Here is a 144,179-nt window from a genome sequence, read left to right on the forward strand (position 1 = left end):
TAAAATGTTTATTAAAAGCAGTTTTTCACTGGTTTACTGTTTTATTTAATAAAAAGTGCTGTATGTTGTCTCGAGTCCTTGTTTCCTGAGACCAGTATGACCTGCCCCTCCCCCCCACTCCCCCTAGATCAGATCCTGGGTACGCCCTTGCTCTGGAATGTTCTCTTTGTAAGGCACCTCTGGGCATCTCTGTGAGTCACTGTGGCGCTACTGACGTCATCATTAAGGAGGCTGTCGCGCAACCCCGCGCCTCTGTAGTCTTACTAGAGATGTGGGCCACTAAAATTTCCCAGACCGGGAGTAGATAAGGCGAAACGGGAAGTTGCGGTTACAGATAAGTTATAACTATATAAGTAAAATCGAAGCGAAGTCACCTCGCTTCGCACCATTTCCAGGCGGCTGAATAACCCGCTTACAAAACCGTTATGTTACACATACCTTCCACACCAAAAGCACCCCTGCCCGAAGGTGAGCAGGTGGTCGACTAGGGTCACACGTACAGCAGCAGACGACTTCCACATTTGTGCAACAGGCGAGAAAGGACCGACGCAAAAATTGGGAGTAATTGCAACTACATTTAACACTAGTGTAAGGCACGCAGCCTCACGTTCGACAGCGGCATGGCGATTACATGGGGGAGAGAGGCCCATTTGCCCGACTACCGGTTGAAACCTGCACATCACTGGCGTCGTTTGCGATGGTGTCAACAGCATAGTGACTGGACCAACAAGGAGTAAGGTTGCCTGCTGATCTTAAATGAGAGCAGATTCAGTCTGAGTTGTGATTCTGGACGTGCATATGGCGAGATGTGGGAACACGTAATTCAATCAGGAACATTGTCGAACGTGATAATTTTGGTGGCCTAGGTGTGAGGAGCGTAATGTCGCATCGGGAAACCGATTTCCAGATATTTCAACACGGTATACCTACAGGTGAACGTTATTCTGACACTGTACTTCATTGCTATGTGGCTCTTTTTAGGGGTGCAATCGGCCCTGACTTCATTTTCATCGATGACAACGCGCCTCTCCATTGAACAGTGCAAGCGGAGGAGAACTTGGAACGAGAGGATATTCGGCGAATGGCCCGGCCTATCCGTTCCCACGACTTAAATTCCATCGAGATCGTGCGGAATGCGTTGGGGAAAAGTATTGAGCACGTCCACGTGCACCAACCACCATACAATAGTTGCCAACCGCCCTGCTGGAGGAATGGAACGCTGTACCACAATAATTCCTGATCAACCTTGTGGCTCCCATGGGAGCAGGTTGTAGAGCATGCATTGCCAACCGCCGTGACTACATACCTTTTTAAAAACCATGCCTTGCCGTTTGTAATGTCCAAGAGATTGTCATGAATCGAAGTGTTATTATTGTCTCTGAATAAAAGTGACATTTCTGAACGTCTCATTTCTCTCAGTTACTTTATGTGCCATACTGTGCCAGTTCTTTTAATGTATGATCCAAGTTACATCATGCTATGTTACGTGATAGTGACACACCATGTGGAAGTTTCTCCGTCTTTAGGTTTCGTACACAAGTGTACTTTCATACCGTTCTAGACGCACTTTGGTTCAAATGGCTCTGAGCACTATGGGACTTAACTACTGAGGTCATCAGTCCCCTAGAACTTAGAACTGCTTAAACCTAACTAACCTAAGGACATCACACACATCCATGCCCGAGGCAGGGTTCGAACCTGCGACCGTTGTGGTCTCGCAGTTCCAGACTGTTGCGCCTAGAAGCACTCGGCCACTGCAGCCGGCAGACGCACTTTGAGGGCCAAGTTTGTCGATCGGGATGACGGTAAGGAGGATAACTTTGGACGTCGCCAGCTAATATTCGTCCAACGAATGTGTTTAATAGCACTCTGAAACGTCACACTGTATGCCCTGCAAATACTCTTTTTATTGTTGAGGCTTTATACCGAATTACAACCAGGTAGCCGTGCTCACTAACATCAGAACCGCATTTTGATCTGTAATAGTAACAAAGTTAACACAGCGCTGGCAAGAAGCTCCAGATTCGGCTATATAGCTACCCACAATAACAATTATGGAAGAAGATCTTATTGTGTCTCTACATAAAACGTAGAAATTACAATAATATACCGTATGATTGTTTTTTAAGTGTGAATAATTTAATCTGTTACTTGTGTCTCAAGAAGACTCTATATCTGTTTTTGTAAGTTCCAGTTATATCGAATATTGTTACTTTGAGGAGCCTGCATTCACCAGTAGTGCACGTCTACATTGCGTAAAGGCTAAAATCGCGCTAAAACTGGTTCTCAGTGAAGCGATTATATTCCGGTTTTATTTGCTGCGTCTTAATAAAGAAACAGGGAGTCTGTATATCTATGCCAGTACAGAGCACTATGTGGAAGTTGAGCGGCTTTTAACTATGACATTAATTACCTTAGTTATACACTCATGCAGTATTTGCAACGACTGTGAGTAGGTCATCCTTCCCACGTTCCTGTAATTTATGCTAACAACACTTGTTACGTGTGAAGTATGGAATTAAGGAAAGATAATACAAATTAGTTAAACATACCTCATATACTATAATGATTGTTATGGATATTATTTGAGGTTGTGAACAAATAACTATATATATATATATATATATATATATATATATATATACTCCTGGAAATTGAAATAAGAACACCGTGAATTCATTGTCCCAGGAAGGGGAAACTTTATTGACACATTCCTGGGGTCAGATACATCACATGATCACACTGACAGAACCACAGGCACATAGACACAGGCAACAGAGCATGCACAATGTCGGCACTAGTACAGTGTATATCCACCTTTCGCAGCAATGCAGGCTGCTATTCTCCCATGGAGACGATCGTAGAGATGCTGGATGTAGTCCTGTGGAACGGCTTACCATGCCATTTCCACCTGGCGCCTCAGTTGGACCAGCGTTCGTGCTGGACGTGCAGACCGCGTGAGACGACGCTTCATCCAGTCCCAAACATGCTCAATGGGGGACAGATCCGGAGATCTTGCTGGCCAGGGTAGTTGACTTACACCTTCTAGAGCACGTTGGGTGGCACGGGATACATGCGGACGTGCATTGTCCTGTTGGAACAGCAAGTTCCCTTGCCGGTCTAGGAATGGTAGAACGATGGGTTCGATGACGGTTTGGATGTACCGTGCACTATTCAGTGTCCCCTCGACGATCACCAGTGGTGTACGGCCAGTGTAGGAGATCGCTCCCCACACCATGATGCCGGGTGTTGGCCCTGTGTGCCTCGGTCGTATGCAGTCCTGATTGTGGCGCTCACCTGCACGGCGCCAAACACGCATACGACCATCATTGGCACCAAGGCAGAAGCGACTCTCATCGCTGAAGACGACACGTCTCCATTCGTCCCTCCATTCACGCCTGTCGCGACACCACTGGAGGCGTGCTGCACGATGTTGGGGCGTGAGCGGAAGACGGCCTAACGGTATGCGGGACCGTAGCCCAGCTTCATGGAGACGGTTGCGAATGGTCCTCGCCGATACCCCAGGAGCAACAGTGTCCCTAATTTGCTGGGAAGTGGCGGTGCGGTCCCCTACGGCACTGCGTAGGATCCTACGGTCTTGGCGTGCATCCGTGCGTCGCTGCGGTCCGGTCCCAGGTCGACGGTCACGTGCACCTTCCGCCGACCACTGGCGACAACATCGATGTACTGTGGAGACCTCACGCCCCACGTGTTGAGCAATTCGGCGGTACGTCCACCCGACCTCCCGCATGCCCACTATACGCCCTCGCTCAAAGTCCGTCAACTGCACATATGGTTCACGTCCACGCTGTCGCGGCATGCTACCAGTGTTAAAGACTGCGATGGAGCTCCGTATGCCACGGCAAACTGGCTGACACTGACGGCGGCGGTGCACAAATGCTGCGCAGCTAGCGCCATTCGACGGCCAACACCGCGGTTCCTGGTGTGTCCGCTGTGCCGTGCGTGTGATCATTGCTTGTACAGCCCTCTCGCAGTGTCCGGAGCAAGTATGGTGGGTCTGACACACCGGTGTCAATGTGTTCTTTTTTCCATTTCCAGGAGTGTATGGGTGAGTCACCTAACATTACCGCTGGATATATTTCGTAAACCACATCAAATATTGACGAATCGATTCCACAGACCGAACGTGAGGAGAGGGGCTAGTGTAATTGGTTAATACAAACCATAAAAAAAATGCACGGAAGTATGTTTTTTAACACAAACCTACGTTTTTTTAAATGGAACCCCGTTAGTTTTGTTAGCACATATGAACATATACACAAATACGTAATCAGTGCCTTTTGTTGCATTGTAAAATGTTAATTACATCCGGAGATATTGTAACCTAAAGTTGACGCTTGAGTACCACTCCTCCGCTGTTCGATCGTGTGTATCGGAGAGCACCGAATTACGTAGGGATCCAAAGGGAACGGTGATGGATCTTAGGTACAGAAGAGACTGGAACAGCACATTACGTCCACATGCTAACACCTTTTTATTGGTCTTTTTCACTGACGCACATGTACATTACCATGAGGGGTGAGGTACACGTACACACGTGGTTTCCGTTTTCAATTACGGAGTGGAATAGAGTGTGTCCCGACATGTCAGGCCAATAGATGTTCAATGTGGTGGCCATCATCTGCTGCACACAATTGCAATCTCTGGCGTAATGAATGTCGTACACGCCGCAGTACATCTGGTGTAATGTCGCCGCAGGCTGCCACAATACGTTGTTTCATATCCTCTGGGGATGTAGGCACATCACGGTACACATTCTCCTTTAACGTACCCCACAGAAAGAAGTCCAGATGTGTAAGATCAGGAGAACGGGCTGGCCAATTTATGCGTCCTCCACGTCCTATGAAACGCCCGTCGAACATCCTGTCAAGGGTCAGCCTAGTGTCAATTGCGGAATGTGCAGGTGCACCATCATGCTGATACCACATACGTCGACGCGTTTCCAGTGGGACATTTTCGAGCAACGTTGGCAGATCATTCTGTAGACACGCGATGTATGTTGCAGCTGTTTGGACCCCTGCAATGAAGTGAGGACCAATGAGGTGGTCGCCAATGATTCCGCACCATACATTTACAGTCCACGGTCGCTGTCGCTCTACCTGTCTGAGCCAGCGAGGATTGTCCACGGACCAATAATGCATGTTCCGTAGATTCACTGCCCTGTGGTTTGTGAAACCCGCTTCATCGGTAAACAGGTAGAACTGCAACGCATTCTCTGTTAATACCCATTGACAGAATTGCACTCGATGATTAAAGTCATCACCATGTAATTGCTGATGTAGCGACACATGAAACGGATGAAAGAGGTGACGATGCAGTATGCGCATGACACTACTTTGACTCAGTCCACTGGCTCTCGCAATGTCCCGTGTACTCATGTGTGGGTTCATGGCAACAGCAGGTAACACACCAACTGCACACGCTTCTCCTGTGACGGGCCTGTTGCGTGCTACGACCATACCTGTTGCATACAGTTGGCGGTAGATGTTTTGCAATGTGCGGCACGTTGGATGCTCTCTGTCCGGGTACCGTTCTGCATACACCCTGCAGGCTTCAGATGCATTTCGTCGACACTCGCCATAGATGAGTATCATCTCCGCCTTTTCAGAGTTCGAATACACCATGGTCACAGTTCCTACAACACTACACTATCACAGACGTCTGGTAACACGGTGTACTACAGTTGGTCTGCGTGCGGAGAGTAATGCAGAATAACAATAGCAGCAAGCGCTACATGCGGACACTGCGACAGCTAGACCAAACCACTACAGTGCACTACAGCCACACTCGTAAACACGGTCGTCATGGTAAACATGTCCCTGCAGATGCTGCTCGCCGACCGTGGCCCGTGTTTGTTACAACACGCAACTGAACGTCGGAGGTTTCAAGCGTCAACTTTAGGTTACAATATCTTCGGATGTAATTAACATTTTAAAATGCAACAAACGACACTGATTATGTATTTGTTTATATGTTCAGATATGCTAACAAAACTAACGTGGTTCCATTTAAAAAAACGTAGGTTTGTGTTAAAAAACATACTTCCGTGCATTTTTGTATGGTTTGTATTAAACAATTACACTAGCCCCTCTCCTCACGTTCGGTCTGTGGAATCGGTTCGTCAGTATTTGATATATATGGGGCGGTTAGTAGACCCGCAACCGAGCGCCTCCCCAGGTGTCGGATAGGGGAATGCCTCCTAGATATGGGTGGTACCGAGGAAATGAAATACTCGGGGCGGACCAAAACTACTAGTAGCGTCTGTTCCCAAAGTGGGCGGCTACAAAAGGCGTCTGCTCCACATGTCAGTGGCGGCCTCAACCAACCTCCTGATCTGGAAAGTCAGGTTGTAGTCGGCAGCATGCCATACATCCAGCTACTAAACATCATGATGGTACAACGAGAAAAATCTCATTATCACGGGGCCCAGTCAATAGACTGGGATCGTCGTGAGCATCGGATTCCGGGGGCTCACGGACATCATGAGAAGAATCGGAGCTTCTCAAACTCCCTCAAGACCAAACGCAAACACTACATCGGCACACTCAACGTGAACACACTGATGAAGACAGGAAAGATGAAACAACTGACAGACACTCTCGAAAAATTTCAAATGAAAATATGTGCACTGCAAGAAACACGATTCACAGACGAAGACCATTTCAACACGGAGAATTTCAGAATATACAAAGGAAAACCATCGAGACAACTGAAAAACCTAAGGCTTTTTGGCACAGGATTTGCAGTACACAGGTCCATCACGGACAGCATAATCGACTTTTCGTCACCAAACGAAAGAATCAGCACCATCACAGTGAAATCAGCCAATAAATCCTACACAATAATCAACGCACATGCACCGACTAATGACTACAACAGGAAAAACCCGGACGAAATTGATGACTTCTGGACGACAATAGAAGAAACTATCAGAAAAATTCCTGCACGTAGAGTCAAAATAATACTGGGAGACTTCAACGCTAAACTCGGAAAAGAAAAGATATACAGACATATCACAGGAAAACATACTCCACACAAGGACACCAACAAAAACGGAAAACATCTGATAGACTTTTGCAAAAGCCACGACCTCGCCATTATGTCAACAAAATTCAAGAAACCAACACGAAAACTTACCACATGGAAATTCCCCAGCGGAAAGCAAGAACTACAAATCGACCACGTAATAGTCCAGAAAGACTCACAAAAAGAAATTTTGAACATAGACACCCGTAAAGGCTACTTCGACTCAGATCACCACCTAGTACAGATCAGGATCCGTCTTTTGCCCAAGAAAAAGCTCCAGAAGAACAAAATTGTTAGACCAGATCCAGAATACGTTACTTTAAACCAGACACAAATATTACACAAAATTAAAATGGAGAAAACGGCAGACTGGACACAACTTTCACGAAGAATCCGAGAGGCCATGAAACTAGCACAAGCACCACGCACATGGAAACACCGTTGGTGGAACCACACATGTGACCAAGCTATTGACCAACGAATCAGTGCATGGAAAAAATTTAGTAGCCATAAATCCCAAGAGAATTGGATGAACTTCTTGAAAACACAGAAGCAATCAAGCAAAATCATTCGCAGTGAAAAACGACAGTATGACAAACGGCGACTGACAGAGATCGAATCGGACTTCATGAAGAACAATACAAGAAACTTCTACAGAACGTTCAGAGAAGATATGACTGGATATCAACCACCCAACTTGTGCTTCAGAAGACCGGATGGAACCATAGGAACCAATACCAAAAACAATTGTGACATTCTGGCAAAGTACTTTGAAAAACTGCTCAACACGGACCCCCCTATGGAAGAAATGATGACAGAAACGAGCACATACAATCCAGATAGTGAACCTCCAACTCTAGAAGAAGTTAAAGAAATAATCAAGTCACTCAAGAATCGTAGAGCACCAGGAGAAGATGGCATCATCGCGGAAATCTGGAAGTTACAAGTCCGCAGCTCGTGGTCGTGCGGTAGCGTTCTCGCTTCCCACGTCCGAGTTACCGGGTTCGATTCCCGGCGGGGTCAGGGATTTTCTCTGCCTCGTGATGACTGGGTGTTGTGTGATGTCCTTAGGTTAGTTAGGTTTAAGTAGTTCTAAGTTCTAGGGGACTGATGACCATAGATGTTAAGTCCCATAGTGCTCAGAACCATTTCATTTTTTGGAAGTTACAAGACCCAGAACTCACCAAAGACATCCACAGGATCTTGGAAGACATCTGGAAGACCATGAAAATTCCTGACGACTGGAAAACTGCCCTGATACACCCACTACATAAAAAAGGTGACAAGACTGACCCTAACAACTGCAGAGGAATATCCCTACCACCGGTCACATACAAGATCCTCTCTAAAGTTTTACTGAACAGACTAGAATGCCAGACCGACCACTTGATTGGGGAATACCAAGCAGGCTTCCGTAAAGGGCGGTCTTGTGCGGAACAAATTTGGAACCTGAAAATGATTTTACAACACAAACAGAACCTGATCGTTACCTTTGTTGACTTCAAAAAGGCGTACGACTCTATCGACCGGAAAACTCTTTTCAAAATTCTAGCAGAATACAAAGTAGACAACAAAACACGGGCTATCATAGAGCAAACTTTAACCAACACGACCTCCAAAGTAAAGTTCTGTGGGGAACTATCAGAGCCCTTTGAAATTCGCACAAGTGTCCTACAAGGCGATGGCCTCTCACCTCTCCTTTTCAATCTGGTGTTAGATAAGGTCATAAAAGAATGGGAAACATCACAACAGGGGATAACCTTAGGAAACCTACAGATTAAATGCCTGGCTTTTGCAGACGATTTGGCGATTGTCACGAAAGGTATAAAAGAAACAAAAGACGCTATTGAAAAACTGCACGAAATCGCTTCCAAAACTGGACTACAGATCTCTTACGAAAAGACACAGTTTATGAGCACAAAGAAACTCTTATCCCTGAACACAAAGTATGGCACGATTTACAAAACGGCAAACTTCAAATACCTCGGTGAAACACTACAAATGAGTGGACATAACAGAGACTCAAACGAGGAAAGAAAGACTAAACTGGACAAGGCATACAAAGTAGTGTGGAATCATTACAACAAGAAGTCTATCTCACAAAAAGCCAAATTACGCCATTACGACACGGTGGTGCTCCCCGAGGCACTATATGCAACAGAGACCACACTAATCCTAGGGCATACACGTATCAGACAATTAGAAGAAGTAGAACGGAAAATACTTAGGAAAATATTTGGCGCAACTAACAACAATGGAATATGGATCAAGAAACCTACAGAGGAACTGTACAAACATACGGAGACAATCACAGAAAAGATTAAAAAACGCAGACTACAATTCTATGGACACCTATACAGAGTGCCATCACACAGGCTGACCAAACAGATCTTTGACTGGGTAACCACTAGAAACAACAAATGGGTGGCAGAGGTAGAAAACGACCTGAACCAACTCAACACAACAGCAGACACAATAAACGACAGAATAAAATTCAGAAATATCATTAAGAAAAGTAAACTACATGAGATACAATGTGACAAACGAACAGGCATAAAATGGACCGAAGAACGCAAGCAAGATCACAGCCAGAAGATGAAAGAAATGTGGGCAACCAAAAAGGCAATCAATATGAAGCCAAAGACACAAAGCCGACAAGAAGCATGGACAGAGGACCGGAAACAGAAACACAGCGAGCGAATGAGGGAAGTTTGGGTAGCAAGGAAGGCAGCAAAAGGAACTGGCCATGTAGTTTAGTCCAAATGCGCTCTTTAAGGGCAAAACACCAATAATATATATATATATATATATATATATATATATATATATATATATATATATATAGTTAATACGACTATAATAGTTATAATAGTTGTCATGTTGTTTTCTATTAATGATTGTATTACAATTCATTTTGGTAGAAATCCAAGAAATGGTGTAAACTACCTAGAGATAGGAGAGATAAAAATATTATGAATTTCATTTCAGTTTTTATATTTCTGGCTGAATAAATCTGGTTCATGAAGAATAGATTTATTTGCTTGAATAATAAAACCATGATTATTCTTAGTAGTGAATAAATAGTGTAAAATATATATTTTTAATTAACAGTGGACAACCTCAAATTACATCCTTAACAAACGTTATAGTATACTCGGCCACAATGGACGTACTTCATTACATTATAATTTCTTGTACAATGGCTTTCTACAACAGAAAGCAGAATTAATATCGATCTCTTTAATACACTGATTTCGAGTGCGACTCGTACTTAAGATCGACCAGAAGTGCATCAGAATATTGTCTCTTTTAATACAGGAAGTGACCCCTGTTCAGTGCTCAGGGAACGCTAAGCTTTCTCAAATAATGTTTATAGCGTCTCTGGACGTGCTCTATCCCGTAGCAACAGCTTACGTAAAATATAAAAGAGTGAGAGGTTCTTTTCAATGTCACAACTTCTGTATCCTCAGTTCAACCATATTCTCAGATACATTCGGAATAAAGTTTAATGGGGTGTGGGGGTAGCACAATCACTGCCACGGATAACGATCGACGTGAGTTGTCAGCTATCTGTGTAGCAGTGACGAACTGATCCCATCTCATCCCACCGTTTGTCAGCACTTAAAAAACGTGGAAAACACAAAGTAAATTTAGCAAAACATTTATGTCTATACTCCGTATGCCGCATTGTGGTGTATGGTGGGGATGGTACATCTATCATTTCCCCCATTCATTGCTCCCTTGTCGGACAGTCTATGGGAAGAACGCCTGTCAATCAGCCTAATTTCTTTAATTTTCTCGTCATGGTTACTTTGTGAGACTTCGGTGGGAGGAAACAACATGGCGCCTTACTGTTCTTGGAACGTACACTCTCGGAATACCAAGAGCAGATCTCTCCGCGATGCATCAACGCCTCTCCTAAGCGTCTGCCGCTGGAGTTTGTTGCAATTTCCATAAAGATTCTCACGCTTGTAAGTGACCCCGTGATGAAATGCGCCGGTCTTCACTGTATCTTCTTTCTCTCTTTTAGGTACCCTACCTGGTAATGGTTCAAGGTTGATGAGCAATACTGCAGTACTGGAGAATTTGTTGAACGAGTGTTGTGTAAGCCATTTCTTTCGTGAACGAGTAACTTTCTCTTAAGACTGTTATAACAAACCTCAGCCTGGCACCTGCCTTCACTACAACAACTTTCATGTGGTCATTCCACCTTAGGTAGCGTAGGCTGGTTGGTACCAGGTATTTTCCAGTTGTTATTGTCTACAGTGATTTACCGCCGGTGATGTAATAGAAAAGCAGTTCATTTCTTCATATACGTGCGCAATATGTTACGTTTACACTCGAAGACAAAAAAGAGACACGCCACGAAGGAATTATTCGAACTGGATGGAAATCGGCTGATGTGATGTACATGTACACACAAATAAATGATTACAATTTGAGAAAAATTGAATGATTTATTCAAGAGAAAGCGTTCCGCAGACTGAGCAAGTCAATAACGCATTGATCCACCTCTGGCTCTTATGCAAGCAGTTATTAAGCTTGGCACTGAGTTTTCGGATGGCCCCTGAGGGATATCGTGCCAAATACTTTCCAATTGGCGCATTAGATCGTGAAAATCAAGGGCCCTGACCCCAATGCTCCAAAATGCTCCAAACGTTCTCAGTTAGTGGAGATCCAGCGACCTTGCTGGCCAAGGTAGGGTTTGGCAAGCACGAATTAGTACTCCTGGTTGTCGGCCCGTATGGCAGGGGACAGTCAGGTTGGTATCCGATCGCTGTTTGTGGCGCCTCCAGACACGTCTTCGGTGGTAATTGGGACTCATTTCAAAGCAGGACTCACCACTGGAGACAATTCTATTCGAGTCAATGAGATTCCAGGCCTGAGAAGTGCCTGGAGACGCCCGGCACAGCGGTGGGATGACACCCTGACTGTCATACGGCCTGACAATCAGGAGCGCTGGTCTAGGGTGCCATTCCATTTCATAGTAAGACCTCTCCGGTTGTCATCCACGGCAACCTTATAGTACAGCAGTACGTCGCCGATGTTGTACGGCCCGTTTTATTGCCCTTCATGACAAACCACCCTGAGCTTACATTTCAGCAAGATAATGGGCGCCCGCATATGACGAGAGTTTCAACTGCTTGTCTTCGTGCTTGTTGAACCCTACCTTGGCCACCAAGGTCCCCGGATATCTACCCAATTGTGAATGTTACGAGCATCATGGGCAGGGCCCTCCAACCAGTTCAGGATTTTGATGATCTGACATGCCAATTGGTCAGAGTTTGGAACGATATTCCTTAGAAGGACATCCAACAAATCTATGAATCAGTGCCAAGCCGAGTAATTGCTTGCATAAGGCCCAGATGTGGACCAACGCAATACTGACTTGCTCATTTTGTGAAACTCATTCTCTTGAAAAAATCGTCCAAATTTTCTGAAACTGTATTCATTTGTCTGCACACTTACATCACATCTATCGATTTCCGTTCCATTCGGATAATTCCATCATGGTGCGTGCTTTTTTTTCTTAGAGTTATTTACATTGTTGATTAATTAGATAAGTCCTCAATCCTTTGCACGTCTCGGTGCCATTCGATAAAGTTTCCTGACTTTCCAAGCTTCTTCCAGACAACCGCATCTTCTGCAAACAGCTTGGTGGAGCTCTCGACGTTATCCATTGCATCATTTGCCTAAACAAGTGTATTGTAAGCATTAATGGCCATGTACAAGTCCCTTCCGATAGTCCCAAAATTACCTTTACATGTGTCAATTTAGTCACCTTGCGTTACACGTTTTGCATTCTATCTGCTAGCACTTCATGGAACTCCCTGCCTGGTCCGATACTACGTAACATCGTATTTTGTTCAATAAACGACAGTGCGGAACTGCACCGAAGTCAAGGAACACGGCATTAATCTGGACACTGCACCGTGGTCTACTGCACAGTGCATCTCGTGGACGAACATAATGGGGGAGTGTCGCCAGTTGTCTGTTTGGGGATCCATACTGATTTTTATACAAGAGATTCTTGATCAGCAGAAAGGTCACGATGTGTGACAGTAAAACATCTGCCACAATTCTACAACCTAACGATGACAGTGATATAAGCCTACAATTGTGTCTGGTTTCTTGAAAACAAGGTTGACCTGCGCCATTTCCAAACGCTTAGTACCTTTCGTTGTTCCAGCTACCTACGATAAATTGCTGTCAGAAGAGGAGCTTTATGCGCTTTCTGCTTTAGAAGTATTCGAAAGTTGCATGCAGTAAACGCACCCCACTCACCTCTGTAACCAAGATCGTCAACACACGCCTTTGCTGTGGTGCTAGAATCGGAGGTTAGCTGGCTCGAAGACTGGTGGTAGGTGAAATTTTCACTGTCAGTATTTGGCCGACATGGGGAGGAGAGGTTGTGGCATTAGGTTTCTGGTCACCGTCTTTGCGCTAATGTCCTGCATTAAATTCCAAACTTCTCCACAGTGTTTGTTTGTTTAGTTTTAGGGCGCACAAACAGCTGGGGTCAGGCGACACCGCTTATGGTGATCGTCTTTTGGATGGGGATGTTAATCTCTATGGGCCACTTGGTGCTCTTCGTAAGGAGTAGGCTATGTGCCAGCACTGTGTTTTATCCTCGCAACATTGCTGCAGTACATGGCACTGATGAATGAAAAGTTCCTCTGACGAGGTGACGTGTGCTCCTTGTGTGGTACAGGCTGTGTGATTGACATAGCGTATTGTAAGCAGCAGAATGGTCCAGTATTCATATCGGGAACAAACCGAGGTGGTGTTTGTTGACGACCGAGCAGATAGAAACGGTCGAGAGCTAGCACAGCTATACCAAAACAAGAACACTCACAAACAACAACCACATCACACAACATTTCAAGCCCTTTTTGTGCGTTTGTGTGATCCACATCTACATCTACATCCATACTCCGCAAGCCACCTGACAGTGTGTGGCGGAGGGTACCTTGAGTACCTCTATCGATTCTCCCTTCTATTCCAGTCTCGTATTGTTCGTGGAAAGAATTGTCGGTATGCCTCTGTGTGGGCTCTAATCTCTCTGATTTTATCCTCATGGTCTCTTCGCGAGATATACATAGGAGGGAGCAATATACTGCTTGACTCCTCAGTGAAGGTATGTTCTCGAAACTTCAACAAAAGCCCATACCGAACTACTGAGCGTCCCTCCTGCAGAGTCTTCCACTGGAGTTTATCTATCATCTCCGTAACGCTTTCGCGATTACTAAATGATCCTGTAACGAAGCGCGCTGCTCTCCGTTGGATCTTCTCTATCTCTTCTATCAACCCTATCTGGCACGGATCCCACACTGCTGAGCAGTATTCAAGCAGTGGGCGAACAAGCGTACTGTAACCTACTTCCTTTGTTTTCGGATTGCATTTCCTTAGGATTCTTCCAATGAATCTCAGTCTGGCAACTGCTTTACCGACGATCAACTTTATATGATCATTCCATTTTAAATCACTCCTAATGCGTACTCCCAGATAATTTATGGACTGTTTTGTGTACCAAGGAGGATCAGCTCCGTCGTTTGTTAGTTTATTTGGTATAAACCTCTCAATTGCCGCCAATACTGTTTCTTTCAATTTAAGCCACATCTGGTCTACAGTTATATTATTAATCTGGAATGAGTGCAGATTATCTCTCAGGAAGGCGTCAAGTGAATTTTTATCTGCTTGTTTGAATAGGTATATTTTTTGCTTACTTTTCGAGGGTTTGGGGATTACAATATTCAATCTCGCTACGACAACCCTGTGTTCACTAATCCCTATATCGGTTTTGATGCTAGTTATTAACTCATGATTATTTATACGTATTATAAAGATATGTGTGTGTGTGTGTGTGTGTGTGTGTGTGTGTGTGTGTGTGTGTGTGTGTGTGTGTGTGCGCGTGTGTGTGTGTTTGTGTGTGTACCACTTCTCCCTTCTGAACCTCTGGACAGATTTCAACCATACTTGGTACACATGTCATTACTGTCAGGCAACAATCGCTTTTGGGAGAGGGTAAGAACCACCCACCTATCATAGTTAAGGAGATATGACGTCACAAACAATGAGATGTGTGAAAAATTGCCGCATCAAGCATGACTTTCAAATGCATTGCTTCTGTGGTACTAACCGAATTCCCAATAAATTTCACAGGCTGCATCGACATATGCCGCTAAATGCAACTACAAAAGTATATCATGGTGCTACATATAGATCAACGGGATATGACATCTAAGATGAGTGAAAAAATGCTGCTTCATGCATGAAGTTTTAATATCTTTTAATCTTTACTACTAAGACGCAACTACAGTCGAGTCAAGTTACGGAAATCCCCGACACCTGGCAGCGCCTTTGACATCTTTCAACTGCGAAGCGCCAACGACTGAGGGCGAAAACGATAGCAGCCTAAAGAGCTACGAAGAAGCATTGCTGTAGAGACGTTTAGAAAATCGCGTCCAGCATACAGAAATTGTCTGGGATCACATGACTTAATTTGGATACTGTACTTATACATTTATACATATTTCTTTGTACGACTGTTTCAGAATTTCAAATGTATTTTCACGAATACATGGCGAGAAATTTTTTCAATACTTCACAACAAACACTGTCCGTTTTTTGTTTTCATTTCTAATAGAGAATTGGCAAAATAAATACCAGTGCAATGCAGATTTGTCAGCTAATATTTTGTGGCAGCTAGCATTCCATAAGTTGCTTTGCGTCACATACAATTTCAGTTTATTTTTATTTTTATTTATTTTTTTCTTATCGGGCTTAAATGCTAAGGTCATTAGTCCCTAAGCTTACACACTACTTAACCTAAATCAACCTAAGGACAAACACACACACACACACACACCCATGCCCGAGGGAGGACTCGAACCTCCGCCGGGACCAGCCGCACACACCATGATTGCAGCGCCTTAGACCGCTCGGGTAATCGTGCGCGGCCAAATTCAGTTAAGAGATGTTCCCGTTGTCCCTATTCTTCAAACAAACGAAACTAATTATCATTACCTATGAATTTAAATATGAAAACTACCAGCAATGGCTGTCTGCGTCTATCCTGCAGCCTCAATACAGCTTCTTCTGATGAAGTTCCTATAAAATCATTATATCGTGATGACAGGTAGTTGTAGTATCAGAATATTTCTGAGGTAGTAGATACCTCACACAAGCTGACGTACCATCCTGAATTTGTTGTTACATATAAGGAAAGTGAGAGAGCTGTTATTACTTGCCATCTTCAGGCGAAGAAACTTGCTGAAACGTTGCTGGAAAACAACACATTTACTCGGCTGTCAACCCGAGAAGATTTTATCATCGAGATTCGCCAAGAAAGCCTGCATTCTCATGCAGAATCATAGAGTTTCTTAAAACACATTTTGCAAATGCTCAGTTGAACTTTGTAGGTTTCGTGGATAATACGACAGCAACATAAACGTTGATACAGCATGAAAGAACAGAATCTAACGACATAGTAAAAGCGTGGGACGCTGAACGTGAAACTGCACTGAAAACTCGATAACTGTTTTATCGGCGGGAGGAGATAGAGGAAAACGTTTTCTGAAACGCACTCGATACCGTGAAAGTACAGGCAATCAGACTATACTGCTGATACTTGAGTTTAAGTAGAAACTGCCAATAATAGAACACAAAAAAAATGCACTGTTGCAAAAGGACTAAGTATATCTGCTCACATATTCACAGCTGTTATAGAAGAATAGCAGAATATGGATTTGTGCAGAGTTCCCCGATTCACTATGTTCCACACAGTGTCCCCCAATTGGGTGTTGTGTTCGAAACTCAAGAGCCATTTTGCATGTATTTCAAGCCTCAAATTATCATATAAAACTTGTGAACATCATGTCGTATTCATTTGATGCTAAAGAAGAAAACTGAAAGTATCGTGATTACTGCCTATGATTCAGCATAAAAAAATGTAGGGTACACCACAGAATAGTGTAGGCTTGGCGGTGCACTCAAGCTGATAGTGTTTCAGTGATACTAATAACGTACAGTTGTAGTGTCAGACAAATAACTCATCCCTTTCTGTAGGGAATCATGATCTGGTCAGGAAACGAGAATTGCACTTTCATAAAAAAAATATTTTTCCCTGTACTGATAGAATGTATACTCACCGTAGCAGCTTGGTAGCGTTCCTCTCCTTGCAGACACTTCTGCGGTAACTCCATAAAGATAGCGTCGAGAGTGAACTGACGCTCCTGTTAAAAAGTACTTACTAGTTTTATAATATCCAACATGTGGAGTAACTCAGAATATGTGCTAGTCCTGACAAGTGCAAGCGTACGAAATTCTACATTTGTCACGAATTTTGCAAGCTACAGTTGTCGATATTAAGTGCACAGTGAATGATTTTAATATCCAAGTAACCTCACTGGTCAGTCCATATCTTATTAGCTACACTCATGCTCATAAATTAAGGATAATGCTGATACATGGTGAAACAACGCTCTGGTGGGTGGTTTGCGGGTTTAAATCACCTTGGGGTATGACCATGCGATGCATCTGACCTGCAGTCGTCGCACGGTGGCGCTGGCAGCAGTCCACATATGCAGAGGTGTGATGGTGCATGTCAGAGTACGGTGCAGATGTTTTCAGACGTGCTAATGGTGACTGTGTGTTGAAAATGGCTCAAAGAACACATATTGATGACGATATGAGGGGTAGAATACTAGAGCGACTGAAGGCTGGTCAAACACAGCAGGTCGTAGCACGGACCCTCCGTGTGCCACAAAGTGTGATCTCAAGATTGTGGCAACGATTCCAGCAGACAGGAAACGTGTCCAGGCGCTACAGTACGGAACGTCTACAGTGCACAACACCACAAGAAGACCGATATCTCACCATCAATGTCCACAGACGGTCACGGAGTACTGCAGGTACCCTTGCTGGTAGAGTTGTCTCCAGAAACACAGTCTACAGACGACTGAGCAGACATGTTTATTCGCCTGAAGACCTGCAAGGTGCATTCCACTGACCCCTGGTCACAGTAGAGCTCGTAAAACTTGGTGTCACGGACACAGTACATGGTCATTGGAACAGTGGTCCCAGGTTATGTTCACGGACGAGTCCAGGTATAGTCTGAACGGTGATTCTCGCCGGGTTTTCATCTGGCGTGAACCAGGAACCAGATACCAACCCCTTGATGTCCTTGAAAGGGACCTGCATGGAGGTCGTGGTTTGATGGTGTGGGGTGGGATTATGAATGGTTCATGTACTCCCCTGCATGCGTTTGACAGGGGAACTGTAACAGGTCAGATGTATCGGGACGTCATTTTGCATCAGTATGTCCGCCTTTTCAGGGGTGCAGTGGGTTCCACCTACCTCCTGATGGATGATAACGCACGGCCCCACCGAGGTGCCATCGTGGAGGAGTACCCTGAAACAGAAGATATCAGGCGAATGGAGTAGCCTAACTGTTCCCCAGACCTAAACCCCATCGAGCACGTCGACGTATCGCTGCACGCCTTCAAACCCCCAGGACACTTCAGGAGCTCCGACAGGCACTGGTGCAAGAATGGGAGGCTATATCCCAGCAGCTGCTCGACCACCTGATCCAGAGTATGCCAACCCGTTATGCGGCCTGTGTACGTGTGCATGGTGATCATATCCCATATTGATGTCCTGATACATGCACATGAAACAGTGGCGTTTTGTAGCACATGTGTTTCGGGACGGTTTTCTCAACTTATCACCAATACTGTGGACTTACAGATCTGTGTCGTGTGTGTTCCCTACGTGCCTATGCTATTAGCGCCAGTTTTGTGTAGTGCCACGTTGTGTGGCACCACATTCTACAATTATCCTTAATTTATGAGCATGAGTGTAGTAATAGTAACAAATAACTAATATACTATGAAATCTAAGGTTATCTCTGTGAGAATAATTAATGATGAGCTTCCGGGCGCTTCGCCGACTTGTTGCTATTATATGCACAATATTTTAACGCTCAACTGAGCGATCTTCTTCAGGTGGTGCGACGTTTGCTGATTGGTTGGAGTTCAAGAAGCGAGTATACATAATAGCAAAACTCGCAGCACATGAAGGAGACAGCAGGGGCAGTCGGCAAAGTATTGTGCACAGAATGGAGATAAGCAATTCGGCAAAACATCCGGAAGCAGAGCATTAATCAGTATCACGTTCTGAAGTGAACGATTACATGATCAAGAAACGAGAAATACCATTTTGAAACCAAATTCTGTTGTTCTTTATAGTGATCGAATTTACACTCACGGTAGCAGCACAGCTGCTCGTATCCTACTCTCCCTGCAGCCGTTTGCGTACTAACTCCATATACACTCCTGGAAATGGAAAAAAGAACACATTGACACCGGTGTGTCAGACCCACCATACTTGCTCCGGACACTGCGAGAGGGCTGTACAAGCAATGATCACACGCACGGCACAGCGGACACACCAGGAACCGCGGTGTTGGCCGTCGAATGGCGCTAGCTGCGCAGCATTTGTGCACCGCCGCCGTCAGTGTCAGCCAGTTTGCCGTGGCATACGGAGCTCCATCGCAGTCTTTAACACTGGTAGCATGCCGCGACAGCGTGGACGTGAACCGTATGTGCAGTTGACGGACTTTGAGCGAGGGCGTATAGTGGGCATGCGGGAGGCTGGGTGGACGTACCGCCGAATGGCTCAACACGTGGGGCGTGAGGTCTCCACAGTACATCGATGTTGTCGCCAGTGGTCGGCGGAAGGTGCACGTGCCCGTCGACCTGGGACCGGACCGCAGCGACGCACGGATGCACGCCAAGATCGTAGGATCCTACGCAGTGCCGTAGGGGACCGCACCGCCACTTCCCAGCAAATTAGGGACACTGTTGCTCCTGGGGTATCGGCGAGGACCATTCGCAACCGTCTCCATGAAGCTGGGCTACGGTCCCGCACACCATTAGGCCGTCTTCCGCTCACGCCCCAACTTCGTGCAGCCCGCCTCCAGTGGTGTCGCGACAGGCGTGAATGGAGGGACGAATGGAGACGTGTCGTCTTCAGCGATGAGAGTCGCTTCTGCCTTGGTGCCAATGATGGTCGTATGCGTGTTTGGCGCCGTGCAGGTGAGCGCCACAATCAGGACTGCATACGACCGAGGCACACAGGGCCAACACCCGGCATCATGGTGTGGGGAGCGATCTCCTACACTGGCCGTACACCACTGGTGATCGTCGAGGGGACACTGAATAGTGCACGGTACATCCAAACCGTCATCGAACCCATCGTTCTACCATTCCTAGACCGGCAAGGGAACTTGCTGTTCCAACAGGACAATGCACGTTCGCATGTATCCCGTGCCACCCAACGTGCTCTAGAAGGTGTAAGTCAACTACCCTGACCAGCAAGATCTCCGGATCTGTCCCCCATTGAGCATGTTTGGGACTGGATGAAGCGTCGTCGCACGCGGTCTGCACGTCCAGCACGAACGCTGGTCCAACTGAGGCGCCAGGTGGAAATGGCATGGCAAGCCGTTCCACAGGACTACATCCAGCATCTCTACGATCGTCTCCATGGGAGAATAGCAGCCTGCATTGCTGCGAAAGGTGGATATACACTGTACTAGTGCCGACATTGTGCATGCTCTGTTGCCTGTGTCTATGTGCCTGTGGTTCTGTCAGTGTGATCATGTGATGTATCTGACCCCAGGAATGTGTCAATAAAGTTTCCCCTTCCTGGGACAATGAATTCACGGTGTTCTTATTTCAATTTCCAGGAGTGTAGATCGCATCGAGCGTGAACTGACGCACCTTATGGAAAAGGTTTTATACGACATTCAGTATGTAGATTACTTCAAAAGTTGTGCTGGTCCTATAATACACGGATATAGAATTTGCGGATACAGAATCGGTATTAAATATACTGCAACTGATTCTAATACCCAAGCAACAACACTTGGCAGTCCCTGTCTCAGCAACTACTAATACTAAGAAATAATTAATATCCCATGATCTCTCACTTATCTTGCCACCATCTTAATGGTTTGCTCCCGAGAGTTACGCCGAACTTTTGTTATTATACACACACTATTTCAATGACAGACAAAGCCCATTTCTCCAGGTGGTGCGACCTTCGCTCACTGGTTGAAGTGCACGCAGCCATCACGTATAAAAGCAAAACTCGCAGTACATGAAGAAGATGGCTGGGCCGGTTGTAATATTGTGCACAAAATGGAAACAACAGCTCTGCAAACCACGCAGAAGTAGAGCAGTAAATAGCACAATGTCCTGTAGTGAGTGATGTGATCACGGAACGAGGAACACTCTTTCAAACCGAAATTATTGTTCTCTATAATGATCAAATTTTCATTCATCGTAGCAAAACGGCTTCATTGCTGTTCTCTAGGCGTTTGTGCAGTAACTCAACAATAAACGCGTCAAGGGTGAAATGACACTCCTGTTGAAAAAGAAGTTTTAGTATGATTATATCCAAAATGTGGAGTAATTCAGAAGACGCGCCAATTCCTAAAATGTGCGAGTGTTACGAAGTGTTAGACATATTACGATTTTTGAATGCTGGATACAACGATAATTAGCAGATATTGATTACTGTAATATCCAAGTAGTACCATTGTTTTGCCCACGTTTGACACGATCACCATTCATATCTCAATGACTTTAGCTACGACGAAGTCTAATCGTATCTCGAGTCACAACCAATATTTTACAGTTGTAAGGTTTGGTAGGTTACTTCCATCAACAGCCGAAAGAAGCATTCACCTGGAACTACTTGAGGCACAGAACTGCTACCGTCTTCCTAATCTATGACCCTGCTCGTATTTTGTACGGAAAGGAAAGTGAGTGGGATTGTAACGGATTTTACAAACAGTTCCAATTTCTCTGTTATCTGCCTCCAAGAGCGAACAATGCGTGTTTCTCAGAAACAAAACAATGGGCTTGGGACGCTTCGGTCATCACATATTCACCCTATGATGCTAAAAACTAAGCCGGCCGATGTGACCGAGCGGTTCTAGGCGCTACAGTCCGAAATCGCGCTGATGCTACGGTCGCAGTTTCGAATCCTGCCTCGGGCATGGATGTGTGTGATGTCCTTAGGTTAGTTAGGTTTAAGTAGTTCTAAGTCTAGGGGACTGATGACCTCAGATGTTAAGTCCCACAGTCTTGAGAGCTATTTGAACCATTTTTGAGCTAATAACTGGTAGTTGGTCTACAATGTCGTCTTCAACTATAGTTGGAGCCTTGAACGACGGCGATCGGGTTTAGGCTCGTTCTGGGCATCTGACGTGACGTCACCCTCTGACAGCCAATGAACGTTGAGAGGTTTCTCAGAGGTCAGCTGTGAATGTCTTGGTCAGCGCGAGTGTTAAAAGTGGTTGCGGCAGTTATTCAGTGCATTTTTGTTCAGTTTGTTGTGATTTGTCATGGCTGATGGTGGTGACATGCGACAAATTCTCCATAAGCAAGCGAGAGACATAATTTACAGGATACACGCTTTATTCAGGCGCAAAGCAGAAAACGGCGCACCTATCACAGATGTTGCCACATCTCAGGAATGCACAGCAAAAGCGAATGGCATCAGCTTGAGAACTGTTCAGCCGATTGCCTTTGAAGGTAATTTATTTGTCCAGATAAGTGGAAGCCCAGTTTTCGGATCGCCAGGGAAACAGCAGTCTTCACACGAATTAGGCGATTTTGACGAAGATATTCTAAGGCGAGTTGTGCCAAATATTTACAAGACAGGCGAATTTCCTGCTGTTAGAAAAGGGGAAACTACAAGTTTTCAAGGCAGTGCTACCTCAATGCGAAGAATACTGAAAGACGTTGGGTTCAAATACATAAATATTAATGGTGGACCCAAATTTTTAATGGAACTTTGTGATATCACTGCTTCAAGGGCACAGTTTTTAAGACGTGTTCTAGAAATAAGGAAATCTGGCAATCAGAACATTTTTTCCTTGGACGAAACATGCATCATACATCATACAAGGAAAGCGTGATGTAAGCTGAGTGATAATTTGGGTGGTTTTAAAGTACCAGTTGGTAAAGAGGGACGAATAATAATTGTACTTCACACTGGTTCTGCTTCCGGGTTCATTCCAGAAAGTAAATTAGTGTTCCGAGACAAAAAGGGTAATTTATGTGATTATCATTCTGAAATGAACCCTTTAAATACAAGTTTACGAACTGTTTAGTGCAGGGATCCCCAAACTATTTTGGACAAGTGACCCCTTTTCCAAAATGAACTGTTACCTCAGACCCCCATGGCCAAATTACCTACTTTGAAGATCAACCCCCATATTCATAATGGTCCGCTAACTTAAAACAGCTGCTACAGAGTGTTATTTTTCATTCTGACTTAGGTCAATAGAAGAAGACAGAGTGAGAATTAGCAATGCTTTAAGTTAGCAGACTATTATGAATAAGGGGGCCTATCTTTAGTTTTTTTCCTATTGATACAAAATACCTAGGTACTAAGGTACCAATTGGAAAACTTTGCACTTGGTTAAGTGAGTAAAGTTGACTTCATTTTCTCATCAAAATTTAACAAAATAAAAAGACATACAATTCAGTAAATATCAAGTTTAATTTATAATTATTTCAAAACGCAAATGAGCTTTCAACCTAAGTGCAAGCTCGTTAAATAGTAAAATATCAGGAACATGTTTGGACTTGATCATGAATTCGCTCGTGTTAAATCGCGTAAGCGTCAAATAGAGAGCAAGTCAAAACGCGCCTGAAAGACGTACGCTCGAACTCATTATCTTGAACAAACTTGTCCACACAGACTTGCCGAGCTTTTCCTCTTGTACGAACTTGAGGCTTTATATTACTACAACAATGCTATTTCCTACAAAAATATTAATTATTCTTAGTACACGTAAGACAACATAAACAATACAGTACCTACCTATCTTAAATAAGAACTTGTGTTAATTTAATAGGGGTCGATTTTTAGACCTCGTCGACCCCCTAAATCAGTTTTCGTTTATGTCGACCCCTAGGAAACCTATATCGACCCCAAGGGGTCTACATCTCTAGGCGGCTACCGCAGCTGTTGTTCGCAATCGGCAACGCTGCAGTCCCCGTCTGTTCCTCTGCACTGCACGGACCTGTGTGGTCCGTCATCGTTCATTGATTCAACTAGAGTCGCTCGAGTTGGTCGCACATTAAGTGAAGCTATGCTCTTACAAAACGTATCATCGTTTTAGTTTGGACACTTCCCGGAGTGGTAAATCATTTGGTTAGTTATAACTCTCTTTGTCTTAGGTCAGTGTTAAATTTAAAGCCCCTCAGTGGAGTTGATACAACCATTTAATCGGCATTCGTGCTAGACTATCAACATTATCTGGTGCGAGAAGTATGGATATAATGTGCTAATAATATGGTGGACCGGAACTAGAACCTGTGGGATCTGTGGAAAGCAGCAAGCAGATCATGTGTCCAAGAAGGCCTCTAGTGATCACAACGTGACACAATGTGCCATTACTCTGCACGTCAGACAGACGTACAACTGCAGGAGAATTTGTGACTGGCCAATCATCTGACCATGTTCTACTCATACCGGTCACACTGACACGATGAAGTCATCCCGGCCCTCATCCAAATAGGACACAGTTCTAATTATGGTCTCATACTATGAAGAGACGACCACTAAATACGTTGTGCCTGTGGCGTACAAACTCTTATATCCCATATTTTATTTGCAAGTTATGTTTTGATCAGAAGTGAATTTCCTGCTCTTTATTTTAGTTGAAGTCGAGACGAGTATGGTATGTGTGCTGCTGAGTGGCTAGCACATCCTCTTTTGCTCTAGTGATAACATTCATCAACAGCTGTATTTTAGATCATTTCTTGAACCAGTCTATCGCTATCAATTTTATCATCAGTTTTGGAAATGATTTTAAATATTTTCGTCTTATTAATAAAATGTCCGACAAAAGTTGCTTTGTGGTAGAGTTTTATTTCACCAGACTAGTTTCGGGCGTTGCCCATCATCAGTGGCATCTGTGGTAACAAAAGGCAAGTCGAATTACATTGAAATGAAAAATTATGGATACATAAAACTCTACAATATTCACTGTGAGTAACTTACTACTAGAAATATGTGTCTTGTGTAACGTAGATACCACTGATGACGAGCAACACCCAAAACTAGTCCAGTGAAAAGATATAATATCACAAAGGAGTTTTTGCCGAATAGTTAATAAGATGACTTATTTACAGTTTCTACAGGCTGGAGAGCACCAAATATACAAGACATTGCAAGATTATTTTAACAATTGTTTGGGCGCTGTAACGGAACATATTAAAGGCTTTACTGTACCGAAGTATGCGATACCCTCCAAATTCAACCAGTTTGACGAGTATTTATGATTATAGAAAAGTTATTGTGTATGTTAACAATGATTGCGTAACATGTCTCCATAAACAGTCAACCCATTAAATTATACTGAATAACTAACCCACACAAAAGTTAATATCACTTGATCACTGATACAGCAAATGTCATCATGTAAAAACACTGAGTTCATCTTAAATAATTAATATGAAGTACGAAAAATAGTATACAACTTAGGTATTTTGGATCTCCTTAAATAAGAATCACCCAGTGAAACCTATTTGTTCACTAGGAGCGGTTTCACTTAGTATTCACGAAATCAATCCTGTTTTAGACGAAAACCAATGTATTTCTTAATAATTCATGTTAATTACTTATTTATGCAAATTAGAGAAGTCAATTGACAAACTTCTAGAAAACGGACTTTTTGTAACAAAGAATTATTCTGTCAAGTCAACAAATCTGTCTGTCATTTTAATAACATGTTAAATTATGTCACTCGATGCAAATTAATAACTTTTCTGCACAAATTATGATAACAGATGTACATGTGACTTGTAAACTATATCTCTTTTTAGTAGTTCTTTGACAATGTTATAAATACAAGCAGCAAGAACGGTCGAGAGGCAGTCGGAATGTCACTTTGGTACAGTGTGTTTGTGTGTTATTGTTTGAGGTGGATAAACAATGCAAAGAACATGTAAAGGAAGTTGTGTTGTGTCATAGTCTTTGGTGGACAGTGGAATTAAGATGGCCACCAGAGAAATAAATATTTGAAGTTTACATATTTGTTGGTTTCGTTCATTCTTTATCATCAAAAGCACATAAAAAAACACGGGACCTCATGTTTTTAACCCTAGACAACCAGATTTAGAGCCAGCATCAACATCGAGACACGGCAGCGATCCAGCAAGCAGCAGTGATTACTACAATGCATTTTAATGGCGCCAACCTAACATCAAGTGCTAACAAGCTCCGTAAATGGGAGTGAAATAGTGCGATTATAGCAATTAGCAATATCTACGACCAGGCGACCATTACAGCGCGCACCGAAAGCAACATATAATCATCACAGTCATCAATTGAGGGGAGAGATGACTTGTCACATAGAATGTTCATAGCGAACCAGTGACGCATTTACAGTAAATCGTGACAGAGTCTAATATCGATTGACCATGCTAGGTACAATCAGGTAGCTCTCAGACCTTACTGCATTGCATATAGTGTCGTCAGTAATGCAACATGGCGTGGTTCACTTCCAAAGTACCTCGATCAGCGAACAAGTTCTTCTCCAGTCACTGATTTTCATCCTTGTCCCCTCCCACACACTGGGAGAATAACTTCTTTATGTGTCGGAACATTGCTGCAACGATAACGGGCAGCACGTTAGACATGGGCAGACGGGATCCATGAATAAATCTTACAGCAAAATCTCGTAAGTGGATCACAAAAAGAACGTCGGGCTGTGACGCCATGTCTGTAAACTTAGCGTTTTTAAATAGCTGTCAGTGCTATGAGCGACTTGTAACATCCGGCTCGATGAAATGTCGTTCTTTACTTGAATAAGGTTATCCATTTGTGATTAGTGAGGAATTCATTACTTCAATTCTTTCGTAGTAATTCCTAAAGATGAGTCAAAATAATAGCAGTTCTTCGAGGTCAAGCGAAGGCATTTCATGATGTGGTACATTTATTCTGCAAAAAATAATTTAGTTTTGAAAAGAATTATTTGAAGTCTTCACTGTTAACCTGAAAATTAATAAGCAGAACATTACAACAATACATTAGCTTCAGACATACACCAAGTTCAGTTGATACAACTTCATACTTGGTACATTACAGCATGATTTTCTGACTAACTTCCGTTCGCTCGATATGGCGCTGTGAGGCAGGAGCGGTAATTTGATATGTGTGCACTTATGGCAACGTGCTGTTGGAGGCATAAAGATAAGTAATATATGCCATAATGCGGCGCCTTAAATTCTAAATTTCTACTTTGTGTCTGACGACATCACGATTTTTACAGCTACCCATTGTCTGATTCAGTGTATTCTCGCCGGGCTGCACTGTTCCTTCTTTGTGTCATAGTCAATAACAACGTTAAGTGCACCACTAAACCTAGAAGTACCCATTACCGCCAAGTGAGCTAAACAATAGCAGGCACAATGTAATAAACATACCGTATTTCTCGATTGAAAAATACCCAACGGTATCAAAATGAAGAAAACATCCGAATGCCTTATAAACACCCAATGGTTTCACATACTCCAAGACACTAACTCAGTTTCCTGAAGCATTAGAACGAAAAAACACTTTTGCTATGGCGCCATGTCGACTCAGTTTGACTCTACGCAGCTGGAACCAGTTTCTAATGTGTCTTCTCCTTCGCAGACTTCAGACAGACGGCAGAAAAATTACAGCAGGACAACCCAAAGACGATATAGACCATACCTATGTGTAATCGAAGCCGAGAGAGATAGGTAACGCCGTTGTCATTGTGAAACTAAGTAATAAATTTGAGAATAGACGATTCCAGCGTAGGAACACTGTCTATATCTCACTAAAGAAATCTGTCTCTACAATTCGAGCACTTAACCTTTGAAACTGCGTGACAAATTGAAACAATGAGCTGCAGTATGAATCGACCTCTTTATCTTCCTTTTACGTGTAATTCTGCTACTAATTACATGTTGAGACGTCACATCAAGCTCCGTCGTAAGGCTTCAATTTGCCAGTACTTATCATTACACACAGTTATTTAAAAGTATGTACGATGTTCTAAATTCAGTTGATTGTACTCTGCAATGTGAATCGGCCTCTTTATTTTCCTTTTCACGTGTGGTGCTACTACTAATTACATGCTGCGAAGCCACATCACGCTCCGTCACAAGGCTTCAATTTGCCAATACTTCTCCATTACACACACAGTTATTTAAAAGTATGTACGGTGTTCTAAATGGAAATGATTGTAAATGATAAATAAATAGCTGACAGTTAAGCCGATGGCTCATACCTCTTGAGGGTACTATGCACCTCGCCTCTGAAGCTGGACGTTCGCTTCGTTGGAAGCTTTTAAAGAAACTTTACAATGTTTCGTTAGTTGTACTCGAAACACAAACATCTACACTACAATATTTGAATCAAACAGGCTTTTTTTCTTAATAACGCCGAGAACGTATTCGTACTCGAGAGAATACAGAAGTAACTGCTAGACAACGGAGCACGACCCTTCTGATGAAACTATTGCTGTTAGAGCGGCCTGAGAGCGACTTTAAGCAACAGAGCTTGAAACTGAAAGAGCTGTTTACTATTCAGCGACGTCGATAGCAATGGTTAAACCAACACTGCGGTAAAACTGTAAATAATTATATATACGTGCCATGAAGTAACCGTGTTATGCCACTGAAAGATATCCAGCAATATCTAAATAGCGAAAACGCTCGAATTAATAAACTCTCAAGGTGCGATTCCACCAGTCTGCTTTGACCAATGACGTCACATTACGCGTACAGATGATGGTTTACCTTAATTACCAAGACAATCATAGATAATTTTTAATAACAGGCCTATTGCATTCTTCAAGATATCGATGACGAGATAGATCATTATGTTCATAAACAAATGTAAAAAAAAAAAAGCATTACAGTCAGCAAAGAAAATTAAATTAACAGGCAACCGCGGGAAAGAGGGGGTTTTGGGGGAGGGGGGGGGCACAAACTTAAACAAGAGCTTAATAAAGATAAGATCATTCCAGACCAATCAAGGCATGGAAACATAGGACACGAGAAGTCATTTGGAATAAACGGAATGAAAATATAGATAAAATACAAAATTGGAATCTAATAATTCGTTGACTGTTAGTTCGAACGAAGACAGCGATCCCAGACACTCTTCTCACCAAAAAAGAAAAAGGAAGTTTATCGGGAAATTAGATGGACGAATTTGTCTGCTACAAACCAAACATAAAAATACAAAATCCGCATAATTGGAATCGAATTTTTCAATTGACCTATATAGCTCAAACGATGAAAGGTATACCAGACACACTTCCACAGAGCACCAACGTAATCGAATAACACACGAATTCTTCGAGAATTAAAAGATCAAATCAACGAAAAAAAAGGTTAATCGCAACAGACGCTCAACATATATAAGTCAAACTAAGAAAACAATAACACGTGCCTCACCGACATCCTTCGAACAAAAAAGATGAGGAAAAGAAAAATAGCACAAACAAATACGTACCCCTAAAATAAACCGAGAAACAAGGAAATCTAATAATTCGCTCAAACGAAAACTGGAATACCACATACATACCCAGAAACCCAACAAGTGGAATCGCAACTTACGATGGACCTATATACCTAAAAAAAGAGAATGATTGCTGGTCCTCCCCCCACCCCCCACCCAAAAAAAACAAGGGGCGAGAAATTGCATACACGACTGTCAATAAATGTACCCAAACAGCAATAAACAAAAATTGCACAATTGGAATCGATATCTTCGCTTGATCTACATAGCTCAAACGAAAGCATGATAGATTCAACCGCACAAAACAACGACTTATTCAAATAGTAACGCAAAGTAGTTCCCCCATAATAAAACTAAAAAGTATGGAAGATAACTGGAATCGCATTTCACCCTGACCTGATGTACTTCAAACGAAAACAACGATATCAGACATCCACACGGCAAATGGACCACGTAATTGAAAACAAAATAAATTAAAAATACAAGAATAAACATAAAACAATGCAATAAACACGCAGTTAGAATAGAATACTTCTCTCGACCTATACAGCTCAAACGAATACAGGGATACCAAACCCATGTACACAAAGCAACAAAAAATCAAATAATGATACATAAATTCTTCCAAACAAAAGCAAACGAAAATATAAAAAGTAATAGACAAGGATATATATACCAGCGAGGTGGCGCAGCGGTTAGCACACTGGACTGGTATTCGGGAGGACGACGGATCAATCCCGCGTCCGGCCATCCTGATTTAGGTTTTCCGTGATTTCCCTAGATCACCTCAGGCAAATGCCGGGATGGTACCTTTGAAAGGGCACAGCCGATTTCCTTCCAAATCCTTCCCTAATCCGAGCTTGTGCTCCGTCTCTAATGACCTCGTTGTCGATGGGACGTTAAACACTACTCCTATATATAATATATCGAAGACAGCGATGACAGATACCCCCCATCCCAACAAGAAAACCACACAATGAAAAATTGCACACATGAATGCCTCTAAAATAAAGCGAAGAAAAATCGCCTAACTGCAGTCGCATTCTTCACTTGACATAGGCCTATGTAGCTCAGACGAAAACACAGATAGTTTACACCCCCGAAAAACTAAAAATTATTGGGAAAAACGCACATTCGTCCACAGAAACAGAAATAAACACAAAGAAAAAATTAGCAAGTCAATAACCATAAAGAAAAAAAACCATAAAGAAAAAAAACCATAAAGAAAAAAAACCATAAAGCAAAAAATAAGCAATATATACCAAAGACTCAATCCCATTTAACTAAATCATTACTACAACTGCATCATCAACAAACACATGTACCGCAAGAGTGGCCGACCACTAGCAACAACATGAATAATCGATTTTATATGAAAAACGATTTAACAAGATCGCATTTGAAATAAAATGCAAGTTACTGGCTACTCCCACCCTGAAAAACTCTCCACATTACAAAAACAGCCACATAATTGTCAGAAACAACAAATTTTAATTACTAATCCTTTCAATTGCAGCAAAACATCATAGATCCCACGAGAAAATAAGACAGGCACAGGTAACATTTAATAACAGATGGATTACATCCTTCGTAACGTAAATTAATGACGCCATACAGGATGCCGTGAGTCAGAGCTCCCGAATGGAATCGGACCTTGCTCTTGACCCCCGGAATCACATTACACACCACTGCACGCATAAATTTGCCAGTACTTTCCAAAATATTCATAGACATTTAAGACGTTGACTGCCATATGGCCGCCGGTGACAACAGCAGAGCCAGACTCGTATCATAATTAGGGAGGGTTCAACGTGTTAAAACACCAACACCGGCCATGAAGGCCGAACGGTACCGACCGGCCGCCGTGTTATCCTCAGCCCTTAGGAGTCACCGGATGCGGGTACGGAATGGCATGTACTAGGCTATTACAAATGATTGAAGCAATTTCATAAATTCACTGTAGCTCCATTCATTGACATATGGTCACGACACACTACAGATACGTAGAAAAACTCATAAGGTTTTGTTCGGCTGAAGCCGCACTTCAGGTTTCTGCCGTCAGAGCGCTCGAGAGCGCAGTGAGACAAAATGGCGACAGGAGCCGAGAAAGCGTATGTTCTGCTTGAAATGCACTCACATCAGTCAGTCATAAGAGTGCAACGACACTTCATGACGAAATTCAACAAAGATCCACCAACTGCTAACACCATTCGGCGATGGTATGCGCAGTTTAAGGCTTCTGGATGCCTCTGTAAGGGGAAATCAACGGGTCGGCCTGCAGTGAGCGAAGAAACGGTTGAACGCGTGCGGGCAAGTTTCACGCGTAGCCCGCGGAAAATTGGCTCATGCCAGAACTGGAGACCGACAGCGCCGACTTCATCTTTCAACAGGATGGTGCTCCACCGCACTTCCATCATGATGTTCGTCATTTCTTAAACAGGAGATTGGAAAACCGATGGATCGGTCGTGGTGGAGATCATGATCAGCAATTCATGTCATGGCCTCCACGCTCTCCCGACTTAACCCCATGCTATTTCTTTCTGTGGGGTTATGTGAAAGATTCAGTGTTTAAACCTCCTCTACCAAGAAACGTGCCAGAACTGCGAGCTCGCATCAACGATGCTTTCGAACTCATTGATGGGGACATGCTGCGCCGAGTGTGGCAAGAACTTGATTATCGGCTTGATGTCTGTCGAATCACTAGAGGGGCACATATCGAACATTTGTGAATGCCTAAAAAACTTTTTGAGTTTTTGTATGTGTATTGTGAAAATATCTCAAATAATAAAGTTATTCTAGAGCTGTGAAATCGCTTCAATCATTTGTAATAACCCTGTAGTCAGTACACCGCTCTCCCGGTCTTTGTCAGTTTTCGTGACCGGCGTCGCTACTTCTCAATCAAGTAGCTCCTCGATTGGCCTCACCAGAGCTGAGTGCACCCCACTTGCCAACAGCACTCGGCAGAGCCGGATGGTGACCCATCCAACTGCTAGCCAGGCCCGACAGCGCTTAACTTCGGTAAGCTGGCGGGAATCGGCGTTACCACTGTGCAGGGCCGTTGGCTCAACGTGTGAAAAGCTTATACGATATTCTAACTCCAAATGATTGTATGTGACAAATAAATGGCTGACAGTTAAGTCATTGGCTCATACCTCTTTCTAGTACGATGCGCCTCGCCTCTGAAGCTGGGCGTTCGCTTCGTTCAAACCTTTTAAAGCTCCGCAACAACTTTAAAATGTTTCGTTAGTTGTATTCGAAATACAAAATCCAACATTGCAATACTTTAATCAAAGCTGAAGCTTCTTTTACTCGGAAACACGGAGAACGTAGTCGTATCGATACGTGAAGCACTCGTCCGCCGCTCGTGGTCTCGCGGTAGCGTTCTCGCATCCCGAGCACGGGGTCCCGGGTTCGATTCCCGGCGGGGTCAGGGATTTTCACCTGCCTCGAGATGACTGGGTGTTTGTGTTGTCCTCATCATTTCATCATCATCCAGGAAAGTGGCGAGATTGGACTGAGCAAAGGTTGGGAAATTGTACGGGCGCTGATAACCGCGCTGTTGAGCGCCCCACAAACCAAACATCATCACCGTGAAGCACTCAGCAGAATACAGAAGTAATTGCTAGGCAACGGCAAACGACGCTTCAGGCAACATAGTATTGTTGTTAGCATGGTCTGAGATCAACTTTAAACAGCAAAGCCAGTAATTACAGAGCTCTTCATTGTTTAGCAACGTCGAATAGCAATGGTTAAATGAGCACCGCAATAAAATTTTAAATAATTGAAATTTATGGACGACCAAATAACCAGGTTTTGCCAATGAAAGATACCTATCAGTGTCTAAATGATGGAAACACCCGACTAGCTAATAAACTCCTAATGGATTTAGCAGCTAACGATACTCCAACATACTGATTCAATTTCCTTAAGCAACAGAACAAGAATACGCTTTCGTTATGGCGCTAACTCAATTCAACACGACTTTACGCAATTGGCAGCAGTTTCCGAAGTATCTTCTTCCTGGCAGACTGAACAGACTTCCGGCAGTGCTACCCTACACTGATCAAAGACAGCATGTATGTTTAACTGACAAGCGAGAAAGATCGGCGACGCCGTCGCTATTATCAAAGCAATTAATCTGAGGAAACACGATGAAAGCACTTGTCTGTCGTCAAAAAGTAAAAAAAGTGGTTTGTCTCCGCAAGTCAGCCCCGCGGGATTAGCCGAGCGGTCTCAGGCGCTACAGTCATGGACTGTGCGGCTGGTCCCGGCGGAGGTTCGAGTCCTCCCTCGGGCATGGTTGTGTGTATTTGTTCTCAGGATAATTTACGTTAAGTAGTGTGTAAGCTTAGGGACTGATGACCTTAGCAGTTAAGTTCCATAAGATTTCACACATATTTGAACTTTTTTTTGGTCCGCAAGTCAATCACCTACGTTTTGTAACTACTTGAAAAATAAAACAATGTGCTCTTTCACGTCGTATACAGTTACTAACTCATGATCATTACCGGTTTACTGCTATATTAGCAGTTCATTACTTCCTTCTTACAAAGGAACCTCCCCATCGCACCCCCCTCAGATTTAGTTATAAGTTGGCAGAGTGGATAGGCCTTGAAAAACTGAACACAGATTAATCGAGAAAACAGGAAGAAGTTATGCGGAACTATGAAAAAAATAAGCAAAATACACAAACTGAGTAGTCCATGTGAGATAAGCAATATCAAGGAGAGTGTGAGCGTAGGAGCGCCATGGTTAGCGTGAGCAGCTGTGAAATGAGAGGACCTTGGTTCAAGTCTTCCCTCGAGTGAAAATTTTAATTTTTTGTTTTCAGGCAATTATACCTGTCAGTCCGATGCAATCACTTTTTTGCGAGTGATAATCACATCCACAAGAAAACCTAAATCGGGCAAGGTACAGGAATCTTTTTACCCATTCGCCAAGTGTACAAGTTAGGTGGGTCGACAACATATTACTGTCATGTGACTCACATGCCGTCACCAGTGTCGTATAGAATACATCAGACGTGTTTTCCTGTGGAGGAATCGGTTGACCTATGACCTTGCGATCAAATGGTTTCGGTTCCCATTGGAGAGGCACGTCCTTTCGTCTACTAATCGCACAGTTTTGCGGTGCGGTCGCAAAACACAGACACTAAACTTATTACAGTGAACAGAGACGTCAATGAACGAACTGACATATCATAACTTTGCGAAAATAAAGTAAATTTTTCACTCGAGGGAGGACTTGAACCAAGGACCTCTGGTTCCGCAGCTGCTCCCGCTAACCACGGGACCACGGCGCCCCGAACTTCCGTCCTCCATGTTGTTGCCTATGTTGCGCAAGGACTACTCAATTTGTACATTTTGCTTAGTTCGATTTTTGCTTTTTCGTAGTTCCACACAACTTCTTCCTGTTTTCTCGATTGATCTGCGTTCAGTTTTTCAAGGCCTATCCACTGTTCCAACTTATAACTAAATCTGAGGGGGGTGTGATGGGGAGGTTCCCTTGTTAGTGCCGGCGTGTGTATTGCCCTCCATCACATCGTCCAGGATATGAAATCTTTTCCTCCCTCCCTCCTGTTTCCTTCCACACACTTTTCTTAGACTGTTTTCGTAAGACCTTTCTTCATTCTTCATTTATCTGCAATCCAGTTCCGTTTCCTTCTTTTTATTATATCCAGTAATGGTCTTTGCTCTTCCACTCTTCTCAGTACCTCTTCCATTTTTCGCTGTATCCCGTCAACATATTCCTTCCATCCCCAGCCATGTCCTAACACGTTCTGTTCCAGTATTTGCATCCAGTAGCAAAGTTTGTAAATAATAAACTTGTCAAATGAACTGACGGGGAGTTGGAACGCCCTATCCTGGCAATGTTAAATTTAGTAACTTGGCTTCCCTGTATTTCAGGAACCACTTTAGCTATTGACATGAAACTTTTACAGGACATTAAACTGTATGTTCTGGGTCTACGGAACTACAATAATTGCATTTCAGCCACTGTTTACGAAAATTACATGGTTAAAATTTTGTGTACTTTTTTCTACGTTATCCTAAATCATTTTAATTATTCATAACATTATGTTGTTCTTTTAGTTCAGTAGATTCAGGCTATGTATGTTATTAATCCCTGAAAATTTGAATATTCGACTAGAAATGGTTTCTGAGATTTAGAGAAATATGCAACAGAAAATGTAAATTTTCAGGAACGGCTTCTAAAGTTTCAAAAGACTGTAACTCACTTAATATATTGTAATTTTTTTATTTTTAGTCAGTCAGAAGCACCCTGCACCATACTTTTTCCAAGTGTTTCCTTCTTTTCATCTTTCTGGACTCCTTAGTGGCCAACTGTGCTGCATACCCTGCTTTATCAATGCGAACCTTGTTGTCTGACGCAGTTTGCTCCAGAATTAATTCCCATATGCTGTAGCACTTTCACCCTACCAATGTTGCTATCATTAAAAGCAATGACAGCATCACTGCCCCCCACTTTAGTGTCTTCATTCCAACAAAAACATTTTTTGGTAAACGTACTCGTATAAGATTATTGAGCGACTCATTCGGATTTTGAGTCAGATCATACAGACACTTCTTCTGTAATTCGGGATTTGCCAGCTCTCTGTAAATAGGTTTTATGATATGCATGACTGCTGCTGGGATGGAATGTTTATGGCTGTATGAACTGTTTGAGTACTGGGCATTGCAGTAATTGCACCATGAATCAGGTCCAGGAGGGCAAAGGTGATGACAGTCTGTGGAAGAAGGTAGCTTATAATGCCTGCTTCGTTTTCAACAAATCCTCAGTATTATTTCTAATGGCCATTCCATAATACTGTTGTAGTTCATCAATCATTTTGTCTGTCAGCCTGCCTCTTATGGTTTTACCATCAGAAAGTTTCTTGTCTCATAAACTTTGTTTCAACTTCCTCAACCTGGTGCCCATCCTCTTCTGGACATGACCTTTATAACACAGGAATCCACTGCCTTCTACATAAAAAATTATCGATTTTATTAGATCTTGAAATAATGCACGTAAAAATTTTAACATTTTCAACCAGTGTGGATAATATTTGAAAAAATAAACTAAAATACTTCCCACTTGAGTTTATAAGTGATTATATATATATATATATATATATATATATATATATATATATATATATATATATATATATATATATATATATATATAAAGAAATTATGGGGAGCTAGAAGGAAAATTTTTTTCCCCAGATTTTCGAATTTTTATCTCATTATATATATATATATAATGAGATAAAAATTCGAAAATATATATAATCTCATTATATATATATATATATATATATATATATATATATAAAATGAGATAAAAATTCGAAAATCTGGGGAAAAAAATTTTCCTTCTAGCTCCCCATAATTTCTTTCTCATTGACGAATGGAGCAACTGTCACTGTTGATGATGGCGCAAATTCTTCCGATAGCATCTCATGTGCATCTAAAAAGAATGCAGTGATTTCAGAATAAAATTGGCTCTTGAAGTTTTTACCATTTACGAACAGTAGCCATTGAACACCACCATCACTTCTGTGAGGCCTGTATCTAACAGAAGCGAGAGCAGCATATCTACAATTCGGAGCCAATGGCCAGATCATGCGTAATTTGCGCTTGCTCAGGAAGATCGCAAGTCACTGTTAAATGATCCGCTAATAATCTCAAGACGTGCTTTGATTATAGCATAATGAGATCAATGGCTGAGCGCGTAGTGCTTTCAGCACATTGTGTCTCTTTATCGTGTTCTGTTGAACTCACGGTTTCAGCTAGTTTTTCTGAAACAAAATTACAGGAACCAAAATTCATGTACAACTTAAATAATTGTGGTGAGAAACTATTAGTCATGAGTGATAACAAATCTATAGCCCGTTTTTAACAAGTGACGCATTTAGTTATAAGTCAAATCTGTATCTACTTCAGACACACTTACACAAAAGACACCTGCTCAGTTCGATGGCAACAAAGAAGTGGGGAAAATTCAGTTTGCTGCTAGCAGCTTCGTTCCAAGCTCCTTTCTTAAAACATATGAAAATATAATTCCTCCGATTCGTTTCAGCCACAGGCTGATTTCTGTAATATCGTTGATCTGAATTTACAGTTCATACACGTTTTCTTACATTTTTCATAGACTACTTGAAACATTTCTTTAATATAAAGGTGGACTTTCGCGCAAGAAAAATCATTTAGAGGTATTTTTTTATAGTTAAAAGAGAAGATTTTCTTTCAGATATTGGCCACCACAGAACTATTGATCACGTTCCTCCCACTATTTAAGAGGCTGGTTGCATGGCAACCATCTATGTCATTTATCATACCATAGATGTCGGGGGGGGGGGGGGGGGGGGACACTAGACACCACATTACATATTGCTACTTTTGTTTAACAAAAGCAAAAGGAATCTCAAGTAAATAAAAAAAAAACACAGTTTCTTATCCAAATATGGAATCTGCAATTTGCCCAATTCCGCATTCTGATTCTCTCCCATTTCCAAAACCAGCAACGGAACGGACACGAGGATGAAACAGGAGATCGTAGTGAGAAACCAACAGATCACTACACCACAGTAATTCTTGAAGGCGGACTTGATCGATCTTGCAAGAGATATAAATCTTTCAAACAGGCAAGCAGAATTACTTGGGTCTCGACTTCAAGAAAAGAACCTGTTACAGCCAAACACCAGTATAACATTCTGTGAGCGACAGCTTGTTTTTTTCCACATTTTACTCAAAGAGATAGAGTTTGGTACATTGTAACAACAGAAATCGACTGCTTACAGAATTTGGAAACATTCACAATCCGAAAGAATGGCGCCTATTTATAGATTCCTCATAGAGTAGTCTCGAAGCTGTTGTCTTACATAACTGAAACGAGAAACCTAAAATAACAGTGGCCCATCCGATTCAATTAAAGGAAACCTGCAAGAACATGAGGCTACTCCTGGAGTATACTGGCTATTGGAATCATAAATGGAAAATCTATGGTGATCTCAGAGTTCTGGGACTTCTTCTGCGAAAGCAGACTGGTTAGACAAAACATTGCTGTTTCTTGCGTCACTGGGATAGGAGTGGAAGGAAATACCATTATGTGGTCAAAGAGTGGCATTTGAGAAAAATTTTCAATCCTGGTGAAGTTTTACCAGTCTGACGTTACCTATGTGTTTTAAAGAATAACAAAACAACTGGCTCACAAGGAGTGACTATATTTTTTACATCTTCTATGTTTACTATTAAATGTGGCAGTAAGTCAGAGAACAACGTAAATAATTTTACTTGTATTTTATTTTGTGTTATTCCTATGAAAATTTGAAGTTTTCTAGTACAGACCATAACTGCTTTTCTTTGAGTGTTACATATTACGTAGTTCGTATAGAGCGACACGCATTGATACTTGAAATAGTTATATGGAACCTAATGTACAAGCGATGTAGGTTATGCCACGAGTTTTAACTTTTTATACTATCTGCGCGGCCCCTCCCGCCGTAGGTTCGAGTCCTCCCTCGGACATGGGTGTGTGTGTGTTGTTCTTAGCATAAGTTAGTTTAAGTAATGTGTAAGTCTAGGGACCGATGATTCAAATGGTTCAAATGGCTCTGAGCACTATGGGACTTAACATCTATGGTCATCAGTCCCCTAGAATTTAAAACTACGTAAACCTAACTAACCTAAGGACATCACACAACACCCAGTCATCACGAGGCAGAGAAAATCCCTGACCCCGCCGGGAATCGAACCCGGGCGTGGGAAGCGAGGACGCTACCGCACGACCACAAGCTGCGGACTGGGACCGATGACCTCAGCAGTTTGGTGCCTTATAGTCCAGGCAAATTAGGAAATTTTATACTATCGCCTGACTATGTACTCGTATTTTTTAGAATTGATAATGGCTAGGCACTAGCGGAAATCTAGATTTGCTTAATATAAATCTGAAAGGAAAGGACGAATGATTGCTGTGCTCCAACATTTTGAAACTCTAAAATCGTCTGGAAAGTCGTGACTTCCCCACTCAGCATATAGGATTGTCTGACGCATTTAAGTTAATTCTGAGAGTTCTTGATGGAAATAAAGATGAAATAGAGAATTCGTAAGCATTTGTGTTCTAGCATTTGAACTAACGCCAAGCCATAGTCATACTATGCTACTGAATTTTGTTAAAACTAAGTCGTGGGTGCAGCTTGAAGTAAACTACTCATGCGTGATTTGACAGCAACTAGGGAGGATGTGAAGGGAGCTTTATAGGACAACTATGAGTCAAAAAGGACTTAAGATTACCATGCGTGTTTATTATTCTCTAGTAGACGGAGCAGGGCCGAAATTATGGCCGGATGAAAGTGTCACGTTGATATTTTGCAGCATCAATTTCGACAAGCCGTCCAGGGACGGACGTAGCAATCAGACGTTCCGGGTAGCCCATTTCTAATAGGCAAGCTAGCACGAGCTGTGTTTCTACAGATAACCGAAGATGAGAGGATTAAAACCAACGTGAAAGCAAGGGTAGATGATGCAACATTAGGTCGAGCAGTGGATCTACCATTAACAGAAGAAGCATCCATACCTCTTGTAAGGAAAAGTTTGGTGAATCCAGTAGCCCGAGAGATTACTGTTTTAGATGTTTCTTCATGCAAAGAACAGCACTATGGAGAGAACCGTCAGAAAAATTGATGCCACACGGGCGATTTGTAGTGGAGCAGATAAACGGACATCCCATCCTCCACCAACGCCAAGAAGGATGGAGGAAACACCTTCACTGAACATGTTGTCAGCAAACCTGAGTTCAATTACATAATTGATAACACTGTGTCGCCCTTGGGTGTCTGTGCACTGGGAATCTTATCCTGAGATAACTCGTATGGTGTCCAACTTCAAGAGTCTAGACATTGTTCATGATGTTTCAGCTGTCAGGCCCCCTAGTTATTTGTAAAATGTATTACATAGCACGCAGACATGAAATACTTTGTAATCCACAGTCTCGTTTATTGCTTCTGAGTAGGTTTCTTGTTTTGTTCAGTGGACATGCCACACACACTTTAGGCCATATTTCTTAAGGAATCTACAGATTTTCACAGAAATCACAATGACATTGTTGAGGTATGGCACTGTGCTTGAATTTTCCTGTTTTTCTTCCAGTCTGCAAAGAAAATTTATGCCTTAGTGCCATTTCTATTTGATAGAGAGCATAGTATGTATTATTAAAGATTTTAGATTAATGATGGCAGCTCAGTGTATTGTAACTGGAGACATACAGTGCACCTGAAAGAGCCATTTGACCTCCAAACCACTTGAAAATCTAGGAACAGTAATTGTCCATCCTCTGGACAATGAACCACAGTTAACGTCAAATTTGTGTGATGACAAGTAAGATAGTGCATTTAGTTTCTCAACACTTTATGGTCAACTGAGGAGTGAGTCATGTACATAACAGAAAGAGCTGGACCTATATATGGAAGAACAAAAGGCTTCTTTTTCCTTACAATGGCAACATTATCATAATTTTTCCAAAATAAGAAGCTGCTTGAATACAAAAGCAGCACCATCACCAGGATACATCTAGTGGCAATAGCACTAGAGATATTGATGAAATACTGAACAGGTCCCATGATCAAAACATGTCTATGATCTAATCCACAAATGGTGCATACATACTGAGATGACAAAAGTCATGGGATAGCAATATGCACATTACAGATGGCGGTAGTATCATGTACACTAGGTATAAAAGGGCTGTGCATTGGCAGTGCTGTCATTTGTACTCAGGCAATTCATGTGAAAACATTTCTGATGTGATTACGGCCACACAGTGGGAATTAACACAATTTGCATGCAGAATGACAGTTGGAGCTAGACCCATGGGACATTCCGTTTCGGAAATTGTTACAGAACACAACATTCTGAAATCTGCAGTATCAAGAGTGTGCCAAGAACACCAAATTTCATGGATAATGCAGTGGCCAGCAGCCTTTACTTAACGACTGAGATCAGCGGCTTCTGCGTAGAGTTGTCAATGTTAACAGCCACAGAAATCAATGTGGAACATACAGTGAATGTATCCGTTTGAACACTGTGGTGAAATTTGACATTAATGGGCTACGGCAGCAGAAAACCAATTGGAGTGCCTTTGCTAACAGCATGACATCGGGTCTCCTCAGGTTGTCACGATATTGGATGGACCCTAGATGAATAGAAAACTGTGGCCTGGTCAGCTGTCCCAGTTTCAGTTGGTAAGAAAGATGGTAGGGTTCGACTGTGGCAAAAGCCATGGAACCAAGTTGTCAACAAGGCACTGTGCAAGCTCTGGTGGTGGCTCAATAGTAGTGTGAGTTGTGTTTACATAGAATGGACTGGGTCCTCTGATCCAACTGAACCTATCACTGACTGGAAATGGTTATGTTAGGTTACTTGAAGACCATCTGCGGTTATTCATGGACACCTTGTTCCCAAATACCAATTTAAATTGAATAGGAGACAATGCGCCATGTCACTGGGGCACAACTGTTTGCAATTATTTTGAAGAACATTCTGGACAGTTCAAGCAAATGATTTGGCCACACAGATCACCTGACATGAATCCCATTCCACATTTATGGGACGTAATAAGGGAACAGTTCATGCACAAAATCCTGCATAGCAACACTTTCGCAATTATGGACAGCTATGGGTTAATATTTATGCATGGGATTTCCAACGACTTATTGAGTCCATGCCACATCGAGGTGCTGAACTACTACGTTGGCTAAAGGTCCGACACAATATTAAGAGGTTTTCCATGACCCGTCAGGTCAGTCTATATGGGGTGTATCACTAATCTCTCTCTCTTTGATACCACTCTCATAGATAACAGCTCTGTTTGTAGTTATGTCTAAAATGTTGTTCTGGTTTGTATGCCAATGCAGCAGTTGCTTTTGGTAGTTGTTCAGAAATGCTTCGCAAGACTGCCCTCACTCCAGGTAATGTCTGAGAAGGTTAACAGTTGATACTTGGCAAATTAAAGTATTTGCACACTATCATAATAGGGTTGGGATGTTTCAGTGCTATCAGGTTTAGGCTCTCTTTGACTGACTCTTGAAATAATAAAACAGTTTGATGGCTGGTAAAAACATCCAGTTGTTAATCTATGTACAGCACTACTAGTTACTCTTGTAAGTTCATAGTCAGATCATTTTGTGCCTCGATAGGTGTTGTGACAGTCAGCAATGCTATGACTGCTATAGGGGAGAGGGGCGGGGTGGGGTGGGGGGGAAGGGAGGGGGTTGGCAAACTGTTCTGCTGGTTCCCAGGATGGTGTTCTGATCTTCCACCCAGGCACAATGTGTCTGCTGGGCTGCCAAGAGAGACAGGAGTGGGCTGATGCTTGGAATGGCTGCAACAAGGTAGTTGGAATTCATGAAAACTCTTTATCATTGAACAGGTTAGAGGAGATACCTGATGTTGATTTCCAGATGGAACAGGAAGTTAAATTTGATTGATCAGTGACTTAGATTGTCACACGAAAAATGCTGCAAATAAAGTTGTAAAAATCACTGTGCTCAGAATTTAAGTTTCTCTGCCAGCTATTCTGTACTTCCTGTGGTGCTTGTTGACACACCCCTGTTTAGTTTTTACAGAAGCATTTAGGCTCTATATTGTTGCTGACACATAAGAAGGTGGTGGAGTCCACACAGTGAGAGTTCCTAGTAACAATTTCTGTGGGTAGACTGTCTTTGAAACTTCTGGTACAAGATCCAAATGTTAAGTGGTACTTATGTTCAAGTGGGCAAGATAGCGTCTTCAGATATTTGAAACATGATGAAATGAACAGTAATGTCACGTATTGATTGTGTACGTTATCATCATTAGTTAAGAGATATGTTTTTGTTATTTAGTATCAACATTTATTAGGAAATATTTATTTATACTATTACATAGCTACTTACATATGTGATTCTGTTTTGGATTAAACATTAATCACTGTCGTTATTTAAGATCGGTTTAGGATACAGATACAAATGCACAAGCATCCACAATAAGGGAGTGGAATATATGCATCTTTTGTATTGACGTACCACAACCTATTGTAGATACTACGTCATTCAGCTCAGTATCATTTGTCAACATTAGAATGCCATTGAGAACCTTCATAGAAAACTAAACAAACACAAAAGTTACCAACTTCATAATTATCACAAACTCTTCTTTGACATCATAGGAAATGTACTCATCTTTAACTACAAACACAAAAAAATTAAGTTAGATAATTTTTTGATAGTCTGTAGGTACATAAATAGTTCTGCTACTAATTGAAATCCCCATGCCACAATACTGTAGCATGGCTCTAGACACATTTGGACTGGACAAACAAAGTTGCAATATTCCTTTTGTTGCTGCAAACGAATTACATAATGATACATCACAAGCAGTGGTGAGCATCATTTTGTTCTGGAACCTCTAGGAGCATGACACTACTGTGACACGAGTATTTCAGTGTGTACCTGTCCTACACATTTACCTGCAAATAAAAAAATAATAACTAGGTAACATTACATTTTCTAGGTGATAAAGGAAACTTTATGAATACCCATTGTGATCACAAATTAATTACCTACTTGTTCGAGTAATGGAGCATATGAGGCTATAGGCGCTATAGTGGCCTAACCCACAGCACACTGGTTTGTGGGAATGGCCACTGGAAAAGATTGACATTTGCAGAATTGATGTGTAAGGTAGTGGTTGTGGTGTATAGCAATGATTGTAGTATACATAACATGGTATGGTGTCCAGTAATCGGTTATACGAGGAGTTAACTGTAATACTGTTTTTAGGACTGCTTTTTGTGTGGGTTAGGCCACTATCGTTTCGGTGCACTTGACCGTAATACACGAAACATGTGGGATAAGCTGTTATTGCTTTACACACTGTAGTCAAACACTGGGCAAGATACACATGAGGCGTTAATGTTCGTAATCCATATCATTATTTACAGGGATGGTGTCGCCACATGGCTGTGCCGATGACTTCAAGTTACGATAATAACCATGGTACACCGGGGGTATGAATTGCAGCAAGGTCATTAAATCGGTCCTTTTCAACACACGTGTCCATTGGGATATGGTACGTCCAGAGTCTCAGTTACTTTCAACCCTCGTTCAGCAAAACTGACATCGGCAAATGGGACATCTAGCTCATTGGAGTACTTATAAAACATGATATGGAGGGAGGATGCTTTATACGGAAGCCACTGAATATGGAACCAGTGCACCCTGGTATTTTGTGTCGACACTTCACTGTTACATATGTTTCTCTCTCATCGTACTGTGGACATAAAAACACTCCTTGTCCTCAGTATAGTGGTGAAGGGTGGTTGTTTTTGTGTAGTGATAATGACATTCATCCAATTAGAGGGTATGTGTATGTTCGGGTGAAATTTCCTGTTCTTCACGATGATACCAAAGTCCTGGTCACATGATAGGTATGAATGCCCACTGACTAGGAATTTATAGTTGATTACTTCCGGTGTGAAGTCTGTATGCAGAACCATGAATTGACACAGTTAGGCCATTTTTGTATTCTGATTTTGCCCGCCACATTGATCCAAGTACATAATCACTCTCTCTGTTTGGACGTTATGTTTGATGTAATGCATGAGACACGATCCAGTTTCTTGCAATCCTTGGGATGCTTCGCCTTCACTCAATACATACATGGTAGCTTCCTTGGTACATAGCTTGTGTATTCCAAGGCAGTATGTCCACAACTGCTGCTTGTAGTACAGATACCTGTCTTAAGTACCACTGTTGGTAAAGTCCTCATCAAATCAAAGGCAATCATGGTTGTATCATTGTCCTGATGCATCGCAATCCATTCCCGTCCGCACGCTCTCAGCCTTTCGTTGATGTAAGTGTCTTTCGTGCTCCCATTTACCCTTCTCTTGCATGGTGTCGACTGCAGCATGTTTGATATTATGGAGGCCACATTTACAGCAGGAGTCACTTATAGGTGGATTGAAGTACAGATTAAATCTTGTATTAAATATCTGACCAAACATGTACTAGACCAGATCATTATGCTCGACTTTATATAAATGGTATAACTTCCCCATGCTCACGTCTGGTGACAAATACTTCTGATCCACTGTCTCATTCATTCGTGCATAATGGCTCCGATATGCTGGAAACCGTTTTATAAAGTTCTCTGCCGCAACTGTCTTTGCTATTGGTGTTTTGTTTTTAGCAGGGCATGCACCTCACTTATCGATGGGTTGGGTCTGGTGCTTCACTTTGTGCGAAAGAACCTTTGTAATCCTACCGTCTGATATCTGCAAAATGTTCTTAAAGAACATTTTACACACCTTCACGTCCACTCCCTCATCAGTTTAGAAATGGTATAGGCATGTTGTTACTCGCCACGACTCTGTAGTACCAGAGGAATACACACGCCTCTTTAAAGACATGGGTAAGACATGAGAACTTTTCATGGCCAGGTTGTTTGTCATTACTTTAGGTTAAATTAAACTTTTATTTTTCCCATTGCTGAAACATTATTCTGGATTCAGAACCTTCCCAGCTACAAATTTTAGGTGTGGGCTTAGAGAGGAGCCAATGTGCTGAACAGCATGCATATTTTGCAGCCGTACCATTGAAAAATCACAGATGTGGGCAGACATTGGCCCAAGGAAAAATTTATTCTTCACCAATGCATTTGTCTTTTTTTCGTCCTATATTGCTTTACTCTATAATCAGGAAGTAGACTTTCGTATCCCCACAGAAAAAAAGCAGTGGGCCATTGTCTTCCTAGCTTAAAAAGCCTTTTTGAAGGGTGTTACCAATTCATTCATGGAATTGATGGTATTAATTTCTCAAGGGAGTGGTTGGAACATGTGTCATTAATTAAGCAGCATTCAAATCCAGCTATAGTTACTTCAACAAGTACAAGATGGTACGGATTTGGTTTTAGATATTTCGTACAGCTTAACTGACCTATTGCTTTATAGTATATACAACATAATTTTACTTTGTCTTCATCTGTTTTAACACCTTTGATACATATGTGACATGGAGCTAACACTAAATTCATCTATCATTTATCTTTATAAACCAACTCAGGCAAGAAAAAGTTAAAGACACCACAACATTCCATTACAGATAAAGCTGACATGTTGCTGTCTATAATAAGAATATTTCACTGGGATGGATACAATCAAAGTTTCCTCCTCAATTTAATACAGCATTCATCAAATGACCCAAAGTTCATTGACCCATGCTAGCACTAGTCTTAAATAGAAGTACAGAATGAGATTCACATAACCAATAGTCATTTGTTATAGGGAATTTGAAAATGTAATCTGATCCACATTAATCTTCTTCCAGAAGAAGAGTGACAAGATTTTCATTACAGTCAATAATTACTTTTAATCTCTACAAAAAAGTGTAATCTTCAAAATTTTGAGCCTGTTTTCTATTAACTGCCAAGTGTTAACTGGATGAATTGCAGGATATGCAAATAGTTCAAAAATAAGAATTTTGTTGAAGTTGACAATAAGATAAAACATTTCTAAAAGATAGTGCATGCATACGAAATATTATAGCAGACAATACTGCTACAGAATTCTGTTCCAACAGATGTTTAAGATATTATGCTGCGGCTAGTTGAAGATTTTTTTTGATTCCAGATTTTTATGCAGTAGTTTACATTTCATTCAAATCATTACAATACTATGACAAAACTGGATTATGCTTTTTGAGTTTGTATGGTTCTTTTGTGGATATGAGTTAATGTATCTCTTATATCCCATTAAACTGAAAAAAGAACCTTACATAGTTTGTTATTTTCCTGGATTGTTAACATAACTTCACGCTTAGAGCAAATGAATTTCAGCAGCTGGTTCACATCCATCTGTGCACTGTCATCTTCCTGATTTGTTTCACCTTCCAGCAATTCAGAAGCTCTGTTTTTAAGCAAACTGATGGGAGCATTGCATGAGTTACTGAGTCGGCGGTTCCCATTAGCTGCAGTAGGTGGTTCAGTACCCCTTGATATATTCACAAATTTAAAAACAGCAAAACTGCTGTGATTTTATTGCCACTGAGACACAATTAGATTGATTGATTGATTGAGAGATTATGGGACCAAACAGCAAGGTCATCAGTCCCGCGGTTCCAAAGGTTGCAAGTGAACGGATTCAGTCAGAGGAGTCAAATTATACAAGAATGAACATTAAACACACACAGTATAAGCATAAAAGGTGAGACGAAATCTAAAAACTGGAATATGAGGGGCAGTCATGGGGTCACAGACTGTGAAGAATGAAAAAGGAGTCCCAATCACAACCAACCCAACCCTGCTCCAAGACGAAAGGAGAACCTTATATCTGGAAATAAAATTCACTTTCAAGGAGGAAACTGAGGACCATGTCTACCACCCATGGATCGTCTGCTAATATTAAATTTAGGGAAGCAGGAAGACTATACTTAGCACGAAGGGTTGGAAGAAGGGGACATGTCACCAATATGTAAGATATTGTTGGTCTGGTGCCACAACCGCATTGTGGGGGTGGGTCGTCACATAGGAGGAATCAATAAGTGAGCCGGGTACGGCCAATGTGTAAACGACATAAAACAGTTGACTCCTTCCAAGAGGGGCGGACAGAAGTGCCCCAAACTTTAGTAGACTCCTTGATTGCGTGGAGTTTATTACTATGAGTAGTAGTGCTCCAGATGGCATTCCACTGTTGGGCAAAGGGAGATTTGACATAGATCCACAGCTGGAATCGTGAAGGGAAAAAAAGGGGGGGGGGGGGAGTATCTGCTTCTCTAGCCAAATGGTCAGCCAATTCATTCCCTGGGATTCCCATGACTCGGAATCCAGAGAAAGACGACTAATCATGCAGCACGCTCATGGGCAGAGAGAAGGTCATGGAGGGCAGAGACCAAGGGGTGACGAGAGTAGCATCGATCAATAGCCTGAAGGCTGTTCATGTAGTCGGAACAAATTAAAACACTATGGAGAGAGGCCTGAAAAACAAAAAGGAGGGCCCTGTAAATGGCTAGAAGCTCTGCTGTAAATACACTAGCACATACAAGACACCAGTAAACCATAGCTGCAACAGAGACCTTAGGACCCTGGAAGACAGTGGTCCTAAATTGTGGTCTAGGCACCATCCAAAGGGGGGGGGGGGGGTACGGGAGGAAAGACAACAGGCGCAGTCCAGTGACTGCAGATGGAGATACCGGCAGAGGGTAGAGAGACGCATGCCGACTGGCAATCCCATCTATTGGCAGGTGTTAGGAGGGAGACATCCCTCATTGGCAAAGAGCACAGGGTATGCAGGATGGTCAGGGAATTGGCTAATGGTGACTGTGTAAGAAACAAGGAGTTGGCTCTGTCGGATGTGTAGAGGGGGAATCCCTGCTTCTGTGAGGAGACTACCAACAGGACTAGTGCGATAGGCACCAATAGCCAAACACACCCCACAATGATGGACAAGGTCAAGGAGTTTCAAAGTGGAAGGAAATGCTGAGCCATAAACCTGAGTACCATAATTGAGTCTGGACAAAACGAGAGCATGGTAAAGATGTAGAAGAGTGGAACAGTTGCACCCCAATGTGTGTGGGCCAAGAGGCGGAGAGCATTAAGCTCCGCATGCATATAGTCTTTAGGTGACAAATGTGGGGCAGCCATGTCAGCTTATCAAAAATAAGGCCCAAGAAATGGGACTGTGTTACAACATCAAGAAGCTGGTTGCCTACATGAAGTTCTGGATCAGGGTGTACTGCGGGTCAACAACAAAAATGCGTTACCTGCATTTTGAAGGAGGAAAACTGCAAGTCATGGGCAGTGGCCCACACAGGGGCCTGTTGGATGACACCTTGGAGCTGGCGCTCAGCAGACGCCATCGAGTGGGAGCTGCACCAGATGCAAAACTCTGTCAACGTACAACGCCGGGGTAACCAGAGGCCCAGCAGAGGTCACAATCCCATTTATGGCAATGAGGAAGAGCATGACACTTTAGCACAGAATGCTGTGGGATACCATTCTCCTGACTCTGAAGGGTGCTGAGTGAAGTGCAAACTCGAACCCGGAAGAGTTGGTAAGATAGAAATTTGAAGGGGACCACGGAAGCCCCAGTCGTGGGGAGTGTCTCCCGACAGTACGCACTTGGCTGTTTTGACGTTTGGCTGCCGGAAGTCACGTGACTGTCCCTTCAGTAAACACTTTGCTGCGAGGACGGTTTTCATGCAGTGCACTGTGCACTTGCATCAGTATGGAGATCACTGAGTTGCACACGTGAATACTGAAGGAATTAGTTAAGCACGAAGTAATTTCCATCTTATGTTTTAGTCCTTCATGTTGAATAAACAGAATAGTGTAAACGTTCCGCAGTAGGCCCATACTGAAATTTACGTAATTGATATATGTGCGTACAGATTCGCCGAAATATTCTGCCGATTAGTGTCAGTTTTTTTTCCCCCTTTCTCTCTGTGGATCTTAGTTGTTATAACGAAATGTGCGTAAAATATGGAAAATAAATGTGGTTAAAAGGTTAACACAAGGCTATACTGCTCATAAGTCTGCTACCTCGGTTTATTTCGTATTCACATGTAGGGGGACCAAACCGGGGAATATGAAGTATTTTTAATATTTTGGACGACGAAAAGCGGCTTTTAAGTAGCCATAGTATAGTTCCAGCCCTGTTGATGCTACATGGCCCAAAAATATTGTGATGTATCGTTTTTTTTTATTCCCGCCAATATTCCTGTGAAATAATCTTTTCTGTGACAAACAGAAAGAAGAATTAAGTGTAAACGGGTCACATACTGCTCAGAATGTTACTCCCATAATGCCTGTATCTTAGAACGAAACTTAATGTGTTATCACTTTTTATAGAAGTGAAGCCAATTTTACTGTGTGTGTAAACATTGGTTATCAGCACAAGAAGCAGGGTAGTATAACTGAATTGAATGCCTAAATTCAATAAGTGCATGGTGCAGAACACCTGCTTCCTTCGGTGGTGTATCTAAATATACCAACAGAAAATCTAGTGTTAAAGAAATTGATTTAAAAAGCTACTGTGTGGACCTAGATTTTGAGTTGGCTGTTTTGGACTTATTAAATCTTATTATAATAATTGTTGTCTAGTATACCATTCTCCAGATGGCAACTTTGAAAATTTTCTCAGCTAAATAGAATCTTGGCTGTGCTATTTTATGCACTTGAAATCAGAAATTGCACTGGGTGTTCATTTCAATGTACGCTTTTGCAAGGAGAGTTCTAAGGAGGAAAATTTATGAATCTATTAACAATTTATGGACTATTTGTAGCGTGTCATTTACCAACCAGAGGTGATGCCTGCCTTGACACTGTTATCCCAAATCTAAATACATGGGACTATGAGATGACTTTAGTTGACCCAGTGACGTCTGGTAACAGAGCACTAGTGATGGGACTTTATACAAAGAGAACTAATAATCAACCAGCTGTTTCCTAGCATTCTAATTATGTATTCACAAAAAGGATCATTAACAAGGAAACATTAAACTCTTTTCAAACAGCGCAATCTGCAGTAGACTCACAGGTGGGATTACAAGAAATGGCTGTGATTAATGCATTTAAAGAGTTATTTCAGACCATCAAAACCAAATTTGATTATAGCTATCCACAGAAGACCAAAAAATGTCGCAACACAGGCAAACTCTGTGTGTGGTAAAGTATTTTGTCATAACAGACATGACATTTAAGCACTTTTGAGAATTTCAGCCAGTTTTCTTTTACATAGAAACTAAGACTTGCTGTAGTGTGACACTAAATCCTTGACTTTTGTGCTCAAACACAGTAGTAAAATCATGACAAATTCCATTACTTTCTTTGTTAACTCAAATCCTTTACCTAAAACTGATACAGACCAATTATTATGTTTCATTGTGCAATTCAGTTTTATTTACACAATTAGATATCACTGAATTATAGAATACAGTTTGAATGAGCCAAGATGGTGGGACAGCATTATTTTAGTATACCATGATTAACAAAACTCAACAAATGCACAAGTAAATTTAAATTTTTATTCACCTTCAACTACATGGAATCTCTCTCTCTCACACACACACACGCACGCACGCACGCACGCACGCACGCACACACACACACACACACACACACACACACACAAATTGCCATAATGTACAAGACCACCTGTATGTGCATTAACAATATTAGGAAAATGATAGTTTGCTATTCACTGTAAAGGTGACATGTTGAGTTGCAAACAGGCACAATGTAAAGACACATTTAGCTTTTGGCCAAAGACTTCTTCAGAAAAGAAAACACAAAAAGATTTACACGCGCAAGCACACTCCCTGCACACATCTCCACTATCTGCAGTGGGAGATATTGGTCATGTGTGCTTGCTAGTGTTAATCTGTTTGTGTTTTGTTTTCTGGAGAAGGCTTTGGCCAAAAACTAAATGTGTAACATTCTTTACATTGTGCCTGTCTGCAACTCAAAGTGACCTTTACAGTGAGTGGCAAACTATTTTTTTCCTAATATTGTTGATATTCCAACCTGGAGTTTACTTTTTTTTTTAACACTTAATCACCCCTCACAAAATCCTTCTCTGCTTTGTGGAAAAAAATCTAGCCTGAGATTCAATCTTGGCATTCACATTTACTGTGTTTTCTTGTGAGAAAGAAAAATCTTTATTAAGACTGCCAATGATCTTCTTCAGATCCTTCAATACTTTCGCCTTAGTCTCCTGTCCACACTGTGTTCCTTTGCTGAGTGCAACTATAGTTTCACAGTGAGACATCACATCCTGTTCAAATGTGTCAGCAGATTTTTCTGAATTGCCAGAAAGCAATGCTGACACATATTCATTGTCTGCACTAGAGGGCAAGGAACACTGTTCACTCTCCTGGACAGCACCAGACAATGATTTGGCACATGCATGTATATGCTTACATATGTTAAAATTTAAAATGTTGTCTAAACAGCTGCATTTATACGAATGCACACATATGTTGCAGGTGTTACACTTCAGTGAACATTTTCTTTCGCATATCAGTTCCGAATTTTTTACAACAACATACACTTCACAACCAGTGGAAGAAAGCACTTCCCACAACCCTTCACCCCTGCATAAAATCATCCCATTTGTTATAGCTGAGCTATCGTTGTGGCTTGCTTTCACTCTTGACGCCCTAGAGCACTGTTTACGTTTTGAGAGCTTCACTAAGCCCTCATATACTTTGTCTCTCACTAAACATAACAAAGCATTTAATGACTTATCCAGCCTTCTGCACTTTTCCCCTTCTAGATAACTGTATTTAATAACTTTATGTAGGGACTCCAAGTAATTGTTTGTATTAATGCCCAATCGGTGCCTAAAACAATACGCCCACTTTTCCACTCGCTGACAGTACATCTTAAGAAAGTACCTGCCAAATTCTGCAGTATCCGGATCATTCAATAAGTCTTCCACCACTTTCTCCAGACTACAACTAAAAACATCTATATCCAGTTCAGTCTGAAGTCGCTTTAGTGAACTAAACACTGCTGATTTTTTCTCACTGCCCCCAGAAATTCTCCTTAAATTTTGAGACCAGTTCCGTTGTATATGCCAAGAACACAGCAACTGGTTTGGCACAGGTCCCATTAATGCTGACCATGCATTATAAAATGCTGGTGCATCGTCAGGCATAAACACATTGGTCTTTACAGTGCCCACCCTTTCTCTCACACATTTGAAATAAAAAGACAGTAAGCACATGTCTTCCCTATTTGAAAAACAAAATGCAACTGGCATTCCAGCACCATATCTATCAACAACGACAATAGTAAAAAGTTGAAAATCGTATGCAGTCATGCCATGAGTGCCATCCACACATATTTTATCTTCTCCATACTTTAGAAGTTGTTCGGCCTGAAAGTCTGTCATTATAATAAGAACGAAATCTTCATCTTGAAAATTAGGATCCACTTGTTTTTGCTGCTTGAAATACAGTACTGGGTTGTCACTTTCTCTCTTCATTTCTTCAACCCACAATTTCACACTCACTGCATCATTTTCATGCTGCTTCGTTGCATAACCAATATCAAAATCCCTTTTTATATTATGCAAATCTTTTTTCTCAAGGAGATGGATTCTCTCCACACTTGCAGCGATTGGTGCACTTCGGACATCTTGTAAAACTCGTCCAACAGGAACACCCTGTGACAGCCGACCTGATTAAAAAAAAAAAAAAAAAATGAAGCACATTGATAGACCCTACGTCTGTTCACACAAATAAATTTGATAATTTCATGTTTCATGTACATAAGTGTAACATAATCCATTTTACCTGCCAATTCTGCCCTCTCGTTCCTATGCAGAAATGTTCTTCCAACATCTTGGGTGTGTCCCATATGTTTTGGAAAAAATTTTAAGCAGCATTTGTCCTCTGTTATTGTCACTTGCATGTTGGATGGACAAGTACCGCCTATTTTATTCGTGCCCATACTTTTGACACACCTGGCACCTGTTCCTTTAGAATTGAAATTGAAAGAGCGATGGCATTGGTAATATCGAACACGTTTTTCTAGTCGCTCCTGCTCCGAACAATTCATTACATAAGGAACATGGTTTACTTTTTCGTAAGAAATTTTCCACTCTTCAGAGTCTGAAAAAAATGTTAAGGCAGTATTTTTAAGTTATGTACGTGGGATCAACAAAATTTACTAAAACGTGACTAACACAATAAATATAAAAAACAAACCTGCAAGACAACCAAATTCTATCTCATGGCACTCAAAACTAACGTCATGGTTCTCTTGAATATGTGTTCTCAGTGTGTCATAGGTGAGAAACGAGAGAGAGCACTGTGGGCAAATAATGCGGCATTTCCGACTGTTTTCCTCCGACTTCATGCCATGCACAGTTATTTGATGACGTTTTAATGAACTGCATCTCATAAATGCAATTCCGCACTGGGGACACAATTCACTGCCTTTTCCTTTTTTAGACACATGGATATCAAGTTCATGAACTTTCCTCATATGGGCGTAGAGGTTCTTTCGCATTTTAAACTCTGAATTGCATTCCTCACACTTATAGAGCGTTTCTTGGGAATCACTCATGTTTACTAAAACAAACTAAACAATAACAAGAAACAATAACAAAATGGAACAGCAGCAACGAAATAACAAGAAGCAGCAACAAACAACGAAAGCAGTTAAATGGAGCACAAGGCAAACATCAACATGAATGGCGTCTTCGAACAGGATGCCTCGCCACGTGAAACCAACTTCCGGTCAGTAAACGTCAAAACAGCCAAGTGTGTACTGTCGGGAGACACTCCCCCCAGTCGTGGAGGGTAACTAAAACGTGATGAGGCCAAGCGATGTCAAACGCCTTATGTAGGTCAAAGAACACTGCGACAAGGTGCCGGTAGTGAGTAAAAGCCCGTCATACAGCTGATTCCCATTGGAGTAAATGGTCAGTTGGAGATCGCCCTGCCCGGAAACCACACTGATATGGTGACAAAAGGCCCTGAGATTTGAGTAACCAATGTAATCTGGAGTTTACCATCCTTTCAAGCAGTTTACAAAGCACATTTGTAAGGCAAATAAGCTGGTAGCTGTCAAAGAGACATTAGGAGTTTCCCAAGCTTAAGGACGGGGATAACTATACTGTCTCGCCATTGTGACGGAAAAGCACCCGTGAGCCAGATATGATTGAAGACTCTGAGGAGCTGTTGTCTCTGGGGAACGTCCAAGTGTTGAATCATCTGATTGTGAATGGAGTCTGGTCCTGTGGCTGTGTCTCGTGAAGAGCTAAAGGCCTGCACCAATTCCCATTCAGTGAAAGGAGCATTATAGGGCTCAACATGGTACGGGATGAAATGGAGGGGGGGGTCTGTTCAACTTTCTGCTGGAGAAAGGCAGGGGGATAGGAAGCGGAAGACGATTCAGTCACGATGTGTGTCTCAAGGTGTTCTGCAAGGACCAATGGATCAGTGCACAGAGCTCCTTGGATGTACAGACCCTGGACAGTTGACTGTTGCTGGCGCCTCAGAACACTACGGACCTTTGACCAATCCTGTGATAGAGAGGCATATGTTCCCAGAGAGGAAACATAGCACTCCCAGCATTCCTCTTTATTCTGCTTAATAATGTAACGAGCCTTAGCACGAAGACGCTTAAAAGTGAGGAGGTTGGTCTGGGAGGGGTGTCACTTAAATTGTTGTAGCACCCGTCAGCGGTCCTGGATGACTGCGACGTCCTTGGTTCTCCACAGTACTGGCCGATGTCTACGGGGCCCTGTGGATGGGGGGGGGGGGGGGGGGGACAGCAGTGCCAGCGGCATGAAGAACAGCGGCAGAGAGGCCTTGCAAGACATAAATAGAATTCGAGAGGAACGTGTCAAAGCAGACATGTATAAAGGCCAATTGGCTCTGTGGAATGCCCACCATGGTAGCCTGTCTGCCTGGTGGCAGCAGGGGAACGATAGTGTCACTGCGAATTGATCACTGTCACGAAGGTCATCATGGGATGACCAATGTAGGGAAGCCACAAGGGCTGGGGAGGAGATCACAAGATCAATAGCAGAGAAGATACCATGAGCGGCACTGAAGTGGGTAGGGGAACCATCATTGAGGAGAGACAATTCAAAGTCAGTGATAAGTTGGTCGATTACGATACCTTGAGCCGTGGATGTAACACTCCCCCACAGTGGATGGTGGGCACTGAAATCTCCAAGGAGGAGAAATGGGGGTGGGAGTTACTGAAGTAAGGTAGATAGTGCAATATAAGCAAGTGGCCTACCTGGAGGGAGGAAGACATTGAAAATGGTGCTTGCCAGAGTCGTTTGCACTCTGCTATCACTTCCATGGTGGTATGCAGGGGGATCCAGTCACTAAGGACATCGGAGCAAACCAAAGTGCTGACACTACCAGATGCTATCCCAGGGCCAGCACGGTTTCGACAGAATGCCCGATAAACATGTAAAGTGGGAAGGTTGTCATCACAGAAATGTGTTTCTTGGAGAACAAGACAGAAACGCAGAATAAGAGGAGACAAGACGTTGCATTTCAGGTATCCATTGCAGTTCCACTGGATGATCGTGTGGTGCGAGTCCAAGGTACGCATGAAGGAGCTGAGGAGGTGGTCAGATCACTTGGGCAGTACTTGTCACCGACAAGGATGGGATGACATCCATAAATAAGATGTCAGACTCAGGTTGCAAGAGGGGAGTAGGCACTTCCGAGGGCACCGGAGATGCCTTCTCTTGGGATTTATGTTTCTTCTTCTTCTCTTTCTGAGGTTGAGGAGGACAGGACTCAGGGGGAGTACAGGTGTCTGCAAGATCGGGAACCGAAAGAGCGGGGCCCATAGATGGCGCGTCTCATGGTGGTAACAGTCTTCTGGCCTGAGACACTCGGGAGAAGGTTCCCAATCACCAGCAGATACCAAAGAAGGGGGGCACTTCTTTGGCCAGGGTGGGGGCAACTTCCTGACGGGAGGTCGTGGGAATGGCAGGGGAGGTGAAGGGCAGAGTGGGGCAGGGCTGGGGTAAGGACGAGGGGGGTGGGGGGTGGGAGGAGGAAAGGAAGTAACAGAGGCAAAAGTTGAAGACAGTGACACTGGATGGAGTCTCCATACTTTTGGCAAGCATCAGTGAAAGAGAGACAATCCAGGGACTTACATTCTTGGATCTTCTTTTCTCTGTTATAAGCCGGGCAATCCGGTGAGAGAGGGGAGTGGCGGTGAGCACTATTAACATACACAGGCAGCCCAACACAAGGAGTTCCCTCATGGACTGGGTGCCCACAGCCACCACACAAAGGGTCCGCCGTACAGCGGGAAGACATATGCCCAAAAGGTAAGCACCGCATAGGTGGAGGGATATACGGCTTCACGTCCCATCTGTAGCACATAACCCTGACCTTGAAGGTGCCAGTATTGGTGCGGTTATCTTTGCGACCCTTCTGCACACGTCAAACAAAATGAACGCCACGCCGCTCCAGATTAGCTCGGAGTTCCTCATCAGTTTGCAGGGCGAGTTCCCAATGAAAAATGACTCCCTGGACCATATTCAGAGATTGGTGAGGAGTGATATACATTGGGATGTTGCCAAGACTATCACAGGCACAAAGAGCTGTGGATTGGGTGGCAGAAGAAGCTTTGATCAACAGGGAGACCGACCGCACCTTACTAATAGACTCCACTTCACCAAACTTGTCCTCGATATTTTCCATGAAAAATAATGGCTTTGTGGCAGTGAATGTGACCCCATCCATCCTAGCACAGACGAGGCAACGGGGAAAAGGTTGCAGCCCAAGACGGCGAGCCTGGCCCTTCCCATGGGGCAGCCAGGGAAGGGAAGGCTGCCTGGTCATACAAGACAGCATTTAAGGATCCATCATTCGAAGAGACCGCCGTGTGAGAACAGCCAGATTTTTGTAGCTTGGTACACTTCACGTGCCAAGCATCTTCTCTGATACCACCCACTCCGACCAGGGGCTCTCCCCATGGGCACAACCCAGCCACAGCAAGGGCAATTGCCGGGAGTTCCAATGCTCCAAGAACACAAGCAACCACTCCGTGGCATATACGGGGAGGGAACAGCTCAGGTTATCAGTAGTATGATCCCAGTGTTGTCAGGGGGCTCAGCCATATGGGTACGTAACAGCCCCACCACACGGGCTGGCTACACGCCCTGGTTACCTAGCAGGGTGGAAGGGGGCTACAGTGGGGAAGGGAGAGGGGAGGGGAGGGGAGAGGAATCCACACCATAGATGCTAGGGACGGAGTTCTTACCCATATGCCTCACACTAAAAACAGGAAATTTTGAAGTGGATGTCAAACCTCATGTGGGGATTGAAACACCAAAAGTGTGGAAGAACTGGCAAAAGAAAGAAAATTGCAACCAATACAGGAAATCAGGGGTATAGCCAGGTTGACAAAGCAGAACACAGAGAGGGGAAGGTGGCCACAGGGAAGGAGTGGGGATAGGGATGTGGGGGCAGAGAGAAAGAAAAGCAGCTAGGGAATGAAGAGCTTGAAAAGCTTGCGGCCCTGTGTGCGCCACACACAAACTCACAAAAGAACCGCGAGCCCCCTAGGAGAGACAATTAGAATGGGAAACTTTAATTCAAATGCAACTTCTGAATGTTTGCTACCAAGCAGAATTAGACACTGACAAGGTAATCCAATAATTCTGACAATATCACATTTGATAAACAGCTAATGCACATTTCAGTACATTAGGTCCTGCAATTGAAACCTGACAAGCCTTAGCACCGAGAGACAAGTGACTGTATGTGAACTATGCATGTATTTTTTCCTACAAGTGAAGAATAACTTTCAAACGGTTTATAATCTGTAAGAAATCTTTCAATGTGCCCGTCTGCTGATCAGTGCCTCCTCTACATGGTTAAAACATTGATAGAATTAGGCATCATACCACAGCTTCTTATATCCTATATGGGAATGCCTCTCCTCCATAAGAGCCCAAGACCTAGTATAAACTATACCTAATATTTCATAACTACAAACACGCACTTCTGATTTCAAGAACTAGATTCCTGTATGTAAATGAGCAAGCAAATATTACCGCATACAAAAACAATGTGCGTGTTTTAGCCAAGTGGAGTTATATTCTTGCTCTACCTACTGCTTCAGATTTGTTTTTTCTGTGAAAATACCTTTACCATTAACTACTATCAATGGCAGACACTTCCCTAAAATATGCTACTTCACAAGAGCAACATTCAAAGATATTAATTTACATATTTTAAGGAATGTAGGAAACTTTTGACGTGGCCGATAGATGCGCAATTGACATGGCAAGTGTGGGTAAAGCGATAGTGTTGGGGGTGCCAGCAGACACTAGAGGAAATGCTGAGCACTGTAAGTGAAGCACTGTTCTAAACTGAATCCTATGCTCGCAGTTTTTGTAAGCATTTAGTGCAGCCCCTCCACAACCACACCTGCACGGTATCCATTCATTCAAAAAGATCTAGTCACCTCTGCTTTGTTAGTATACAGAAAGAATTCCACTGAAAATGCAACAATTTATTTTTTCTTGACTTTTTAAATCATTTGTAACTTTCAGAGAAGCAACAGGAGTGGCAAATTTTGAGTAAAATCTACATTTCTTACTGCCATGTTAAAATTTGCTTCTCTTGCCAAAAACACAGCGGAGTTTACACAATGTCGTTTCACTACGATGGGAAACAGAATTGCAAGATACACCTGAAACAGGTTTCTTAAGTGAGGAACTGAGGAAAAGTTAAGATCAATAGATTATGAAACAGCACATGCTCAGTACAAAAATGTGTAATGTCTTCACACTAACGCTGTTAGAAATACCCACAACATATTTCATTTCACCAGATATCGATGGCCCTCAAAAAATAAATTCCTTCTCAAGAAAGTTTGTTACTCCATTAACATTGTAGATAATCAAGTTATGCATAATAACTGTAAGGCAAATACCTTCCTCTTTGTATACTATCATTTGCCAAAATCTCAAAGCCTTTATGAAGTATGAGGAATGTTGTGGATATTTCATTTTATCACTGATGCACGTGACTGCAAATGAGCATGCTACATCATATCAACTTTCTAAACTTGTTACCAGGAGGATCTCCAAGTCTATACTGCACATCAACCCCTGCACCTTGCACAGACTCTACAATGAATGCCAATGTTTATATTTAGTGCCCCTCCCCCCAACTGAACTTTAACCTTTGTATGTATTTCCTGCTCAATATGTATGAAATCTAATGGATTTTTATCACATTTGATTACATCTTGCTTGGTTACAATGTAATTGAACATAACAAAGATACCATCACAAATTTTCATTTCACACAGCCAAAATGTCTATGCATGTTGTGGCTCCACAACTTTTACAGGCTGAAGTATTCCAGTATAAATAGAATTGCGAAACACTGCACAAAACTAAAAAAACAATTAGGACAAAGAATAACATTTAATTTTGAAGTAGGAAAGTAAGAAAAGGAGGAAAGTTTAGCATCCATCAAATTTTATATAAAGAGGGAATGAATGAAAGTGCCGGGGACCTTCCAGAAAATCAACTTCAAAGCATCTTCTTTCAGCAATTTAGGAAATCCGCAAATCTAGATAACTGGTGAAGAAATTAATTTGTTATTTATAAGAATACAAGTCCACAATCTTGGTCTTTCACGAAGAGGGAAGTTACTATGTGTGAATGGATGTTGTTGTGGTCTTCAATCCTGAGACTGGTTTGATGCAGCTCTCCATGCTACTCTATCCTGTGCAAGCTTCTTCATTTCCCAGTAACTACTGCAGCCTACATCCTTCTGAATCTGCTTAGTGTATTCATCTCTTGGTCTCCCTCTACGATTTTTACCCTCCGTGCTGCCCTCCAATACTAAATTGGTGATCCCTCGATGTCTCAGAACATGTCCTACCGACTGATCCCTTCTAGTCAAGCTGTGCCACAAGCTCCTCTTCTCCCCAGTTCTATTCAATACCTCCTCATTAGTTATATGATCTACCCATCTAATCTTCAGCATTCTTCTGTAGCACCACATTTCGAAAGCTTCTATTCTCTTCTTGTCTAAACTATTTATTGTCCACGTTTCACTTCCATACATGGCTACACTCCATACAAATACTTTCAGAAACGACTTCCTGACATTCAAATCTATACTCGATGTTAACAAATTTTTCTTCAGAAATGCTTTCCTTGCTATTGCCAGTCTACATTTTATATCCTCTCTACTTCTACCATCATCAGTTATTTTGCTCCCCAAATAGCAAAACTCCTTTACTACTTTAAGTGTCTCATTTCCCAATCTAATTCCATCAGCATCACCCGACTTAATTTGACTACATTCCATTACCCTCGTTTTGCTTTTGTTGATGTTCATCTTATATCCTCCTTTAGAGACACTGTCCATTCCGTTCAACTGCTCTTCCAAGTCCTTTGCTGTCTCTGACAGAATTACAATGTCATCGGCGAACCTCAAAGTTTTTATTTCTTCTCCATGGATTTTAATACCTACTCCGAACTTTTCTTTTGTTTCCTTTATTGCTTGCTCAATATACAGACTGAATAACATCAGGGATGGCTACAACCCTGTCTCACTCCCATCCCAACCACTGCTCCCCTTTCATACCCCTCGACTCTTAGAACTGCCATCTGCTTTCTGTACAAATTGTAAATAGTCTTTCGCTCCCTGTATTTTACCCCTGCCACCTTCAGAATTTGGAAAATGTGAATAGATATGCTGGTAATAAAAATTCTGATGTATGTCTGATGCAGTGTTTGGTACCTATTTTGCACCATCTCTAGCAGTTTTGTACTATTTCCCCTTTGCAGAGAGGATATATTCTCAAATACCACCTGGCAAGTTTTCTGTGTTATCTACACCACATGTTACATTAGTAATTCAGGCCAATGCACCACTTTCATTACAATTTACAGAGTAAATTCACGTTATCCAATCTGTAGGTTGGCACTTAGAATTTATTAAAGTTTGCTTGGAACAAATATGGGTACAAAATTAAAAGGACAGGCAAATGAAAGAAAAATGCAATTATAGCAGAAAATGTAATTTTATTCCATCACTGACCTGGAAAGGAAAGAAAAATACATGAAAGATACAATGGTACTGAAGAAATAAATATATATATGGGTGTACATGAGAAGTTTACAAGTTATTAAAAGGTTAAGTTAATGTGATTTGTTATTGGGGTTGTCTCCCCAATGGCAGTTGGTACCCACATTATGTCTCTCACAACATGCCAGAACATTTCTAAGAAAGCTTCAAATTATCAGCTTTTCCAACAAGTGTGTGCAGTACGAGAATGCACTCTAAGAATAAATCTTGAAGCTGTTTTCTAATTATTCACTGCTCTACTCAAGTCTGAGTGTCTGAACAGTCACCAGCTGCTACAGACTGTAAGAGTAAGCAGATTACTTCTTTCTGAAGGAAAATGTAGCTCCATTACTTTAATTTTTTCACATTGGTGTACAGCACAAAAATAAACACACACTATCAAGAGACAAAGTGGGAGGATGGGATGCCAACCCCGACCTTGTGATAGCTGCTGAGTACAGAGCTCTGGAAAATATATATGAACTGTAAACTTAAAATATAACAAGACAAAATATAACTATTCAAAACATATCCATTTTCCAATCATATTTTCACATCCACAATTACATAAGTAACACTCATTTTTTCATGTTTTGTAATTAACTGAAAGGTATAGCAGGAAAAACAATCAAAGTCCATCTTTGGTGAAATTTGAAATTCTTGTACCAATGGATTCTATGTAAATATTACTACATACCAACAGATAAATGGAAAAAACAATATGTAGGCCATAAGGAATCAACATAGAGAAAAGTTTGCAGGACAAAAATTCATCTGTGTGAAAAAAAGACCACATTTATTTTAATGAGAGTAATTTTTTTACTACTTCAGGAAAATTTGTTTTAAATGTGGGTTTGCTTGGGTTTTTTATTAAATTTGTGGCAACCAATGCATTGTTTGGGCTTACATTTTTTATTGATAGCAAACTGCACTGTTGTTCAATTAAGTTTGACTGATGTGTACTGGAGCAATTTACATTTTGGCATGGAATCAAGTTATGAAAATGTTACAGCAGTTCAACAAAGTGGAGCAAAGGAAAAACCAAAACATATGACTTCATGATGCAAGTACATGCATAAGAACACTGAGTCATGTTCCTGGTGAAGACTGGAAATGCAGAAACAGTGCTTCACAAAAATTTCAAAACATGAATCCAATTTAATTTACTTGGAAATAATATTCAGAATGCACACTTGTATTAACTAATTTTAGTTTTACCTGTGAAATGAAGACCACAGAAACCAGAGGCTAGTGATCTTCTACTATAGCCTTTATGATACATCTTAACTATATTTGCCTAAAGAATTAATCATTAAAATACTGCATAAAATGTACAGACATTTCCAAAGATTCCCACTTTGTATAGATTTTTTGTGAACATATATACAATGAAATATAATATTGCTTTTGGGTACCGCATATCAGACAACTGTGGGTGCCCCAATCAGACAACTGCTCTGCATGTGATGAATTCAACGCAAAAAAGCCATCTCTTCTGGCAAGGAAACAATGATAGGTGCAGTGCAGAAGTAGGCATAGAAATTAAGCAGCTACAAGCTCTATTACGTAAGAAGAAGGCTGAAGTCTTCTATCAACAAAAATGTGGAGACAAAATTAAAACTAGACAAAGGAAACATGCAGAGATTTCACTGAAAATATTGCAGTGCTTAATATTAGCCCTAATGATCTACACTAGAAGCAACAACTGTCTTTACACATTTGATGTTCATCTTCTCACCTCCAGAGAAGTGTAATTTTTTACCTATGACCAGAACATACCCAAAATGGGAACTGATGAAAAAAGTTGCATCAATGTTGTTTCACTTGACCCAGCCAGAATATAAAAAATGTCATTATTCACAACGTCCATACTATGATTCGTAGAAACAACAATGTGAATCAAAGTAAACAGTGCTAATAAAGGGCACAGTTACATGCAATTTGACAAACATTTGGGTTTAATAAATCAAGAAGTCTACTTTGAAACAACCAGAAATTGGAATGGGCACATCAAAAAGTGCCACACAAAACCTAGGCCTTTTTCACAGTTAGTGTTCAAGAAAAGTTCAAATTGTGGTCTTCATTTCTTGGTAAAGAATACAGAAAGACCAATTGAGACAGCACAAGTAAGAGTAACTGCAGTTATTGTGCCACATAAATTGGTCCTTGGGAGTCCTATGTTGTTAAAGTGCAGGCAGTGACTGGCCAAAACCTTCATATTAAAGTTTAATTCCACTCTCCATGAGAAAATAAGATGACCTACAATCCTTTAAAAAATTCTTTTCTAAAGAGCTCTAGTTTGAAAGATTACCCCCATTGACGAGTAATTTGATGTAGAATTTATATTAACTTCATTGTCTCTCATTGGTATTACTGAATAATATCCCACAAATATTGCTTACATTTTTCTGAGGCAAGCAGTTATATTATATAACACATTCTAGGAAGTTGTCTATTTTTGTGAACATGTGTACTTTCACTTTAATTGTTAATAAACAAAGACTAACTCACACTACTAATTTCAAAAGAAGGTTCTGTTAAGAAGAACCTTGAGAACTGTTTTAGGAAAAAAAAGTGTTTTTGTATGTCTCACACACTTAACCTTCTGTTTTTCTTTAAACTTCAAATTAAATTACTGCAAAATATTAAGAAGTGGACTTTGGATTGTTTTCCCTTGTTCTCTTCAACTTTAATACACAATCACCAAAATAACACACCAAGATTTTTAAAAGATTCTGTTCGTGATAAACTTTTGAGGGCCAATAATGGCAGGCTACTGAAATATTACTACCAGTTACAATCAATCGTGAAGACATTTATGTACGGTGTTAATTAACTGATCATCATTACACACACACACACACACACACACACACACACACACACACACACACACTTTCTTTTCAGCTTCTGGCCACATAACCTAGTGCTCCTTGCCACACACACACACACACACACACACACACACACACACTTTCTTTTCAGCTTCTGGCCACATAACCTAGTGCTCCTTGCCTTTGTTACAAAAATAGACACTACAAAGATTTCACTTCTTAAATGATAAGTGTACCAAATAATTTGCACAAAAATCTAATTCGTGGAACAGCGAACATGTCCAATAAGTTGCCCACTTGAATATGAAGACAAAAAGCTCTTATCTTCACGAAAGCGTATCACAATATATATACACCCACTAATCAAATAGCCACAGAGGGAACTTCACTTTTCAGAAAATCTGTAATAACTACCTTAACTGCATCAATTACACTTGCCAATGCTACGTAATGAATGACTATGGCTGCTAAGGTGTTAACACTGTAAGTGTATCTCTCAAAATATGCTTAGAAATCATGCTGTCAGTCTATCCAATGACTGGAAAAGGATTCTTGTTTTCTTCCAAAGGATATTTATTGTTCGAAATTTCATCAAACAATACTGATGTATAACTACTGTCCTAGATTAAGTAATGTAGTAAATTTCTACAAGTGCACCTTGTATAAACACGAGAAACTTCGGTGACAGAAGATATTTTATTAACAAAAAACATCTTTTCATTAGCACACATTTCTACTAGTGCTTTTCCAGAGCTCTGATCTCAACAGCATACTTACTCATTTCAATCGTCTGGAACTTCCAATTCACCAGCATTTATCTGATCAATTAAATCATGTGGTGGTTTCCCTTCAACAGTACACCCCACAGACTGTAACAGAAACAAAGCAATAATAACACACTTGGCAATAGTAACACACTACTTCCAAAGCATCGTAATATGAAACAGCCATTAAACAACTTACCTGGCAAGTCCCAAGGATTTCTTTCACTGTTCCTTCAAGTTTTCTCGACATGGATCTGTCCCTCATTTGTTTGGCAATATTTACAATTTCATCAAATGACAAATTTCCACTGTGTTTTACTGTAAATGAAAGAACACAGTGATGTCACTATTTACTAGCAGATCAACCATATATAAAATACTTGCTAAATTAGGACAAGAACAGAGATTACAGGAAGTACAAGACAATATATATTCTGTCAACTACACTATAAGACTGTTACAGCCAGGAACTCAAAGGCAAACAACTTATGCAAGGACAGTCAAGGTTGTAATCTACACGATCCTACTGCCTCCGCCAAGCTCCTGTCAGCAAGGGTGACCTAGTGGTTTGCAAATGCACAGAGAACACATTCAACATGACTGCCTGGCAATAACCTCTACTACTTGCACCTGCGTAGTACGATCACATGAACTCCATTCAGCACCACCAGAACAGCCTGCACTGCAGAGATTATCACTGTTACTATTGTCTGTGGTTTCACAACATTTCAGTAGCCAACCAAATTCCAAGGGCACATCTCTTAATAAAGGCTGAGATCAACAAACTCTGGACAATTTTCCTTAGCCTACAGTTGTAGCCAACACTTCCTTTCAAATTTACAATGTACCATTTAGAAAAGAAAGGGCTCAATTTCTCAAAGGTACTCACTGAAAGATCAGTTCACATGCTCAAATCAAGCAAATAACCAGGAATTACAGTAGTGTTTGAACAGTGTGTTGGCTTCCACTACGCTATAGCCAATGTCCAAGTTCTTGCTGCATTGATCTCTAGGGCCGCCTCCATGATACTCCCAGTACGCTCAGATGATGGACAGTACTAAGTATGCTTAGGTGAGAGGACAGGATACAGCAAATGGTCAGTTCATCAAACGAATGTGACAACTTTGATCAGGGTAAATCTACAGTTTGAGGAGAGCGAGCCAGATAAAATTATATTACATCAAAGTGTCATCAAGGAAGGAACAGAAGACAGGATGCACAACTACAGCTTTTACCTGGGCAGCAACTACCCATCTTAACAGCAGGACTCTCAACAGGATAAACTAGAGAGAAAAATTCACCGAGATGTTTATATTCACGTGGTAGGACTGTTGAAGACCTGAGGGTGACAGTGCCCTACAACTAATCACAGGCCATTTATATACCTGATTAAAGAACATCACAAACCTGTTTTCTCCAGAAATATTAATCCATTGATGCCACCCATCTGCTATGATCCTTGATATCAAGACTGCTGACAACCAACACACAGAAACCCCATACACTAAAATATACACCATAAGAATTATGGATATTCTCATAACACAATTATTGACTCAGCCAAACTCTGGCATTTAAACATAACCTAGACCACCTTGGGACAAAGCTGGGCTGATAAAGCATGTACCATACGGAGAACACGTAAAAGAAAACTGCCAATACATATACTGCAGATTTTTCTGTGATTATTTATGAATGATTAGCACATAACATTTAAATTACATACACAGTGTACATTTGTACAACATATGTAATTTTCTTGAACTATTTTAGAGTGGTAAAGTGTGCTTTACACAGACTGTCACAGTGCTAGTGCAGATCAGGAAGCTACCATCTTTCCATACACTGCAGCTACAAAATTTAACAGGATTTCTGAGCTTCGTACAAAAATCTACAGAGGTAATTTAAAAAAAAAAAAAAACACACAGCAGCACTTAAGTTACTACATGGTCAAATAATTTATTACTTAATTTATACCTCTCAGTTCAACAATACAGTACTATTTGATCACAAAATATGCAGTAACTAATGAGGCGGAAAATCTTGTTCAAGGATAACCAGGAAGCAGAACAGTGCGCAGCCTACTTTTTTCTCCCAGATTCAATGACAGAAGAGAGTAAACTACTGAAATTTTCCCCACTTCTAAATTATACAGAAATTAACTTCCAAATATTTACTACTTACTATTCTTCTGCTTCTTTCTGTCTCGAGGGGGCTCCTTCAAAGCCTTTATAATGAGAGAAGCTGCAGATGGGCAGACTGAAATTGCTGCCTGCCTGTTCTGTATAGTTAACTTCACTGTTATCTTCAAGCCTTTCCAGTCAGCTGTTGCTTTGGCAATGTCATCACCAACCTTTTTAGGTGACTGTAAAAAGCATGTATTCACTTAGTAAATCTTATTTATGAATTCAAACAGTAATACATAAGAAAGCAAGTGCCTGAAATGCATTTCAAAGCAAAAACCATTCAATAACATGTCACAAGGGGAAGACAATACAGCATCTATAAATTATGACTATCGCCTAACAGTAAAATGGCAGAACAGAACATTTTGACATGACTAACACATTGATAATGATTAATATAGTAATGCAAAGTCTCGAAAGGATGTGAAAAAATTAGAAATGAAGTTAGGACCTCACCAAAATAGTGCTGTTGGGTATTTCTACTGTTTAGTGGGTTGTTACCTCACTTCCCAAATTGTGACAATACAGCAATATGCTTTAGATTGGGTTATTACGCCAATATTTCATGCACACCACCCACTAAATGTGATCCTCTTAGAGTCCAAAACTTATGGTAAGTTATACGAGTGTCACAGTACACCAAGTGAGAAAACTGAGTTTGATTTCATGTGATCATGTTTTCAGAATGAACGCTGATTGGCACCTAGGTCATTCTGTTCAAGACACCATTATGTATGAGCCCAGAATGTGTTCTAAGATTCTACAACAAATCAATGTCATGGATACTGAACACTTTTGTGGATCACTTCTCTCCTCCTTGTAGATGAGTGTGACCTGTGCCTTTTTCAAGAACAGGGCACAGTTTTTTGTTCAATGTATTTACAAACATTATAGTTTGAACATGGACTAACTCAGCTGCAACATCAGTATAGAATCTGATTGATTACATTGGGCCTTGGAGCTTTGTTCAATTTTAATGATTTCAGCTGTTGACACATACTTATTCACCTTTTCAGTGGTACGAGGACTAAAATGGGGCAATTCTCCTGCATTTTCCTTTGTAAAGGAACATTTGAAATTTGAGTTAAGCATTTCAGCTATTGCTTTGCTACCCCCAATTTCAGTTCTTGTCTTATTCACTAGGCAGTGGACATTAACCTTGGTACCACTAATGGCTTTTACACGTGACCCAAATTTCTTTGGGTTCTGTGAAATCACTTTACAATATCCTGCTACAGTAGTCACTGAAGGTGACAAATTGATCTTGACAGCCAAACATTTCATTCAGCACCTCTACAGCCCTATGCTTTATGTTTTACACCTATTACACAGTGATCTGTTCCTTTGCAGTGGCTATTAGCCATAAAGGTTCCCTCCCATTATAAACTTTACTACAGGGTACTATCTATCCAGTGCATGGTCAACTATTATTCTTAACATGAGCCATGGTTCCCCTACATGCTCCTGCCCTGTGCTGAAAGTTTCAAGTTCTTGTTGAGGTATGACACTACTGATTTTTTATCTAGTTTACTGATATATATCTTTCTGGTTGCCTGAGATGTCCTTTGTACTTGCGTAATCACTGTTGCCACAACAACGTCATGGCCACTGCTATCGGTTTCGATGTCGACATCCTTAAAAAGGTCAGATCTATTTGGTGCCATTAAATCCAATAAATTTCCACCATGAGTGGCATTCCTAACTGTCTATTCTAGGCAGTTTTCAGATGAGGCATTTAGTAAAGTTTCAAACGATGTCTTATCAAGCCCACCACTAACAGAACTAATTTTCCATATTGATTGCCGAATGGTTAAAGTCTTCACGAATGATTACAGTATGATTGGGGAATTTATGTACAAGTGAACTGAGGTTTATTCTAAAATTTTCAGTTACATCAAGAAATCAGTCCAATGGGTGATAAAAGGATCCAATTATTTTATGAACACCCCTGTTACTGAATCTTGCCCAATCAATCTCATATGCAGCTTCAATTTCTACCTCTATGGACTCTAGTTTGTCTACTGTGACAAATACACCACCTCTATTTCCCATTTGCCTATCCTTTTTATAAATACTTAAAATTTCCCCAGAAGTAACTTTGGGTGTGCCCCACATGTGTGTTTTGGGACTCCTACAGTTTGTGTATCATATTAATGACCTTGCAGACAATATTAATAGTAAAATCAGTATTTTTGCAGATGATGCAGTTATCTGTCATGAAGTACTCTCTTAAAGAAGCTGCATAACTCTTCCATCAAATCTTGGGTAGATTTCAAAGCAGTGCAGAGACTGGATGATTGGCAACTTGCTTTAAATGTTCAGAAATGTAAAAACGTGCACTTTACAAAACAAAAAACTTAATACTCTATAAATATAATATCAGTCATTGTTGGAACTGGCCAACTAATGCAAATACCTGGGTGTATTACTTTGTCGGAATATGAAATGGAATGATCACATAGGTTCAGTCATGGGTAAAGTAGGTGGTACTGTGGTTTATTGGTAGAATACTGGGTAAGTCCAATCTACAAAGGAGATTACTTACAAATTCCTTGCACAATTGGTTCTAGATTATTGCCAAAATGTGTTACACCTGCGCCAAATGGAACCAACAAAATACTGAACATATACAGAGGCAAGTGGTATAAATGGTCACAGGTTTGTTTAATCTAAGCGAGAATGTCACAGATACTGAAGAAACTGAACTGGGAGAATCTTTAAGACAGACATAAGCTACCTCAAAGTCTATAACTGGTACATTGGCACGTACCCTCTGCCATGCACCTCAGTGTGGTTTGCAGAGTCTAGAGTAGAAGGGGCTAATAATGTATGCTTTTACGTACCTAGCAATTTCTAATGCCATGACCAATTTCTACCAGCAAATGGTCACATTTTCTACTGCAACCTGTCTTCCAAGATTGCAATATCCTTTAGTTGGAAGCACAGAGAAGGGTTATCAAATAACCCTACAGCCAATCAACAATATGCTTAATACAGCCAAGTTGTCAAATCTGCAGCCATTTCCAATCCACATGGGCATCAACTCGTGCGTGCGCACCCAAGACTGACATTAAGCAATTTTACTCAAGCTTGCAAATTTATGTCCTGACCTTGTGCAAAATTAAAGGCCACGATGTATGATTTGTTTCTGCGAGCTAAGTCTACAGACTGTCAACAGCCAATTGAGGCACAGAAAGCATAATGATGACCCGTCCCATGCAGTGCTATTAATAAAATAATTGTAGCTGTTAGTTTGTACACACCACAGTACCGGCAAGTGGATGCTGGTTTTAAACTAAGCCATGGACAGAAGTGATTTGCTTTGTGTTTTGTAAACAGAACCATGGATAACAGGGATGCATTCAAAAACACACTCAAGAGAGTAGATTCCATTTGAAGGATCTATTTGATTACCGACATGTCAAATTTAAGACTTCTTTAAAGATGTAATATTTTCTGTGGAAAATGGTTAATGTTTCTATGAATTTGCCTGCCTCTTATTAGTACTGCTTCCTCCATTGTGGAAGGGCATACGTTCAATTCATAGTACCACAGATTTTTTTTTCTAAGCTATGGAGGTCCGTTAATAGGGTCTTCTCAGTCTTGTGGATCAAAATGAGAAGCTGCTTGAAACAAGCAAGCACTGGCATCAGGATTAATCTACTTGCATGACAGCTGGAGGGACTGGCGACACACTGATCCCATGTCCTACAAAGATACGATCAGTCCTCGTCCTGCCTCGCAAGCAGCTGCCTGTCAACCGAAACTGACAATCTTTCAATGGTGTTTTACCAGGCATATCAACACTTTTACTGAGTGGCAAAATACATACAAAAAGAAATCACAGCTGCACTTATCACTATATGTAAAAATAAATCTTGCTATGCACTGTACCTGTTAGTATTTCCGACTGGTACTATGATAAAAATGCAAATTTTACAACTGGCCAGTGGGTGTACGATAGGATTTCATTCGTCGACAGTACGAGTCGTTTTAAATCAATGTCATTATGTACTAACAATTACACGGTTCAAAAACATAAATCGACTAAATTACTTATGCTCTACGGATTCAGATACATGCAGATCGACAAACATTATTTCGACAGGCTCTACATATGGGTGGAATTACAACAGAGAACGCAACATGGCACACACATGTGCAAATTATTTGTTTTTAAAAAAAGGAAGCTTACCAGACCGAGGGGACCAATTTTTGGTGCAAGGGATGAGGTAGCACCCACTTCTCCACCAACGCACCTCAAGAACACTGAAATAAATGTGCCAAATCAGTATTATTTCATCAACGACAGGCATGTGCAGTGCAACAATAAATTCTAATTCACTTACCAACTTTAATTTCATTTGGATCAAATTTTGGAGGCATTTTGATACAAATAAATGTAGCGGTATAAAATACAACGCACTTACTACTTTGATTACAACAGATCACTAAACATACAACACGCACACCCACACGCGCTTCACACGCTAGCGGAAGCCGAAAGACCACGTTCGTTCAAAGATGTTCCGATGTACCCGATTCAGAGATGAGAGACGTTTCACCCTGCAAGTTCCACAGGAAAATCTTTGGCGTGTGTCTGCAATATCTCTGAAGCTGTTCCGAATTTTATTTGTCGATTGTAAATTATCGTGAGTCGAGACTCGAAAGACATGGCTGGGTTAACAGCGCTGCGAAATGTTGCTACAAAGCGTTCAACTGTATTAAATGGGTAAATCAGCGAATATAACTTCCAAATCTGGCGCAGCTCAATTGTCTCCGATGTTTTATAATTTCTTTGAGGGCATATCGTGTTAAAGTTAAATTTTGGAACAAAAAAAAACAAAACATTGAAATCCGATCTAAAAAATTGGTGTCTGACTGATCATAGACGTATAAATATAGCGATAAAATAAATGTGTTAAATTATTTTAACTTCTGCTTGTGGTATACCATTAAAATGACTTGGGACAAGTCACTGTGAAGTTGTAGAAACAGCGACCCAGTTATAACAAAATATTTCATTTAGCCCAAAGTTACAGTGAACTTCCAGTCATTGGATCGTAAATCACTCCAATTTTGTTTTTGTGATTTGGCGATTTATTGATATTTAACTTAGTCTCTCTCAACTCGTGCCTCCCCTCGTCAGTTGTAATTGACGGCAGGGAATATGATGATTTACGCCTTTGCGAATGACTGAAGATTGCTGCCCTTCATATCTCATCGTTTTGAATATTGAAGATTGCTGCCCTACATATCTAACCATTTTGAATACTCGATATAGTGAATAACACTAATGCCCCATTTTAAGTTTCCTTCCCGAAATCTATTTGTGAAAAATGTAACATCAGATCCACCGCATTTGCACTGTGTAACAGACCTATCATGACTGAACATAAGTTTAGATGAGACTTCCACATTCAACACCTTCTGTACTAACGGTTTTTCATTTGTCCACTTTTGATGGGGCTGCTAATGGTAGCTCAAGATTCATTCATTTGTGGTGTTCTGTAGATGCCATCAAGTAGAAGAACATTTAGTGATATGAAGCTACTCGTGGTATACATTAATGTGAGGCCAAGATATCATAGAAACTTAATCTGTCTACTGTAGTAACAATAAGCTGGACATGTCACTGTAAGCTTAATGCTGTAAGAAAAATCATGGGCCTCAATGTGTCCACTTTAGTCATTAAATGTCATGTGGATATCACAGTGTACCTTGCTTGTCCCCCTAATCAATCAAGTTACACATTTCTTAATATGTGGAGTCACCAGTGTGACTCTGTATCCCTAGCCAGTTGCATAACGAGTAATGTAACATAGTTATGCTTGTCCTTTCTGTGAAAGTTGTGTTGTAATGTTTTGCTGGATCAGTGCGTATATGAAATTCCGTCTGACATTTTTGACTAAAAAATGTCAGTTTTTAAAAAATTGAAATAAGTTTTATTTTGGCTAATGTCAGTTCCTATGTAGACCGGCCATTCAATTGTGTGGAATTTTGAGAACATTCTCATATTAATATATTTCCACATAGTTTACTTATTTTCGTTAGTGATTTTGACATTACACATCAAAATTGATTCCAGTAAGCTCATTTACATATGTCCCTATACTTTGAAAGCCACTATACGGTCAGAGCATGCACAGTGAGAGTATTGTTTTCCAGTTCATTTTTCTATGTTGTGCAACTGATGATAGATTCGCAGTGGAATTTGTTTTAGATTTCATTCCTTAAGACAGTCTTATATCTTCTTGAATATGTTTCTATGTTTCATTTTGAAATATTAATTTTGTATGAGACTTCATTATTTTACCTAGTTTTAAGTAAACAAAAAAAAGTATTGTACAGTATGATGATGTGTGCATCAGTGCTGTTGTCAGTGGTAATGTTGGTGACCAATCAATTCTAGCATTAAAAAATTTTGAAAGTACTCCATGTATGATTTGACAAGAGTTTCAAAGTATCAACATTCACAGGGAGACTTTGGCTCACTTGTTATTAATAACCGTCATCCATTCTTGAGATTGTATAGTAGGTAGTGTGTCTGCAAGAATTATGTTTTTGCAACTTAAATTACCATGTGTATGTTAACGCGAAAAGAGCTAATCGGTTGACTTACAAATGAAATAATGTATTCACATTACCTGTGTGGAAAAAAGGTTTAAACTTAATCACTAATGAAATGATAAACACTGAATGTAAAATATGAGTGTTGGAACTCGCAATATATTAAATTGAAAATATGAATCTTATTTAAACATTTTCAGTATGGGGATAATATTTAAAAAAAAAGTTTTAATAAACTTTATAAATTTTATGAAGATATACTAAAGCAAGCATGATAAGAATGTCAGTGAACAGTGTCCTGAAATTCAGCCACTGCCTATGCCATTGTCGAAGACATGGAATGTAATGTATATGCTCTAGCTAATAGGGCACTTAGTATCATCAGCAACTGATTGTTAGAGAATAGATTAATGCTCAGCTGTGATGCTGCAATCAGTTTCTCGCTTGTGACTGTTGTATAAATGAAATTTTATTACCCCAAAGTAATCAAAAAGTCAGTGAAATCAGTAATTACATTCTAAGGACTGAGGGTAGATGAAAAGCTTTCTTAGAAGTATCACATTCAAGGTCTAGAGCAGAAACTGAATGCTGCTATCTTCACTACCAGAATAAACTCCATTGCCCCTGACAATGAATTTTAAAGGCTTGTGCACTGTACTTGCTTTCACTCTTTTTGTGTTTCATATTTTGGGGTAACTGTGCACCACCAAAGAATATTTGGGTCAATGAAAGCGTCTGATTCTACCCGTCTGCTTTGACCCGTGACGTAATGGTAGTGGTGTGTGTGATGTCACTATGGCCCGGAGTTTTTGAGTTGGTTGTGTTTGTAGATGTAGTGTTATTGTATTTTATGGTATCCTTTGGTGGTGGATGTGGACGTTCTTTGTTTAACGCGTGGTGTTGAGTTCATTTGAGTTTTGGTTGTAATGCTAATGTAGTTTTCAGTTTAGGTGGGTGGCACAATAACATGGGCTGTGGAATTGTTTTCAGTGAGTTGTTAAAGTTTTTTGTTAGATCTGATTAGTTTTGGTGTTTGTTGTGTGGAAAGAAGCCTAATTTTTTTTATTGCTTATTTGTTAGGGATGGATATGACATTTACGAGTGTATCATTATGTTTTGAGATGATTGATGATATGATGTCTGTCATACAGTTTCTGCAGATGTTTGGTCTTATTGCTGAATATGTTAGGTGTCACATTTGTGACGACAACAGGACGTTGACAACAGCTATATAGGTCAAGGGAAATGTCCAATTCCCCATTTCTGGCTTGTAGGTGTTGGTTTTTTGATATTGGTAGCTGCAGTTGAGCTACATAGGTTAAGTGAAATGGCAGATTCCTGTGGTTTTGTTCGCGTAGTAGAATGCTATAATTTAATTTTTTTGTATTATTTGTTTTGGGGTGGTGCATTGTTTTTTTTTATTGTTGTGTATTTAGCTTGTCCCAGCCCTAAACCCCCAATTTTCTGTCGCTGTAACAGAAGTCTCATTTAATTTTTGGAGTGAGACATTATTGTGTCATTTTTATCTTAATTTGTATGTGTATTTCCGCCATTTTGATCATGACATGGGCCAAAACAGACAGGTGGAATCGGATACATCTGTAATGCCGAAATGGTAATCAGGCAGATCTGCAATGCCAGTTTTCAAACTTCTTTTAGGCTATTGTTAAAGTTTTTTGGAGCTCTGACTTTACCATCCCCGTGTGTATATTCCATCATGGAGATTGTCGAAAATACTGACTCATTCAGAAGAAACTGCAACATTTATTCAGTGATCACTAGACTGAAAAACTATTTTAACTTGCATAAATTTTCTTAAGCATTGTACTGAAAGGCGTGCACTATTCAGCAGGTTTCATTTTTATAAGGAATCCATGGAAAGTAAACTACAATTGAATGATAAACCCAAGTCTAAAAAATCTAAGATGAAAAGTTTTTGTGGTGCCCTCCGATACTGCACAAGAGTTCCTCACTGTAGTTGAAAACTGTTCTCTGTAATGTGTTAATTTGTCATATACACTCTCATGCTTTATTAATTCTTTATATCTACGTCTGCATCTACATATACACTCCACTAACCACCAAGTGGTGTGTGGCAGAGGGCACTATTCGCGCCAAAGTCATATTCCCGCCCCCCCTCCCCTCCCCCACACCCCACTTCACCCCACCCCACTGCTCCACTTGCGGACTGTGCAAGGGAAAAACACCTCAGTATGAGCACTAATTTCCCATATCTTTGGATGGTGATCACTGCAAGATTTGAAAGTTGGTGGTAATAATATATGCTCTACATCCTCGTCGAAGATCGGATTTTGGAATTTAGCGAGCAGCCCTTTCCATTTAGCGCGTCATCTGTCTGCAAGTGTGTCCCACTTGAAGCTTTCTATGAGATTTGTAATGCTCTCGCGATGGCTAAATGTACCAGTCACACACCTTGCCGCTCTCCTTTGCATCTTCTCAATCTCTTGAATAGACCCAACTGGTAAGGGTCACATACAGATGAACAATACTCTAAGACTGGATGAACTAAAGTATTGTAAGCAATTTTCTTTGTAGAAGGACTCCATTCTACCAATAAACCGCTATCTAGAGTTCGCTTTACTCGTTACTTGTGTAATTTGATCGTTCCATTTGAGATCATTTCGAATTGATGGCTGTTACAGCTTACAAAGTCTGAGCATTTATTTTGTACTCGTACATTAATGGAGATTTTCGCTTTGTTATATGCAGATTACACTTACTAATATTGAGAAGTAACTGCCAGTCCTTACACCACGCATTTATTTTCTGCAAATCCTCATTGATTTGTTCACAACTTTAGTGTGATGCTACTTTCCTGTAGACTACAGCATCATCGGGAAACAGTCTAATGCCACTGTCAATACCATTAACAAGATTGTTTATGTAAATCATAAAAAGCAGTGGACCTATCACACTGCCCTTGGGCACACCTGATGTTACGCTTGTTTCTGTTGAAGTCTCCCCATTCAGGACGACATACTCCTCTCTGTCTGTTAGAAAACTTTCAATCCAACAGCATATGTCATTGGATAGACTGTAAGTGCGCACATTTTGGAGCAAGTGACAGTGTGGAACTGAGTCAAACGCCTTTCGAAAGTCAAGGAATATGGCAACAACCTGGGAGTCGGTATGTAGGGCCTGTTGTGTATCATGCACAAAGAGGGCCAGCTGTGTCTAGCATGACCACTGTTTCCTAAAACTGTGCTGATTTCTGCAGATTAGCTTCTCAGAGTCCAGAAAGATCATTATGTCTGAACACAAAATATGTTCCGTGACTCTCCAACAAATCGATGTCAGTGAAATTGGCTGGTAGTTCTGTGCATCCAATTTTCCACCCTTTTTATAGATTGCTATGACCTGGGCCTTCTTTCAGTAGTGTGGAACTTTCCACTGTTCTACTGATCTCTGATAGATTATGGATAAGAATGGCACTATATTTGTAGCATTGTTGTTGTGGTTTTCAGTCCAGAGACTGGTTTGATGCAGCTCTCCAAGCTACTCTATCCTGTGCAAGCTTCTTCATCTCCCAGTACCTACTGCAACCTACATCCTTCTGAATCTGTTTAGTTTGTTCATCTCTTGGTCTCCCTCTACAATTTTTACCCTCCAAGCTGCCCTCCAATACTAAATTGGTGATCCCTCGATGTCTCAGAACATGTCCTACCAACCGATCCCTTCCTCTAGTCAAGCTGTGCCACAAGCTCCTCTTCTCCCCAGTTCTATTCAATACCTCCTCATTAGTTATGTGATCTACCCATCTAATCTTCAGCATTCTTCTGTAGCACCACATTTCGAAAGCTTCTATTCTCTTCTTGTCTAAACTATTTATTGTCCACGTTTCACTTCCATACATGGCTACACTCCATACAAAAACTTTCAGAAACGACTTCCTGACATTCAAATCTATACTCGATGTTAACAAATTTTTCTTCAGAAATGCTTTCCTTGCTATTGCCAGTCTACATTTTATATCCTCTCTACTTCGACCATCATCAGTTATTTTGCTCCCCAAATAGCAAAACTCATTTACTACTTTAAGCGTCTCATTTCCTAATCTAATTCCCTTAGCATCAACCGACATAACTCGACTACATTCCATTATCCTCGTTTTGCTTTTGTTGATGTTCATCTTGTATCCTACTTTCAAGACACTGTCCATTCCGTTCAACTACTCTTCCAAGTCCTTTGCTATCTCTGACAGAATTACAATGTCATCAGCGAACCACAAAGTTTTTATTTCTTCTCCACGGATTTTAATACTACGCTGAATTTTTCTTTTGTTTCCTTTACTGCTTGCTCAATATACAGATTGAATAACATCGGGTATAGGCTACAACCCTGTCTCACTCCCTTCCCAACCACTGCTTCCCTTTCATGCCCCTCGACTCTTTATAACTGCCATCTGGTTTCCGTAAAAATTGTGTTTTACTCCTGCCACCTTCAGAATTTGAAAGAGAGTATTCCAGTATACATTGTCAAAAGCTTTCTCTAAGTTTACAAATGCTAGACACATAGGTTTGCCTTTCCTTAATCTATTTTCTAAGATAAGTCATAGGGTCAGTATTGCCTTACATGTTCCTACATTTCTATGGAATCCAAACTGGTCTTCCCCAAGGTCTTCCATTCGTCTGTAAAGAATTTGTGTTAGTATTTTGCGGCCATGGCTTATTAAACTGATAGTTCGGTAATTTTCACATCTGTCAACACCTGCTTTATTTGGGATTGGAATTATTATATTCTTCTTGAAGTCTGAGGGTATTTCGCCTGTCTCATACATATTGCACACCAGATGGTAGAGTTTTGTCAGGGCTGGCTCTCCCGAGGCTACCAGTAGTTCTAATGGAATGTTGCCTTCTCTCGGGGCCTTGTTTTGACTTAGGTCTTTCAGTGCTCTGTCAAACTCTTCACTCAATATCATGTCTCCCATTTCATCTTCATCTACATCCTCTTCTATTTCCGTAATATTGTTCTCATATACTCCTTCCACCTTTCTGCTTTCCCTTCTTTGCTTAGAACTGGGTTTCCATCTGAGCTCTTGATATTCATGCAAGTGGTTATCTTTTCTCCAAAGGTCTTCTTACCCCAAGTGATATACGCCTGTACATCCTTACGTTTATCCTCTAGCCATCCCTGCTTAGCCATTTTGCACTTCCTGTCGATATCATTTTTGAGACGTTTGTATTCCTTTTCGACTGCTTCATTTACTGCATTTTTATATTTTCTCCTTTCATCAGTTAAATTCAGTATCTGCTCTGTTACCCAAGGATTTCTATTAGCCCTTGTCTTTTTACCTACTTGATCCTCTGCTGCCTTCACTATTTCATCTCTCAAAGCTACCCATTCTTCTTCTACTTTATTTCTTTCTCCCATTCGTGTCAATCGTTCCCTAATGCCCTCCCTGAAACTCTCTACAACCTCTGGCTCTGTCACTTTGTACAGGTCCCATCTCTTTAAATTCTCACCATTTAGCAGTTTCTTCAGTTTTAAATCTACAATTCATAACCAGTAGATTGTGGTCAGAGTCCACATCTGCCCCTGGAAATGTCTTACAATTTAAAACCAATCTCTGTCTCACCATTATATAGTATATCTGAAACCTTTCAGTATCTTCGCGTATACAATCTTCTTTTATGATTCTTGAACCAAGTGTTAGCTATGATTAAGTTATGCTCAGTGCAAAATTCTACCAGGCGGCTTTCATTCCTTACCCCTATTCGATATTCACCTGCTACATTTCCTTCTCTTCCTCTTCTTACTATCGAATTCCAGTCACCCATGACTATTAAATTTTCGTCTCCCTTCACAATCTGAGTAATTTCTTTTATCTCATCATACATGTCATCAATCTGTTCGCCATCTGCGGAGCTTGTTAGCATATAAACTTGTACTGCTGTGGTAGGAGTGGGCTTTGTATCTATCTTGGCCACAATAATGCATTCGCTATGTTGTTTGTAGTAGCTTAACTGCATTCCTATTCATTATTAAATGGACTCCTGCATTACCCCTATTTGATATTGTATTTATAACCCTGTATTCACCTGACCAGAAGTTTTGTTCCTCCTGCGACCAAACTTCACTAATTCCCACTAACCTATCCATTTCCCTTTTTAAATTTTCTAACTTACCTGTCCATTTAAGGGATCTGACATTCCACACTCCGATCCGTAGAACACCAGTTTTCTTTCTCCTGATAACGACGTCCTCTTGTAGTCCCCGCCCGGAGATCCGAATGGTGGACTATTTTACCTCCGGAATATTTTACCCAAGAGGACGCCATCATCATTTTACCATACAGTAAAGCTGCATGCCCTCTGAAAAAATTACGGCTGTAGTTTCCCCTTGCTTTCAGTCGTTTGCGGTACCGGCACAGCAAGGCCGTTTTGGTTAGTGTTACAAGGCCAGATCAGTCAATGATCCAGACTGTTGCACCTGCTACTACTGAAAAGGCTGCTGCCCCTCTTCAGGTACCACACGCTTGTCTGACCTCTCAACAGGTACCCCTCTGTTGTGGTTGCACCTATGGTATGGCTATCTGTATCACTGAGGCATAGTCAACATAAAATCGTACAGGGATACCGTTTGGGCCAGATGCCTTCCTGGCGTCTAAGGATCTTAACTGTTTTACAATTCCAGATACACTAAACACTATCTCAGCCATCCTCGCATTTGTTCGGTAGTTGAAAGGGGGAATGGTGCTGCAGTCCTCTACCATAAATGAGTTTTTGAAAGCTAGGTTTAGAATTTCGGTCTTCTGTTTATCATCTTCCGTTATATTGCCTGTACTGTCTGCAAGAGAAGGTATTGAATCATTTGTTGCATTTGTAGATTTACGTACCACCAAATTTTTTGGGGGTTATTTTTAGAATCTGCTGATAAAATATTGCTTTCAAATTTGTTAAAAGGATCTCTCATTGAAATTTAGACAGCTGCTTTCATTTCGCATAATTTCTGTATGTCAGCAGGGCAGCGACTACGTTTAAAACGACTGTGCAAAATTCTCTGTTTTCTCAGCAACTTCGAAATGTATTTGTTGAGCCGAGGTTGATCCTTTCCCTCCCCTAAATTTTTGCTAGGTCCACATGTCTCTAGCACATGGTGGACAATATCTTTAAATTCTGACCAAAGGTGCTCAATATCTGTGTGTCCTGGGGTGAATTCTTGGAGCTGACTATGAAGATATTCATTAATGACACTTTTGTTTTCTCAAACAAAAAAACTCTACACTGTTTATATATAAATTTCCATCATTTAAACCTTATGATATTAAAGGAATTAAATAAGACATCAAAATCGGGTTCCAGCAAAACTGACATGCGCAGAATAGAAAGACATTAAGTGAACAGCCATGTTACTTATCTTAAGTAGAGCTGAGATAACTAGTCATACTATGGGGTTTAAGATTTTTCAGAAGCTAGTACACGAAATAAAGGATTGCAGTATGGCAAAGCTGCTAAACCTCTGTGCAAAGCAAGAGTGCTTTTGTATGTGGATGCCACTTCAGGAGATGACCTGCTATCTTTAGGTTTCTTAGAATTTTCATGGTTGTGTCAGACAAGCAAATGTCAAAATGGTTTCTTGATGGAAAAATCCTGTGTTATCCGAGAGAGAGAGAGAGAGAGAGAGGGGGGGGGGGGATGGTTTAGGAAGAGACTGATGACATCTACTGATTTGATTTTTTTTTAATTGATCCCAGAAATCATTGTGTATAATACTGACAAGAAGTGAAGATTAAGATTTTGCTTGTTTTGTTGGTACAAATACTTTCAATATCTCGAGTAATGTTATGCAATGCCAAACTTAACAGGTCTTTTAATAGAAGTGAGGAAATTGACAATGTTAAAGTTTTATTTGTAGAAGTGTTGGTCATCGTAAAAGTTGCAGATGATTGTATACAGTAAAGAACTCTTGTAGAGAAAGATATGCTCATGTAAAAAAAGTATAGGATAATCTTTAAACACAGTGAAACTTGGGTAATAGGATATGGAATGTTGTTAATATGGAGCAGTCAGTAACAGTAATGGAAGAGTGTGTTAAGAAATGATTGTGATGATGGAAGCAACTCAGGAAATTGTAGTAGGTAGCTGATAATACAAGTAGTCAAGAAGTGTCAGTTGAAAGAGAGAGAGGTCAGGAATAAACAAACCATGTAATTCATTTGAGCTACAGGAATTAGTTCACAGTGAAATAACATGCTGATTGACTGTTGATATTATTGAAAAGACGGAGATTCAAGCCTTAAGAAATAATGAATGGTAGAAATTTGCTGGGAATATCAGATCATAGTGAAAAAATAGAATGTGTTTTTTTTTTTTTTAAATCAGGGATGTCAATGTAACTATGGAGTGTATGATGTAGGTTGAAGAAAGGTTGTTATTCACTAGCTTTGCCCACTCTCAACAAAACTATCATCTTTCAACGTAACCTGCATGTTAGGCAACACGATAGTGCTGTCATTAATTCCTCATTAAAACACAGTCCAAAATACCATTCCCCTCAGCAGATCCAAATCTCTACTAGACCTATATAGGTCTAAGCCACCACCTACAAATTACATATTATAAACAAATCAAGACTGACATCTGAAATGGAAACATCCCAGACCCCACGAACATGTCATATGACATCAAAATTCAAAGTAAATAATGGAAAGTCTAATATGGAATAACAACAGTATTGCCAAAGGGTAATTGCTATTCACCACAGAGGAGGCGTTAAGTTGCAAACAGGCACAAGGCACAGTGAAAAGACTTGTGAACATTTAACTTTTCAGGCATGGGAGTTGTTCTTTGGAAGTAGGAAACACATTCACACAAGCGCAACTCTCCCACACATGGCCACCGTCTCTGGCTACTGTGGCATTCAGGCAACAGCTAGATCTGAAAAACAGTAAAGTAAATCCATTGAAATAACACTGTTTTAACATTAAAAAATGATAACCAAAAGGAAATGTATGCTAAAAGCACAAAAAAGAAAGTATAATGTGAAGCATATTGTATACTGTTGTACAGTTACAGAGTGTGAGTGAGTTGGAGTCCATTTCCAACACTAACAAAAATTTCTTTAGTTTGGGAATCGCCAGAGTATATTGTTGTGAAAGTAACAAACAAACATCATGATATTGGAAATGGTTTAAGTCTAAAGCTGTATGAATTTGGAGATGGGAGGGGGGGGGGGGTGTTCAAGATCCCATGAACGGTGGACGTTGTTGAGGTGGGGTGGCTTGTATCCATCAGCTACACGGATTGCAGTGCTGCAGGTGCAACTGCAGTACTCCACTCTCCCAGCTGTTGTCAGGTTTTGTGACTGGTGCCACTATTTCCCAAACGAGTAGCTCCTCATTTGGCCTCAGAAGCTGACAATAGCACTTGGCAGATCCATATGGTGACCCATCCAAGTTGTAGCCGAGCCCGGCAGTGCTCACCTTCAGTGATCTGACAGAAACCAGTGTTACCACTGCAGCAAGGCCGTTGACCGAAAGGGAATACAGACATCTAAAATTTGTAAGTAACAGAGAGAACAAAATGGTTAAGCAGGAATGGCTAGAGGAGAAGTGAATGGCTGTAGAAGTATGCCTAACTAGGGAAAAGAAAGAGCTTGCCCATGATAAAATTAGAAAGACCTTTGGAGAAAAGAGAAGCAGCTGTATGAATATCAAGAGCTTCGGTGGCAAGCCATTATTAAGCAAGGGAAAGGAAAGAATGTAGAGAGGAACTTTATTAGGGAAATGAACTTGAGGACGATATTACAGAAAGAGAAAAGAAAGTAAGTGGAGATGAGGTGGGAGATATGATATTGTGGTTCTGGAGAAATATAGGAACATGCAACACTGCACTGATCTGATGACTTACCCTACAAATAAATTAAAGAAAGGCAAACCTATGTTGTAGCTTTTGTAGATTTGGAGACAGCTGTTGATTGGAATACACATTTTAAAATTTTGAAGTTGTCAGGGGGCAAAAGTTTACTTGCAACTCGTACAGAAACCAGAATGCAGTTGTAATTTTAGTCTATTCTAGATGTTATTTAATCTGTATATTGAGCAGACTATGAAGGAAACCAAATTTGAAAAGAGGTTTAAAGTTCAAGGAGAAGAAATAAAAGCTCTCATTTCTGCCAATGACACTGTAATTCTGTTAGAGTTGCAAAGGACTTGGAAGAGCAGTTGAATAGAATTGAAAGTGTCCTGAATGGTGGTTATAAGATGAATACCATCAACAGTAAAAGAAGGGTAATGGAATATAGTTGTATTAAATCAGGCAATGCTTAGGAAATTAGATTAGGAAATGAGACATGAGAAGAAGTGGATGAATTTTGTTATTTGGTCAGCAAAATAACTGATGTTGGCTGAAGTGAAGTGTAGAGCATATAAAATGCAGACAGACAATAGCAAGAAAAACATTTCCAAAAAAGAGCAATCTGTTAACATCTGATATAAATTTAAGTGTTCGGAAGTCTTTTCTCCAGGTATTGTGTGAAACATGGACGATAAAAAGGATTTCAGACAGGAAGAAAATCGAAACTTAAAATAGAAACTTTTGAAATGTTGTGCTATAGAAGGTTGTTGAAGATGAGATGGGTAGATCAAATAACAAATGAGGAGGTACTGAATCAAATTAGAGGAAAATAGAAGCTTATCACACAAGTTTATTAAAAGAAGGGGTAGGTATCCGTGTACTGTCCCATGAAGGTGTTGTCAGTTTGGTAACGTGTGGCGGGTAAAAATTGTAGTGAGACCAAGGCTTGAATAAAGTAAGCAGGTTCAAATGGATGTCATGGAGATGAGATTTGCACAGTATAGACTAGCATGAAAACTGCAAAAAGATCAGTCTATGGACTTAAGAACCCTTATGACAACAATGAGGAAAAGCTGCTTTCCAAATAGATACCTTTATTGTCTTCTTCTGTGGAGCATAACCAGTTTAGCACATGTAGTCCTATTGTTAAAGCATCCTTCAGTTTAATGTACTCAGTGGAGGTTTGCATATTTTATAATGCAGATTTTCTGAATTTACCTTGAAGATCTAGTTACATATAATAAAATGTGTATGATATATGGCCCAAACGTAGACCTCGGGATACAGATAAATTTGAGATGACATAAATTTTTATTATTCATATTTTAATAACTCACAACAGATTTTCACTTTCCAGTGTAAACTAGACCTTGGGCTACATTATTGACAAGACTGTTACCACAATGAAGATTTTGAGTGGGGACGCCATCACACTAAAAACTTCACACCATGATTTTCACTATGTGAACAGAACCATCAAAATCCAGTTTGTTCAGCCAGGTGACATGTATTTCTACATAGAATTACATGTTCTTAAACAGGTTATGCTCTAACTGGTGAGACAGTAAGGATACCTGATTAGAAAATAGTTTTTTTCCAGATACCCTCACAGAGAGAATAGTGTAAATTGTAGTTGGAACAGTGTAACTTATTGTCTCAAGCATGCACTGCTAATTATATGTTGTGGCAGTGTTTCAGACAAAACACATTTGTATTCATATATGTGCCATCAGATTTGTCCTATAGAAGTTTATAGGTGTTATGGAATTCATGTTATTGCAAATGAGACAGTGCAATTGGAATGCTGTAATTGGATTTCTGACTAAGCAAATTAAAATTATTGATTTAACGAAATTGATTTATTTTCCCCTGCAAGCTCTGTCATATTTACAACAATTTCAAATTACTTGTGGTTAAACTGTAAAATTGCTATTGCATGACCTAGACATACTGTGTTTCAGAGTAAGAGGTGAGATGTGTTTTTAAGTTTCTTGTCCAAACAGTGCAAAGACTAACATTCATCAGTTATGAAATAATGAAGAAATCCATATATCAGTGTTCTTGTAATAGAATGAAGTAAAGAAAGAAATGCATTTTTTTGGTGACTGTATTTCTTTTATCTGAAGATACATTTTTCTTAAACTTTTTTTCCCATTACAGATGTAAATATGCCTTCTCAACATGTTCTGTGCGATATGGTGAGGACATTGATACTGCTTTGAAGATAAAAGAAGCTCCCCAAGTTGACAGTAAACGTGCCTTAATGAAACCAGAAGAAGTAGCGGCCCGAAAACACCTCGAAGGTTACATCACTGTTGACCAACCGGTAAGAGCTGGTGACTGAAGAGTTACTGATCTTTAAGTGTTCTCAGTAGCCAATTTCTAATATTTTCAGTACCATCAAATGGGGTGTAGTTGACTGAAAAGGTTAGAAAAAAACATTTTATGTTAAATAACTACATATTAAAGATAATTTTTAGTTATTATATTTACAGTTTGAAGTTTCATAATTTGTGACAGTAACTAAATATATGTCATTCTGAATCTCTGTCTGGGTACTGATTGTTTTCAGGAGGACTGGATTTTATTTTTAAAAATGAGCTAAAACTTTTACTCATGTGACTGGCATAAAACAACTCGTGTGTGTGGGTCTTATGTATATTGTGCATTGACCCTTCACAGCGACAAGTTAATTTTATACTTAACTATTTATAGACACATGAATAAAACTTTCCAAATTCTGGGTGGAATTGGGGTGAAGCTGACTGTCTTTTTCTCAAGCAGTTGTTCAGAATTTCATAAAGCCAATTTATGATCACATATTTTAAAACTTTCTTTGTATGTTTCTCTCAAATAAGTTCTAAAATTTAATTATCGTGCCATATATATTTTTCAACTATTGATGAAGTTTCAGTAAAGTTAAAGTAACCCAAGAGTCATGAACAAGCCACAATTACCACATAACAGATAATCAGTCAATGTCAACCCCCCCCCCCACCCCCCACCCCCCACCCCCACCCCGCGTGCAGTGAAGTTGACTAACACAGGCTATTTTGGGATCTGTTAGAGCAAAAGGTAAAAAAGACCATTTTATTACTGCAGTTCAGTACCCATGCTCTGAAAAAGAAACCAATATATTAATGTTATTGGTTTCAGAAATACGTAAGTTTTAAGTTCAAAATTGGTCAGTTTCACCTGATTTGACGTATTTTAGAAGTTTATTTGACATCCTATACTGAAGATAATATATGTTCGCTTTCTTACGACTTAAATTTCATATAGATATTTGCTAGGATTAAAGTTTTATATCATGCTGGAAAGCACCATATCACAGCTCAAGTGAATGAACTTAAGAGGCCCCATGAAGCAGCCTGAAAAATACATAAATAAATAATTATAAATATAACAATATAGCAGAGGTGCTGAGCCGCGATAGGCACAATAAAAAGATTCACATAATCCTAGCTTTTGGCAGTGTAGTTTCAGCTCTCTGAGATTGCAGATGTGTGTACTAGGTGCGCTTGCACGTGTGCACGCGTGCATGCGTGTGTATGTGTGTCTACTGCTGACAAAGGCATTAATGGTCGAAAGCTATGATTGTGTGAATCTTTTTATTGTGCCTATTGTGGCTCAGTATCTCCGCTATATGGTGAGTAGCAACTTTCATTCTCTTGTATAATTATAAATATAAATTGTTTTGATGTTGTATGTGGCTGTCCTTTCTACTGCTGAAAGGTTGGTGTTTAGGAAGGAACCTGGGGAAGGATAGTGAGGCCAAGTTGGAGGTAAGGAATTCCTGGAAGGTGAGAAGTGGGTGGGTTGAGGGGAGGGGGGGTCATGGTTGAATGGTGGTATGAATTGGCAGAGGCAGGGTTGAATGGTGGTATTAGATTGCCATTGCTTGGATGGATTGGTGTCAAAGAAGTGTGTCCATTGCAGGGAACAGGAGGAGGAGAGCAGGTCTTTGACAAATCCAGCCTATTTAGGTGTGGGTGTGGGGCTAAAGGTGAGGCCTTTGGATAGGACTGAAACTCCTGTCAGGCTGAGAGTTTTGGTGAACAGGTTAACAACAGTGTTATGGGAATGTTTCAACTGTTGATTTTGTGGAGTGTTGGTAGGGAGTTTTTGGGGATATGGCAAGTTGAAAAGGTCAGCTAGGCAGGATTTGGGTGCTATGAGGAGGAACACTTGTCGGTAGGATAGGGGTTGGATGGTAGTGCTTGCAAAGGGAGCAGAGATGGTGCCATGAAGTTACTTTTTTTGCTGCACCAGATTTGTAAAGGCCGAGGACTGGCAGAATGTGAAAAGGTGAAAGTCATTGAGAAAAGAGGATTGTGATCCAATGAAAGGAATTTTTATGGATAGGCCTTCGGGGAGGGATTCCATGGTTTAGGCAGCATTTAAGAAACATGATGTGCGACTGGGTTTTGCCAGGGAAAGGGATACTTCCCTGAACCGGTACATAAAGAGGGAGCAAGGGATGGCATAGGGGGAACAGGAATGACATAGAGGTGGGGTTGGTCAAAATAAGGTGTTAGATTGTTGTGAGGGGAGCTGGATAAAAGAAAAATCATGTAAAAAATTTATAAAGACATGCAAAACACACACTTTCTGAATTGTCTCCACTCTAGGTTCAGCCTTGCCTGTTCTAGGAAGATCACAGTTGCTCCCTGTTTCCCTAAACTTCGCATACAGTGTCCTGATGCTTTTAAAATTTGGCGACTGTCTATGGTATGCTATCTGGAATTTTCACTTCGCTGTTTTTGGTGACTGTGGGTCGTGATACCAGAGGACACTTTTGGCTTTCTCGTGTTTCGAGTACAAGTTTTTTTGCAAATGGTGCCTGAGCCCTCTGTTGTTAATGTTACTTGGCCCTGAAACAAACAAAGTAATAGTGAGTACATATGTACGCAAAAACTTAATATATCACATGCAATTCAAGATAAGAAGTATTTGTCTGTGTGTTGTATTTTATGCCTTATGAATGTTTGTGATCAGGGAAAAATTTCTGGGAACCCATTATAAACAACATAGTAGATAACATCAGAAGTTTTATGAGGCTTTATGTGGATGTGCTGTTGTATGCAGAGAAGTTGCAACATTGAAAAATTGTAGCAAAATGCAGGAAGACATGCAGAGCATTGATGCTTGATCCTGGGAGCAGCAATTGGTCTGCAACATAAACAAATATAAAATATTGTGAATAAATAGATAGAAAGACCCTTTATTGTATGATTACACAATTGCAGAACAACTACAGGAAGCAGTTACTTCCATAAAATATCTAGTAATATGGAATGATTAGAAGTGGAACGGCCACATAAAATTAATCAAGATTAAGGTTTATGCCACACTGAGAGTCACTGGAAGAATCTTCGGGAAGTATAGTCTATGAACAAAGGAAGTAGCTTACATTACACACATTCGACCAGTACGTGAATATTGCTCGTCAGTATGGGGTCTACACCAGATAGGACAAATAGAACACACAGAGAAGATAAAAAAAGATGAGCATGTTTCATTACAGGTTTATTTAGCAGGTGTGAAAGTGTCACATAGATGCTCAGATAACTCCAGTGGCAGATGCTGCAAGTCAGGCATTCTGTATCACGATATTGTTTACCGTTAAAGTCAGAACACATCCTTTCCTAGAAGAGTTAACCAGTATATTAATTCCTCCTATACATATCTTGCAAAATTACCATTAAGATAAAATTAGAGAGAGGAGTTTACCTGCTATGATTCTTTCCATAAACTATACACAACTGGAACAGGTGAAGGGGAAATGACACTGGTACACAAAGTATCCTCTTCCAAAACTTTAATGTTGTTTGTGGAGTATGTGTGTAGATGTAAAATATTGTATTTTCTTGTCAGTAGAGAAGCAGCAACACCTGAATGGATCAGTCAGGAGAGCTCAGTGGCTTAAAATGTGTGCAGGTCATTGGATGTCACCTGAGTAATAGATCTATCAGGGACATTTCAATCCTCATGAAGCTGCCCAAATTGACTGTTGATGATGTAATTCTGAAGCGGAAGCGTTATGGAATAACCACAGTTAAACCAAGACCAGGCAGAGCTCATGTACTGGCGGACAGGAACATTGAGCTTTGCGATGGGTCTATGTAAAAGAAGGCATAAAATCAGCAGAAGGAATTACTCATGAGTTCCAAAACTCTACCAGCAGATCCGTTAGCACAGTGACTGTGTGTAGGAAGCTAAAAAGAATGAGGTGTAATGCTCGAGCAGTTCCTTATAATTCACACATTTCTGTAGTCAAGCCAAGTGACACTGGTGGTGGTGTAGAAGCGATGTCACTGGTCAGTGGACAAAAGGAAGGGCTTTTGTTTGATAAATTCCTGGAGAATATTTGATGCCATCATGAATGCTGCCAACAGTGAAGTACAGAGGTCTTATGGGATGATGGTGTTTTTTGTGGTTAAGTTTCCCTTATTGGGTAGGAACACAATTTACAGCCATTGTATACTGCATACAGTAGAGAAAGAGTTTGGAGATAATACAACCTGTCATCAAGCAGCATCTGTGAGGCAGTGGTTTGTAGGGAGTAACATTCCTGAATTGGAATGGCCTGCTCAACAGCCTCAACCTGAACTGAACGAAACAGTTTAGATGCGTTAAAATGTTGACTTACTCCAGAACCCAGCACCTAGCATAATTTCTTTTACTACTTTCAACTCTGAGGAAAATTGGGCTTTCTTTCTTCCACAGACATCCAGCACCCTCACTGAAAGTTTCCACGTCAGAGTTCAAGCTGTCATAAAGCCGAATGATGGATACACCCCACATTAATCTCCACTAATAGTTGTCCATACACTTTTGATCAGATAGTGTGTGTCTCAACAACCTTTGGGAGTAACTGTGATATACAGTATGCTGAATGTTACATCTAATTAATGTGGCTTGGAGGGTGTACATCCTTCTTAGTATTTCAGTTTTAATACTTAGCACTATACCTAGCAGAACATCTTTCAGCACACCAAATGACATACAGGAAGTGAATCTTCGTTTTCCAAGGTTACAACAATGCAAATATGTAAACTGGAGAAATGATTACTAAAGTAAGTATGAACAGAAGTTCATAGCAAGTAAATAGTGTTGATGACTTGATAATTTGTTATGTTTTACATGATACTATACTCATTTTGCCTGGTTTCACGTATTTGGAGGGAAGTAACATTGTCGTTTGTGTCATAGTGGAAATACTTTTATGTGAACCAACTTTTCGTCTTCTAATGCTTATTTGTTAATGAGTTATGATCGCCTCAGAAAGAGTGACATCTGGTCATAGAGCAGATTTGTGTGTGTGTGTGTGTGTGTGTGTGTGTGTGTGTGTGTGTGAGGGGGAGAGGCTGTTAAAAACTCATACACATTAATTACACCACTCAGATCCTTCACCCAATTCTTCTGCTTAGAGGCATTAACAAGCACTTCATTTATGTTGAACTTGTCCAGATGAGTGTGGCTCCGTCTCGTGCACCTGTAATTTTCATAACACCATGTTGGAGTGAGACTGAACTCACAAATAGAAATAACTCATCTCCCAGTTGTTTTAGTTGACTGGCAGGAGCATCAATACCCAAAAATCTAAGTGTGTCAGGGCATCTAGTGCTCCTGATTGTATTGTATCTGGTTTAAAAGAAAATAGTAGTAACAGAACATGTCCTTTTAAATATGAAGTGCGTATCATCGTAAATAAAATGGAGGGAACATTTGAAAAGCTATCGCCAATTTATATTTATAAAGCAATAGTTTGGTTAGCTGGAACAGTGAAATCTGTGAAAGGGCTGTGAAATGGCATTTTACTAGTTGAAGCAGTGACAGCTAATGAAGCAGTGCAGTTTCTGTGTGCCAGTACTCTACATTAATGTGTGTGAATTCTGAAATATGTAACAAATGGAATTACTGTGGTGGTGTCATCAGCTGCTGTTATGTGTCTGCCAACATTAACAAATTAAAAAAGTAATTACGGAATAACCGAATGATGGAAGTAAGACACAATGAGATGCTGGAATGGAGAAGTTAGAAAGATTGCGTTTTTTATGTTTGCATTCAGTTCTCCAGTACCGCAAAGTTTTTGCAGGTGAGAGTGTGATCATCTTGCCGCCATGAAAAACACCAATGTTTGAATGATTACCAGCCCAGCTCAAGTATCGTATCCACGAATCAGTGTCCTCTGTTTCGCGAAAATACAAAACTAGTTTTGCTTCTTTGAACTTTTTAAATATCCTCTGTCAATTCCATTTAGTAAGGACGCCATACCGAGCGGCAATACCCTAGCAGAGGACAGACAAGCATGATGTAGGCACTCTCTTTAGTAGATTTGTTGCACATTTGGAGTATTCCTCCAGTAAAAAGGTCTTTGGTTCACCTTCCCTGCAACATTTTGCCCATGATAGTTCCAATTCAATTTGTTCATAATTGTAATCCCTTGGCATTTAGTTAAATTGACAATCTTTAAATTTGTGTTGGGCTCTTTACTTGTCTCGTTTCAATTATGAGATTCATTTCTGGCCGATGGCTCAACATGCGAATGCTGATGCACTGTCTCGCCTTCCCATGGGTCCTGATCTGGCATTCGATAGGGACGAACTTTTGTGTTTCCACCTGGATGTTGCCGAGCAGTGGGTTGTGGACGGGTTCCTCATCACCGGGGACCGGCTGGCAGCTGCTACAGGTTCTGAGCCTACCCTCTTCCGGGTTTTACACTGTATTCAGAAGGGTTGGCCAGATTGTCTGTCCGCTAAGACTTCTGATCTGTTGCGTAACTACTACGCTTTGTGTTACCGCCTCACGGGTAGGGATGGTGTTATCCTCCTTTCCACCGACAATGCTTCGCTGCATGTTGTGGTACCTGCGTCTTTGCGTGTTTCGGCCTTGCGCCTCCTTCACCAAGGGCACTGGGGTGTCTCTCGCACAAAATCTCTGCGCGCTGTCATGTGTACTGGCCCGGCATCGACTCTGAAATCGCACACATGGTCGCTTGTGCGTCACAGGCCGCCGCCCCGAAGTCATTTTTGTCACTGTGGCCTTCGCCGGAGAAGCCGTGGGAGTGTATTCATGCTGACTTCGCGGGACCTTTTTTGGGTACGTACTGGCTTCTCGTTATTGACGCCTACTCTAACTTTCCTTTCATTGTCCGTTGCACGTCGCCTACCACTGCGGCAACCACCCATGCTCTAGCTTGCATTTTCTCTTTGGAAGGCCTTCCCTCTACTCTTGTTACTGATAATGGTCCACAATTTGCCTCTTCCGATTTTGCGGATTTTTGTGCCCGTCACGGCAACATGCATGTCACGGCCCCTCCGTTCCATCCACAGTCAAACGGTGAGGCTGAACGACTGGTCCACACATTTCAGGCTCAGATGAGGAAACTCCTGACTTCTTCTGTGCTTCTCCAATTTCTGGCTTGTTACCTTTTCACGCCCATGGGCGACCACAGCCCGGCTCAGCTCTTACCTAGCTGACAGCCCCGCATGCTATTTCATCTTCTGTGACCTTTCACATCAAGGTGCCAGTTCACCGCCGACGACCTTGTATGGATACGGGGATATGGCAGGCGGCCAAAATGGAGTCATGGCCGACGCCTGTATGAAATCCAGACGGACACGGGTGTTGCAGTGCTTCGCCTCGTGTGCCGGCAACACCTGTTCCAGATGCCGCTACACCACCTTCGGCTCTACCTGACGCTCGGGATACTGTAATCTCTCATTACTCACAACGCCGTCCTCTCACCATCATATCGGTGCCAGCACAAGAACTGACGCCACCAGGAGACGCGCCCATGCAGGAACCAGATGACCATCATTTGTCGGAGCAACTCTGCTTGCCTCCTCCTCCTACGGTCGCGGGACACATCACCCATGTCTCCTGTTATAACAACCGGACTTGTCGCAACGGGCAGATTGGTGCACGGGGCCCCAGCAGATTCGACCCTCACATCTCCTGTAATCTCGACCCGTTATCATCAGGGACTCTTCCGTCCGTATGGGAAGCCTCCTCCTCGAGACTTTACAGCCAGTCAAACAACACCTATGGACGTTAGCAATCTACAGGCCACCTCAATCAAGACCTGTGCAAAAAATTCAAAGGGGGGAAAAGTGTTGTGACTCGCCGATCTTTCAAAGTGCCGCCGCGCAGTTATACGTGTCCTCTACATGTGGCGCTGTCTGCCAACCATGCAGCAGCAGCGCCACCTAAGCGGCCAGCCAGCCAGCGGCCGCTAGACTTGGACTCAGTTATGATTTGACTGTTAAAGTGTACATGCGTCTTACTCTGTTTACTTGATCTGTGACTTTCATATTGCGTCTTCCTTGAAATATATTTGTTCATCTTGAAGTTATTACAGTATTATTTATCGTTTAACCAAAATTTAAGACATTCTTTGTAGTACTCATGAGGAGGATCTAGTACTTCTTAATGTCCAGGGTCAATTGCTGCTTTTGCACCATATGTATGTATTGGTCCCCTTATGACTTTCTAGATTATAAACAACAGCATCATGTGTAAACAATCTGAAAAGATGTTCACATTGTCTCCCAAGTAGTTTATATTATTCAGAACAGGAGGCAGCCTATGACACTTCCTTGAGGAACACCAGATATTACTTATGTTTCACTCTGTGACTTCCTGTCAATCAGTATGAACTTTCTTATGGAATGGAATCATGAATCCAGTCACACAACTGAGACAATACTCCATAGGGATGCAATTTGATTAGAAGCTGCTTGTGACTAATGGTGTCAAAAGCCTACTGGAAATCCAGAAATATTCAATCAACTTAAGATTCACCATTTATAGCATTTGTTACGTTCATCAATAAAGGACCAGTTGTGTTTCTCAAGAAGAATATTTTCTGAATCCATGTTGACTGCATGTCAATGGATTGTTTTCTTTGAGATATTTCATAATGTTTGAACACAGTTAATGTTCCAGAATCTTACTGCAAATTAATGTCAGTGATATGGATCTATAATTCAGTGGATTACTTCTACTTATTTCTTGTGTATTTGTGTGACATGTGCAACTTTCCAGTCCTTAGATATGGTTCTTTTGTCAAGTGAATGGTTGTAGATGTTTGTAAAATATGGGGCTATTTCATCAGCATACTCTGAAAGGAAGATTATTGGTTTACGATCTAGATCGGAAGACTCTCCTGTGTTAGTGATGTAAGTTACTTCGCTACACCAGGTGTATCTACTTCTAAGTTACTTATGCTGGCTGCTGTTTCTTTTATTAAAGTTCTGGAATAAACACTGCATCTTCTTCAGTGAAGGGATTTTTGGAAACCATGTTCAGCAACTACGTCTTAGTGGCACTGTCATAGGTAACATTACCATTGCTATCATACAGTGAAGGCAATGATTGTGTCTTGCTTCTGGTGTAGTTTGCAGTTGACTGGAATATTTCATAATTTTCTGCCTGATTTCAGGACAGGACTTAAAAGCATTTCGCTTTGAAGTCAACACTAAATTTTGATGTCATGTAGAACCTTCCCAATCTTGGAGATTTTACTTCTTTTAAGTCTGGCATGTGTTGTTGTTGAGATATATATATATATATATGAAAGATGATGAGACTTACCCAACAAAAGCGCTGGCAGGTCGATAGACACACAAATAAACACAAACATACACACAAAACTCTAGCTTTCGCAACCAACGGTTGCCTCGTCAGGAAAGAGGGAAGGAGAAGGAAAGACAAAAGGATTGGGTTTTAAGGGAGAGGGTAAGGAGTCATTCCAATCCCGGGAGCGGAAAGACTCCCGGGATTGGAATGACTCCTTACCCTCTCCCTTAAAACCCAATCCTTTTGTCTTTCCTTCTCCTTCCCTCTTTCCTGACGAGGCAACCGTTGGTTGCGAAAGCTAGAGTTTTGTGTGTATGTTTGTGTTTATTTGTGTGTCTATCGACCTGCCAGCGCTTTTGTTGGGTAAGTCTCATCATCTTTCTTTTTAAATATATTTTTCCCACGTGGAATGTTTCCCTCTATTATATATATATATATATATATATATATATATATATATATATTTTATTGCATCTCTTTTTAATTTTACTTGGTAAGAATCTCTCAGTTGCCATCAAAACTATTTCTTCATATTTAAGCCACATCTGTTCTATGGTTACATAGTGTGGAAGGAATGGAGAGAGTCTCATAGGAAGCTGCCAACCAGATATATTATTTATTTTGGTGTACACGCATGTTGCGCTGTTCAGTCTCACTACAACCACATTAAGATCATTCATCCCTATATCTGCCATGGTGCTTTCTATTTGGTCAGGATTGTTTGTTGCCAAGAAGTCTAGTATGTTATCACAAACATTTACACTTCATGTGCTTTCATGAGCTAATTGCCCAAAATAATTTTTGGAAAATGCATTTAGTATAATCTCAGACAATGTTTTGTGCATACCACTGACATTAAAAATGTATTTTCATCAACATATCGAGGGTAGGGCGAGATCACCTCCAACTGTAATTGTATGAATCAGATACCTATTCGAAATGACTCAAATTTTCCTTGAATCCTTCAGCAATGCATCATCTGAGTTACAGAGTCAGTAAAAGGAAACAATTATTAAACAATGGAAAATCCAGGATGGAAAAACTACAGTATTATGAAAATTTTGCGGAGATGTTGAGTCGCAGATAGGTACAACCAAAAGACTGTTAACAAGTCTGGCCTCAGGAGCCAGACAGTAGTCGCGTGTAGCCGAGATAAGTTTGTATGAATGCATGTTTGTGTGGTCTAATTCGGAAGAAGGCCTTTTGGCTGAAAGCATACTTGTTAACAGTCTTCTGGTTGTGCCTGTCTGCGACTCAACATCTCTGTTAAATGGTGAGTAGCAGTCTAGCCTTTTTATAATATTGTCATTTTCTCTTGTTCTTTCCCATCGCAGCTATGGCAGTTTACAGCTCTAACACTAATATTTCATAGATCTACCCTTGTCCTCTATGTTCAACCTGCAGCCTTTGATACAGGACTCTGGATCTTAAACTATGGCAGTCTTCTAATCTAAGTATAACTGTTGCACTATCATCATAATAAGTTCATTTTATCATTATTATTTGATATACAGAATGCACAGTTGGCATAATTTATAGGTTTTCATGTTGTTGCGTGCTACAATGTTAAAATACCAAGGGCAGTCTGTTGAATATTATTGACAATCTTTGTTGATTCATCTGATATTGAAAAGTGCGTTCATATCAAATTGTGTTGCTTTATGAGTGGTTCAAGAATACTTTCCTTCTCAATGATTTGTTTGCAGTCCAATTGGGGTATGCAAATATATTCCCATATATGTGGAAACATCATATATATGATATAATAAACAGTCATTGGCCGTCTATTTGTCTTTTGTTTATGGGTATAAATACTTGTTAGATGATTGTGATAACAGCGCATTTACTTTTGTTAGAATAAAATTTTAACTTTTTCAAAATTGATACAGTTGACCACATTGGCATAATATCTGAAGTAAAATGATGTACTATGAACTTTTCTGTTTGTTGTTTCTTCTGGAAGTTGTTGTTCTGGAAGTTCTTGTTCCGAATATCATCAGTATCCTTTTTAGCAGCAACTGTCCTGGATTTTAAGAAGTATAAAAGTTGTTACAAGTTACATTCTGACTGCTTAGTTTCCTTATCTGTCAAGCTTTTCATAGACTTGCCTTGTGATTGTTATATGTCAGCATGAAACAAAAAGCAGAGATATGCTCAAAACAAAAAGAACACTGCCAGTATTTATCCATAGCTGGCCAGAAACTTGCCACTGATGTTTGTCATCTCAATAACTCTGTTTTTATTTATTGCCTAAAATTTTTTATTTTTGTTTTGGTGGCTGCATTCCATTTATTTCTAGGTGTGCTCTTCATGGTGTTGGATGCATAAAACCAGCTGTGTTGCAGAAGGTGCCGATTTAGAGCATGATTTCTTGAACTCTACTTGCTCAAGGTGTTGAGTTGTCGAGAACTACATATGCTATGCTGTGTCAGCACACTTCAGTAGTGTCATGGGTTGATACTCTGCCATTACTCTCTGTGAGCACGTGCTCTCACTAACAGTGTGCTCAGTGAGAAGAAATTGATGATTTGCACTCAACTGACCACTTTTCAATCTGGGTACACCAAACAGATAAAACAGTGCCACATAAATAGATGCACAGCAAGGCTAGCTGGGCAATGTACTGCCGACTGGCTGTGTTATAACATTCGAACAGTGTCTAGGAATGGGTGTGTCACATTACATTGGCAACTCACTAAGCCGTTGGTGATGCATTATTAAAGTGGGGTGGGCTGCTCTGTAGTCAGGATTAGGTGTACCGCTAAGTACAGGCTCAAATGCTGACCAAGTGCAGAGTACCATGGAAGGTTTTGTGCAAGGGTTGTTAAATACTGTCAAATTGTGAAAGAGAGCAGGAAGAGGTGGAGACAAGAGTTCTTTAACATGACAAACAATCCTGCAAAATCCATAGTGATGTAGGAGACTATCAGGAGGATGGGAGATGCACAGTTACTGATTTAATGTGGAACAGTGATCTCCAGACAATCGTGAGAGGCACTTCACAGAAAATAAATGAAAAATTTTCCCCTAATTTTTGCCAACGTCAGCCAAGTTACAGCCGTCAGCGCAAACAGTTCCTGGGAAAGGGGCCCAAGCTGAGGACTAAAGGGGCCCAAGCTGAGGACTAAAGCAGTCCATTTTCCATATGGTTACTGGTTTTGGCATTGTCTGTGGCTCCTGGTGCAGCATCTGATCATGATAAGGTGTAACACATTGCTGCAACTAACTTGGGTTTCAAAGGAAATCATCCTCTTCTTGTTCAGCCAAATTTGGGAGACACTTCTCTGACTTGTGGGAGGGATACCATCTTAGTCTCTCTTTTTAAACCCAACATAAACCATAAGGGCCCAAGTGGTTATTGTACAATTATATTCATAAGGTGCCTAGGAAAGACTGAACCATATAGACAACTGACATCTTGTCTGTGTTCTCAAAGGCTTATGGATTATGGACTTAGAAGATATCATTCCATGTTGATGCCTAAATATGCTTAAGGCAGCTGTGTAAAAGGGGTGTTGCTCACAAGTATTTTTTTTTCTGTCTTTTGAGGGCCTACAGTGGTACTCAGATAGCTCCATCAGTGGTTTTTCTGAAGATATCTTCCCATCTTTGTGTGGTTCCTTCTTCCTAGACACTATTTGCACTAATGGAGTTAAGGAAGTCTTATCTGATTTCATTTGAGTGATTGGTAGTACCTTGATTTCTGCTACTATTAACAACATAATTTTCAGTATAAAGACGAACATTCAGACCTCACAGTTTGTGGGCAATGATGTGACATTTTACTCCACCTCTAACTCTGGAAAAGCAGCATGCCAGCTGCAGCATTAAGATCTGCTTACCAAACAAATTCAGCATTTTTTATCCAGAGATAAACATGCTTTTGAGGGCACTGGAGCAAATAAGGAATATTCCAGGTATGAAATTTGTCTGCTTTGATTCCCTGAGTATCCAGTGTAAAAATTGTACCAGGTCAGCCTTCTTTAATTAGACAAGAAAATATTGCATGTTCCGTTAGGTACAGACAAAATAAATTAAGATACAGGTGCTGCTCACAACATAGAGGAAGCTTTGAGGAAGCAAGAGACTAGCCTCCTACCCCAAATAGTAGTGTGTTGCTTGACATGCTTTAAGCTCACTCTTGCTTGTGCCCATATGACAATCAGAAGAGAAATTGGTGCAAATGAGGGACAACAGACTATGATTAGTGAAACAGCATCCAGCTATGCCGTACTTCCTTCTAGACACTGAAGCAGCGTGACAGCTTATTAACACACCTCAAGATTGGACAGTATCTCTGATGTATCATTCATTTTCTGGCAGTGTGTGGTGCTTGTGAAGTACGAACTTCTATATTTTCCATTTTTAATGAGTGCACCTAATTCACACATGAGAAAGTACTTCATTGTTTGGCTAAATACCTGACCTCAAAGCTAATGAGAGCAAACAATCATTGAGCATATATTAAATTTTTCAACCTTTTAGGTTTTTGATGGTTTTGGGAAGGAACACTTTGTTTGGTTGTCAACTTAATTTAATCAACCAGCCTGATGACATTAAACATCTTGTGGATTATGAGGTGTGATCAGAAAGTAACGGGAATTTTTGATTTTCTGAAAAATCTTTATTTATTCATCAACAGCCACTGTATCCCCTTCAAATTAGTTCCCTTCATCATTCCCTTGTGCCAGAACTTTTTCTGATGTTGGAAGCACTTCCGGAACTCATTTTTCATTATGGTGTTCAACTCCTTCAGTGAATATATTTTTATATTATGAATGGTAGCACAGTGGCATCCTGCAGTTGTTCTCTTCATCCTCGGGAATAGAAAGAAGTTGCAGGGGGCAACATGTGGTGCATGCTGTGGCTGAGGCAACAACAATTTTCTTCAGATTGCTACATAAAAACGACATATAACTTCCAGAAAGAATCCCTTATTGACTGTATGACTGTAAGGCAGGAACTCATGATACACCATGCTATTGTGATCAAAGAAAAAGTGAGAAGAACTTTCACATGTGATTGAACTTGTCAAAATTTTTCCAGTCTTGGCTCTTCAGGCAATATTCATTGGGACAATTGGGCCTTGGTTTCAATGTCATACCCGTATACCCATATTTTGTCACATTTTACAACCCTCCTTAGAAGTTCTGGATCGTTGTTGACTTCATTCACCAATTTCTGAGTGATGTGCACACTACATCACTTTCGGTTGAAATTCAACAATTTCAGAACAAACTTCCCTCCTCCGAGTTTCATACCCAAAACTCTGAAAAAAATTGCTTGGCATGAGCCAAAGGATATGTTGACATCATCAGCAATGTTGCTGATAGTGATTTGGTGATTTTTCAGAACCATTTTCATTATCATTCATCATTGTCATCAGTAATTGATGTGCTATGGCATCCAGGGCAGTTGTCATCTTCAACATCTTCTTGACCTTCTTTGAAATACCACTCTTAAACTCTTGTATTACTAATAGTAGATTCACCAAAAGCCAAAGTCAACATTTCAAATGTGTTGTTGCACTTTACTCCAGTTTTCTAGCAAAATGTGATGCAAAGTCTTTGATCCATATTTTTTGTAGGTGAAAATTCGCTGACCACTCAAAAGCACATACAACATTTTTGACTCTCAATAATAAACTAAATATTCAAAAACCAAAATTAAAAGATTCCCATTATTTTTTGATCATACCTTATATATAGATAATTTTTGTGCATCTCCTTTCTATGATGTTTTTATTAATTTATTGCTTTGTTTAGATTAATTGTCAAACACTGGCACTGTATTGACTCAGACGAGACATTAATAACAATGATGTGCATTTTTTACCCAAAAACAATAATAATAGCAGCAACAAAAACAATGGTTTGAATGAAGGCCACCACACACTGTGTAGAGGAAGAATTGTGTTGTAAGCACGTACATACACAGCCAAACTTTCGTTCTTTATCTGCATGTGTTGTAGCTCAGTGTTGATTGTTAGTGACTTTTCTCCAGACAGATAAACTCTACTCTACTGGAAAGCCAATGGATTTTTTTGCTGTCATGTTATTGGATTGGTGCATAAGTTCGTGGAATTTTTACATGAGTTTAATAAACACAACAGACACACATAATGGAGACTTTAGTCATCCATAATGTATTATCCCTCACTATCCGCAACCGTCTGTCAATGTGACTGTAGATTCTGTGAAATCATGTGGTTTTGAAGGAAGAACTCGTCGAGCCATGTTTGGGGCACATTGAAGGTTGTTCAATAGGGAGTGGAAAAGGTGAAAATCCGAGGGTGCAAGATCAGGTGAATAAGGTGGGTGTGTAATGATTTCCCAACCCAACTCCTGTTGGTGTCTAACAAAATGCCGGCAGGTGTTATTGTGGAGCAGTATTGCTTCAAGCAGTCTTCCTGGCCATTGTTCTTGTGTTGTCTCTGCAAGATGTCTCAGTTGTTGACAGTAAATGTCAGCAGTGATGGTTACACCTTGGAGAAGCAATTCGTAGCACACCACACTGAAGCTGTTCCACCAGATGCGTAAATTATCTATTTTGGCTGTGTGTAGGTCATTGTACAGGGAGCTGCTGCTTTGTTTGGGCTCAGCCACTCCTTTGTTTTCCTCATGTTAGGGTAAAGACACCATTTCTCACTACCAGTAATGATACAGGGTAGGAATGGTTGGTGTTGTTCATGAGCTAGTTGAAAGTGAGCAAGCAGAGATGGACTTATGGCAGTGTACTAATTTTTGTGATTTTGGCTTAGAGAATGCAGTACCCATACACCTGATTTTTGAACATTTCTCATTGCATGCAAATACCATATGATGGTGGAATGAGTACAGCTCATCACATTTGCCAGTTCTTAAGTAGACTGGCTTGAATAATCATTCATTAATGTGTTTAAATGATCTTCCTCAAATCCCGAAGGTCTGCTTGGACTTTTTGAGAGTCACTAATGTCAAAATGGTCCTCCTTAAAACATGAAAACCATTTTCTTTCTGTGCTGTGTCCTGTGGCATTATCCCCATACACGGCACAAATGTTTCTGGCTGCCTCCGCTTCTGTCACCCAACTATTGAACTTAAACAGAAGAATGTCGGAAATGCTCTGATTTCTTCACTTTGCACTTAATTTTCTGTTGTCTGTAGGTGTACTTGCTGCCTCCAAATGACGATATGTAAACTTAAATAGCAATGGTGAACTACAAGTAAAAAATGACAATCAATAAAAAAAACCATAACAACTGTAATACCAACATGCAAAACAAAAACACTACGAACTTGTGCAACTACCTAATATATGGTGCAACTGTTTGCCATCGCATGTTATGACCGTTACGCAAAAAACATGAGGTATGCTGCCAGTCTAATGGCCCTGGTTAAAGATCTCCTCTCATTCACCCGGAACCTCAACTGGAAATATCACTTCACTACCCAAACACAGCCCCCAAATACTAGACCCAGTGTTGAACCCTGTCTAGAACAGTTCCGACTGCCTTCCCAAAGGGATCCTCCTCCCCTCCCCCAAAACCATCCCTTGCAGACATTTCAGGAATTCCTCACATCCAGTGTTGCCTCCCAGTCCTTCTTGAAGAACATCCCGACAACCCCCAACATCACCCCAGCTGAATCCCGTGCCATTAAGGAGCTGAAAATAGACCGCTCTATTGTCATCCTCCCGGCGGATAAAGGCTCCACAACTGTCGTACTTGACCGTGTGGAGTATGTGGCAGAAGCACTGCGTCAACTCTCCGACACCTCAACCTACAAAGCTGTTACCCAGGATCCCATTCCCTCCATCCAGACTGAGCTGCAAAAAATCCTAAAAATCCAAGGTCCCTCACAAGGCCTCACAACGGCTTCCATAGACTTACTCATTCCACCTGAGCCACGTACCCCTACCTTCTACCTATTACCCAAAATCCACAAAGAGAACCATCCTGGCTGTCCCATTGTAGCAGTCTTCAAAGCCCCAACCGAACGTATCTCAGCTCTGGTAGACCAGCACCTCCAACCTATCATCCGCAGACTCCCATCCTACATCAAAGACACAAACCACCTCCTAGAACGCCTCAAATCCATTCCCACTCCACTCCCACCTGAAACCTTTCTTGTCACCATAGATGCTACATCCCTTTACACAAACATCCCACATACCCATGGTCTCTCTGCCCTTGAGCACTACCTCTCCCGACGCCCACCCGAAGATCTTCCATAAACCTCGTTCCTTATCACACTTACCAACTTCATCCTCATCCATAACTACTTCACTTTTGAAGGCCAGACCTACAAACAAATCAGGGGAATGGCCATGGGAACCAGGATGGCTCCGTCCTATGCCAACCTCTTCATGGGTCGCATGGAGGAGGCTTTCCTGAAGACCCAACAGCTGCTTCCCCTGGCCTGGTATAGGTTTATAGATGACATCTTTGTGGTCTGGACTCATGGTGAAGAAACACTCCTTAATTTCCTCCATAACCTCAACTCATTTTCGAATCTGAATTTCACCTGGTCCTTCTCCAAAACCCAAGCCACCTTCCTGGATGTTGACCTTCATCTTGTTGAAGCTCACATCCACACCTCTGTCCATATCAAACCCACAAACAAACAACAGTACCTTCGCTTCGATAGCTGCCATCCATTCCACACCAAGCGCTCCCTTCCCTACAGCCTAGGTATTCGTGGCAAACGCATCTGCTCCAGTGATGAATCCCTCAACAACTACACCAATAACCTGACCAGTGCTTTCCTCTCCCGCAACTATCCTGCAGACCTTGTCCACAAACAGATCTCCCGAGCAATACATTCCTCCCCGTCCAACAACAATGTTCCTATCCCCAGACCACACAGAAGCATCCCCCTTGTCACCCAATATTATCCTGGCCTCGAAAACATCAACAAATTACTCCGCCAGGGATATGACTTTCTCAAGTCAACCCCTGAAATGAGATCATCCCTTGACAAAATTCTCCCCACACCACCCAGAGTTGCCTTTCGTCGCCCCCCTAACCTCCGTAACATCCTTGTTAAACCCTACAATATTCCAAGACTACCTTCTCTACCCAGCGGTTCCTACCCCTGTAACCGACCCCGCTGCAAAACCTGCCCCATGCATCCCCCCACAACCACCTACTCCAGCCCCGCTACTGGTAAAACATACACAATTCAAGGCAGGGCCACATGTGAAACTACACATGTCATTTATCAACTGACATGCCTGCACTGCACAGCCTTTTACATCGGCATGACAACAACTAAACTGGCTGAGCACATGAACGGACACAGACGAACTGTCTGCCTAGAAGATGCCCAATACCCAGTAGCGGAGCATGCCCTCCAGCATAATTCTAGGGACCTAGGAACCTGCTACACCGTATGTGCCATTTGGCTTCTCCCACCCAACACCAGTCCCTCTGAACTGCGGAGATGGGAACTTGCACTCCAACACATCCTTTCATCCCGCCATCCCCCTGGACTGAACCTACGTTAAACAACCTCACTCCCACCCCCCAGGGGGTCCACAACTCTTTTGTGGATACGTGCGTAGCGAGCACGGGACCCCGAGCTAATGTGGCCTTCCTTCCTTTCCGGGCTGCATACCTTCCCTTTCTGCATCCTTCCCCATCCCTATCTTCGCCCCTCCTCCCCTCACCTCTGGCTCTTTCCTTCCCTTTCTCCCCATCTGGGAGTATGGTTTGTGCCTACGTCCGGAGACGGACGCTCGTAAATGTACTGCATTCTTTGCCTTCCTTGCTTTTATGTCTTCTTCCTTCCTTTGTCCTTCTCTGTCTTCTTCCTTCCTTTGTCCTTCTCTTTTCCTTACCTCTTCTCTTTCTCTTTTCTCCGCTGCGGCGTTTGAGACCTCTCTTCCTTCCTTTCCCTTTCTCTTTCTTCCTCCCTGTGCGTGTCTGAAGGCCGACCCATGCCCTTCGTGCGTAGCCGGTGACGGGGTAACGCGTAATTCCCCGCCCCGGGTAGACAGGTAGGACACGTACGTACCCCCTGGTAACGGCCAGGCCCATGGAGGGGTGATTACCCGAGCTGATACCTTCCGAAAATGCCGATTGGTCCCTCCGTCCGTTTGTCGGGAGGTGTGACCTGAGGTGTGAACAATCACCTAAGGCGGGAGTGCCCTCAGAGAGGGCCCCCACAAGGGAGGAGCGCGCCATCGGAGACGCCGGTAATCATGGGGGATTCTTCCGCAATGGTCTCCTCACCTTCCACTAAGTCTGCTCACAAACGTAAGTATACTGAGTCTCAGCCACAGACGATTCTTCCATCGTTGCCACAGTTCCTTGTTGTTTCTCGGTCTGATGAAGGTCACGACTTCTCCACGGTCAACCCTTTCATTATTCAGAAAGGAGTCGACGCAATAGCAGGTCCTGTAAAGTCTTGTTCCAGATTACGGAATGGCACCCTGTTGTTAGAAACACACAGTGCCCTCCAGGCACAAAAATTGCTGCGTACTTCTCTGCTCCACACCTTCCCTGTCCGGGTGGAACCGCACCGTACCTTGAATTCCTCGCGTGGAGTCGTTTATACACGCTCCCTCGATGGATTGTCTGACGAAGAAATTCAGCACTATCTGTCTGACCAGGGCGTAACGGCAGTTCATAGAGTAATGAAACGGGTTGACACGAACATCATTCCAACCCGCACTGTCTTCTTGACATTTGACACAGTTCAACTCCCATCGAAAATCAAAGCAGGCTATGAGATAATTTCCGTTCGCCCTTACGTCCCAAACCCTACGCGTTGCTATCGATGTCAGCGGTTCAATCACACCAGCCAGTCCTGTTCCAATCCAGCCAAATGTGTTACGTGTGGCAAGGATGCCCATGAGGGTGCTTGTCCACCTCCATCCCCTCGCTGCATCAACTGTATGGGTGACCACGCTGCTTCCTCTCGAGATTGCCCCGTTTTTAAGGACGAGAAGCTCATCCAGGAAATAAGGGTGAAGGAAAAGGTGTCGACCTTTGCTGCTCGAAAATTATTCGCCAGTCGCAAGCCCACCGTGCCTCAGACAGGAAAATACAGCACTGTCCTTGCTTCTCCTCGGCCAACAAAGGAGGCGGCCACGCAGACTTGCGACCTCACCTTTATTACCACGGTCGTCAGATCGGCCAGCGCAAAGATCGCTCGTTCAACCTCACCACTTTCGCCTGCCCACTCTATGGCTCACCCTACGTCGGGTTCTGCTACATCTCGAGCCCAAAAGTTGGACGCCAAGTCTTCGAAAAAAGAGCATACTCGTGAAGAGTTTTTACGTCCCGCAACTTCACAACCATCGGTTCCTCCTTCATCTAAACAACATTCTTCCAAGAAGGCTACAAAGAAACCCAGTTCCTCTCCTTCTCCGCCAAGGCGTGCCCCCTCTACAGCACCACCTGGCGGAAATCGCCCTCGGCCATCTTCTGTGTCGCCGAGGCGCACTGCTGGTGGCCGGTCAACCGGACGATCGCTGGTGGCAGGGACTGCTCCTGACCAACATATGGATCAGGATCTTCTGCCTTCGGCTGAATGCCATTCCATGCTGTCGGTTGCTAGCTCCGAGCAGTCTTTGAGTTGACAGCAACTTTGGTCACATTCCTCCATTTTCTTTTCACCCCATGTCCATTATCCACTGGAATATCCGCGGCATTCGAGCCAATCGGGATGAATTGTCGATCCTCTTAAGATCCTACTCGCCGGTCATCTTCTGTCTTCAGGAAACGAAGCTGCGTCCCCATGACCGCTTTGTTCTCCCTCATTTTCAGTCCGTCCGATATGATCTCCCCTCTGTTGAAGGCTCTCCAGCCCATGGAGGACTCATGATTCTTCTCCATGATACTCTCCATTATCACCTAATCCCCTTAAACACTTCCTTCCAAGCTGTCGCCGTCCGTCTTTCCCTTTCCGGATACACGCTCTCTCTTTGTACTGTATACATTCCATCGTCCACACCAATGGCACGAGCTGATCTCCTTCATCTTCTTGGTCAGCTTCCACCCCCCTATTTGCTGGTTGGGGACTTCAATGCCCACCACCCGCTTTGGGGATCTCCACACCCTTGTCCACGTGGCTCCGTATTGCTAGACGTCTTCCACCAAGCGGATCTAGTTTGCCTCAACACTGGGGTCCCCACATTTTTGTCTGCCTCCACGACAACCTTATCTCATTTGGACCTTGCGGTCGGTACTGTTCCGCTAGCTCGGCGCTTCGAATGGTTCGTCCTTGATGATACACACTCGAGTGACCACTTTCCATGTGTCCTCAGACTGCAGCCTCAACTGCCATATATGCGCCCGCGACGCTGGAAGTTTGCCCAAGCCGATTGGACACATTTTTCGTCTCTCGCGACATTCGATGACCGTCGCTTTCCCAGCGTCGATGATGAGGGCACACACATTACCGACGTTATCCTTACAGCTGCGGAACGTTCAATACCACGCACCTCCGAATTGCCCCGGCGCCCCCCAGTTCCTTGGTGGAACGAGGCATGCCGTGACGCAATACGTGAGCGGCGACGTGCTCTTCGCATTTTCCGTCACCATCCTACTTTGGCCAACTGTATCCGCTATAAGCAGCTCCGTGCGCGATGCCGTCGCGTCATCCGCGATAGCAAGAAGGCAAGCTGGAAATTCTTTATTAGCTCATTTAACACCTTCACTCCCTCCTCGGAAGTTTGGAGTCGGCTTCGACGGTTCTCAGGCGCGCCTAGTTTCTCCCCGGTTTCTGGGCTCACTGTCGCGCATGATACCTTAGTGGACCCCGTCGCAATTTCTAACTCGTTGGGTCAGCACTTTGCTGAGATTTCGAGCTCTTCAAATTACCTGCCAGCGTTTCTCCCGAAGAAACGTGCAGCGGAAGTGCGATCTCCTCCCAAAATCACGAAAGCTACAATACTGTTTTCTCCATGCGGGAACTCCAACATGCCCTCTCATCTTCTTGCTCCTCCGCCCCAGGACCGGATGGTATCCATGTCCAAATGTTGCTGCATTTACCAACCCCTAGTCTGCGTTACCTCCTTCGCCTTTATAATTGAATTTGGACCGACAGTACCTTTCCTAAACGGTGGCGGGAAGCTATTGTCGTTCCCGTTCCGAAACCTGGAAAGGACAAACATCTCCCCTCTAGCTATCGCCCCATTTCTCTCACGAGTAGTGTCTGTAAGGTTTTGGAGCGTATGGTGAATTACCGTTTAGCTTGGTGGCTGGAATCCCGCAGTCTTTTAACACCAGCCCAATGCGGATTTCGGAAGCATCGTTCTGCAGTTGACCATCTTGTTGCTCTCTCCACTTATATCATGAACAATTTTCTCCGGAAACGCCAAACGGTAGCAATATTTTTTGATCTGGAGAGAGCATACGATACCTGTTGGAGGACAGGCATCCTTCGCACACTGTTCTCTTGGGGCTTTCGAGGCCGGCTGCCCCTTTTTCTTCGCGAATTTATGGCAGAGCGCACTTTTAGGGTGCGGGTGAACACTACTCTCTCCCGTACTTTCTCCCAAGAAAACGGGGTACCCCAGGGATCCGTGCTGAGTGTTGTACTGTTTGCCATCGCCATAAATCCAATTATGGATTGTCTCCTTCCTGATGTCTCGGGCTCCCTCTTTGTGGACGATTTTGCGATCTACTACAGCTCTCAACGGACCAGCCTTCTTGAACGACGTCTTCAAGGATGTCTTGATCGCCTCCACTCGTGGAGCATCGAAACCGGCTTCCGTTTCTCACCCAGTAAGACCGTTTGTGTCAATTTTTGGCGACGGAAGGAGTTTCTTCCGCCCTCCTTACATCTAGGTCCTGTCAACCTTCCGTTTTCAGACGTCGCTAAATTCTTGGGTCTTATGTTTGACAGAAAACTGTGCTGGTCCTCCCACGTTTCCTATCTTTCGGCTCGCTGTCTGCGATCGCTTAACACCCTCCGTGTCCTGAATGGTACCTCCTGGGGAGCGGACCGAGTGGTCCTTCTCCGCCTCTATCGCGCCTTAGTGCGCTCAAAATTGGATTACGGAAGCATAGTCTACTCCTCTGCTCGGCCGTCTATTCTTCGGCGTCTCGACTCTATCCACCACCGTGGATTACGTTTAGTGTCTGGAGCTTTTTACACTAGCCCTGTGGAAAGCCTTTATGCTGAGACTGCTGAACCTCCGCTGTCCAATCGGCGAGCAGTCCTCCTGAGTCGTTATGCTAGCCATCTGTCTTCCATGCCTGCTAATCCAGCCCATGACCTTTTTTTCGACGCCTCCTTTGATGTAGGGTATGCAGGCCACTCCTCCTCCCTACTACCCCCGGGAGTCCGCTTCCGTCAATTGCTCCATTCTCTTTCCTGCCGCTTTCCGAAAACCTTCTTGACAACTTGGGGTACAGCACCGCCTTGGCTCCGTCCCCGGATCTGCCTGCTCCGTGACCTTTGTCAATTTCCCAAGGATGGTACCCCTACACTTGTTTATCGTCGGGCAATTGCTGCTCTATGTGCACAAATGACGGACGCCACATTTATTTACACCGACGGCTCGAAAACATCCTTAGGTGTAGGGAGTGCCTATATTGTTGGCGACACCCCAAATCGCTTTCGACTTCCCGACCAGTGTTCGGTTTATACTGCGGAGCTTTACGCTGTTCTCCAGGCTGTCCACTACATCCGCCGCCATCAGCGGATACAGTACGTTATCTGCTCCGATTCTCTCAGCTCTCTCCTCAGTCTCCAAGCTCTTTACCCTGTGCACCCTCTGGTCCACCGGATTCAGGACTGTCTGCGCTTGCTCCACCTGGGGGGCGTCTCGGTGGCGTTCCTCTGGCTCCCGGGACACGCTGGTATCTGTGGGAATGAGGCGGCCGATATGGCGCCAAGGCTGCAGTCTCTCTTCCTCGGCCAGCTATTCAGTCGCTTCCCTTCACCGATCTACGGAGCGGTTTATGTCGCCAAGTTGCTCATTTATGGCATGCGCATTGGTCAACACTTCCCCGTAATAAATTGCGGGAAGTGAAAGCCCTTCCTTGCACTTGGACCTCTTCCTCCCGAACGCGTCATCGGGAGGAGGTAATTTTAGCTAGACTCCGGATAGGGCACTGTCTTTTTAGCCATAGACATCTTTTAAGCGGTGATCCTCCTCCACTCTGTCCCCACTGCTCTCAGCCGTGGACGGTCAGACACCTTTTAATTGAATGCCCCTATTTTAATCCGTTACGCTCCCGTCTACAGCTATCGCCTGATCTATCGTCGATTTTAGCAGATGACACGCGCTCAGCCGACCGCGTTCTGCAGTTTATTAGTGACAGTGAAATGACGTCAGTCATCTGAAGTTTTTTTTTGGGGACAATCACCCCCTGTCTGTAGTGGATTTTTAAGCATTCTTTCTACTTTTAGTTTCTCCAATTTTATGAGTTTGTTCCCATTGCTGCTGGTTTTCAATTTCGGTTTTTTACTGTCTTAAGTCACGGGCTGGGCGCTAATGACCATAGAAGTTTTGCGCCCTAAAAAAAAAAAAAAAAAAAAAAAAAAAAAAAAAAAAAACCTCACTCCCATTTACTCTTCAGTCTTCTCCTCTTTCCCTTTCCTCTTTAGCCATTCACACATCTTTTCATCCTACATAGTTGTGTTTATCTTTATACTATATACCTCTTTACTTCTGTATGCATCCTCTTTGGTTTGAAGCTGGCACAGTACTTACAGTAGAATATCTTTGGCTTCCCTCTGACAACCATGCCTCCATCCTTGCTACCCTCCCTATTTTCCTTTCCCTGTTGCTTCATAGCCTGAGTTGTTAGTAACTGAATCTCCTTTCCCTTCTTCCCTTTCTTTCCCCTCTCTCCTCCCTGATGAAGGAACATTTGTTCCGAAAGCTAGGAATGTAAATTTTCGGTTCTGTTTTATGTGTATCTATCGGCTGTACTGAGCTGAGGTAAGTACTGGCCAGCCCCTCTATCTCTCTGTTAGTATTTGTTTCACATCTTTATATGAGATTTTCCATTAATCATTTAAGTCCACTTTTCATCAGACTTGAGACTATTTGATGCACACATTGCAGATGGTTTACAAAAGAATAAACATTCATTAATTGATTGTGTGCATACTACCAACACTGACATGTATTTCCTCTGCTCTATCATATATATTGTTTTCATTACCATATATTGTTAATGATTTTTTTCCATGGCAAGTACAGTATTGACTTCTTATATGGTTCCATTTTCTGTCAAACTATCACCATGTAAAAAAATGTTTGTTATTCATGTTATTCATGCCTGTAACAAAATTATCCAATATTCATGAAGTTTATTTTCTGTGTTTTGCAGCTGCAGGAAACTGCGCATTGTCCTTTTTATTTACAATGACACAGATGTAGGATGCATATTGAGGGAGTGGAAAGTACTCATGACAGATGTAGTACTGGCAGTTTTATTTTACTACATTGGCACCAGAGTTTTTTGTCTGAAAGTCTTGACCAGCTCTATCTGAAAGTTTTACTTGCCTTTATATGTGATTTGAAACTACTACGTGTTTTTCCATTCATAATTACAGAACACTGATGATATGTTTAGGCTGACATTTCTGTCATCACTGGGGTCCCTGAAGAGCACATCAAGACCCGATTAGTGAGGATTTACATGCCTGCAAAAAATGCAATGCAGTCTGGCACAGATAATACCCACCGTTGGGAGATGGAGTTTGAAACACGGGAGAGATGGGAAAACCCTCTTATGGGTTGGGCATCTACGTAAGTATTGTTAAATGTAGTTCTTTGCATTAGATCTTTCCTAATTTCCTTTTCCAAAATGTGCAGTTACCAGACCCTCTCCCATATGGAACCTGTGCATGGAAGCTGCATTTGTCAAAATGTAAATCAACCCTCAGACATTATTTTGTCAGTGCTAAGAGATCTTGAGATTTATATTCAAAATGTGGTTATTGTGTTTCTATACTAAGAGGAAATGAGAGATTTTGTTTCACATGTATCTGTTTACATATACTTTACCTTAACTAATTGGAAAAATAGGAAGTGGAAGTGGAGAAACATTCTTTGTTTGCAGCAACTATTAATTTTGTGGCAAACAGGACTGACAAAAAAGATATAACAATGTATATTCTGGAGAAGTATAACAGGAAAGGAAAAGAACTATAAAGAAGATTAGTAGATGTCACATAATAAATAAAAGTAGCAATGGAGATACAGTGGAATCACAAATATGAAGAGTCATTACTGTTAGGTAATTTCTTCTTTATTTCACAGCAACCATAACTGTGCACACTAAACTTGTGTGATTAGCACTCCCGGAAGAAAGGCTAATGCGGAGACATGGGTTAGCCTCAACCTAGGAGACTGGTTCCAGGGTGAAGTTTCGTTCCGCAGTGTCATGTGGAAACAATCCCCTAGGTTATAGCTAAGCCATTTCTTAATAATGTCCCTTATATTGAGTCTTCTTCATACAAAGTGTGCAGAAGAACTTCAGTGAACTTTGGAAGATGGGACATGAGACACTGGAAGAAGTAAAGCTATGAGAGCTGGTCATGAGTTGTCCTTAGATCAGTCAGTAGGGCACTTTCCCACAGAAGGGAAAGATCCCAGGTTAGAAATCCACACAGTTATAATCTGGCAGGGCGTTTCAAAATTGTGCACACTCTGCTGCAGAGTGAAATTTCAGTCTGGACCATTGTCTGTTCTTCCAAGTTCTTTGCTATCTCTGATAAAATTACAGTGTCATCAGGAAACCTGAAAGTTTTTACTTCTTCTCTCTGAACTTTAATTCCCTTTTCATATTTATACTTGGTTTCATTCACAACTTGTTCAACATACAGATTGAATAACATCGGGGAAATGTTTGAACGCTGTCTTACTCTCAACTACTGCTTCCCTTTCATGTCTTTTGAGTTTTGTAACAGCTGTCTGGTTTCTGAGGAAACTGTATATAACATGAATACTCTGCAAACCAGTATGTAGTGTTTGTAAGAGATTACTTCCCTTTGTGCCATGTATTAGGATATCTACCTGCTCTATTCTTGGATGGAGTGCAGGAAGAAAGATTGCATAAATAAATATCTCAGTGCTCACTGTAATTAGTCTAATCTTGCCTATAACAATGATACGTAGCTATTTGTAGAGTATTCCTAGATTCCTCACATAATACTGGTTCCTGGAACTTTGTAAGTATGCTTTTTCAGGATTCTTGCTGTCTGTTAACAAGCATCTGCCACTTCAGATCTGAGTACCTCAGTTCAGTTCCAATCTTACCCTCTTTTTGAAATCTTACCAGTATTTGACTGATTAATGTACAGTTTCTTGCAGATAGTACTTCATTATAAATAACTTCAGCAGCTGCAAAAAGTCTGAAGCTATTTTAATATTGTATAACAAGTTGTTAAATGTAATATGAACAGCAAGAATTTTGACATACTTCCCTGGGGTGAATTTTCACTCTGCAGTGGATTGTACGCTGGTATGAAACTTCCTGGCAGATTAAAACTGTGTGCCAGACCAAGACTCAAACTCGGGGCATTTTCTATGTATGCTAGTCTTGCAAGTTTTTCACAAGAACTTTGATGAAGTTTGGAAGGTAGGAGATGAGGTACTAGTGGAAGTAAACTGCTGAGGATGGGTCATCAGTTGTGCTTGGGTAGCTCAGCTGGTAGAGCAATTTCCCTCACAAGACCTTGAGTTCAAGTCTCCATCTGGCACACAGTTTTAGTTTGCCATGAAATTTCTACCTGAAATTACTTCTACATCTGTTGACAACTCTTCATCCAAGATAACATGCTGCTTCCTCCCTACCAAAAAAATCCTTCACTCAGTCACGTATATCATTTGATACCTCATATAATTTTAGTTTTGTTAATAAGCATTTATGTGGTAATGAAACAAATGCTTTTTGAAAGTCAAGAAATGCTACGTGTGGCTGACTACCTAGCACTTTGATGATGTCATATGTAAAAGCCCAAATGTGGTTACACATGAGCAGTGTTTGTGAAATCCATGACTTTTGCATTGGTGTCGCCGATTTTCCCTATTGTCTTCCAGCACACTGCTCGGTATTTACAGCCAAGCTCTTCGTTCTGTATCAGGCCACAGAGTATATCTGGCAACACAAGCATTTCAGTTGTGTCCTTTGCTCCGACTCTCTGTGTCCTTCAAAGTTTCTGTGCGTTGTCATCTGCCCATCTCTTAGTGCTATGGGTCCAGGGAAACTGTCACTTTCTCACTCTTGATGGAGCCACTGTGAGTTTATGTGAGTTTCTGGTCATGTTGGTATGCCAGGAAACGAGGCTGCTGATGCTGCTGCCAAGACTGCAGTCCTCATACCTTAGCCCACTAGTTCCTATATTCTCTCTGATGATATCTGTGTCACTGTCTGTCAACAGGTGGTGTCACTTTGGCATCACCATTGGTCCTCCCTTTATGGGAATAAACTCCACATTATTAAGCCTGTCCCAGTGGCTTGGATGACCCCCTCTTGGCCCTCTCATCGGGAGGAGGTATTTTTAACTAGGTTGTGTATTGGCCATCGTCATTGGTTAAGTGGTGCTCCCCCAACACTTTGTGCACATTGCACCAAGTTTTAACTGTCCACCATTTCCTGACAGAGTGGCCTTTTTGTTTTTTTGACAGTTTACGTTCCTGCTTGGGTTTGCCGTCTGAGTTATCATCCGTTTTAGCAAACGGCGCACTGGCTGTTGACTGCATTGTACTTTTCATCCGGCGTAGCAATACAGTGAAGGCCATTTAATTTTTAGTTCTGGATCTCAGTTTCTGTACGGTGTCTTTTATAGCCCTTTCTCCATGTCCCTGTATTTAGTTGTCTTATCTTACATCACTTGGGATTGATGTATAGTCATTTTTTAACTCCTCTCTGTCTTCGTGTTCTATAGTATGACCCATTTGTTTTTTGCGCCCTAAAACCAAACAGAACAGTCATCATGGAATCACCTTGTATATACATACATATACAGGTGCCAGCACCAATACTTCAATGCACTGTAGCATCATTGGATGGCTTTTCTGGATTTGGGTTCCTATCTTCATTTTCTCCCTAATACACATTCTACACCCTCCTCGAAGTTTGTTGCTGTAGTTTTGGCTAATTCTAGAGACAGTTGTAGGGAATGGAGGAAAGACGACTGACTATACAGACTGCCTCACCCTTACTTACACAATGTTTATAATTGTGTTCTCCTTTTTCTGCTGAGCATCAACAAAAGCACAATTGTTATTTGGAAGTAAACGATGTTTAAGTGCTTTATTCATATAATGTAGGCTCTCATGGCTGCCATTCACATCATTGGCATTTTTGTTTTTTGGGTATTGGAGCATGGCCTAATGCCCATAAAACAAAAATCGCTGAGGATGTAAATTTAACAGCTTCATCTCCCATTTTACCATAAAGAAATGAACACAGTGAAATGATGCATGAAGTCCAACAAAGGCATCAACAGTGTTCCTGTACATAGTGAAATTTGATTTGTCTGCCTGATATTTATTGGACATGTAATACGGGTGGTCCAGAGTCTTCAGGCATTTCTATTTTCAGAACTAGAGGTCATAGATGCCAAGAAAAAAGTACCCATATGTACAATTGTCCATGCATAATTACTCCTTTGTTTACTCAAACAAAATATTTAAATATTTGTTAGTAATGGCAACCTCCATCACTAACACAATACACTGAGTGTCCCCTCCCTCCCTCCCCCCTCTCAAAGATGACAACATTGCATTTTTCCACATGAAGTTCCTTTCAGACCGAAATGAGGTGCAACCATCTGTTCAGCTCTTGCTTACATGATAGTGTGTTAATCATCTGCAGTGTGACACAGGAAGAATGGTCAATCTTCAGGTATAGGACAGGAATGATCATTCAAAGCAGAGATGTCTAGTAAACATGGGCCCTAAAATGCATACCTTAAGAGCTGTGAGCACTTCATCTTCACTAGTGTGAAAGTGTGAAAGGCATTTCTTCTATTGGACAAGTGCTCCTAGCTTGTAAGGTATGCATTTCAGAGCCCATGCTTAACTAGACTTTTTTCTTGCTTTGGCCCATACTGCTTTTTGTAAACCCTTGTTGCCAGTTTTGTAAACCCTTGTCTCAGTTTTGCAAAAGCCTCGTTGCTACTGCTGTGGGGGCTGAGTTGTCACTGTTGTTACGGTAGGCCGAATTTGTGAGTTTGTGAAATGGCTTCTAGTGCAGTACACCGTTAAGACAATTCCTCCCTGCCACTATTACACAGCTATGCCCCAGGGTCAGGTAACAGGATAGAAGATAGATTCTAGAACACTCCAACAAATTACTAACAAAGACACACAAATGAGTTAAAAAGGTTTACTTACCTTTGTGACTTGTCGAATAGTGAAGTCTGCAACACTGCAAGTAATACAGCACAAAAAAGGGTCTCAATGGCCAAGTGCTAATAATCGTAGGTAAACTTCACAATACATATCAAATGCAACTTATAACAACTGTCTATTCACTTCTAAGAGTTCACTAAACAATGTTCCCTGTCTAAGTCAACTGTGAGAAATGATTTATAACCAAGTAGGTGAGAGTTGCTCTTCTATCTTCCAAGTAGGTTTCTGTCTGTTGTCGTCAGGTCATTGGCGGATTGTACTTGGCCGGCAATTGGCAGAGGCAAAGTTGATATCTTCATTCTCAGCGCTGCCCATGGTGCTGTTGGAATTTGCACAAGTGGCGACTCTCTATGGAACCGGCACCAGCTCACATCTTTGCGCCTTTGGTGCTTTTGCCCTGGCTGTGTCTTGTTTGGATGACACAGCACTACATCCTCCCAGTATATGAATAGCAAAGAGCTTGCAGTAGAAGAGATTTTTTCACTGTATTGAAGATGTGGTGCTCATAGGTCTTAAAGAAATGCAGTTTAGAGCCCATGTTTACTAGACTTTTTTGCTTCAAATGATCATTCCTGTCATATCCCTGAATCTTCATCACTCTCTTGGGACACCTTTTACATTGGAGGGCATTTTTTTTCCTATTGTGCATATAGTATCCACACTGAAGTTCTTTATGGACTATCCAGTATCAGTAATGTCCGCAGTGAACCATGCCCAAAGAAGAAGTCATAAATCATAACCATTTCAGTTATCATAAATATTCATCCCAGTTGTCATTTCACATAATATACATTATTGGGATATTTTTCTGAGTTATAGATAACCTTAACTGTTAGCTGTTTCGCGACAGAGAGAGTGAGGTGATGCGATGGTTCAGACACTAGGCTCACATTTGGGAAGAATGGGGTTGGAATCTCTATCTGACCTTGTAGATTTAGGATGTCTGTGGTTTCCCTATACAAATTAATATAAATGTTGGGATGGTTCTGTTTTAAAGGTCACAGTTAATTTTCCTTCTCCATCCAAGATTTTGCTCTGTTTCTTTTGGTGGTATCATCAACAGGAAGTTAAATCTTAATACTTTCTCTTAATAATGGGACTCAATTCCTTGTCCAGCCTACCAGTTTCTGATTGATGCTGTCCCTAAATTAGGTTAATGATTCTTTTTTCAGAGGATGAGGCCCCTTCCTATTCCTTTCAAATCTGAACTTGCATCCTGTCTCTAATGATATCATCATTGATGGAGACTATATACATGTATTGTTTTGCTCATGAATGGTAACTAATTTAGATTTAATTCTGTATTTTCTCAGATGCTCTATTAATATATTTTTTCCATCTCTAGTGGTGACCCATTATCAAACATGAAGATTGACTTCCAATCCAAGGATGATGCAATAAGTTTCTGTGAAAAGAATGGTTGGCGTTGGTTTGTTGAGGAACCAAAGCCAAAACAAGCGAAGGTCAAAAATTATGGTTTCAATTTCTCATGGAACAAGCGGACAAGGGTTTCAACAAAGTAAATTATTAAAACTGTTAACTGATGCACAGATGCATGTAGCTGAAAAATTATATGGTATTAAATTAAATAGATGATAATGTATTTCGTGTGATTTCTGTAAAATATAGAAACTGTTGCATATATAATCAGTTCAGACCATGTATTCCAGTGTGAAAAACCAGATGTCAGTGTATTGAGTGTGTAAAATAAAAATTGTTTTGAACTTTATTGCTGTCTTGCCTTATTTTTTGTCAGTTTCTGCAGTATCCAGTGTGCCAAAGCAAATGTGATGGAACAGACATGCCATTGGAGAGAATCAAGCAGCAGACTTCAAATAATAAGTCTCTCAAAGAGAAATTCAGTTGGGAAAACTAATAAATTGAGACTGAGTTGCTGGCCATTACTTACTTTTAGGAGATGAAATGTATAGTACCGTTGATAAACACAGAGACATGATACACTATCTTAACTTGTGGAACTAATACAGTGGAACCTTACCATTGCAGACTAATTGTGTAGAGTCCAGGTCATCAGATAACTGCAAAATATGACATGTCGCTAATGTCAGAACAGTTTCTCCACTGTCTTTTTTTCCACTCCTATTCTGCCTCCACTTTGGTGTTTGAGGTTCTTCTTCTTCTTCTTCTTCTTCCTTCTCCTCCCTGTGCGCTCCTGAAGGTCAGCCCACGCGTCTGACATGTAACAGGTGACTGTATAATGCGTGATTCCCAGCACCGGGTTGACAAGTAGGGTTCACACGCACCCCCTGGTAAAGGCCAGGCCCAGGGAGAGATGATTGCCTGAGCTGCTACCTTCCTAAATTGCCGATTGGCCCCTCTGTCACGTGTTTGGGAGATGTGACCTGAGGTGTGCACAATTACGTAAGGTGGGTGCACCCCCAGTTGGAAGAAGCGCACCACTGGAGATGCTGGCAATCGTGGGGGATTTTCTCGCAATGAGCCAATCATCTTTTTCACTGTCAGTGTCTACCAGACATAAATGGAATGAGGCTAACGATTCGAAGACCCACCCAGCTGCATCACGGTTCCTTCACATACTGAAGACAGTCAGTCCTTCCCTACTGTCAATCCATTTATTATTCAGAAAGGTGTTGATGCTAATGCTGGCCCTGTGAAATTCTGCTGTTTTTGACACAATGGCACTTCGCTTTTGGAGACTACTTCTGACTCTCAAACACAACTACTGCTTGCAGCTTCGCTCCCCCATGGCTATCTTGTTCATGTCGCGCCCACCGAATGCCGAATTCTTCCCATGGTATAATTTACACTAGGCTGAGTGATGTTCTGCCAGAGGCTGAAATCCAAATGTACCTCTCTGATCAGAATGTAATTGCAGTTCCTTGGGTGATGAAAAAAGTAGATGCTTTCTTAGTGCCTATATACACTCTTTTTCTCACTTATGATAGAGTGCTGATTCCGTCAAAGATCAAAGCAGGCTATGAAGTTATCACAGTATGACCATGCGTTCCAAACCTGATGCACTGCTACCAGTGTCATTGTTATAACCACACTCCGGGGTCCTTTTGACATCCGGCCAAATGTGTAACCTATGGTAGGGATGCTCATGAAGGCAATTGTCTGCCCCCTCCTCCCCACTATATCAACTGCAATAGCAACCAACCTGCTTCCTCTCAAGACTGTCCCGTGCATCTCAATGAGGGGGCTGCCCAGAAGATCCGAGTGAAGGAAAAGGTGCCTTACCCTGACTCTCACAAGTGTTGGCTAGTTTGAAACACTGCAGTCTACCATCTGGCACCTACAGTACTGTTCTTGCTACATCTCGCTCCACGAAGGACATGGCCAGGTAGACGTGACCTCAAATTTTGCACCACGGTTGTAAAACCACCCAGTATCATGGTAGTGTCCCCATCTCCTCCTTCAGCTGTGTAACAAGTCACGAAACTTCTGCCTCATGAGGCAAAGTCATCTTCTACGCAACCAGGATGCTGGAAGGAACAGAAGGAATACTCCCCCGAAAACTTCCTATGTCTCTACAGGCAGCAAACATCTGAGTCTTCCTCTGCCAATCAGAAAGGCTCCAAGAAATCAAACAAAGGGAAACGATCTTCTCCTTTGCCATCTCAGAGATCCTTTCCAATGGTGTTGCCACATGATACCCGTGACTAGCCAACCTTCATGTCGCCAGTCCGCACCACCAACCATTTTTCTGCCCTGGATTCTGCAGACTGACAGAAGGAGAATGCCGATGCCTCTGTAGATCTCGTGGAGCAGGATCCTCCAATCTCTTTGCCCTGTAGCAGCGAGCCTTCGAAGGCAGGCAATAGGCAGCCGCTGAGGTGACACCCCTTCATTTTTTTTCCTCCTTATGACTCTCCTCCAATAGAATGTTAGCGGCCTTTGACCCAATTAAGAGGATTTATGGTTGTTCTTAGAATCACAGCAGCCCCTTGTACTCTGCCTCCAGGAAACAAAATTGCATTCTCATGATTGCTATGAGCTCTTTCATTTCTTCCCAGTCTGCATTGATCTTTGCCTGATGACAGTGTTCCAAGTCATGGGGAAGTCATGCTGCTCATCTGAGATTATGTTCATAGTCAATGCAGCTCCCTGACTACCTGTCTTCAAGCTGTTACAGTTCACCTTTTCCTTCCTCATGTGACCTTTTCTCTTTGTACCATTTACATCCCTCTATCATTTGATGTCACCAGGGCAGACTTCCTCCAGATTATTGGGCAGTTTCCTTACCCCTTTCTGCTGCTCAGTGGCTTTAATGTGCACCGTTCCTTTTGGGGTTCTCCCAGAACCTGTCAGAGAGTGCCATCTTGACTGACCTTTTCAATCAAGTTAATCCCATCCACCTTAACACTGGAGCACCCACATTCCTTTCAGACTCCATGCACACCTGTTCCCATTTGAACTATCCTGCTGCACTGCCTAGCTTGCCCATCGTCTTGAGTGATGGATTCTCTCTGACACATACTCGAGTGACCATTTCCCATGTGCTATCCGTTTGCTTACTCTTACCCTATCTCCGTGCACACCCAAATGACAGCTTTCGAAGGCTGACTGGAGGCTTTACTTCTCCCTGGTGATCTTCGATGAACAACATCTCCCCAGTTGTGATGAACAGGTAGAATATCTTACAAACATTATCCTTACCGCTGCAGAACATTCCATTCCTCGCACTTCCTCTTTAGCACACCGTCTCCTGGTCCCCTGGTGGACTGAGGCGTGCCGCAACGCAATTTGTGTGTGGACACATGTTCTCCATGTTTCAACCATCATCCTACAATTGCAAACTGCATTCAGTATAGACAGTTGTGTGCACAATGTTGTCGCTTTCTTTGGGATAGCTAAAAAGCTAGCTAGATTTCATTTACTGGTTCTTTTAACAATTCTACTCCCTCTTCCGTTGTGTGGACCAACCGCCGACAGCTCTTGGGATCAAGGTCCATTCCCCAATTTCTGGCCTGACAGTAGCAGACGTGTCTTAGTGGACCCTATTGCTGTCTCCAACACCTTGGACCCCATTCTGCAGAGATTTTGAGCTCCTTCCACTATTGGCTTCTCTTCCTCCATCGGTTACCTTTCACCTCTCAAAAAAGTGAGTGCTACAATGCCGCCTTTACCATGAGAGAGCTAGATCATGCTCTCGCTTCATCCTGATCCTCTGCCCCAGGGCCAGATGTTCACATTCAGATGTTGCAGCAAGCACACACTACTCCTTCATACATACAACTGCATCTGGGCAGAGGGTATGTTTTCCAGATGCTGGCATGAAGCCACTGTCATACCCATCCTTAAGCCTGGTAAGGAAAAACAACCTCCTTCTAGCTACTACCCCATTTTTCTCACCAGCTGTGTTTGCATGGTGATGGAACATATGATTTATGCATGGCTGGTATGGTGGCTCGAGTCTCGCAATTTACTAACCACTGCGCTCTTCTGCGCATTCCTTTCTATTCCTTTGTTTGCACATTTTATTACCATTTTCCTAATTGTTATCTTATTGTTATTCATATCTTGCCTATCATTGTTCTCACTGTCACTCACATTTATCACTCATATTATTCTTAATTTCTTACTTAAGTAATGGGAACAGTTTTTGCGGCTCACTGCTTATCTTTTCAATATCATCATTTCCTGTTGTGTATTTTATTATTTGAATTTTATCACCTTACATAAATTGTTTAATTCATCTTACCCTCACTGCTAGCAGCACCACTGAACACTTCATACCTCGGTACACGTTTCATTGGCAACAGTATTTGTTTAGTAGTGAGACACATGCCAGAGAATGCCAGCCTATGCTGATTGGCGAGTCCATTTCTTCCTTTATTCTGAATACTTGGCTATTTTTATCTTCCATTTGACAATTTTTGAGTTCAGCCGACTTTATTTTGGTTTTACTATTGACTAAGATGATAGCTGCTATGACTTTTAATTCTGACTACAGGTGGCATCCACTGGCCTTTTAAGGTATGTTTGCATTCTTGCACCATTGGTTTATTCTGCTACTTAATGATTTGGATAGGTTAGCAAAACCAAAACTTTCCTACAATAATTACTTTATCATGGATTGCAATTAATCTGATAATGTGCTAAGAGTGTGAAACACGTTATTTATTGATAAATATTCCAACAGGTATTTGTCTTTTATTTGGAATATGGAATCCCTGTTATTGCACCAGGCCAGAGTAGAATGTAGCAATTTGTATTAGACATGTTTTATAAAATAGTTATTTGAAACTGTAATTAGGAGTATGGAATACAGAATATGTAGTGATTAAATAAAAATGAAATAAACTCTGATGATATTTGAAATACTGTACAATATATTCAGTTTAAAGGCAACTAGTGTACAATATCGGAGTGATGAACAATATAGTTATACAAATTGAAGTATTAGTATGTATTCAAAGGTTATATTGTACAAACTTGATATAATGGGTGTATCAAAAAGAACTTCACAGATTTGGAAACCCCTTACATTTTATCTAAACAGGTTCAATGTGACTTCCATTGGTTATGCAGAACACATTCCATCTGAAGTCAATTTCTTGCCAAACTTCCTGCAGCATGTTGGGCATGTCATGTTTGATTGTGATGTAGATTCAAGCTTTGTGTGCTGGTGGAAAAGCCAGTAAGATTGGAACAAATGTGGTATCCTTTATGAACCCCCCAAAAGAAAAAAAAAATCCAGAGGTGTCAGGTTCAGTGACTGTGGGGGTCATACAATAGGTGCATTTCAGCCCATCTGCTTACCTGGGAAATGGAAATTTAGGAAATACTGGACATTTCCTTAATACATACCAAACAGTCGTACACAGGATGCCGAGCTCTTAAGAAACACAGTGGCTCAATTTTGTAGGAATGTTCGCAAAGCTTTGTCTCTCTTGCTCTACAACGTCATCAGTTGCACGGGGCGATCTGAGGATTTGTTATGTCTCACTGAACATTCAGTTTCAGTAAAACACTTATACCACACATAAATAGCAGGCCTACTGGGATGATCTTTTCCATACTCTGTATGAAAATTACATTGCGTAGACTCAGCCATCTTTGCTGCAACTGCCGCTAGGATTTGCGGTCGTGCGATCCTGTACTAGTTTAGCATGTGAGTGAAAACTTAATACATTTCTATGTAAGATGACACCAAGACTAAGTCTTGTAAGTTGTAAGAATAAATTTGTATGAATTCTCAGAGTTACAAAAGTCCTTTTGAGACACCCTGTATAAATTGCTGCACATAAAAATTACTGTATACATTAAAAAATAAAAGTTTGCAGTGTAATTGAAATTTACATATATGCTACATTTACTGCAGAAAAGTATATACTTTACCACTAATTTGCTGCTTTTATCTGGATTTACAATGATAAGACCCACAGCAACCAGATAGTTACTACTATCCAGTGTTGTTGTCATAGTAATATTTCCATCTCCAATATGTGTTGATAATAGCTTAAAGAGGGAACTTATTTTTGATTAAGACTCTTTCATGCACTGTTCCTTTATAGCTTATTGTTGCATATCTTTTAGTGCAAGGCAATACTTTCAATAATATTGATTAATGTCAATAAAATTCATACTTGCCTCTACATTTTCTCTTGTATTAGACAGTCTGTGTTGATCTAGTACCTGTACATTCACTTATGTCAACTTCCTTTTCTTTGCTAGAAACTCCTTTTGTATGATCCATCCACTATCTCATCCTCTGTCAGGGTTTGGTTGCCAAAATTGTCATATTTATCCAGCCTGTCATGAACATCCTCCATGCTTGTAGCCCCAATTGAACTCTGGATATCTGGATCTTCTATTCCTTCAAGACTAGACTCACATTTTTAGTTGCCTGAAAGATTATTCCACAGGGTTTGAAGATCTGTAGTTCTAACTTCACTCCAGCTGCTGACCCAGTCAAAATTGTACTCTTCATATTATAAGCTTTCAGTTTCATTTGAGTCACCTATATTGTCATCACCATTGTCTACAGCACTGAAGAACGGCTTACAATCATTAAATTGTCCTTGTCGGTAAAGGCATTACAAATAAGGATCAGTTCCTGATCCAAAGGTTGGATCAGCGAAGAAGTGTTTGGCGGTAGAAATATACACTTAATCAATCCATCATCATATGACAGATCAAAGGGATGAGCAAGAGCATAGTCTAAAACCAATGACACGTTCACATCTTCAGGTTTCAATTTTAACTTTTCAATTTGGAATTTTCTAATTTCAGGGATGTATCCATTCTTCAACCAAAGAATAAATCTGTGGTAACCCAAGTCTTTTTCTAGCTTTCTAGACGACTGGGAGATGCTGCATAATACACTGATGGGAAAAAATCACAATACCAAAAAAAATTAATGTACAGTTATGAAATTTTGGGAATACTTTGTCTAGGTAACATATTTAAGTGATTAACATTGCAAGATCACAGGCTGTGTAAGTGCGAGATAAGCCATTGCAAATGTGAAGTGCTGGTACATTAATAATTGGTGTAACTGCCAGAATGTTGAGTGCAAGCATTGTGTTGTACAGGTGCTGGCTGTCAGTTTGTGGCATGGAGTTCCATGCCTGTTGCACTTGGTCAGTCAATACAGGGATGTTTAATGCTGTCTGCGGATGACACTGGAGTTGTTTTCCACTGATTTCCCGTATGTGCTCGATTGGAAACAGATCTTGTGATTGAGCAGGCCAAGGCAACATGTCGACACTCTATAGATCATGTTGGTCTACAACAGTGATATGTGGGTGAGTGTTATATTGTTGGAAAATTCCCCTGAAATGGTGTTCATGAATGGCAGCACAACAGGTTGAATCACCAGATCGATGTACAAATGTGCAGTCAGGGTGCGTACAGTAACCATGAGAGTGCTCGTGCTTTCGTACAAATCATACCCCAGGCCATAGCTCTATGTATGGGTCCATTGTGGCTAGTACACAGACAGGTTGGTTGCTGGCCTTAGTTGGCCTCCTTCTAACCAACACACAGCCACCACACACCAAGGCAGAACTGATGTTCATCAGAAAAAACAACACACCTCTACTCTGCCACCCAATGAGCTCTTGCTTGACACCACTGAATACACTAATTGTGGTGGTTTGGGGTCAGTGGAATGCAAGCTACAGGGTGTCTGTGTCAGAGCTGCCCTTGAAATAACCAGTTTGTAACAGTTTGTTGTGTCACTGTGGTGCCAAGTGCTGTTGAAGTTGCTGCTGCAGATGCAGTATAGTGCGCCAGAACCACACACTTCCCTCTCAGTAGTGCCACATGGCCATCCAGAGCCCAGTCTTCTTGTGGCTGCACATTCTTGTGATCACTGCTGCCAGCAATCATGTACATTGGCTACATTCCTGCCAAATCTTTCTGCAGTATTACAGAAAGAGCATCCAGCTCTCATAGCCCTTTTACACAACCTCATTCAAACTCAGTGTGTTGTTGATAATGGTGTCTTTGTCACCTTAAAGGCATGCTTTACTAACATCAACTCATCACATCCAATCTCAAGGGTAACTAATGCTCATGGCCTTAACAGCATGTATTTAAAGCAAACTTAAGTGACTGGTGTCAAATTTGAATGGACATCATCATTCAGATGTAGAAACAGGCCTACCAACTTTCATCTATGTCACATGACTCCTTGGTGTTGCTTTTTTGCATCAGTGTATTTTTAATTGGTGTAGGTTTTGCAGATTTCTGTATTACATGTGAACAATGTGAACTGTCAGCAGCATTAGTGATTTGTTCCTCACTCACTTTACTTCTGTTTGTTATACTGTCTTCCTTACTGATCTGTATATTGTAAGTAATGGACTTCCAAGACAAGCCAGTTTCATCTGTGTTGTTGACTTTTGCCAGAGACAAATTTTCCGTATCTGGCACAGTCTTCATTTCTGTACAAAATGGTTCAACACTTGTAATATCTGCACTAAAAATTTCTCCACACAAAATTTCTCCACACACACTTTCCTATTAGAGAAATTGCACCAGTTAAAAAATCTGAACAGCCTTGAAACATGTTTGGGCCAATTTTTAGCAGATCTTTTGATGTAGTCTGCTATTTGACTCCTCTGGTGTGATCTGTGATAGAGCACTGTCAAAGCTCAAAATTGTATTGTAATTTTTTGTTAATACTGTGAAGGGTCATAACTCTCCTGGCAACGCCTGTTTGAATTTTATAAAGCACTATCATTTTATCTTGTAAACTTAACGATTTATATTTATTTGCAACACTTATCTTGATTAATAAATATGAAACAGGATTGCAGGCTAGTATTGCTTACAAACACATGCAAATGTAAAAGTGATGACATTATCCTAGTTTTCAGAACTATTAGTTCCTTCCTAGGGGTGGAGAGCAGAGGGATAGAGGGGGATAGCTATGAAGGAAAGAAAGATCCCTCGACTCCTAGTGGAGATGGACCCAAGCAGGTGTCAGAGGGTAGGTCAGAGGTGAAACATCTGTAAGTGACTTGCCAACTTCAGTCCAGTGATTTGATTTTCACGAAATTTATTTTCTTCAAACATGTTATCTTTTGTTAGGTTCGCTGATGAGGACAGAATAAAAAAGAAAAATACATTGGGGGAGGGGGGGGGGGAGATGTAAGTGCAATTAAAAATTCTAACGGGGGGAAAAAGTGATCATAAAGTAGAGATTAAGTACAAGAGGGTGTTAGAAAGCAAGGACGTATTGGATGACGAGTTCCAGTCTCCAGAGGAAACTAGTGTCAGATGGGAGAATCCAAATAGGCTGTAGTGTGTAGCACACACTCCGGTCCTTCGAATCATTCTGTAGAGAAAGGTTGGCAACTAAGTACTGGGTGTCCCCAAGATGGACAGTTCTATGACCATACGTACTTTCAGCCAAATTAATGGTTGTCACACATATAGAACCCTGTGCAGTGACAGTTGATTAACAGCATGTGGTTTCCCAGGTTGCCCTGGCTTTGTTATTATACGATGTATCAGTGGTGGGGCTGAAGTAAGTGATAGTGGGTGGTTGCATGAGTCAGGTCTAATAGTACAGGCAATTGTATGGGTTGGAACCTAGTGGTAGGAATAATGATTTGGAAATGACAAAAAGTTTGATTAGGATGTTATGGAGATTAAGAGGATGATAGAAGATAACAGTGTGTGATGAGGGAGTAATATCGAAGAGAGAGGATCTCATTTTACAGCTTGATTTCAGAAAGTCATAGCCTTGACAATAAAATAAAGAGGCATTTGAGGCCTGGGCAGTGCTGGGTGGCAATGGGGGCGGTTCTGTTTTTTATTTATTTATTAATTTTTATTTATTTATTTATTTTTAATAAAAAAAGAGAGAACTCTATTACTCAGTGAGTGAGAGGAGGATACTGCTCAGGAGATTTGTTAGTGAATAAGATCTGTGGGGTAGTTGCAGAAGAGGAAAGCCAGGCAGAGGTTGTTGGAGCAGGTGTTAAAGAGATGTGGTGATGGAGTATATATATTTGCTATGGATAATTAGGCCGTAGGAAGGGAGTGTTTGTTAGTGAAGGAGCAGCAGTCTCAGACTGTAGTTATTGTTGCTTATTGGTTGGTTTTACGTGTTATGAGGTTTGGAAGTGGGCTTTAGTAAAGTGAAGGTCTTTGTCAAGGAAGGTGGCTTTGTATTTGGAAAAGGACAATGTGAATTACTGTTAGGAACAGAAGTTAAGGAGTGTGTGGGTGGGTGGGGGGGGGGGGGGGGAGGGTAGGAGGTTCTTCAACATAAGTCCAGACCACAACGATGTTACCAACAATATCTTTACCAGACAAGCTCAGTTTCTAGGACTTGAGGAATGCCTCTCCAATGCTGTCCATGAAATGGTTTGCTGTGGATGGCTCCATCATGGGTCCAGTAGTAATTCTCCTTATTTTTTGTGGGTCTAATCCTCCAAAGTGAAGTAGTTATGAGAGGGTTCAGGAAGCAATTGGTGTCTTTTTTTTTGTAGCACGGGGGGATCTGCATCTGGTAGGTCAGGATAAAATGCATTCAGTGAGGGCTCTAAAGCTCTCTGCTGTAGGATGACCATGATGGTTGTATTTATATATTTTGGGAAGTAGGTAGATAGTGCGAGTGAGAAAGGGTAAGCAGTTCTATGGAAGCAATTCTGAGTCCAGGTGGGGGCAGCTCAATCTGGATGGAAGGAATGGGGTCATTAGACATATTTTGATAAAAATAATTTGGTTGGACAGTGGACACTATTGATTAAATGTTCATACTTACAATAACTGTAACAACATCTGAAATAATAGTTTTGGGTAGTACGGGCTGGCCAAGATAAAAGAGGCCTTGTGTTATATTGAATGCGATATTCTTAGCTATCCAAGTGGTGTTATTCCTTAACAGTAGGGCAGCAGTTGATTGGGGTCACACGATATCGAGCAGCAATCTAGTGAATGGTGCTGCATTGTCAGTAGTCAGTTTGCAGCTTGTTGTGAATACAGTTCTGCAGAATGCCTTTTTTTAATTGAACAAATAGTCTTTATTGTTGAAAATTTTTTAAAATATAAATCGTTTAAAATGTTAAATGAAAGGTTCACGATAAAATATCCTGAGACAGTTACTCCTCCAATAAGTGTTGTGCAGCAATTTGATACTAAATTTGGAGCAACAGGTTCAGTCACTAATGTGAAACCTCACCGTGTAAAGTAAGTTTGTTTGCTGGAAAATAATGAACCTGTTCACGAGACTACAGTAAGAAGTCCACAGAAATCAACTAGACATCTATCCTCCCAACAAACGTCAAATGAATGTCATGACAGAACATATTAGAAGCTGTTAAATATGTGAGCATAAAAAGTAAAAGTGATACAAACATTAAAAGCTACGGATTATGCACAACGGTAACACTAATGCAAATGTTACTCATGCATGCTGCTGATGATTATCTGGACCCAAATCCTTACTTCAACTCAGACAAAGCATGGTTTCACCTTAGTGGGTACATGAACTCTCAAAACACATGCTGCTGATCAACAGACAATCCCAGGGAATGGTGTCAGGTGCCTCTGCATGATTCGAAAGTAGGCGTTTGGTGGGCAGTTTCAGGCCAACAGATTGGAGGCCCCATTTTCTTTAAAAACCCTGTGAACTCTCAAATATATGTAACAGAATTCTGCAACCATTCATAGCACAGCGAATGGAGGAAGAATGGGTACATGCATTTTTCCAGCAACATGGCACTATGGTGTGTATTTTGTGATTTTCAGTGTCATATGCCCATGAAGCTTTTGGAGCAGAACATAGAATTTCCACAGGTTTATGGCCTCCCAGATAGCCCAATCTGTCTACTTTTGATTTTTATTTGTGGGGTAATTTAAAGGGTAAATCATACAATGAAGGCTTTCACGACCGGATGGTACTGTTGTTGATAATTCTTCCGGGTTATATGGCCGTGGTCCATGGAATACTTCTATTCCTAACCTTTCGTCCAATACTACGTTGGACATCCTCAGAGGTATGGCTGGTCCTGTTGAGTCCTGCTGACTGACGAGTCGGGCGTCGGAGAGCGGCCTAAATACTGGTCTAGCTTGCACATAGTAGCAGAGAGAAAACTAGTCAAAGGTGAAATGTAACTATCGATAATAGTCCGTCATAGAGAAAAATCACTTATCGATTCTGTAACGCCACTGTCCAATCTCGCATAATTTCAAGGCCTTTTCTTTTCTATTAAAATTATCTTCATGTTTATAAATTTCAATAGCCTCCCTATACAGTCGGGGATAATAGTTCATGGTAGCACAAGGTCTATATTGGTACTATGAAAAGAAGTGTGAATACGAGGGTAAAGGAGCATAAAAGTCTTTGCCGACTGGGTAAAATAGATAAATCAGCCGTCGCGGAACATGCACTTCAGTCTGGTGACCATGTAGTTAAGTTTTCTGAAACTACAGTTTTAAGTGCTACCATGAACTATTATCCACAACTGTATGGGAGGTTATTGAAATTTATAAACATGAAGATAATTTTAATAGAAAAGAAGAGGCCTTGAAATTAAGCGAGATATGGACAGTGGTGTTACAGAATCGATAAGTGATTTTTCTCTATGACGGACTATTATCAATAGTTACATTTTATCTTTGACTAGTTTTCTCTCTGCTACTATGTGCAAGCTAGACCACGCCCACTTTCCTCAGTATTTGGGCCACTCTCTGATGCCCGACTCGTCAGTCGGCAGGACTCAACAGGACCAGCCATACCTCTGAGGATGTCCAACGTAGTATTGAACGAAATGTTAGGAATAGAAGTATTGCATGGACCACGGCCATATAACCTTAAAGGGTAAAGCCTGCAGTAACAACCTGTGCACAATTGAATAGTTGAAAACAAATTTTGGTATGCAGTTATGAAAATCGCACCAAATGAAATGGTAAAAGTTTCCAGAAACATGTTTCTCAACATGTCCTGGGTTGTGCATTGAAGATTACAGTGAACATTTTCAGTATGTTGTTTTTCATAATATAATAATAATAATAATAATAATAATAATAATAATAAAATATTAACTTCAGTCACTACACAGAAATTAATGACACATACAACACAGAACAAAATTATAAATGAAGAACAAAAAGGCTTCAGCAAAGGAGCACAAGGATGTAAAGAGCAACTGATAATAGATGCAGAGGTGACATATCAAGCTAAAACTAAACAAAGGTCACTACACTATGCATACAGTGATTACCAAAAAGCTTTTGATAGTGTATCCCACTCATGGTTACTACAAATACTGGAAATTACAAAGTAGATCCTAAATTGATACAGTTCCTAAGCATAGTAATGAAAAATTGGAAAACCACACTTAATATCCAAACAAATTCAAATAATATCACATCTCAGCCAATACAGATTAAGCGTGGAATATGCCAAGGAGACTCATTAAGTCCATTCTGGTTCTGCCTCACTCTGAACCCACTATCCAACATGCTAAATAATACAAATTATGGATATAATATTACGGGAACATACCAACACAAAATCACACATTTGCTATACATGGATGATCTAAAACTACTGGCAGCAACAAATCAACAACTCAACCAATTACTAAAGATAACAGAAGTATTCAGCAATGATATAAATATGGCTTTTGGAACAAACAAATGTAAGAAAAATAGCATAGTCAAGGGAAAACACACTAAACAAGAAGATTGCATATTGGATAACCACAGCGACTGCATAGAAATGATGGAAGAAACAGATGCCTATAAATATCTAGGATACATACAAAAAATAGGAATAGATAATACAAATATTAAAGAAGAACTAAAAGAAAAATATAGACAATGACTAACAAAAATACTGAAAACCGAATTGACAGCAAGAAACAAGACAAAAGCTATAAATACACTCCTGGAAATTGAAATAAGAACACCGTGAATTCATTGTCCCAGGAAGGGGAAACTTTATTGACACATTCCTGGGGTCAGATACATCACATGATCACACTGACAGAACCACAGGCACATAGACACAGGCAACAGAGCATGCACAATGTCGGCACTAGTACAGTGTATATCCACCTTTCGCAGCAATGCAGGCTGCTATTCTCCCATGGAGACGATCGTAGAGATGCTGGATGTAGTCCTGTGGAACGGTTTGCCGTGCCATTTCCACCTGGTGCCTCAGTTGGACCAGCGTTCGTGCTGGACGTGCAGACCGCGTGAGACGACGCTTCATCCAGTCCCAAACATGCTCAATGGGGGACAGATCCGGAGATCTTGCTGGCCAGGGTAGTTGACTTACACCTTCTAGAGCACGTTGGGTGGCACAGGATACATGCGGACGTGCATTGTCCTGTTGGAACAGCAAGTTCCCTTGCCGGTCTAGGAATGGTAGAACGATGGGTTCGATGACGGTTTGGATGTACCGTGCACTATTCAGTGTCCCCTCGACGATCACCAGTGGTGTACGGCCAGTGTAGGAGATCACTCCTCACACCATGATGCCGGGTGTTGGCCCTGTGTGCCTCGGTCGTATGCAGTCCTGATTGTGGCGCTCACCTGCACGGCGCCAAACACGCATACGACCATCATTGGCACCAAGGCAGAAGCGACTCTCATCGCTGAAGACGACACGTCTCCATTCGTCCCTCCATTCACGCCTGTCGCGACACCACTGGAGGCGGGCTGCACGATGTTGGGGCGTGAGTGGAAGACGGCCTAACAGTGTGCGGGACCGTAGCCCAGCTTCATGGAGACGGTTGCGAATGGTCCTCGCCGATACCCCAGGAGCAACAGTGTCCCTAATTTGCTGGGAAGTGGTGGTGCGGTCCCCTACGGCACTGCGTAGGATCCTACGGTCTTGGCGTGCATCCGTGCGTCGCTGCGGTCCGGTCCCAGGTCGACGGGCACGTGCACCTTCCGCCGACCACTGGCGACAACATCGATGTACTGTGGAGACCTCACGCCCCACGTGTTGAGCAATTCGGCGGTACGTCCACCCGGCCTCCCGCATGCCCACTATACGCCCTCGCTCAAAGTCCGTCAACTGCACATACGGTTCACGTCCACGCTGTCGCGGCATGCTACCAGTGTTAAAGACTGCGATGGAGCTCCGTATGCCACGGCAAACTGGCTGACACTGACGGCGGCGGTGCACAAATGCTGCGCAGCTAGCGCCATTCGACGGCCAACACCGCGGTTCCTGGTGTGTCCGCTGTGCTGTGCGTGTGATCATTGCTTGTACAGCCCTCTCGCAGTGTCCGGAGCAAGTATGGTGGGTCTGACACACCGGTGTCAATGTGTTCTTTTTTCCATTTCCAGGAGTGTACTTATGCTATACCAATATTGACCTACTCATTTGGAGTAGTGAAATGGAGTAACACAGACCTAGAAGCACTCAATACACTTACACGATCACAATGCCACAAATATAGAATACATCACATACATTCAGCAACAGAAAGATTCACACTAAGCAGAATGGAAGGAGGAAGGGGATTTATCGACATAAAAAACCTACATTATGGGCAGGTAGACAATTTAAGAAAATTCTTTATAGAACGAGCAGAAACTAGCAAAATACACAAAGCAATCACTCATATAAATACATCAGCTACACCACTGCAATTTCATAACCACTTCTACAACCCGTTAGATCACATAACATCAACAGATACGAAGAAAGTAAATTGGAAAAAGAAAATGCTACATGGCAAGCACCCGTATCATCTAACACAGCCACACATTGATCAAGACGCATCCAACACATGGCTAATAAAAGGCAATATATACAGTGAAACGGAAGGATTCATGATTGCAATACAGGATCAAACAATAAACACCAGATATTACAGCAAGCATATTATTAAAGATCCCAATACCACAACAGATAAATGCAGACTTTGCAAACAACAAATAGAAACAGTAGATCACATCACAAGCGGATGTACAATACTAGCAAATACAGAATACCCCAGAAGACATGACAATGTAGCAAAAATAATACATCAACAACTTGCCATAAAACATAAGCTAATAAAACAACACGTTCCCACATCCAAGTATGCACCACAAAATGTACTGGAGAATGATGAATACAAATTGTACTGGAACCAAACCATTATAACAGATAAAACAACACCACATAACAAACCTGACATCGTACTCACCAATAAAAAGAAGAAATCAACACAACTAATCGAAATATCCATACCCAATACTACAAATACACAGAAGAAAACAGGAGAAAAAATTGAAAAATACATCCAACTGGCTGAGGAAGTAAAGGACAGGATAAAGTTGACATTATACCAATTATACTATCAACTACAGGAGTCATACCACACAATATCCACCAGTACATCAACACAATACAGCTAATTCCAAACCTATATATACAACTATAGAAATCTGTAATTATTGATACATGTTCAATTACCCGAAAGTTCCTAAATGCAATGTAACATATACCATACAGTTAAAAGGAAGTCACGCTTGATCAAGGTCCACGTCACTTTCCATTTTTAACCAGACATAACGTCTGAGAGAGGAAAGAAATAATAATAATAATTTATCATTCATTCTGTGTTTATAATATGCAAATGAATTATCTGTATGTTGTTTATAAGACATGGGGCCTCTTTTTATTTTGACCATCCTGTATCACAATGTATGAATATATATCGAAATGTGGAATTGGTATAATGTCAACTTTATCCTGTCCTTTACTTCCTCAGCCAGTTGGATGTATTTTTCAATTTTTTCTCCTGTTTTCTTCTGTGTATTTGTAGTATTGGGTATAGATATTTCGATTAGTTGTGTTGATTTCTTCTTTTTATTGGTGAGTACGATGTCAGGTTTGTTATGCGGTGTTGTTTTATCTGTTATAATGGTTTGGTTCCAGTACAATTTGTATTCATCATTCTCCAGTACATTTTGTGGTGCATACTTGGATGTGGGAACGTGTTGTTTTATTAGCTTATGTTTTATGGCAAGTTGTTGATGTATTATTTTTGCTACATTGTCATGTCTTCTGGGGTATTCTGTATTTGCTAGTATTGTACATCCGCTTGTGATGTGATCTACTGTTTCTATTTGTTGTTTGCAAAGTCTGCATTTATCTGTTGTGGTATTGGGATCTTTAATAATATGCTTGCTGTAATATCTGGTGTTTATTGTTTGATCCTGTATTGCAATCATGAATCCTTCCGTTTCACTGTATATATTGCCTTTTATTAGCCATGTGTTGGATGCGTCTTGATCAATGTGTGGCTGTGTTAGATGATACGGGTGCTTGCCATGTAGCATTTTCTTTTTCCAATTTACTTTCTTCGTATCTGTTGATGTTATGTGATCTAACGGGTTGTAGAAGTGGTTATGAAATTGCAGTGGTGTAGCTGATGTATTTATATGAGTGATTGCTTTGTGTATTTTGCTAGTTTCTGCTCGTTCTATAAAGAATTTTCTTAAATTGTCTACCTGCCCATAATGTAGGTTTTTTATGTCGATAAATCCCCTTCCTCCTTCCCTTCTGCTTAGTGTGAATCTTTCTGTTGCTGAATGTATGTGATGTATTCTATATTTGTGGCATTGTGATCGTGTAAGTGTATTGAGTGCTTCTAGGTCTGTGTTACTCCATTTCACTACTCCAAATGAGTAGGTCAATATTGGTATAGCATAAGTATTTATAGCTTTTGTTTTGTTTCTTGCTGTCAATTCTGTTTTCAGTATTTTTGTTAGTCATTGTCTATATTTTTCTTTTAGTTCTTCTTTAATATTTGTATTATCTATTCCTATTTTTTGTCTGTATCCTAGATATTTATAGGCATCTGTTTCTTCCATTGTTTCTATGCAGTCGCTGTGGTTATCCAATATGCAATCTTCTTGTTTAGTGTGTTTTCCTTTGACTATGCTATTTTTCTTACATTTGTCTGTTCCAAAAGCCATATTTATATCATTGCTGAATACTTCTGTTATCTTTAGTAATTGGTTGAGTTGTTGATTTGTTGCTGTTGTGTCTAGACAAGACAGCCTAGACACAATGAGAGGAAGCCGAAAGGCACGCGCTTAAACTCACGCAGGCTGGCGTGAGGTCTGAAACAGGATACATAATGAATGCTATAAAGAAAAGTACGTAGCTTGTGGAATACTTAACTTTAATCCACATTTGTAGAACGTCGCTCTTGATGATACTTTAATAGAATCTCAATGTAAATTGAATACGGCGCCTTGCTAGGTCGTGGCAAATGTAGCTGAAGGCTATGCTAACTATCGTCTCGGCAAATGAGAGCGTAGTTGTCAGTGAACCATTCCTTGCAAAGTCGGCTGTACAACTGGGCTGAGTGCTAGGATCTGTCTCTAGACCTGCCGTGTGGCTGCGCTCGGTCTGCAATTACTGACAGTGGCGACACGCGGGTCCAACGGGTACTAGCGGACCGCGGCCGATTTAAAAGCTACCACCTAACAAGTGTGGTGTCTGGCGGTGACACCACATTCCTCCCCCACAGATCCGCAAACGGTTGTATTATAAGGCTTCCGCCCGCCGTGGGGAAGACCCCACGTTGACGTATGCGACGAGGTGGGGAGCCTAACAACAGGCGAGGCTGTGCCACCCGCACCCGGCCATTCGGTCCGAGGGGAGCTAGGAAACGCCCGAAAACCTAGTCCAGGGTGCACGCCAACATGAGGTGTATGCGCCCGTAGATAGTCAGGAGGGGCCGAAGGGTCGACCTCCATCTTGTCGGGGCACCCGACCGGCGAAGACGACATCTGGTCCGGAGCGGGCAAGAGTTCCATGGCGGAGGACAACTGGGCACGGGAAACGATAGACGGCGCGTGACCCAGGGAGGCGCCCGGCGGTTGCAGTGACGCGTCCACTGCGGGCGTCGCCGGCGGGAGAACAGGTGGCGGCGGCGACGGCGGCGGCACGTCGCCATGGGGAAAAATGGAAGGCAGCGTCGGTAACACCTGGGTATGAGGCGAGCCAGTAGATGGGTCCCCAGGGCGCTGACCGGACGGCACCGTCGCTGAAAGCAGATGGGGAGCGGCAGAACCCGGGCGATGACAGAGGCGCAGCTGATTGAGATGCCGATGCACCTCACCAGAGGCCCCCATAACCAGATACATAGCGCGGCCGAGGCAGCGAAGAATGCGCCCTGCAAGCCAACGATAATTGCGATAGTATACAACGTCGCCAGAAGCAAAAGCAGGTGGCTGCCGCTGCACAGGAACCTGATGCGGCGGATGCAGCAAAGACATCAAGGTTCGATGAGTGCGACCGTGGAGCAACTCAACCAGCGAGCGTTCATCTCGGGGCTGAGAGCGATACGAAGACAAAAAGAGCAATAACGCATCCTCCTGAGAACGCGACTCTTTCAACTGCAACATCTGTGACTTGAAAGTCCGGACCAAACGTTCAGCGGCACCATTTGACTGAGGCGAAAACGGCGCGGATGTCAGATGTTGAATACCATTGGCCTTGCAGAATGACTGAAATTCTGCGGACATGAATTGTGGGCCATTGTCGGAAACAATAGCCTGTGGAAGACCTTCAATGCAAAAGATAGTGGACAATGCTTGGATTGTGGCAGAAGACATCGTGGAAGACATCCGGACAACAAAAGGAAAATTACTGAAGGAATCCACCACAACCAACCATCGAGCATTCCAGAATGGACCAGCAAAATCGATGTGTAAGCGTTGCCAAGGGGAAGTGGCTTTTGGCCATGCAAAGAATTTCCGCGGTGGTGCGGATTGTTATTCGGCACACGCCATGCAAGAAGAGCACATATTCGTAATCGCAGCATCGATTCCGAACCAAGTACAGTGCTGACGAGCAAGTTGTTTCGTTCTCACTATACCCCAATGTCCTTGGTGGAGAAGCCGTAAGACAGAGGACTGTAACGAACGTGGACCACGACCCTGGACTGATCATTATCTGAACGCAACAGCAAAACACCACGTCGTACAAAAAGTCTCTCCCTGTGAGCAAAAAATCGGCGAACCAACGGATCCTCGATCCGTGACTTTGACAAGGGCCATTGCGCAGCAACAAAACGCAAAACGGAAGAAAGGACAGGGTCAGCAGCTGTGGCTGTAGCTACACGACGAAAATCAATCGGAAACGATTCGACCACGTCATCGGTTTCCGAATCAATGAACATGCAAGCAAGTTCGGAGGAATCGAATGCTCTATCCTCAGCAACAGGCGAACGGGACAACGCATCGGCGTTTCCGTGCGTAGCAGTGACCGATACAAGATATCGTAGCGGTACTGCGAGAGGAAAATAGACCAGCGAATGAATTTCTGTGCTGTACGTGGAGGTACAGGCTTGGACGGATGAAAAAGCGATGTCAAAGGTTTGTGGTCTGTGATGATGGTAAAGTGACGACCATACAAGAAATCATGAAACTTAGTAACACCAAATACGAGAGCCAAAGCTTCTTTCTCGATCTGTGAATAATTTCTTTGCGCTGACGAGAGCAATTTGGATGCAATGGCAATAGGGTGATCATGCGAACCATCTTTGTGCGCAAGCACAGCTCCGATCCCGAAATCCGATGCATCTACCATCAACAAAAGGGTTTTCCGGGGATCGAATGGCGTAAGGCAAGTATTAGAAAGCAACGCCGATTTCAACCAGCGAAAGGCGCGTTCGCATTCCGTCGACCAGACGAACGGAACACCTTTACGGCGTAAGCGATGAAGCGGAGCTGAAATGGAAGAGGCATGGGGAACATATTTGGTATAGTAATTTATTTTTCCCAGCACACTCTGTAGCTGCTTCAAATTCTGTGGAGAAGGCAAGTCTTGTATGGCACAGAGGTGCTCTGGACTGGGATGTGTGCCTTGGGCATTGATTACATGTCCCAGATATGGCAAGTCACGAGCAAAAAACACACATTTGTCCTTCCGCAAGCGAAGACCATTTTGTCGCAAGACCTGAAATAATGTTTGGAGGTTGGCTACATGTTCGTCTGCCGTCTTTCCGGAGATCACAATATCATCCAGATAGTTTGCTGCATTAGGGACCGACGCACAAACAGTTTGTAAATATCGCTGAAACAATGCAGGGGCGGATGCACACCCGAATGGCAGTCTTTTGAATCAGTACAAACCAAGATGCATGTTAACCACCAATACGCACTGGGATTCTTCGTCCACCGGTATTTGCAAGTACGCATCTGCTAGGTCCAACTTAGAAAAATATTTACCCGGGCACAGTATGGTTCACTGATAGGACCTGATTGACTATAGACAAGTTAAACAACTGAAATAAATCTAAACCAAACAAATTCACTGCAGAAGGAGAACAAAGGACGTAAAAAGACACAAGTTTTGTTTGACCCTTGTATGTTGCAAGAAGGCTGCACTGTCGTAACACAGGGATATGCTGTCCTGAATATGTAGTTAGCTTAACATTTGTGGCACGCAATGGAGGTGTGCCCAGTTGTTTGTACGTGTCTTTATTGAGCAATGAAACTGCAGCTCTGGAATCGAGCTGGAACGGTATCACTTTTCCGTCAAAGTCCAAATCTACAAAAAGTTTATTGTCCTGCTGATGACAAGAGTGACTGTCTCGTGCAACGTGAACTGTGTCTGGGACAGAAGCACTTGCGACTTGACCAGATGTCCGTCGATGTCGACGCACACTTTTTGTGGGATGAACACAGTCACCGTTAGAGAGAGTAGCACTGGGCAGAGTGGAATTAACTACATGAATGTCCATGGGCGAAGGTTCAAGAGCCCGAGTATCCTTGGTTCGATTCCAGTGCAAAGCAAAGGGCCTGGAATGGTTGTTAGTGTCCATTTTGAGCTTTTTCTGGCAAACACTTTGAACATGTCCTTTTTTATTACAGAAAAAGCAAATAGCCTGGCGTGACGGGCAATTCTCACGTGAATGTCTAGTAGCACACCGCGGGCATGATTTCACTGCATTTGCGTGCTTGCGCGGCACACGTGGCTGTGCGGACGTGCGCGAGGGCTGTTTACAGTTCCGTGCAGTTCGCCCGGCGGGCCGGTTAATGTGACACACAGCTGGTGAAGTTTAAATGATTCCTGAGCAAAGTCAAGTGTGTCTTACCGATCCAATATGTCTATCACTTGTTGAAGGGAGGGATTGACTAGTTTCAAAATCTGTTCCCTTATGCGAACATCAGAAACGTTCTGTGCAATTGCATCACGTACCATAGTATCTGAATATGGGAGTCCACATTCACACTCAAAAGCACAATCCCTAGTAAGGCCTTGCAAAGTTGCAACCCACTCCCGATTAGTTGGGTTGGGAACTTCGGGGAAGGAGACCAGACAGCAAGGTCATCGGTCTCATCAGGTTAGGGAAGGACGGGGGAGGAAGTCGGCCGCGCCCTTTCAAAGGAACCATCCCGGCATTTGCCTGGAGCGATTTAGGGAAATCACGGGAAACCTAAATCAGGATGGCCGGATGCGGGATTGAACCGTCGTCCTCCCGAATGCGAGTCTAGTGTGTAACCACTGCGCCACCTCACTCGGTTCCCGATTAGTTTGACCGGCCATACATTATGTACGAAAGAACGTATACCTTTTTGCAACTACATTAACTGATTCCTTGAAATAGGCATCTAAAGCAGACAAAATTTCTTCGTAGGACAGAGTTGCTACGTCTAGTCGGGGAAACAATTTCACTATCACACAGTACGTGGACACACCGACATAAGAAAGGAGATGAGGCTGCCGCTCGTTACCTTGAATTCTGTAGGCAGCGAGATGAAATCCAAATTGGCGTGACCACTCCATCCAGCTTTCCATTTCCGCCTTAAAGGGACGAAAAGGCGGTGCAACTGCGTGTTGTGGCTGCGGTAGTGATGAAGCGGCGGCAGCCGCATTGTTTTGCAGTGCACGTTGACCCTGGACGAGCTGTCCAAGGGCATCCAATAAGGCCTGTGTCTGCTGATTCTGCAAGCAATAAAATTCGGACAGTACATCTGGAGAATGTGGCAAAGCCATGACAAAAGTAAATTAGGGCAAAGCAAGTATAAAGAATAAGATCCTTTTTGATCCTCATCATCAAATATGTTGTGTCTAGACAAGACAGCCTAGACACAATGAGAGGAAGCTGAAAGGCACGCGCTTAAACTCACGCAGGCTGGCGTGAGGTCTGAAACAGGATACATAATGAATGCTATAAAGAAAAGTACATAGCTTGTGGAATACTTAACTTTAATCCACATTTGTAGAACATCGCTCTTGATGATACATTAATAGAATCTCAATGTAAATTGAATACAGCGCCTTGCTAGGTCGTGGCAAATGTAGCTGAAGGCTATGCTAACTATCGTCTCGGCAAATGAGAGCGTAGTTGTCAGTGAACCGTTCCTTGCAAAGTCGGCTGTACAACTGGGCTGAGTGCTAGGATATGTCTCTAGACCTGCCGTGTGGCGGCGCTCGGTCTGCAATTACTGACAGTGGTGACACGCGGGTCCGACGTATACTAGCGGACTGTGGCCGATTTAAAAGCTACCACCTAGCAAGTGTGGTGTCTGGCGGTGAAACCACAGTTGCTGCCAGTAGTTTTAGATCATCCATGTATAGCAAATGTGTGATTTTGTGTTGGTATGTTCCAGTAATATTGTATCCGTAATGTGTATTATTTAGCATGTTGGATAGTGGGTTCAGAGCAAGGCAGAACCAGAAAGGGCTTAATGAGTCTCCTTGGCATGTTCCACACTTAGTCTGTATTGGCTGTGATGTGATATTATTTGAATTTGTTTGGATATTAAGTGTGGTTTTCCAATTTTTCATTACTATGTTTAGGAACTGTATCAATTTAGGATCTACTTTGTATATTTCCAATATTTGTAGTAACCATGAGTGGGGTACACTATCAAAAGGTTTTTGGTAATCAATGTATGCATAGTGTAGCGACCTTTGTTTAGTTTTAGCTTATTATTATTATTATTATTATTATTATTATTATTATTATTATAAAAACAGCATACTGAAAATGTTCACTGTAAACATCAATGCACAACCCAGGACATGTTGAGAAACATGTTTCTGGAAACTTTTGCCATTTCATTTGCCACAGTGACTCAGTAGCTTAGTGAAACTGGCATGGTAGCTTAGCACGTTCAGTCAGGGGACTGGGCATCAACTGTAGTTAAAAACTGATTTAAGTGTTCACCATTGGAATTTGAGAGATAATCCAATGTCCACACACAGCTGCTGAAGAAAAACAATGAAGAAACAGACAGGGAAAAATGTGGTAAAGTACCAGACTACAGATCCTAAGATCTCAGGTTTGATCACCCATCAATCCTAACAAATTAATTCTGTCACTCAACACTTCTTTCATCTATTGTAATATTTGTTAATGTGAAAAATACTGTGGTTTGGAGTCCATATTAAACTGTAGCTGTCTGGGTCAATCACTCTGAGGGTTGGAGGGAGGTAGGGGTGTACCACCTCCATTGGAATTGTGGTGCTTAAACAAACCTCCAGGTTGATAACAGCTTTATGTTTTACTACTTGTCACACAGCTTTACACAGAGTTCTGCTACTTGCCAGATAATGGAACTTTTCAGTTCCTGAATCTGGATACTCAAATAATTGGTAAAATGATTGGAAAAAGAGGTAAGTTGTTAATTTTGCTTTGAATTGGTAGGAATTTCCAATTTCTTACTTCATTAAGTGGGGTATTGTTGAATATATTCTCACTGGAGTACATAACTTCATTTTGAACTCTCCACAGGGAAATAATTTTGTGTCTTACATTGTGAATGTGTATGTCACAGTTCTGGTGGAGTTGATTTTCATTGCCTGCAACAACTGTTAAGGGGTAAATTTATTGGGAAGTGACTGTAGGACTTCATAGAACCTTAAAAGCTCCTGTAAGGTGCACACAATATTATTAGTGGTAATTTCTTCTGAATTAACACTTCATTTACTTTTTTTGCACTGTCCCCAGAAGTTGATTCCATTAAATTTGTTTTGAAATTTTTGAAAACATAGTCAGCGATCTTAAAATTTGTTAAAATTAAACTTTAAAACAGTCTTTATTGTAATCTTGTTAAAAAGAAAAAGAAAAAATCAACAAGATTGCGATCAAGACTGTTTTAAATTTTAATTTTAATTAACTCCATGAGACAGTTGTGAGTGGAAATATGAATATGAGGTCAACATGAAGAGATGGTTGTAAGAACGAAGGATGCTGAACTGAATTTCATGATTACTTTATCCATGTGATGACTCCTTTTTTAACGTATTGTCCATTGGGGCAACAAGGAATTTTATATGCGATGTTTCATTTAGTCTTATTGCTTGTCTGAAATAGCATAATATAAGTCTTTGTGAGACTGAGACTGAATCTGTTAACTTTGAACCAGCTATAAGCCTATTCAGCTATTATCTCATCTTTTTATTTTTTGTTTATTTATTTACTTATTTTTATTGA

At 41.6% G+C, this 144,179-nt stretch overlaps 3 protein-coding genes across 3 annotated transcripts; 1 reads left to right on the plus strand and 2 right to left on the minus strand.

The window, feature by feature from the left end:
• Window positions 1–52,221: 52,221 nt before the first annotated feature.
• LOC126088225 (uncharacterized) lies at window positions 52,222–55,356 on the minus strand. Its single transcript, XM_049906352.1, has 3 exons — window positions 53,960–55,356; window positions 53,057–53,843; window positions 52,222–52,504 (listed from the first exon to the last, which is right to left on the minus strand). The coding sequence occupies exons 1-3, from the start codon at window positions 54,222–54,224 to the stop codon at window positions 52,222–52,224; spliced, it is 1,335 nt and encodes a 444-aa protein (XP_049762309.1). The 5' UTR covers window positions 54,225–55,356.
• A 6,832-nt stretch (window positions 55,357–62,188) lies between these two features.
• On the minus strand, window positions 62,189–72,565 carry LOC126190627 (60S ribosomal protein L12). Its single transcript, XM_049931040.1, has 6 exons — window positions 72,385–72,565; window positions 72,231–72,304; window positions 68,034–68,214; window positions 66,049–66,167; window positions 65,863–65,954; window positions 62,189–62,224 (listed from the first exon to the last, which is right to left on the minus strand). Exons 1-5 carry the CDS (start codon window positions 72,419–72,421, stop codon window positions 65,868–65,870), a joined length of 498 nt encoding a protein of 165 aa, XP_049786997.1. The 5' UTR covers window positions 72,422–72,565; the 3' UTR covers window positions 62,189–62,224; window positions 65,863–65,867.
• Window positions 72,566–72,611: 46 nt separating this feature from the next.
• LOC126190626 (NADH dehydrogenase [ubiquinone] iron-sulfur protein 4, mitochondrial) lies at window positions 72,612–119,047 on the plus strand. The gene is made up of 4 exons (XM_049931039.1): window positions 72,612–72,767; window positions 86,581–86,746; window positions 112,529–112,704; window positions 118,664–119,047. The coding sequence occupies exons 1-4, from the start codon at window positions 72,709–72,711 to the stop codon at window positions 118,839–118,841; spliced, it is 579 nt and encodes a 192-aa protein (XP_049786996.1). The 5' UTR covers window positions 72,612–72,708; the 3' UTR covers window positions 118,842–119,047.
• The last annotated feature ends 25,132 nt before the right edge of the window (window positions 119,048–144,179 follow it).

This window comes from Schistocerca cancellata, chromosome 6, assembly GCF_023864275.1.
Source record: "Schistocerca cancellata isolate TAMUIC-IGC-003103 chromosome 6, iqSchCanc2.1, whole genome shotgun sequence".
Taxonomy (NCBI): domain Eukaryota; kingdom Metazoa; phylum Arthropoda; class Insecta; order Orthoptera; family Acrididae; genus Schistocerca; species Schistocerca cancellata.

What these genes read in the sequence shown, in the direction of transcription:
- LOC126190626 (XM_049931039.1), top strand. Translation starts at nt 72,709, where the DNA reads ATGGCTGGGTTAACAGCGCTGCGAAATGTTGCTACAAAGCGTTCAACT. An exon ending in CGTTCAACTGTATTAAATGG is followed by an intron (nt 72,768 to 86,580) that starts GTAAATCAGCGA and finishes TTCCCATTACAG; the next exon opens with ATGTAAATATGCCTTCTCAA. An exon ending in CTTATGGGTTGGGCATCTAC is followed by an intron (nt 112,705 to 118,663) that starts GTAAGTATTGTT and finishes TTCCATCTCTAG; the next exon opens with TGGTGACCCATTATCAAACA.
- LOC126088225 (XM_049906352.1), bottom strand. Translation starts at nt 54,224, where the DNA reads ATGAATTGTTCGGAGCAGGAGCGACTAGAAAAACGTGTTCGATATTAC. An exon ending in CGAGAGGGCAGAATTGGCAG is followed by an intron (nt 53,844 to 53,959) that starts GTAAAATGGATT and finishes TTTTTTAATCAG; the next exon opens with GTCGGCTGTCACAGGGTGTT. An exon ending in GATACTGCAGAATTTGGCAG is followed by an intron (nt 52,505 to 53,056) that starts GTACTTTCTTAA and finishes CTTGCCCTCTAG; the next exon opens with TGCAGACAATGAATATGTGT.
- LOC126190627 (XM_049931040.1), bottom strand. Translation starts at nt 72,421, where the DNA reads ATGCCTCCAAAATTTGATCCAAATGAAATTAAAGTTG. An exon ending in TCCAAATGAAATTAAAGTTG is followed by an intron (nt 72,305 to 72,384) that starts GTAAGTGAATTA and finishes CATTTATTTCAG; the next exon opens with TGTTCTTGAGGTGCGTTGGT. An exon ending in AAATCCTTGGGACTTGCCAG is followed by an intron (nt 65,955 to 66,048) that starts GTAAGTTGTTTA and finishes TTTCTGTTACAG; the next exon opens with TCTGTGGGGTGTACTGTTGA.